The sequence below is a fragment of the Protopterus annectens genome, chromosome 3.part1 (assembly GCF_019279795.1).
Source record: "Protopterus annectens isolate FY-2018-M chromosome 3.part1, PAN1.0, whole genome shotgun sequence".
NCBI lineage: Eukaryota > Metazoa > Chordata > Ceratodontiformes > Protopteridae > Protopterus > Protopterus annectens.
Window position 1 is genome coordinate 632,536,191 of NC_056732.1, and position 144,179 is coordinate 632,680,369.

The window sequence follows — 144,179 nt, forward strand, 5'->3', positions numbered from 1 at the left end:
CAAATCCCATACAGACTGTTACAAATCAGCAAAAAACTTACAGCATCTGTTCTAACATGTTGGAAGCCAGGTGCGTGCCTCCAAGATTACATCCTCTCTGGGGCAGGCTCACTATCCACAAAAGCAAAGCTTATAGCCAACCCTATTCAAAACAACTTGAAATAATGGATGGGAAATTTACCCCTGGTTTTAGTACCCATGTCTCTAATGCACAGGGGACAGCTCAACACAGATGGGCCAGATTATGAGACTACACTGTGAGCAAGCCTTTGAATCTGTCTCCTGGCACAAGGATGTTTATAAATAGAACTTGCACAGAAGTCATTTGCACATGCAAGTCTTTTGGCATCTGACCCAATTTGTACAAGGTCTACTACAAGACAGACTTCACATTTCTGGAGAGTGGATACTATCCTGCCTACTCCTTTGAAGTAGCCTTTTCATCACAATGACCATTAAGGTTACACAAGTGAATTGCTAGGGCTAGTACTGGACGACTCCTGAACCCAGGACATCTTGGGAAAATGTTAGTTTCCCTGGAAGGACCAAAATTGATCACAGAAGTATTTTACAACAGTCAGGAAAACTCAGAGTAGAAGTGTTGGGACACTTTAGGAAGGCTTTGGAAATGCACCTCTAGGCAATAACCCATTTAAAATCAACTTGAGGATGTTCATACTAGGCCATCTGCCCTAGGGCATTTATAAGCCTAGCCATAGTGTTTGGCTTTCGCCACCCATTTTAAATGAATTTTGCTATGCCCTTTTGATTAGTATACTGCGCCTCTGTCCAACAGTGACACAGAAGTGATACCCGGGGTAAACCTACGATCTCCCATCCACTCAAGATTCCGAGAGGAAATTAGGGACTCTGCCCAACCTGGACTGGGATTTTATTCCAGAGTGAAGGGAGCCTCTGGGTTATGAATCTGTCCCTCCAGCATGTCCTACTTATTTCAGTGCTGAGGTTAAAGTCTCGAGCGCGTAGCTCGATGGGATTTGGATTTTCTGAGGTGCAGCATGTCCATTAATTCTGGGTTGGACATGGCTTTATACGTCAGGCACAGATCGCCTCTGAGCAGGCAGTATGCCACTGAGTAGAGCTTGAGTTTCTTTAACCAGGCAGCATATGGCATCTGTTTGAGCCCTTTGATCCTCTTGGTGAGGTTCTTTTGGGGTCTTTCCAGTTGCTGCAGGTGTCTGGTAAGGTACATCCCAAAAGGGGCATTGTACTCCATTATGGGAGTGATGCAGGATGAGTAAAGAGGCACAATGACCTCCCCTGATCTAGATGCGAATCCCTTCATGATTAGGTGGGCTATATAAAATGTTTTTCTAACCACTTTGGCCACGTGGTTTTCAAATGAGAGATTGCTATCAACTTGGGTCCCCAGGTCCCTAATTACTTCTTCCGTACTCAATAGATTACCACCTATGTGGTAATTTGTGGGCACTGTTTTTGCCAAAGGGGGTGACTATTTTTTGGCATTTAGCTTGAGGCCATGGCTCTGGCACCAGTTGTCCGAGGCCCTTTTGTAGGACGCTTGTCGGCTGGAGTCTTGATTATGGCACCTAGTTTGCAGTCATCTACGAACTTGGTCAGCCACAGTCCTTCCGTGTTGGCCTGTACCTCAGAGAAATATATACCGAACAAGAGAGGTCCCAGGACTGAGCCTTGTGGGACACCACTTGTAACTGGTTTGGAGTCTGACATGGCTCCAGCAATTCTAACCATGTGGGTTCTGTCCTTGAGCCAGTTTGCAACCCATCTAGTGACATAGGGGTTTATATTTAAGCTGGTGAGCTTATCTATAATGCCCGAGTGGGGTATTGTATCTAAGGCTTTTGCGAGGTCCGGGTAGGCAGTGTGGACCACCTTCCCCTAGTCAATGGCCTTGGTGACCATTTCAAAGAAATGGACCAGGTTTAAGAGGCAGGATCTGCCCTTAAAGCCAAACTGGGTAGGATCCAGTGTCTGTAGGTCCCCAATATCTTTATTTATGAGGTTCATGATTATCCTTTCCATAGCTTTGCAGACCAAGCTAGTCAGGCTTATGGGGCGATAGTTTCCAGGATCCGTTTAGGCACCACCTTTGCGGAGAGGGACCACTGTTGCTGTACGCCACTCTTTGGCTACATATCCTGTAGTAAGGCCGAGATTGAACAGTAGTTTTATGTTTGGGTTTAGCTCTTCCTGGAGTTCATGTAGGATGCAGCCCAGGACACAGTCTGGTCCCATTGATGCTGTGTTTGCTTTGGAGAGGGCGGCTCTTACCTGAGCATCTGAGAGGTCAGGGGGGAAGCACTCTGCTAGGATAGATATTTGCCCTTTTGGTGTGTGGGTGGGTGGGGGGGGGAGAAGTCTGCGCTGAACCAGTCAGCTAGGATGTTGGCAATGTGTGTGGGTTCGGTGTATTTGTCATTTTGGACTAATTCTGAGCATATCTGAGAATTCCCACCCAGGTTCCTAACAAAGAATGCCTTGTGATTATTCTTAGTGTCCTGTGCAATTTTTCTCTCGAAGCTGGCCTTAAACAATTTTATGAGTGCCCGTAGTTTTTTGCTAATACTGATCAGAGATGTTTTCCCTTTTTGGGATTTTGGTCTATCATGTAGTAGCTTCCTCCTCCTATTGTATAGTTTATGGCTGGAGCCCACCAGACAGGACGCCTGCTTTTGGAGGATTGGGTCTTGGTTTTATTTGGGATTGCATGATCCATGCATTCCTGAATGTGTTCATAGAATGATTTTATAAAGGATTCTGTGGTCTAGGCCTGGGCCGTATTTTCCACAGGCCCAGGGACTTTGAAGGATTCCACCTCTGTTTTGAGGAGTGTGAAATTTGCTTTAGAGAAGTTTTTCACTGTGGTTTTCTGGGCAGGGGGTGGGGTCGGGATGTGAATATCCAGTGAGATTAGTTTATGGTCTGATCAGACCAGATGTGTATCTCTCACTGGTAAGGAGCATAGAGCCCCCATGTTGGTGATGATCAGGTCTAGTATGTTTTCCCCTCTTGTGGGAATGGTAACAAGTTGTTCCATAGCATTTGAGTTTATGGATTCTAGGAACCTTTGGACTAGGGTGTGCTAGAGTAATGCTCCCACTGTTTGGGTAGTTGAAGTCGCCCAATATAATGGTGTTTGGAGAGACCTTCATATTTTCCAGTGTTCTCATGAAGGCCGAGTGGGGTTCCTGGGTTTGGGAGGGTGGCCTGTAGCAGGCTATAAACTGCAAGGCAGTTTTACCCACTGTTAGTTGCACATGGATAGTCTGATACCCACACCTCCAGGTTGGTGGCACAGCATGAAGTATCTGACGAATATTGATACTCTCCCATCTTTTGTGGTTCGGTCCAAGTTTTGGGGTCGAAAAGCATGGTATGAGGTACAACCTGGTAGTGCTGGGTTGCTCTCAGGAGCCTTGAACCAGGTTTGTTACTGCACAGATATCGATGTTCTCCATGCTAAGGAGAGTTTTGAGTGTGTGCATCTTGAGGTTTAGACTTCTGGTGTTGAGTAGCATTACTCAGTTTCTTATTCCTTGTGATACCTATGGAGGTGGGTCTTTTGAGCCTTACCTAAAGAAGGCACTATGGGGGTGGCAAAAGCCTTTGCCAATATCCAAAAGCCCAGGGGTGACAGATGCAAGCCATCCCTAGCGAAGCATCGTGGCTTGAGCATGTCATCCCAGGCTGACTGGCATTGGATCCGCTTTGAATGACACCAATACTTAGCCAATTGTTGAAATTGATCATCTTGTCTTCATATTGTGGCATAATTCTTGGTGAGGGTAAGATGCTACTCAAGGTCAGGGTCATACCGGCCTGGGCTACATGCTCAGAGAGCTCCTCAGAGTCTCTTCATGTAGTCCAGGGAGGTATGTGTCGGATCATTTACACCAGCATGGACAATGAGTTATATTTGTACTTGCCTTGGAGTGACCTGAGTGCTTGTGTTATGTGGTGGATCCTAGCGCCCGACAGGCAGCTCACCGCGACCTTCTTGTTCAGCCTGGTGAGCGGGACGTCAGTGTGCCTGACGATAGAGTCACCTATTACAAGTGTATCAGGTGCATTTAGCCTCCAGGGCTGACACTGTTCAGCACACTGGCTTTGTGAGCTATGTGTTGCACATGTTTTGTTTTGGGGTAGCGGTTGCTTGGGCGTCTGCTTTGCAGGTCTCTGCTGCTTAGGCAGATTTTTATTTAGAGCCTCAGAGTATGTTTTTGTGTGTTTATGTGTTTGGTTTGCTGCCATGGTAGGTCTATGCGAGACTGGAATTGTAGTGATTGTGGTTTCCTTCTCCTCCTGACTGGTTACACCAGTACTGAGTGGAGAGCTTAGCCTCCAGTTTGGCTATATGGTTGCATCTCTCGTGTTGGAATTTGTTGGGAGGAGGAGAGGGTTGTCTGTGTACATGAGGCAGTTGCAACATTGCCTCAAGATTCCCAGATTCACCAGCTGGACCGGAGAGATTGACAACTGACCTTTGGACATGCTAGAATAGTATTGGGGATGCCTTTATAATTGAAAAAAAAGGGCCAATGAGGAACAAGGTACTCAAGGGGAATTTGTGAGGGTGTAGTGCTTTTAAATTTTTTAAAGTGCTGACTTATAGAATTGCTTTAGTGAGCAAGTGCCAGGCTTTAGAGTAGAAATAGGGTGTTTGTTATGAGAACTAGATCAGTTCCAAGGGAAAAAGTGAAGAGCAGACTTTGTGGAGCAGAGAATGGTTTAAACCCAATTAAGCGGAGCTGCCCAATGCTGCGCTATGCACAAAATCGTGCAAAGCCACACCAAAGCGGGTTTTATACAGGGGGACTTGAAAGAGCTAGAAATTGGCCCAAAACGGCCAATAGACTACCAGATTCTTGTGCTGGGAACACTCCTCCATGGATAGATAGGCTGCTCTAAGCTCCCCACTGCCACTGGTGAACAAAGAAGCCTCCCTTTATCCAAGAAACGAAATGGGCAACACAGGAACTTTCCAAAAGTGCAGAATACAGCAAAGCCTGTATCTGGACTACTCTAGGTCAGGAAAGACAGGAAACAAGGGTAATTTTGTTTTTTTTTTCTTTTTTGCAACAAACAGCAGGAAAATGCAATAAATATGTAACACAGGCTAGTGCACTTGAGTGTGTAGCCTCAACAGGTAAATGCAACAAACAGGACAAACTTTAAAAGTGCAGGTGCAAAAACAACTTTAAACAGCAACAGTTCAAGAAGCAGAAATACTTGTAGTTTAGCTAGATCGGACAGTCGCCCAGGTAGTAGCAGAACAAAAAAAAAAAAAACACACTTGTCAGTTTAGCAGTCTCTCTGCTGCTAGCACCACAAGGAGCTTGGCTGAGTAGTAACAAGTGCAAAAAACACACCAAAGCGGGTTTTATACAGGGGGACTTGAAAGAGCTAGAAATTGGCCCAAAACGGCCAATGTGTCTTGTCCAAAGGATTCGCAAACTCAGATTGACAGTTTAAAGCTCTGCAGCTGACTACACAAGCAAGAAAAGCCCGTCCCGAGTGGGTGTAATTTTACATTAGAGAATTACAAATCTTTAAGCCATGTTTTCTGAACCCCCCCCCATATACATACCACAAATTGAACCTCCAAACTGCTACTGACAGTTAAAAAAAAATGCAGCAGCAATAGGCTAGGCAGAGTGCAGAGGTTCAGAAAAATTGCACAACTCTGAATAAATAAACATATGGCTTGAGCAAGTCTGGAAAGGTTGCTGACCAAGTTGAACTCCTTTGGCTTGATAAACTGGAGACAATCACTTACAAAGCCCATGTGTTTCTTATACTAGGTGAAGGAGCAGCAGTGCAGATAAGGAGTAGAACACAGTGTGGTGCCTGAGTAAAGGTAAACAAAAAAAAGTCAGCCTGAGAAAGACTCCCTGTACTGAATTTTATGCCCATGGCAAGCAGGCCTAAATCTGTGACATGGATGGACCAACTATGGTCATGCCTTTGCACTTTGAGAAGTGGCATGGGTATCAACCCACTAGATAAGAGTGGGTAACAGTATATTTGTTACCCAAGATTTATGGCAGGTACTCAACACCTGATGGTACAGTAGGTTTCCATCCTGGCATGGATCATGGGTAGAAATCTTACCCAGTACAGGACTGTAGCTCCCATAAATTTTGGGGATGCCACTCACAAGCAAACTAGTACAGGGTACCATCAGGATAAAAGCAGACAAAGCCTAGGGCTTCAAGAAAGATGGTGTTGACTGGAACCTCACAGCAACTCAAGGACTTGCTGTGATGCCTAGCACATCAGAAAAAAAAAAAAAAAAGGTAAAAAACAAACCTCTCTCACATACACCCCTCTATATATGGGATGCCCAGTGACTTAGCCCCTTGCAAAAGATTTTGCTTCAAAGTGGCTTTTAGCAAACACTGAAGAGTCCATATAAAATACTAGACCAGCCATCCACTGGGTCTAGCCAGAAGAGAACTGGCTCATTTGAGTTACTTTGCCCTTCATTAGAACTGCCCATTTTCTGAATTCAATAAATGCTACCAGGGAGAAGAGGGGAAGAGAAAAAAGGACTTCTGCCTCTTCGCAAGTTTGGGAGAACTTGAGTATGTGTGAGTATGTGTGCGTATATTAACTTTACTTCTCTGAAGTTGCTTGGCTATTAGCTACCCACCCAAAGTCTTGCAAGTTTAAATGCATTGGATCCTAAGGTGAGCAAACACTGAATGCAAAAGACCAAATAGCAAGGATGGGAATGCTCTGCCTTGAATTCTCTGGAACTGGCTGTGGCTTTTTTGACCGAGGCAGCAATGACAGTCATCTATATGAAGAACATAGAAGATGGCTTTATATAGATGAAACAGCAATGCTTGAAAGGACTACAAGCAGAATAGCCCCTTCTCAAAATGTGTTCAGCAAGGACAACACTAGTCCATAATGGAAGCCTTCTCCCCATTTGTAAAAGTGCCTACAACTGCACATTTTTAAACAGCTGGACCACAACTGGCAGTACCAGCACATCATCTTGAAGCACGGCAGACCTTAAGGAGAGCTTTCAATTCCTAATCTCTTGCTCATTTGTCCATAGGTTGAACCAATGCTTTAAACAGCATCTTATTGTCAAGACAGGTGTCAGGGGCATCTTAAGGAGACTACTTTCCTTTGCCTGTATTCTGCAGTTTGCTCCTGCCACTCTAAGCTTAACTGTCCCTCCCTGTACCTTCATGTCTAAAAAGGAAGAAGTCTAAAGTTTGAGCAAATGACCTAGTTTTGAAATGGTCTGCTTTAGACAGTTTGCCAAATGGCAACTTCTGGAGTAACTCCTACCAGACCTGGACAAAAAATACTCATTCCAAAGTATCCCTTCCCTCCTAGAGTTCTCTTCTGGGAAATGAGGGTAAAGTTAAAGGGCATGAGCATTCAGGTCCCCTTTTTTCATTTGGTAGATTACACATTCTATGCAGTAACCAAGCTTGCTGATGCACTTCTACCACTAGCAACTTTTGCATACTAGCCCGACTTGGTATGCTCTTCTACCTTGAAAGTAATTTACTCCACAGGACATACTCACAGCCCATTTTTATTTAGCAGTATTTTTGAGGAATCATCTTAATGTTCATTGTAAAAGCCTAACCATTAATAGCAGCAGAGATTGAAGAATCAACTTTCAACCCCAAAAAATATGATTGTTCTATCTGGTAGCATTGTGTAGCCAGTATAGGGGTGCTACTGCAAGCGCTCTACTAGGTTTTCTATAGGTATTTTTGGATGTCCTGCAGCCTACAAAAAAGTGATTTTTGGTATGTGGTTAAAATTCAGATTCTAGCTGCAATACAGTTCTGAAGGCATAGTCAAAAACATGGACAGTGAGTGGTCGGCTACAGCTCCTCCATAAGAGTTTAGAGAAAAGTTTATGCTCCCTGCAAAAATTCATTCCCTCTTCAAAAGCTTACACCTTTAAGCATCACCCAATGACAGGGTTTTCTTTGTTTTTATAAATGCAAAGACATCCATGTTGACTTTGCAAAATCAGAGGCATTTTAACCAAGGAAGCCACTCCTGAAATGGAAGGCTGGGATATACACACCACGAGAGGGGAGAAAGTTCTACCCACTTTAGTAGACTATCCCATAAGTCAGTCGGTCTTGGAAAGAACCAAGAAGCAGCAGAGCAGACATTACCATGCAAGCTCCAAGAAAATTCTCTGAACAAAAAATCCTCCAAAACAAATTTTGCAGGAGGCAAGCCACCCCCCCCCCCCATACTGCCAATTGACAGTTTGCACAGTCCTGGGGTTGGGAATATTTCACTACCCAGGATTGTCCATCTTTCATATTGACTATTTAGAATAAATGCAGGACTCCCATACACACACGGCAAGTTTCCCCATTGAGACAAGGACAGCATCTGACCAGCTACCTGTATAATCACCTGACCCTCTGCAGTTACCAGAGCTACAGTACCTTGCTGGGAAATTCCCTTATGATGCAATCAATAACTGCTGAAGGTGGACATCTAGTCACAGGTACCTGGAAACTAGCATTTAGTTGGGAAGTCGCACCTACCACAGAGGGCTAGCTAGGAACAACCAAACACTACTTAAAACAAGCTTAACCAGAAGGGGGGGGGGGAGCAATGTTGTGAGTCGATAGCAAGCAGTCTCTCCTCATTAGACATCCTTAGGCAGACCAGCAGGACCACCTAGCTAGGCATTTTAAGGCATGTGCGACTTGAGTTTGGGGGGGCAGAAGGCTGCTGCACCAAGGCCACAAGAATTCAATGCCAAGGCAGGCCTGCAGATTTCAGACCTGTCAGAGGTGATTTTGTTAAATATAGTGCAATTTTGTTAAATATAGTGCAATGCTAACAGAAGACATGGTGCTCTCCTCAAAAAAAGGCAGTGCATGTGGTATCCCTTTGGAATACTCAATGAGGACACGCATTAGTGAGCTTACAACTTCTTGATCCTAGAACATCTCCAATCCACAAACTAAATTACAACACAAATTCAAGTAAAACCAGTATAAAAGAGGTTTAAGGCGGCTCCCTACTGAAATGTTAGAACTAAAAATGCAGACATGGGGGTGGTGTGAAAATTCTAGGGGACAGCAGAACATCTCTTCTTTAAAACTTTTGCAGACGTACAACCCCCCCCCCCCCCAAAAAAAAATAGTAATCTTGCAGTTAGGATACACCTCAAGTGAATATTTCAATAAGTGTCCATCTGAAACATATACACAAGTTATTTTTTCAGCCATTCAGCCCTTTTCAGGACTTTCTAGCAGGTCAACATTTTAGATTGATACTCCCCCCAAGACTGTTTCTCTGGCCATTCGTCCCTTCCAGACATTTTAATCTCTTTGCCACAGAAAAAGAAATACCCCCCCCCCTTTTTTTTTTTTTACTACCGTGCCAACTGTTTCGGAAGGCATGACAATTTTTTAGTCCAACCAGAACCGCACAAGTCCACTTGTGGTTAAATACCCAAGGATACAAAATCATTCTACATCAGTCTTAAAAATAAGGAAGATCTGTCCAAACCTTTACTCAGACTAACAGTAAAATGTTGAGACATTTCACTGGATATAAAGGCATTGTAGCAAGCGACAGTGCCTATAATTCAAACTCAATACTAACAGTTCCAAGTTGCTCAGCTAACTCATTTTAAAAGCAAACTGAAGATGCATTTACCAGAAGCAATTTGCTGTAGAAATTAAAACTGAAAGAATACCAGTTTATGCCTTAGTCTTGCAAGAAAGGAGGCAGCAAGGACGTTGCTTTGCTATTTTGATGCAAAACCAACTTGAATGATGGTTGGCCTGTGTATTCTTCATTCATTTTTAGTCATTCCAGCAAACTAGCCAACTAATCCCGGCCACCTATTTGTAAAATAACCAATATGGCTTCTTAATTATAAGACTCAAGGTACAAGAAGCTATTTTTGATTTGCTAGAATATTGCTTTGACATTAACAGGTTAAACTACAGTTCAAAAACAGAACTGCCCTTTGCACAGTAAATCAGAACTCAAAACCTTAAGCATAATCTTAGAAACCATTGAGACATGTGCACACCTAAATGGTGCGTTTTGCTAAAAGTGCTCTAGTCTTATGACATGCCAAGAATACAGTCAGTGGGTGCACACACACATCGAAATATCTACGTGTTATGCAGAAACTGCTTTACTCAGATAGTTAATTTTCTTTTGGGAATTCTTTCAAATACTCCACTGAAAATGGGAAAAGATTGACATCACTAGTAAAGTGCACAGCAGAAAGCCAACAGATTCCTTCCACCAGTAATTTTGTGAAACACTGAGTGCTACCTGGCAATGGCATGATCATATAAATTTTGACCAAAAAAAAAAAAAAAAAAAAAAAAAAACAACACACGACTAGCCCAGAATTTATACTATAATGCAGCAAGTTTTCCATCTGGTTTTAATCAAATCATATACATTTCATCCCAGAAAGCAGTTGGATTTTTGCATTTATTATGGTAATAAAAAATTTAGACATGTGCTTCATGTAGATTTAAGTTCAACCAAAATTGTGCAGAGCCAGTCTGAATAACTCGTTTATGCAGACCCATTTGCCCTCCATATTTTTCAGAATGAAGGTCTGGTTGAAACCCATTACTTTGTCATCATCTGCCTGAAAGAAAAAAAAAATAGATTAGTCTAAACATATACTGAAGATTAGTTTTAACATTTTTTTCCATTTGCACCTACCAAGTTATTTTAGGACCACCCCTCCCACAACACAGTTCTCCATTCCCATCCCCAGCCACTGAACTTCAGTGAAATTTGCAATTCAACTGATGTTGTCCCACACCAAGGTCCCATACAGTGACTTAGGCAACAGTTAAGCTAAAATTATACCAAAGATGAAAAATGTTGGACAACTTTCTCATAACATGGCAAAATTTAGCTTTTTCTGTACGAAAAAGAAAGAAGCTTTGGGGGGGGGGTGGAGGCTAACTGGCCATTTGGGGAACAGAGCCACAAATATCCATGGCATTACCCCACAGAAATACATTTCGGATACAAAAGTTACACACTTACCCAGAGCAATGGGCCTACAGCTATGCCTGCCCAGTCCAGTAATGTCTACTTTCTCAGTCAAAATGGACCTGTCTACCTATGCAATGGGGGGTGGCATTGCTTAGGGTAGACAGATGTGCATATTTGCCTCCCTTGGACAACGTAATGGGAGAACGCTTCAAGACAGACTTCCATTCCCAAGTTCCAATATCTACACAGAAGGATAACAGTGGTACAACATATAAATGGAGAGAAACCCAATCAAGCCCTCCGTCAGAGAGCCATGAGGGTTTGGAGTAGTGGATGTCAAAATGCTCACAGCAACATACTGCTTAGAATCATCTAACTAGAGGATGAGCTCAGCAGATGCACTTTGGTGCCTCACAAGTGGTCTCAAGCATTCAATAGCACAGACATTTCACCACTAGGAAGAGCCTTGCTGTGACATCTCTGTATTCTCCATCCAACAGTAGTATAAATTTCCTTCATCTCTTTTTTTTAAGCTGTTAAAAGTGAATCAACCAGGAAGGGAGAAAAAGATTTAGGAGAATTAATGCAAAGTGGGATTGCCAAAAGACAGAGGAACAGGAAATGCTTCAATGGTTTCTAGACGTTGGGGAAGGGATTAAATTACATGCATTCTGTAAAATGCATCACTGCTCAAAGTTTCAGAAAAAATTGGTAGCGTACAGATAAGATCATCCCTATTTAGTGGAAGGTTCCTGATCAATGCAATAAACCTTGGAAGCAGGCAGATCTGCCAACTGAAGGACAGGATTCAGAGTGTCTTATTGACCAATATGTACAGGTTTGTTCATCTGTCCATACAGGCAAGATTTTACATAGAAGACAGCATATGCAAACACATGGATGTCATTTACCTTCCATGAGATTACCTGGGTGACATGCAAAGATAAAGTCAGTCAAATTATTCACCTCATATGGGACAAATAGCAGCAATGAGGCTGTGGATGGAAGGGTGGAGTTGCAGAAAGTGAAAATTACTTGGGAGATTATATGCCTATACAAGACCCAAGCATGACACCATTTTTCTAGCTATACGATAAAAAAAATAGAGTTGTGCCAAAAAATTAGGCATAAGCTGTAAAGCAGAGGCAAGAGTTTTTTTTTTGGGAAGCTCCTTATATTAAGCTGGTGCTTAGTTAGGCAAGAACACTATTCAGTGTAACAAGAAGAAATTATACTGAGAAAATGTCAGGACTGCAAAGTTAAAGCATTGCTTTTATCCAGATGCCTGCAGTTTTGAACAAATTGTGACAGAAGCCAAGAGGATCTTGGAAAAAACTGGCTGCTGTGAAAGGTAGGTGGTTGTGAAAATCTGACCTGTACTTGCAAAGGAACTGAAAAGTGTATCCCAATGCAGACAAGATCTTACAAAGTCACATGGAAATATTTACAAGATTAAACGTTTGACCTACTGTATCTTTTGCAGGATTGTGGAAGATACTTCTGGTTTTGCAGTCTTTTGTGTAGCACTAAATGTCTGCTTCAAAACAGAAGTGAACCTGTTTCTACCTACCAGGCAGTGATAGTGTAGAAACAGTTTAAGGTTATGAAAGTTTCCCCTCAGACTCTTATGCCCAACTAGTCAATATCACCCTTACCCCCACCTCTACTTTTAGAGGTGTTTGAACTTGCTTATAGAACACACCTAAACATTCAGCCCCACCGAGTTTACCTAATTTCCATTTTTAAAAGCTTATGCTATTAGAAATTAGACACCCATTAATACCACTTAACATACTCGAATGTTAAATATTCGAACACAAATACCTTCAATACTGCAATACACCAGCTGGATTACATTCCTATGAAAATATACAATTAAGGTACATTGTGAATACTCTTTCCACCCATTTACACATGGGATTGATACACCAACCCCTCAAACCACACCTGGCCAATTCAGTGCACCCCCCACCACATGTCACTGGACTGAGGAAACCCAAGCACCCAGAGAACACAAAGGGAGGACATGCAGACTCTACATAGAAGGCACCCCAGCTGGTAATTTGGTGCATAGGTAGGTACTAGGCTGCCACAAGGCATTTATAAGCCTAGCCAGAATGTGTTGGCTTTCGCCGACCCCTTATATTAGTTCCCTGTGCCTCTGTACAGCACAGCCACTGAAGTGCTCCCAGGGATAAACTTTCCCATCCACTTGTCAAGGTTTCTTTTGAAGAGCGTTAGTGAGGAGCTCTGCCTAATGTAGACTGGAATCTTGTTCCAAAGCATGGGAAGTCCCTGGGACAGGAATCTGTCCCTCCAGCACGTCCTATTTGTTGTGGTGAGGTTTAGATCCCTAAAGCATGTGGCTCAAGGGAATAAGATTTTCTTTAGGTGGAGCATGTCCATCAATTCTGGGTTGGACATGGCCTTGTAAGTCCGGCAGAGATCACTTCTGAGTAGGCAATATGCAACAGGAACAGCTGGAGTTTCTTCAGTCAAGCTGTATAGGGCATCTGTTTGAGCCCAGTGATCATCTTGGTGAGGTGCTTGTGGTCTTTCCAGCTGTTGCAGAGGTCTTTAAGGTACATCCCAAATGGGGCATTGTAATCGGATGGGTTTGATGAGTAGAGGGGCACTGACCTCTTGATCTGGATGCGAACCCTTGTGTGATTAGGTGGGCCACGTAGAAAGATTTTCTAACCACTTTGGCAATGTAATCAAAGGTGAGTACCATCTACTTGGGTCCTCAGATCCCTTAAGTCTTCTGTACTTGGGGGACTACCACCTATGTGGTAGTTTGTGGGCACTTGCAAAGGAGATGATTATGCACTTTTTGGCATTTAGCTAGAGACCATGATTTTGACACCAGGTGCAGTCTCAGTGAGACCCTTTTGGAGGATGTCTGCCAGCTGGAGAGTTAATTAGCCCCTAGCTGGCAGTAGTCTGCGAACTTGGTCAGCCATAGTCCTGTGCTTGCCTGTACCTCTACATATATACCGAACAGGAGGAATCCTAGGACTGAGCCCTGGGGAATGCCACTTAACCGGTTTGGAGTCGGGGCCCAACTCCCACAGCTCACCATGTGGGTTCTGTCAGTGAGCCAGTTGGCAACCCATCTTGTGACGTAGGGGTTTATGTTCAGGCTGGTGAGCTTGTCTATAATACCAGAATGGGGAATGGTGAAGGCCTTAGCAAGGGCTAGGTAGGCTGTGTACACCACCTTTCCCTAGTCTAGAGTTTAGTCCACCAGGTTTAGGAGGCATGATCTGCCCTTAAAGACGAACTAGGTAGGGTCCAGTGTTTTGAGGTTCCAAACGTCTCCGTTAAGGAGACATTGGGAACCTCAATGTCTCAGTTAAACCTCAATGTCTCAGTTAAGGAGTTCCATGATGATGCGCTCCACAGCCTTGAAGGCCAAGCTAGTCAGGCTTATAGGGCGATAGTTCTGGGGGTCTGTTGTGGCTCCACCTTTGTGGAGCAGAATAACCATTGCTGTGCACCACTCTAAGGGTATGCAACCTGTGGAATGGCTGAGTTTTAACTGTTTAGGTGAGGGGTTAGTCCGTCTGAGCTTGTGTAGGACGCAGCCTGGTACACTGTCCGGTCCACACGGATGCTGTGTTTTTGGCTTTGGAGGGAGACGTTTTTATCTGCGATTTCAGGGACTCTACATTCTTCTGGTATAGTTAAGGGCCCTTTCGGGGGGGGGGGGGGGTGAAGTTTGCACTGAACCTGTCTGCCAGGATGTTGGCGATAGTTGTGTATTTTGTGCCATTCTGCACAAACTCAGAGCAGATCTGAGCACTGCCACGACACAGCTAAAGAACACCTTGTGGGCATCTTTAGAGTTCTTGGCAATTTTTCTTTCAAAGCTCGCCTTGGATGACTATGACAGATCGTAGTTTCTTGCTGATATTGATCAGGGAGGTCTTCCCTTCTTGGGATTTTACTCTTTTCTGTACTAGTTTCCTCCTTCTATTGTATAGCTTGTTTATGGCAGAGTCCACCAGACTGGTTTCCTTTTCTTGGAATGAGTCTTGGTTTTGCGTGGGATGGCAAAATCCATGCATTCTTGTAGGTGCTTGTAGAATGCACTAGTAAAAGATTTTGCAGCTTGGAGCATGGGGGCTTTTAAACTTTCCACCTCGGTCTTAAGTAACGTGAAGTTTGCTTTTTAAAAGTTTGTGATTCTTGTCCGGGGGTGGGGGCAGAATGTGGATATCCAGTGATTCGTTTATGGTCAGATCTAACCAGCGAGGGGTTGACCTTCAGTGTGGAACACTGGTCACCCAGGTTGGTGATTACCAGGTCCAATATGTCGTCACCTCTGGTGGGAGTGTTGACCAGTTGATCCAAGGTGTTTGAGTTTACAAATTCTAGGAAATGTTGGGCAAGAGAGTTGATTAGTTCTCCCAGTTAATGTTTGGATAATTGAAATCATCCAATATTAGGGTGTTAGGCAGGACCTATGTTTCCCAGTGTCTCCAGAAACGTGGAATGGGGGTCCTGCGACATGGTGGGTGATCTGTAGCAAGCTACAATATGCAGTTTTGCCAGTTAGCTGCATGTGGAGGACCTCTGAAGCATTGTGCTGTGCCACTAAACTGGAGGTGTGGGTACCCTTTATAAATATGGATACACCCCTGCCTTTTGTATTTTGGTTTGGGTTCAGTGGCCAAAATGTATGGTATGAATTGCAGCATGGTAGTGCTGGGGTGCTCTGTGGAGCCTTAACCAGGTTTCTGTTACTGCACATGTATAGATTTTCTCCATACTGAGGAGTGCCTTGAGTGTGCATTTTGAGAGGTTTAGACTTCTGGCATAGAGTAGAATTACCCTCAGTTTTTTGTTACATGTGCTATTTATGGCAGTAGGTTTGGCTTTTGAGCCTTTCCTAAAAAAGGCAGTATTCGAAAGCCTAAGGGTGACAGGTACAAGCCATCTCTAGCGAAGCAGCGTGGCTCGTCGAGCATTTCATCCCAGGCGGACAAACACTGGATACCATTTGAATGACACAAACTTAGCCAATTGTTGAAGGAGAATTTTTTCTTTATACTGTGGTATTCTTGGTGAGGGCAGGATGCTACTCAGGGTCAAACCAGCCTGGGCTACATGATCAGAGAGCTCTTCAATGTCTCCTTTCATGTAGTCCAGGGAGGTACAGCTCAGGTCATTCACATGTACATGTGGCGGATCCTAGCACCCAACAGGCAGCTAACAGTAACCTTATTCAGCCTAGTGAGTGGGACGTCTGTGCCCACCTATTACTAGTATGTTGGGTATGTTATTTTGCCTTAAGGGCTGTGACTGCATGGCACACTGGTTTTATGAAGTATGCGTTTCATGGTTTGTGTTGGGGGTGGAGGTTGCTTGGTTGCTTTGGAGGTCTGTTGGTTTTGCAGATTTTAGAGCCTCAAGAGCATGTTTTCATGTATTTGTGTGTTTTTTTGCCAGTGCTGGTTTAATGGGTCTATGTGAGACTGGTGGTGCGATGCAAGTACTTCCCCTTCTCCTCTTGACTGTGATACAGTCTTGGGTTGAGAGCAGCGCCTCCAGTTTGGCTGTATAATTGCTGGGAATAGTCCCACACACCCTCTCAATCCACCTCTCTCACACACACACACACACACACACACACACACACCCCCTCAATCCACCTCACACACCCCCCCCTCAATCCACCTCACACACACACACCCCCTCAATCCACCTCACACACACACACCCTCTCAATCCACCTCACACACACACACACCCTCTCAATCCACCTCACACACACACACACCCTCTCAATCCACCTCACACACACACACCCTCTCAATCCACCTCACACACACACACACCCTCGAATCCACCCACACACACACACCCTCTCAATCCACCTCACACACACACACACCCTCTCAATCCACCTCACACACACACACACCCTCTCAATCCACCTCACACACACACACCTCTCAATCCACCTCACACACACACACACCTCTCAATCCACCTCACACACACACACACCCTCTCAATCCACCTCACACACACACACCTCTCAATCCACCTCACACACACACACCCTCTCAATCCACCTCACACACACACACACCCTCTCAATCCACCTCACACACACACACACCCTCTCAATCCACCTCACACACACACACCCTCTCAATCCACCTCACACACACACACACCCTCTCAATCCACCTCACACACACACACCCCTCTCAATCCACCTCACACACACACACCTCTCAATCCACCTCACACACACACACACCCTCTCAATCCACCTCACACACACACACACACACACACACCCTCTCAATCCACCTCACACACACACACACCCTCTCAATCCACCTCACACACACACACACCTCAATCCACCTCACACACACACACCCTCTCAATCCACCTCACACACACACACACCCTCTCAATCCACCTCACACACACACACACCCTCTCAATCCACCTCACACACACACACACCCTCTCAATCCACCTCACACACACACACCCTCTCAATCCACCTCACACACACACACACCCTCTCAATCCACCTCACACACACACACACCCTCTCAATCCACCTCACACACACACACACCCTCTCAATCCACCTCACACCCCCTCTCAATCCACCTCACACACACACACCCCTCTCAATCCACCTCACACACACACACCCTCTCAATCCACCTCACACCCCCTCTCAATCCACCTCACACACACACACCCCTCTCAATCCACCTCACACACACACACCCTCTCAATCCACCTCACACACACACACCCTCTCAATCCACCTCACACACACACACACACACACCCTCAATCCACCTCTCACACACCCTCTCAATCCACCTCTCACACACCCACCCTCTCACTCCCCCTCACACACCCCCCCCTCTCACTCCACCTCACACACACACCCTCAATCCACCTCACACACGCACCCTCAATCCACCTCACACACACCCTCTCAATCCACCTCTCACACACCCACCCTCTCAATCCACCTCACACACCCCCCCCTCTCAATCCACCTCTCACACACACACCCTCAATCCACCTCTCACACACACCCTCAATCCACCTCTCACACACACACCCTCAATCCACCTCTCAATCCACCTCTCACACACCCACCCTCTCAATCCACCTCTCACACACCCACCCTCTCAATCCACCTCTCACACACCCACCCTCTCAATCCACCACACACACACCCTCTCAATCCACCACACACACACCCACCCTCTCAATCCACCACACACACACCCACCCTCTCAATCCACCACACACACACACTCAATCCACCTCACACACACACACACTCAATCCACCACACACACACACACACTCAATCCACCACACACACACCCCCTCTCAATCCACCACACACACACCCCCTCTCAATCCACCACACACACACCCCCTCTCAATCCACCACACACACACCCCCTCTCAATCCACCCTCTCAATCCACCTCTCACACACCCACCCTCTCAATCCACCTCACACACCCCCTCAATCCACCTCACACACACCCCCCCCAATCCACCTAACACACACCCCCCCTCAATCCACCTAACACACACACACACACCTCTCAATCCACCTCACACACACCCTCTCAATCCACCTCACACACACCCCCCCTCTCAATCCACCTCACACACCCCTCTCAATCCACCTCACACACACACACACACCTCTCAATCCACCTCACACACACACTCTCTCAATCCACCACAGACACACCCTCTCAATCCACCTCACACACACACACACCCTCTCAATCCACCTCACACACACCCTCTCAATCCACCTCACACACACACACCCCCCCTCCCAATCCACCTCACACACACACACCCCCCCTCTCAATCCACCTCACACACACCCCTCTCAATCCACCTCACACACACACACCCTCTCAATCCACCTCACACACACACCCCTCTCAATCCACCTCACACCCCCCCTCTCAATCCACCTCACACACACACCCTCTCAATCCACCTCACACACACACCCTCTCAATCCACCTCACACACACACACCCTCAATCCACCTCACACACACACCCTCTCAATCCACCTCACACACACACACCCTCTCAATCCACCTCACACACACACACCCTCTCAATCCACCTCACACACACACACCCTCTCAATCCACCTCACACACACACACACCCTCTCAATCCACCTCACACACACACACCCTCTCAATCCACCTCACACACACACCCTCTCAATCCACCTCACACACACACCCTCTCAATCCACCTCACACACACACCCTCTCAATCCACCTCACACACACACCCTCTCAATCCACCTCACACACTCTCCTAGGTTGGTACTAGGTTATCGGCCCCAAGGCCTATGCAAGCTTAGCCATAACAATTCCCTGGAAATTTTCCCCACAGTATTTACTTCTCTGGGCTAGTCTAGCAGGGCAACTGACATGATCCCCGGGGTGAATTTCCCATCTCCCATCCAATCAAGGTTCCTTTTGAAGAGGGCCAATGAGGTGCTCTGCTTGACATGTATTGTGCAGTCTATTCCAGAGTATGGGAGTCTCTGGGTCAGGAACCTATCCCTCCAGCAGGTTTTGTTCATTGTGATAAGTTTAGATCCCTGGAGCGTGCGGCTCTGAGGGATTGGGATTTCTTTAAGTGGAGCATGTCCAACAGCTCAGGGTTTTACATGGCCTTGTATGTAAAGCAGAGATCGCCTCATATTAGACGATATGCCAGAGTATAGCTGGAGTTTTTTTTTTTTTTTTAAGGCAGTCAGCATATGGCATCTGCTTTAAGCCTGCGATTCTTTGTAAGATATTTGTGGCCTTTCCAGCTGTTGCAGAGGTCTTGAGGTACATACCAAATGGGGCATTATACTCTACAATGGGTCTAATGAGGGACTAGTACAGTGGGACAATGACTTTTTTCTGGATGAAAAGCCCTTAGTGATGAGGTGTGCTATGTAGGATTTTCTGACTGTTGTGGCGATGTGGCAATGTGGTTATCGAAAGTGAGACCACTGTCCACTTGTCCAAGTCTCACTTTCAATGCTTAGTGTCCTGCCACCTATGTGGTAGTTCATGGGTATATGTTTTTTTCCCCAAAGGGGATGACTATACATTTCTTGGCATTAAGCTTGAGCCCATGACTCTGGCACCATCTGTTTCTGTAAGGCCCTTTTGTAGAATATCCACATAATTTGGGGATTCAATAAAGGCTCCCAGTTTGCAGTCATCTGCAAATTTTGTTAGCCAGAGTCCCTTAGTGTTGGCCTGTACTTCAGAGAAGTAGATGCCAAACAAGAGTGGTCCCAGGACTGAACCCTGAGGTACTCCAGCTGTCTGGAGCTGGATTTGGAGTCTGCTACTTTTACAGTCAGAACGTCAGTAAGCCAGTTGGCAACCCATAGAGTGACTTTGGGATTTATGCCCAGCTTAGTAAGTTTATCTAGGATTCCAGAGTGGGGGATGGTGTCGAAGGCCTTGGAGAGGTCCAGATAGGCTGTGTGGACATACTTACCCTCGTCCACAGCTCTGGAGACTGACTCGAAGAAATTCAGGAGACAAGTTCGGCCCTTCACAAACTCAAACTGGGAGGGGTCCGCCAATGTCTTTGTTTACAAATTCCATGATAATGCGCTCCATACCCCCTTGCAGATCAGGCTCGTCAGACTGAGGGGATGGTAGTTCCCAGGATCCAAGGTGATCTTCCCTTGTGGAGCGGGATAACTAGCTGTGTGCCACTCAGTGGGCATGAAGCCTGGAGGACTTTGGTAGGGTGCCAGTTCAGTGGGCATGAAGCCTGGAGGACTTTGGTAGGGTGCCAGTTCATTTTGTAGTTCATGTAGTACACAGCCTGGGGTGTCATCTGGTCCCATGGATGCTGTATTCTTAGCTTTGGAGAGTGCTGTTTGTACCCGTGTGGCTGTGATTACCGGAATTTGGCAATCTTTTGGTATTGAGATGGGCCCTTTAGGGGGTGAGAGGGGAGTGAAGTTGGTACTAAACCGATTGCCAGGATATTGGAAATATCCTTGGAATCAGTATACTTAATGCCATTGTGGAAGTTCAGAGCAGATCTGGGCATTGCCATTTAGATTGACACAACTATAGAATGCCTTGTGGTTGTCTTTGAAATCTTTGGCAATTTTATTTTCGTAACTAGCTTTTGAGGATTTTAGGAGGGATCTCAGCTTCTTACGGAGGCTGGTGAGGGAGTTTTTTGCATCCTGGGATTTTCCTTTTTTCTGCAACAGTTTCTTCCCGTTTTACAGTTTGTTTATAGCAGGGGACCACAGTTTGTTTATAGCAGGGGACCACCAGATTTTTTTTTTTTTTTTTTTTTTGGAGAAGAGCATCTTGGTGCTATTTGGGATGGCATGATTCATGCACGAGTGGATGTGTTCATACAGTGCCTTAGTGTAGGATTCTGCAGTCGAACTTCCAGATCCCGTCTGCATGGGTGTTGTGAAGTTTGTCACTTCTGACTTCAGTAGCATGAAGTTGGCTTTGGAGAAGTTTAAGGTTTCCTTACTGGGGGGTGGGGGTGGGATGTGGATGTAAAGGGTGATTTGCTTATGGTCAGACCTGACCAATGAGGGGGTGACCACTGGTGTGGAGCATCTTAATATTTTCCAGTATGTTTAGGAAGGTGTAGTGAGAATCTTGGGGTATGGTGGGGGATCTGCAGCAAGCTACAATTTGGATTGCAGTCTTACCTAGTGTTAGTTGCACCTGGAGAATTTCAGATGCATTGTGTTGGGCAGCTAGCCTGGAGGTGTGAATATGCCTGGTGAATATGGACACTCCTCCACCTTTAGCGTTTCAGTCTTGGTTGTGTGGCCGAACAGTGTGGTAAGAATTGTAGCCTGGTATTGTAGGGGTGCTCTCTGGAGCCTTGAACCAGGTCTCAGTCACTGCACAGATATCGATGTTCTCCATTTTTAGGAGTGCCTCGAGGGAGTGCATTTGGAGGTTTAGGCTTGTAGCAATACCTTCATATTTTGCATGCTTGTATCAGTTACGGTGTTGGTTTTATCCTTTGAACCTTGCCTAAAAAGGCACTATAGGGGTGGCAAGAGCTTTAGCCAGTAATCTGAATCCCAGGGGTGACAGGTGCAGACCATCTCTGGCAAAGCATCGTGGTTTGTCGATAATGTCTTCCCAGGCAGACATACTGAATCCCCTTTGAATGACACCAGAAGCTTAGCCAATTGTTGAAGTCAATCATTTGGCCCTTATACTGTAGTATCATTCTGGGCAAAGGCAGGATACTACTCAGGGCTAGGGTCATACCTGCCTGGGTCACATGATCCAAGAGCTCTTCCATGTCTCTTTTCATGTAGTCCAGGGAGGTACGTCTCAAGTCATTTACTCCAGCATGGACAATTACAGAGCTGTATTTGTACTGGTGGAGTGACTTGAGTGCATGTGTTGTGGCAGATCCTGGCACCAGACAGGCAGCAGACTAATTTTCTCCTTGTTCAGCCTGGTGAGTGGGACAGTGTGCCTGACTAGAGTGTCACCTATGACTAAAGTGTTGGTTACATTGCCTTGCCTTAGAAGCTGTTGTTGGGGTGGCACACTGGTGGTGAGCTATGTGTCACTTTGGTTGCGACTGGCGTTTGCTTTTCGGCTTCGGAGGTCCTTGTTGCTTGAGCAGGTTAATATTAAGGGCCTCCACATATGTGGATTTAGCATTGCTGTGTGTGCAAGTTGATGTGGGTTTTGAAGGGCTACGAGTTGCTAGAGGTGTAATGCAGGCGTTAACCTTCTCCTCTTGACTGTCTAGCACAGTCTTGACCGGAGAGAGCTTTGCTTCCAGTTTGGCTATGTAAGTGCATCTCTCACAGGTTGTGTTGGGTGGTGAGAGGACTGTGTGTACATGAGGCAGTTGCTGCATTGCCCCAGTATGCCCAGATTCACCAGGTGGACAGGAGAAACCACTCTTGGACATGCCTGTTTAGGTGTTTTGTAAGGTTTAACATATATCCCCCACCCCAGAAAAAAGCAGATACAAATCAAGAAAAACACTAAATGCACAGAAATGGATACTCTTTATATAAATCGCAGAAGCAGATCAGAGTTGTAGTCAATGCTCCTAGTAATAAAGTAGGAAGAAACAGATACTTAAGTTAGTTAATAAATTGGAACACAGAACCTCTTGCTGTGAGGTGACACTACCTGCTGTTCCAATATCCCACAATGTCCATTTAAAAAGTTTGCAAAATACCTTCTCCCAAGTCCACCTCTGAAAAACGTGTTTACTAAATTCAGGTGGCCAAACCTACATATTTCACATTGACACTGTACGGCTGAATGGAGCATGTGGTTTAGAATGCACACACAGGCCTAGTTCAAAGTAATCTTCTGAAGAAGGTCATCAAGGTTCCTGGGCTTTTACGAAGCACTTTTGATGACCACCTTACTGGTATGTGATGCGAGAAGCAATTAATGTCTAAAAGGTCAGTTGGAGCATACACTGTTGCGTCTTTCGGCTTTTCCCGGTTAGGGGTTGCCACAGCAGAACTCCGGTCTGCTTATGATTGGCAGTACGTACAGAGTTGCCAGCTCGGCCACACAACCTTCAAAAGAAGGTACGCCCATTCACGCATGTCTCCACGCAGAAGACTCTAGCAGAGAATTTAACCAGACAGCGTCTTACTGTGAAGTGACAATACTACCACAGCACCACCACCGCAGGTCGGAGCATATACTCTACAAGTCCAATATCTCCAGTACTACAATCATGGACCCAAATCTTTGCTTATCCATCTTGCTTTATGTGGAGTGAAGTGTTCCACAGAAGTGGTATTCTCCAAAACAGTCCCATCCTTCCAACTTGTTCTATTCAGTTTTCAAAAGAGCTCAAAATCCACTGAATGGGTATTTGATAGTACTAGATCTGCAAATGTGTAGCGTCTGGGACTAGATCTATTGAAGCTTTATATTCAAAGCACAGGCCACCTGTTAACTTGTATGATGCTGTTAATAGGAGAGGCTTTCAGACTGTTTTTCTTAAAATATCCATGGCCCAAGTTATAATAAAGTGCAATGCTACTTCAGTCTGAGTGCCAAGTAAAATGGAAGTGTTGCATCCCTGACCATGCCAAAACACCATTAGATGAAAAAGTAAGAGAAAAAAAAAAAAAAAAAAAAAAAAAAAACACAACACTTCAACAGCAGATATGCAGTTATTAAAAAATGGATCAAAGGACAGTTCGTGCAAGCAATTTTCAGAGGTTTGTTGTCAATGTGATGGATACAAAAAGTCCTGCTTGCTGAAAATTACACACTTCTAGGCATTTATAGTTTTAGACTATGCTTTTGACACCAGATATTTTGTTTGGGACAAGCCCTCTTGAAAGAGAGTCCTCTGGAGAGTTTATGTCAGGTTACCTGTAAATGTTATCCACAAATACTTAGTATTAGCTTTACCCTCATAGTAAAACGACAGGAGTGATCCAAGGACTGAACCCTGAGGTATATCAGCTAGTGAAAGATTTATGGAAAAATGTAGAACCCAGGAATTTAGTGTGCGCAGCTATATCGGAGACACTGTGATCCAGTGTTACACTCCCATGTAAATGTTGGTTCTCATGTATCTATGGTGCCAGAGTATGGAATAATGTCAAACAACTTTGTGAAGTCAAGATGTGTATTGTGCATGGTTCTCCCCTCACCAAATGCACTAGTAAACTAACTTTTGCCAACTTAAAATACTAACTAGAAAAGGATCTTGCCCTTGACCAATCCAAAATAGATTGGGCATAGTCTGTAGGTTACCTATATCCAATAATTTCATAATGCTTTCCATAGCCTTACAAGCCTACAACTACTTGGGTCTGCTAAAACAAGGACAAGTGATTAACACCAGTAGCACGTTTAAGCCCAGAAACCAGTGCTCGAGTGTGCACCAACTACACTATTAATGGAACAGAAGCATTACCAAGCTTAATATGAAGCTTAGTGTGAGCCTGCTTTGGTGCTTCAAGCTCATTCCAGAAATATTTGCTCAATGTCCAGACTCAACTTGTGCTATGGCCTGGAGAGGAGTCCTCCAACTCAAATTTGGGACAGGATGACGTAACAGAATGCCTCCAGGGATAAGGAAGCTCAACCAGGAGAGCAGACTTAGAGACAGGGTGGGAGTAATGAAGGGCACATCTCCCAAACCTAATCCTAGTTTAAGGTAAATCTCTTGCGAGTGCAAGATCACCATCTGCAAGTTACTGCAAAGTAGTTAATTTCCAAGTTCAACCCTTAACCTGCTCTATTACAGTTTGCCAACCTCTTCAGACAACTGGTTTACCCATTTTCTTGGCCATATAGTTGACAAACAACTTTCCCCTATTTTACTACCGACCTGCCAGCTGCTGAACCTCTAGCAGCGAAACAGTTTAACCTAGTCTTCTGCTGTGGATAGATTGCCACAATGATGTGCTGTTAGCGTTTAGAGTCTTAACACAAACCACACAAGTGTTAGAGATGGGCAAAAAGGACAGCTCAAGAGCTAGCCAACATGCACCAGTATGGGAAAGAAAATCCCACACAGACCTAGGCAGAATTCTAATTAACAACTAAGGAGGGCTCCTGAAGTTACATCACTCGAACTTGTGCAACCTACTTAAGTTTTTTGAACATGAAATGCTCACAGTATTTGAACCACAAGTACGGATATTGATTGGTTCTTGGCTGGGTATTTCCTTCACTACCAATATGAATTCAGTACATTATGTTTTGCATTCTGGGATGTCTCCAAACCCAGAGGATGTTCACCAAGCCAATACTAGAACTAGAAAAGTGTACCCAGAGATGAGATGAAGTTAACAATTTGTTAGTCAAATGGAGTAAAGTGGACTAAATTTTAATGTACCTTCCCATCTTATGGAACTCCCACAGCCAAGGCATTCCCAAAGGTCCCTCCTAGATTAGACATAAAAGGTCATTTTGTTATACCTAATGTGGAGGACATATCCTCATCCTCTACACTGGTGGTTAATGACAGATGTGATCATCCAGAGTTTGAGCACAGCAATACATGTACAAAAGATCACATGTCCTAGAGCAATCACCTCCCAAATGCAGTCTAACCTGTAGTAACACTCGAAGGTGCAACTTACATAAAGTAGTCACTACATAGTTTGCCAATAGCCACTCCTGAGGCAAGCACTGGAGACCTCTCAAGTCTCAGGGCTTACAGTACAGTGGGTTAGCAAAACATATTAAACAGGAAGGGGAAGACCACATCTTGTTCCAGGTTTTGGATGTGGAGAAAGTGTTAGGATGGGTTTTGGATGTGGAGAAAGTGTTAGGATGGGGATCCAATTAATGCAACAGAGGACTGAGCTCCACTGGATTTTTAAATTGGCTGCACACAGAGGGCATGGCCTTAATGATTTAGTTGAAGCACATTCTTAAGTCTAGGAAACTTGAGATAAGTCACCTATTACTGTAAAAGTAACGTTAGGTCTGTGTATATGGTTGCGATACCTTTAATGCTTTGCAAGTGACTGATCAATTGAATGGTTTCTTGTACTACTTAAATGGAGTTTGAGAGTTTTAATATGTCTGATGAAGCAATGTGTTCATTGCGAAAGAACCTACATTTTATTAAAAACTTGGATTTGAGCTGTTGTCAGAGTTGAGTTTCTTCAGCTGTGTATCTGTACAAGTTCCTGCAGTTTTATCCTACTGTTTGTACTATACAGTTGATTGCTGGTTGTCCTGGCTTCCATTGACCTTAACCATTATACCAAACCTTCCAAACCCTACTCCAAGGTAAAAAAAAACATGCTGAAATAGTACATGTGGAAAAAGGCATAGGACACACACTAGGATTACCACAGGACTAAAGAGCCTGAAGTTCCGGTAGTTTATTCAGTTAAACAGGTAGATGGACAAGTGTTCTTGTTCCAAGGGTACTACAATACTCATCCAAATGAACTGAATGAAACTCCTGTTCTGAAGAGGACAACAGAAGATGGGAGAATACTGCTCAAATGGCAAGACCAGCTTGGTTGTCCTCTGGTGCTTGGTCAGGGTTTTCTTGGAAGTCTGCCACTCAAGCATGACACAACCCAAGTGCACCATGGGAGCAAAATGCAAAATCTGCAATACAATAGCTATTGACAGTAGAACATAGATGCTTCTGTCCAGAATAGGGCAAAAAAATCTGACCATACTGGGAACTAGGAAAGGAGAGAAACATTTGACTAAATCCAGTGCAGCTTCTATGCAGAATACAGTCTGGACATATTCCAAATATTATAAAATTTACACAGCTGAACTTTTTCTACAGGAGAGCTTGATAATTAAAGGCAAACTTGAACTCGGCCAGCTATACACTAGTCAAGACTGCAGCAAAGAAGCCATACAAGATTATCCTCCTAACTCACGAGGAGGCTAGACAGAAAGATGCTAAAGGCCTATCCCATGTGCTGAGAGTACTCTTAATATGGGGAAAGTGGAGGGACCAAAAATCTTCCCACTAAGGCGAGGACCTATTCTCTGCAGGGAGAGAAGCAGACTATCCTAATAGCCATCCATGGCTTGGTGGTGTTCCTTCCACAACACTGTGTGGCTATGGTAATCCTTGAAGGGCATGCCCAAGATGGCAGTTTTACTAAGCAAAACATTTTATATTCATATAAAAGTGCTTTTTAGTTTTGAAGTAGTTTCATAAATTGTGTGGACAAAAATCGCTTGTTATTTAATAAAGGACTTTTGTTCTGCCCTCTGGCTTGGCACTACAGGAGCTGGTCTACATGACTTTTCCTGTTGGTATTTTAAGAATGAAAAAAACTTCATAAGGCTGCACACAAATCCAGGCTTGGGGAGGTACTGTGCGGCTCCAACAAACTCCTTACCAACGGGTTCTGGGATTAGATGGGGAAGATATTTTTTTTAGGTGGGGCACCAAGCCCAATTACAGCAATATTGCCATGGGCTTACTGTAACCTTCCTTGGTTCCAAACAAGACCAAGTGTTGTCCCATTCGGGAGTTTTATCAACATCTACCATTAAATCTGTAGGGTCATTGCATACGATGGGTGTCAACCTGAGCCCATCAGTGTCTTCTGGAAGTAGTGCACACAAAATCAACCTTTGTTGAAACTTTCACCCCCCCCCCCCCCCATTCAATGGCAAGAAGTCAAAATACTGCATGGCCTCCAGAATGCGTCAGACCAGAGATCATGTAGGAGTCAGTAGCAGTGGAATTCTACACAAACTGCTCCGTGGATTCAGGTGGCTTGCTCACTTACTTCTGAAAGCAAAAACAGCAAAATCAGGGTGCCCCCAGGCAATCAATTACCACCTCAGAAGCTGCAGATGTTTCAGATGACAATGCAGAGAGCTCCATCCAGTCCAAGCCATTTCTCTCAAGATTAAGGGTATTACCAAAGAAAATACTTGGGAGGCAGATTTTCAAGCGGTAGAGGACAAGTCTCATTATGCCTTGTGAAATTCTGACTTGACAGTAAAAAGCCATGCCCCCTACTCCTGCAGGCATAAAAAGCTCAGGCTGAACTGAGCAAGAGCACAACTGTCCAGTGTTTGGGATCTGTGCCTGAAGCCAGCTTTGAAACTGGACAAGGTATAACCATACTATAGCACTGGTGCCCTGCACTTGCAATTCAAGCCCCTTAAAGATGTACTTTTTGTACAGGCCTTGAAATGAGAGCCTGGCATGGGACAATCAAAGAGCCTTCCTGTACAAGGACCTGCTACATCTGATAGACCTGGATAGAGCAGGCAGGCCATCCCTGAAGAGTTCCCAGTCTATTCCCACAAATCCCTAAATCAGATGGTTTAAGGAATGCGCCACATGATCAAGTTGGTCAAACCATAAAATCCAGATGACCGAGGTAGGACATTGCATAAGCCAAAGTGGTTACACTCTACTTATGTGGGAGTAGATTAATCCTCCCCAAATCCCCTCCTCCATAAATACAGGCTTCAGTCATCATTGGCCAAAGAAACTCAGCACCTGTTAAGAATGGGAGAGAATTAGCTGAATACCAGACTTGGAGGAACAGATTTAACTTTCTCACAGCACCATGTCCTTCTGGTGGTGTGCCGACATACCCGCTACAAGCATCACCCTGCCAAGTCAATAAAAAAAACAGGATTCTTCATACAGAGGAATGTGTTAGTGTCACTTGGAGCAGTTCTTAATGCATTTGACTTTGTGTAGGTCTTTGCTGATAGTGGCCAGAGACCCGTAGTAATGCCGTTTAGGCATGCGACTGCATAATTTCAAGAGAACAGTTATCCAAAGAATTTGTGGGCTCCAGATATGAATTTCTGTGTAATGTACATCAGGTAAGTAAACATTCTTACAGTGTGGGATTTTACATAAAGGTCCAAATGTGATTAAAGAACATGAAGTTCAGTATGTATTTAGAGCTTATTAAAGTAAGACTATTGTAGTAAAGTTAATATTCCAGCTTACAGAAATTCTGAAAGCTAAAGTTTAGTCATCTTTCTGCCATTAAGAGAAAAAGATTAAAAGGAACATTTTTCCATACAAGTCTGGACAGGCAAGAATGGAAAGTGGGTGTAGTCATGAGGAAAAATGGGTTACCATGGGTTTTAAAGATTTATACTTGCATATGAACAGAAAGTTTAAAGACTTGTGAATCAGGATGCAACAGTGAGGCAGCACCCCTTCAAAAGACATTTATACTAGAAAGAATGCCAAGGTGAGTGGTTAATATTAAAGCCACATCTGAAATCCCACAGGAGCAATTAGCACCATCTAGGAAAGGCAGACTTCTCTAGAGTGAACTTGTACGTTATACCTGCATATACTGTTTTATCATGAACCAATCCAACACTTACCTGGAGCTGTCCAGTCACCATAGTCAAGACACAGCTATCTGGGGTTGGCTGGTGATCTTGGGAAGTGATACTGTGCCTTATTTTTTGAAATGGAAGTGCCTGGAGAAAAGCAGAAAAACAACTTTGGAACAGGCAGGATAACAAATCAAAAGATGATCAGACTGGAAGATTAAAATCACCACAAAACAAATATGATTAGCATACCTGCTTCTCAAAATACTCAATTAAGGGATTTTCTGCTATGGAATATTATGCTCCAAATCATGGAGCTTTTATGATTGTGTATGTAATGTCAATAAAAGGCAGCACTAATCATGCACAATTACACCCTCTGTTAATCATTAGCTGATCGAGACCACCATAAAAAAGTAAAAGCTTGAAGGACTTCAGCTTGTGTAAAAGCAAAACAGCTGAAACAGGTCTGCACACCACCTCAAACAAATCATGCTGTTGCAGGCTAGTGAAGGAACATCAAAACAGCCGTCTGAGTTGCTCCATAAGAAATTCACAAGGTCCAAACACAAATGTCAGATTTCAGGCCCACTTACGCACTTACAGTATGCTGGGAACTTGCCCTAGGTTTGATGCACTGTTGCAATGGTGATACTTTGAGCCTTCAGAAGGACGAAGTATCTAACCAGATTTCACAGCTTGGCACCTTTTCCCTCTCGGTCAGGCATATACCCTCCCACCTGGACATCAGAACATGCAACACCTGTTCAATGCCATGTTTTGTCCTGGGTCTCACTACTGTTCAAGTAGTGAGGCCACAGTAAGAAACAGCCCCTAAATGAAGAGGATACCTAACCAGGATGGCAAGAATACCTAGGAACATACTTGCCTACTTTTCCAGACACTAGATCAACCCAGGGAGGAAGGACAACCTGTAAAGGAGAAACTAAGAACCAAGAAATTACTGCACACCCCAACCCAAAAGGGGCCTCAGGAAAGGGAAACAATGGACATTTCACATCTACAATTATGGCCATGTTCCAACATTGCTCAGCAGTGGTAGCTTCTTGGGGATATTCCTAAAGTTTAAGAATCTTGTAACAGTTGCATCACATGAGTTGCACAAGGGTTCGAGATAGCTCTGCAAAATACGACCCTTGCAATACTCTCTATATCTATATATAGATTATATATCTGGTGACCACATGGTTGCTTCTAAAACAGAGTGCTAAACCCTCTTAATGTAGGTGGTGGCTTTACTGTACCCTAAAGTAGTCTTCCCATGTAGTGAAGGAAATGCAGTGAGCCACTCCTTTTGAAATTAGTGCTAAAGCAGAGCAGCCCCTCCCCCCACCTCTGCAAGGACAACCATTTTGGTTATAGATGGTTTAAAAGAAAGCAAAGTCAGCTTTCCTAGACATACCAGACATCTCATGGTGAAAGTCTTGAGGACCTTGGCTGTAAGTTTCCTCAGACGGTCCTGCAGTTACTCTGGAATGGAAAGAAATGTGGCTCAAGGAAGCCAAGCTAAACTGCAGATACGTACACCTTCAATGACACAGGAATCCTATATTGAAAGGATTGACAGGTAACTTAAGGCCAAGGACAGAGGACTGGGTCTTGTCCTGGCTCCTCTGGTAGGACGAGCTTTTCCAGTTTAACAGATTTTTCTTGCATTAGGTTTCCTTCCATCCTTCCAAGATGGAAAGCACATCTTTGGAAAACAAGTGCCTGAAAAGAATGTCAACATTAATGCATTCAGGGTAGCATTGTAATAACAGACCTTGTGTTAAGTTCAAATGCTGAGCCAGCATTAAAGGTTCTGCCCTTGCCATACTCGCTCAGGAATCAATGTTGCTACCACCAACAGGGAGCCACTGGTTGCATTTTTGGCTTTAACCATCTTTTTATTGGTCTTAAACAGAGAAAAGGCTTGCATAGTCCTGTACAACTAATAGGAAAGATCTACTGCCCTGAACTCTGGAAGGGGGGGGTCTTGATACAAGTGCAAATGTCCATTTTTAGCATATCCCATGTTGGTAGTCTAGTCAGGATACAATAGATGAGACTTTGTGGGTTTTGTTCAAACAGCTTTATTATGTACCATCAGGATTGAGGCTTAACCAAATTGTAAACAAACTGGCTTCACTCAAAATGGCACTGAACCTGGCATGTGCTGACTATATGCACGGTCAGTCCTTGGAATGCTTAAAGCTACTGCACACTTGTTTCTGAGAGTATGTGGGATGGAATATATCATACGTTGATATTAGACATGCAATCAATACGATTATCATGCAATTATACAGAACTAAATACATATACAATTATGTCCAGGCTGCTATTTCACACTAGGTTTGGAAATGCAACCAAATCATTTGACATAGAAACTGGAATAATGTCTAGCAACTGGGACTCTGCTGAATGTTCAGCTTTTGGGACATCAGGACTGGAAGCAGAGGTTAAGACATGTTCTGCAACAGGAACATTGTCTGGATTGCTCAGAGATCTAGAGTTTGTATCACAGGAACAATGCTGCAATAAAGATTCTGATACGGTAAGAACAAGTCTGCAATTTCTCCTGTACTCTACACCCTCATCCTATGAAGTAGGATCTCTGCTCTTCACATATACCAGTTACCTGGCAGTTTGTATCCTCATGGTCACCTGCCTTCAAGGGAAGAAATCTACTCGTAGCTAGACTTCTGTAAAGAATGCTTTCTGAATAGTTTAGCTCCGTCCTGCTCCTAGCTTTGGGCTTCAAACTGAAACAGATGGGCAATGTTGCTTGGACTTCTATCTAGGCAAACCGGAAGTGAGGTAAGTAGATCGCCCCCAGGGTAGGTTTCTGAGATGAGCAGTGGTCCTTGGGTAGTAATCTCAAGCCAGCTCAAATAGCCTACCAATACTAAGCAATGCAGATTTGTTCCACTTGAATGTGGAATTTTCTACTGTTCACCTAGTTAGCTTTGGACAGGACTTTCGTTCTTTGCAAATGAGGTTTAGTACTATTGCATACTGAACAGAAGTCTGGCTAAAGGTGGTGAAAATACTAATCCTCTTGCCCTTTAGGTAGATTTGGAACCTGGGTGACCACGATGCAAAATCTGGATACAATTCATATAAAAGAAGCAGGAACAATTTTAAGACCTTTGAAAGTAATGCCATCTTCCATTAACATCTCATCCCTGTAAGGAAAGGAAATGTAGTGATTGAGCTTTTTCAAAATTGGATCAGTCTTTGTATGATCAGCTCAAAGTCTCATGCTATTACACACTTCCATGACAGCATGAAGCTGTTCGGTCGCATTTCTGGGTGATCTGTACAACGTATCCGCCAGATACAGTTTGCCTTTTGTACAGACCATTGTGTAGTTGTACTTTAGCAATAGGAGATTCATTCTTTGTAATAACTGGACCCTGAATGCATAAGCTTCTTTAAAATAGTAAAGGAAGGTTGGTGATCAGTTTCTAACTGAATATCTCAACCATGGACTTAATGAAAGTCTGAACATGCAAAAACTATAGCCAAAGTTCTCAGTTTGAGCATATTGCATTTCAGTTTGGGCAAGAGTTCTTTATGCATAGGCTACTCATCTGCCTTCTTGAATAATGATTGAACCAAGTCCAAATTTTGAAAGCATCACATGAAAAAGTTGCCTATTTATGGACATCACAGTATCTTAAAATGTAGGCGGGGTGGCAATTTTCTCCTAGAGGTCTTCAAATGCTTTCTGGTGCTGTTCCAACCAAGACCATGCAACATTCTTGCATGTTAGACAAAGTGCTGTCAACTCAATGAAGTCTCCTATAAAGTTGCCCAAATAGTTGACTATACCAAGAAAACGTAGAGCTTGAACATTATCTGATGGACATCAAGAATGGCTGCTTGGTTGGGCAGTTCTGGTTGCAAGCCAGTGCTGGTAAATAAAGTGACTTGCAAACAACTTCTATTAGTCGAATTTGCACTACAGAGGATTCAGCTGAAGTTCACATCACATGCTCGTCTAGAATTCTAAGGTTTGTCATGCTCTGCTTCATTACCTCCAGCCAATAAATCTATTATGGCATAAAGAACCTAAAAGTTTGCTCCATTGCACAATGAAAGACTTGCTACAAATGGCATCCTGAGGAATCTGCATCTGCCCTGCCAAACTGTACTGAAAGTACAAGGTAAGGAGGACTTGCGATCAAGCATCACTTGCCAAAATGAACTTTTTGCATCCAAAACAAAAGTGGCATTCTGTATTAGGGCAGCGACTGTACGAATGGGATAATTGTCTCCAAGGCTTTGTTCAAATCTCTTGGGTCAACACATTTGTCAGAGCCTTGTGGGCCACTACCATGGATGACACCCAGTTGGTTCTGTGACTTGACGATCACATCATGTTACGCCATTTTATCCAACTGAGCTTAGACTATTCTGCATAGCTATTGGAAGTCTTCTTGCTGGTCTGACTACTGGACTGAACTCTGGGGGTCTTACTTCATGGAATACACAACTGGAAGTCTGCCCAGCTTGTCATCCAAAACATCAGCATACTCTGTCAGAAAATGACTTCAGTAAAATTGGAACTAGATGTGCTTTCTATGGTAAAGGAAAGCAGATTCATTCTCAAACTGTCTCAGAGACCCAATAATGGTTGCACAGGTCTTTGACTACATAGAACAAGCTGCAGCAGTTCCTTGTCAAACATGAAAGCACCAGTGAACCCAAATTCAGTTCCTCCATAAACAAGTTTTGCACAACTAGCCACAGTGAGTTCCTCACTTCAGCAAAAGTATCTGCTGACATAACAGTGCATTAAAGCCAGTTGAGCATGGTGGATTTACCACTGACCTGGACAATACAAAATACTTAGCAAATTCACTGCATCAACCTTTTTATCAAGTACTGATGCACCATCTACATATAAAGTGGACTGCTGCAACTCCACCTTTACACCTGAAATTTACTTGATTTGCAAAACTTTTGAAACCCCTCCACAAACTTGTGGCATTGCTGACCAAACACCAAATATTTCTCTTTTTAGACTCTATTTGCACCACAATTTTAACAGTTGAAGCGGGATTTGCTGGCTCATGCATGTACTGCACAGTATGCTCCTTTATTGGGACTTTTGTTTCCCTGGTGAACCAGCAGGGGCTGCGCCTGCCATGCGCTTAGGCCTGCTTTTGTTCGCCACGTGTTGCATGCAGTCTACATTTTCTGGAGCTTGCTGAAACTCCCTTACTTGCAAGCATACGTGTGCGCCTTTCTGCAACTTCATGGATTTGACAAAAGCTAATTGTCACGGAGCAAAGTCTTTCACAGCAGCACTATTAATACCACACACGAGCCTGTCCTTTTATCAACTTCTTTTTAAAGTCACCAGACCGATATTTTAGCTTTGTTCCTCAGGTCAGTTACACAAGCTGCAAATGTTTCCTCTGGTTTATCTAGTGTGCAAAACAAAATGCCTCTAATGTAATATTTGTCTGGGGGGGGTTGCACATTTTCCTGAATTTGCACTTCAAACAGGGTCTTCCCTTAATTCAGCCTGAACAATGACCATCACCTTCTCCCTCATACTACTGGTGCATATACAAATGCTCTTTCAATGGCCTTTGACCCAGTTAAGTTTAGCAAAATGAATGCTTAGTGCATGCTTCTTTGAGCAAGAGTACACTATTTTTTATACAAGCAGTTTATATTCTCCAGTTCTCTGCAATATTCTGATAAAAGTGGTGAGGGCTTTCAAAATCAGTCTGCCATATTAACATACCAGTGAAACTTTACAAATATGCATGAACATGCCAGAAATTTAGGCCAGTATTTGTAGCTTTGCCCAATAGCACAAGCGAAAGAAATTTATTGATAAAAGGACAGGCTCGTGTGTGGTATTAATAGTGCTGATATGCGAGACTTATGACCTTAACCTAGCTATTCCTCTAGCTACCCGTGTACAATATGCAGATGATTTAGACAATCTGCTCAGCTAATTCTCAATCCCAACTGCAGACTAACTCAGAAAATGTTTAATACAACAGAAAACTGGTTTCTACAACACTGCCTGCTTTTGAACCCCAAAAAACACTAAACTCCTCCTCTTCACTCCTACCAGTTGTCACTCCCAATTAATTTCAGTCTTATCCAATAACTGTATACTCATCTCCTGATCCAACTAAACTTCTAGGGGTAACCATTGATAAAAACCTGAACTTTGAAACCCACATCAACAATACCATAAAAACAGTCTACAGGAAACTAGGCTCCCTTTATAGGATTAAACCCTTCCTCACCCCATTAGCTAGAGCCACTATTGCCCATTCCCACCTTATCTCCACACTTCTCTATGCTTCAGTATATACTAACTTGTCAAAACTTAAACCAAGTCATACAACAGCACTGCAAGATTTGTTACAGCTTCCCCCTTTAGGACCCATCACTGCTATAACCTGAAACAGTTAGGTTGGTTAGAGCTTCAGAATCAAATTCACTTCAACTCACCATTGCCCACAAGGCCCTCTTCCAACCTACCAATACCCCAATACTTTCTAACATAATTACCCAATATAAAAACCTTAAGACTTTACGCCCAACATGTAAATCTAACATGTCAGGAGATGCTCTGTTCTCTAATGCAGTTGGAAAATATTGGAACCAACTCCCTCATGAATTAATATCGCTGTCTTTTATACTTTAAGCACAATCTCAAACACTACCTTAAAACATTGGTTATGTCCCTATACAGATCCAGCCCAATCTCAGCTTTTATACCAGTTAACCTCACTACAGACCTTATGCCTGCTGTCTGCAGCTTATCCTTGGCAAAGATACATCTTATCCCAATAGAGAATTTAATATACCTAGTTCAAGTCAATATACCTAGTTCAAGTCTTCTGTATATAAAGTCAAAAATATCTTACCCAAGGCTTGCAACAAGATTTGTATAAACTGAACACTGTTCGAACTGTTGAAATTTGATGTATTCTGTATAACTAGTTACTAGTATAGTAACTTGTATATAAAGCCAATATCTTAATTATTGCAACAAAGTTTTTGTGGAATTCTCTTAACTGTTGAACTTTCTAGTATTTATCTGTATAACAAATTGTTACCAGAATGTTTGTAGTAAGAATGGAGCTTATCCCCCGGGTCTACTGAAAATGGACATGTATCCAGTTAGACTATCCCGGTCAACAAAAGTAAAATAAAAAAAGTGCGTCACTGTAGTACTCTTGAAATTACTGTATGGCAAGAAACATCGAACTGCACTGTGCGAATGAAGTGGGCAAAAGAAGCTGAGTAAGAAACATTTTGAAGTAATTGCACTTTGTGAATTAGTACACAGCACACAAACTTCTCCAAAATGGCGGTACTTCATTAAATGACTTTACACTGCAGTAAACTAATGGCAGCGCTTTGCTAATAGACATACCCAGCACAAGAAGCTTTTCAAAATGGCTGCATTTGACTGCACTTTACGATGGTTACACACAGAATCTTCAGAATAAATGCACAGTAATAAGCACACACTGAGCACTTACACAAAATGCTTAGAACTCTGCTGAACACGTAGTAATGCCAAAACATCAGCACTTTGCCAAAACACATGCAGTCGCCTTGCTTTACACTGTGCCCTTTTTGCCCTTGTATTAATTTTGCTCTCATTTAATCTTTCATGTTCATTGTACTATTCCTGTGCCCATTTTAGAATTCCATGGCAATTTCAAAATCCCTCGTGCTTGTCTGACAATCGTTTCATCAAATACGTTAAATATCCCATTTAAATAAACCTTGCCACTCGCTTGTTTAACAATGCAGTTTGTGCCCTTGTAATGCTCAGTTTTATTTGTTATAAAATAAACTGTTAGTGCGAGTTTACTACCTTTTGTTCTTTCTCCTTTCATGCTAGTTTCTCTTAATTTACCTTCTCTCCGCTCTGCACCTCGTAGCTCTGAATATCAGTCTCTGGAATCCCAGTTCCGACACCATGTCGCTAGTCTAGTCAGGATACTACAGACGAGACTTTGTACATGATAAAGCTGGTTGAACAGAACCCACAAACACATCAGGATTGAGGCTTAAGCTTAAAGACTAGCCATCTGTAAAACAAACTATGGCTGCACTCAAAATGGCAATGAACCTGGCATGTGCTGACTATATATGCATGCTCAGTCCTTTAAATGCTTCTTAAAGCTAAAGCTACACCACACATTCCATTCTTCACCCCACCTGTGAAGGACAAGGCCAACATCCATTTGGAAGATCCACTTCTGATCATGTGATCTGCCATCATGCTGTGCAGAGCAGGGATAAGATGCAGATAAGTCTGCCTCTGACCACCCTACTGGGGTTGGGTGGGAAGGAGGGTCTCACCCCCAACATTGATTACAAGGTCTGCCTCTGACTACCCTACTGGAGTTGGGTGGGAAGGAGTGTGCGTCACCCCCCACATGGATTACAAAATCAATGGTGTCAATATGTGCAAAATTCCATATTTGCAACTTTTCGGGGCTCTGAGGCAGGGTCACTGGCATTCAATGTCCAAGTTCCTTGGATCCTCTGGCATAGAGTGACCCCCCCCCACACAGCGCCATGTCCTATCGTCGATGTTGGGGTGCTGTCCCAATCTGAATGGGACTGTTTAGGCTCACCTGGACCCAACATTACAGTTCCATGCTGGGAAGGGAATGGGGAGTCCACAATGTGCATGCTAGCATTTTTCTTAGATTCTACTAGGGCTTCCTCATGCAGTCTGGTTAACGGCAATATCAGTATGGAGACTGATGTATACCAGTGTCCTTAGACTCCCTTGCTATGATGTGGTGGAGCCGTTCTATGCAGTACTGTAGCAGAATCCTGGAGAAGGCCGTCTAACCATGCCCCCAGAAAAGGCTTGCTGCCTGGGGAAGAGCTAGGATTTTGGACCATTTATAAAGAATCCCAGAGACTTGCATGAAGAATGAACTGCAGGACTTGCAGTCTCTTCTCTAGAGTGGCTGCTACAAGTAGGCAGTCACAGGGAGAATCTCTGGTTCTGCACAAGGCAACTATTCAAGCCAAGAACTTCCTGACACTCTTGGGTGATGTAGATTACCCAAAAGGCAAGGAGGTGGGAGCCTCCTACTTTGAACTTTAGGTACTGCCAGTCTGCTTTGGCTACAGTTATGTAAAGTAAGCACTCTGATACAGTGTTACCAAGAAGACTTTGATAAGTAGAAAAGGCAGAGTTCAAAGTTGAATACTTGAAAATATTTGATACAGTTAGGAACTTTGCTATAACACCAGTGCAAGACTGGCTTAAGGGACATCTGAAGCAGGAATAATCTTAAAACCCTCGGACTTCTTCTGGTTGTAGAAGCACTTCTAGGGATGCTTGCCTCAAAAAGGTCCTGTGATTATAAAAGAGTGCCCACCCACAGGCATTTCTTACAAAGTTTTACTGCAAGAGAAAAGAAATTCAAAGCAGTTTCTCTACAAAGTACTTAAATGACAGACTGCAGAATACTAGCAAGCCATAATGTAGCAAGATCGATCAGACATCCCTTGTACTACTGGCACCAGATATGCGGGCATCAGCCTAGCCAGGAAGGCTGATGGTGCAAAGCTCTATAATACAGTCTGATGCCTGCTCTACTGCAACGGACTACAATCAGGGGTGCTCAACACAGGAGGAAGCCTAATTGACAACTAGGTTTTAGGATGGGTCCAACTAAGGCAAAATGTCAAGATGGAGTCCCAGCTAGCCCAAATGGGTGGTCCCGAACAAAGTGGGGAAAACAAAATTGCTATGGTATTTAGTAGGGTCCACATGGTGGCTGCACAGTTACATTTATGTAGTATTTTGCAACAGGCAGATGAAGTGGCTACTGCCCTGAAGGAGTTGTCCTAAGTACTCAAACTGCTTCCCTAGAGAAAGCATAGTTCAATAACCAGTACACCATGAATCCTCACAGTCCTTTGCAAACACAAATAGCCAGTCTTAAGGGAAACTGGTATGGATTACAGTATCTAGCACTGAAGCTGTCCAGCCATGCATACATGATTACATTAACTTGGGGAGGGGGGGGGGGATTAATACTGGTTTGCGTCTTTTGACTTTTCCCAGTTAGGGGTCGCCACAGCGGAACTCCAGTCCACTAATGATTTGGCAGTTGATTTTTACGTACCGGCTTGCCAGGCCTGACTCGCAACCTTCAACGAAGGTATGCCCATTCACACACATCTCCACACAGAAGATGCTCTAGCTGAGAATCAAACCGGACAGCGTCTTATTGTGAGGCGACAATGCTACCGCAGCACCACCATGGGTAAATTTAATCCTTCATACTACATGTTGCTAGTCTGATATGACAGCCTACAGAGCCACCATGTCTTGGTATACTGGCCTGATAGCACTTGACTCTTCTGGCAAAAAAGTGGCAACCACCAGCATGACTGTTCTCCAAAACAGACATTTCAGAATAGCAAAGCAGGTTGCTTCAGAAGGCGGTTGGGTCAGCTTCTGAAAAAATCCCATGTAGGAAGAGTCTCTGATCATAGGTTTTGATAGTATGAGAAGAGACTAGAGACTGGATCTGCAGTAGCTGCCTTATAACCTAGTACCTTACAAGTAGAATGGCTCAACCAGATCACGTACAAGAGGACATGTGGGACCAAAGTGTGCTAGCTTGTAACAAGAGTCCCACTGCAAATACCTTAGAATCTCCTCCTGGTGAATACAGCGGTGAGCAATTAAGTCTACACCCCCCCCCCCCTATCATCAACGAACCTTTGCCTCTTGCTACCAGGAAGTGGAGGAGCCAGGTCATCAACTGCAACACTCTGAAGTAAATACATCTTATTCCAGAAGCACACATTGGGGGGGGGGGGCACAAACAAATGCAGCTGAAGTGAGAACCATGCTTCTATTAACTAGTGCAGCTATTAACACTTCTGCTTAGGGTTGGACTATCTTGGAGAACATTTATCAAGGGCAATAAGGAAAGTTACAGCAGTCTTTTGAGCCACTGGTGACAGGGCAATCACAGCACTACTTTACTGGTGCCAAGATTAATGAGAAATGCATTGGACACAGATTACTGGGAAAACTGACACTACAACTTAAATCACTGCTAGGGGTCTTCAAACTCTACTGCAAAACCCATGTGTTGGTTAACAGCTTATGTGACCATCTGTAACAGCAAGCTGGCTACAACAGGACTGGGTACCTGGACCAGCCCAATGGAGACGCAGATTCCCAGCATGGCTGGATGAGCAAATGCCCCCCCCCCCCCCCCAAATACACCACCATACTAAAATAACCACCACACCCCGAAGTGGCAAGGGGTTGTAGAAGGCCTGTGGTACCAGAACATTTACAAGGTAGCCAAGCTTTCGTCTACTGCTATTTGCCCTACATTTTCTGTAGTGTACTATCCCCCTGCCCCAGCTAAAGCACATTTGTTTCAAGTCAGATGCCCTGGTACTAGACCGCATGAATTGTCAGTCCATCATAAGGCTGGCTAGCGATGCCCACTAGAATACGGATTCTGCAAAACTTCAAAAGTAGTTCAGTATTTTCTTATTCATTATAGTACCCAGAATATGGTTGCCTGGAGCAGTCATTTGTGCTGTGAACGACTGTACAGACAGCATACACTTCAGCTTTTTCACCTCAAAGAATTTTATTGGCACTTGCAATGACCTTAGAGTGCAAACTGTAGCACAGACTGTTTGAGGTGTTCTATCAAGTGCAGTTAGAAGCAATTAATGTTCTATCAAGTGCAGTTAGAAGCAATTAATGTAGAGGAAATACTGGACCCCTATAGCCTTTGGTGCTGTTATGGACACATTTCAGTCTTTGGTGATCCCAAAGATATTGAAACCGGTGATGGCTGGCACCAACACAGTACTACTTGGCTGTTTTGCTGTCATGACTAGCATTACTGAACACATCCAATTAAAGTTTGATGCACAAAATGACTAACCAGGATTAAGGGAAGTACTAGGAATGTGTAGGTTTTGTCCAGAGTACAACCAAACAAAGTTCAGACGTGCTTTGGTTTTAAGAATCTGCATCTAGTCCCTGCTATTTAACAGGATAAGCTCCAGCATCCCATTTTTTCCTTTTGCTAGTGGTCTGATATCAGACAATACTTCAACCTCTGAACATTAAAATCATAGCACAGGCTCTTTTGTAGTTTTCACAAAATGTCTTTATATACAAGACCATATATAGGAGGCTTAGTTAATTGTTAAAGCATGCACAGAGCCTGAAACTGGTCAGTACACTACCCAGGTAAACTAATAGTCAGACCCATTCTGTTTCTGGGCATCAGTTAAGCCAGGACGACAAGTGAAGCAGTGGACCAAAGCCCAAGTGCTAGGCCTAAACCACAGAAATTAAAAAGGTACAGCAGAGAGTCATGACAGCAGGGCCAGACTAAACAGATGGTGAATCTTTACTGCACAACATTTTGTCCTTTTTCTTCTATTTTGCTAAATGCAGGGAAATCCCCCTCCCCAAGTACATCAGAGAAGGCAGATGCATGGGTTATCTAGACTGACCAGAGATACCTTTCCACAAACAACCAAGGTGAGGCAGCTATATAGGATTGCAGTGACACCCCTACAGGCCCAGCCATGGCTTCCAAGAATCTTCCTTAGCACATGGTGAAGTGGCACCGCAGTGAGATGGAGCCAGGAGAGTTTCTCCCAACTCCAACCACCTGTTGCTGATGGAATTTGACTGCAACACAATCAAGGCCAGACTATTCCACATTCAACAAAAAATGAATTATGGAATGTGGAAACTAGCCTCTACAGATGAAGTTTGCCACCCCCCCTTTTTTAAATCACTTAAATGAGTGCATGGATTTGTGCTATCCCCAACAGAACCAAGATGCTATCCTAAAAAAACAGGAAGCCAATCTGGTGGCCCCCAGCCATAAACAGAAGAAAATGTTGCAAAAGAGTGTAAAATCCCATGATTGGAGGAACTTCCTGGTCGGCCTCAGTAAGAAGCAGAGATCCTCAGCAAGCAGCAGAGATCCCTCAAAATCCTCCTAAGCTAGTTACGAAAACTAAACGCCACAGATTCTAAAGACAACCACAAATCATTCTATAACTATGTCAAGAATCTCAATGGCATGACTCTGATCTGCTCAGGATTGCAGCACAATGGCACCAAACCTCTATACCGGAAGAACGCAAAGTTCCTGTAATCACAGCTGCACAGGTAAAAGCCACTCCAAAGCCAACACAGCATCCATGGGACCAGACAAACATCCCAGGCTGCATTCTACACAAACTACAGAATGAACTGGCACCCCACCTAAGCACCATGTTCAATCATAAGCTCACCTCCGGCTTTGTGCCCACAGAAGCACACAGTGACCATTTTCCTACTCCACAAAGGGAAGGCCACCACAGACCCAAGGAACTACTGCCCCATTAGCCTAATGGGGCTGGTCTGCAAGGCCATGGAACGTATCATGGACTTAAAAACAAAGATCTGGACCCCACCCAGTTCGGGTTTGTAAAAGGCAGGTAGTGTCTCCTAAACCTGACAGACTTCTTTGAAGCAGTCACCAAAGCTGTAGATTAGGGTAAGGTGGTTCACACAGCCTATCTAGACCTCACCAAGGCTTCTCGCACCATCTCCCACTCTGGGATTATAGATCGGGACAGGTATAAATCCCGGTTGCCAACTGGCTCACTGACAGAACTCACACTGAAAGTAGCACACTCCAAATATGACTTCAGACCAGCGACAAGTGGAGTACCACAGGGTTCAGTCCCGAGTCCTCTCCTGTTTGGTATCTACTCTTCTGAACTACAGGCCAACAGGTCTTTGGCCAACAAAGTTCAGAGGACTGCAAACTAGGAGCCATAATCTAAACTCCTAACAATGTGGACATCCTACAAAAGGGCCTCAGACAGATGCCTGGTGTCAAAGCCATGGCCTCAGGTTCAATGCCCAACAGTGCATGGTCATCCCCTTTGGTAAAAACTCTGTACCCATGAGCTACCACACAGGTGGTAGTCTACTTAACACCGATAAGACACCTCTTGACAGGTGGACAGTAGTCTCTCCTTTGATAATCCCATCGCCACAGTAGTCAGGAAATCCTACATGGCACACCTCATCACAAGGTTCCTCATTCAGGGGAAGAAAAAAAGTCTGTTCCCCTCTACTCATCACTCATTAGACCCATTAGAGTCAACACCCCTTTCAGTATGTACCTCAAAAGGCAAAACTGGAAAGGCCACAGAAATACCTCAAATACCTCACAAAGGAGGATTACCAGCTTCAAACAGATGCCCTACGCAGAGTCTCAAAACTCCAGCTTTACTCTGTGGCATATCACCTACTCGGAAGCAAACATACAAAGCTGTTGGAAACCCAGAGCTGCTGGACATGCTCCACTTAAAACAAAATCCCAATCCCTCCAAGCTACATGCTCTAGGGACCTAAACCTTGCCACCGCAATAAACAGAACATGCTGGAGGGCTAGATTCCTGTCCCACAGACTTCCTACCTATATCACACAAAGCTCATTAGCACTCCAAGAAAACCTTGATTGGATGGGAAACAGGAAATTCACCCTGGGGATCACCTCTGTGGCTCTGCTCGACAGGGGCACAGGAAAATTCTCTTGGGTAGCAAAAGCCAGGGTACCTTTTTGGCTAGGCTTAGAGAGGCCCCAAGCCAATAGCCTAGTATCTACCTATGAAAAAGTCCAGGCAAAGAAAAAGGGTCCCTTATAAGGTGCACCCTAGTGTCGAGTGTACTCAAGATTGCAAGGCACTGCAAGAAAGTTAATTTCTGCAGCACTACACACTGCAGAAAGTAAAATGTTGGGCGAGACAGCTTTCCACAAATCCATCATGGAGGCCATGGGCTCTCGCACTGCACCCAAACCAGTATTATGTTGTGAGAGATAAGCAATCACTTCTAGCTACAATAACTCTTGGATGGTAAAGCTCTTTGCAGCCTGTTCTAATTCTCATACAACCCTCAGTAAGAGGGAGAGACCCCTATAAATGCACAATAAAAAGTTCACTTTTAAAACAGCATGCAACATACACCTCGCAGCCATCTTGTTAGACCCAAGGATCTAAATGCATTTCATGTCAAGCAGCCTAAATAAAGGCATTCTGATGTGGGCCAACTACCATGAGAGCCACATAAGTTAGAACAAAGTTGCATACCATGCAACACAAATCACTGCAGCTAGCGCATTAGCATTAAAACTAGGGCCATGTTATACAATCCATACATCTAGTAATTTGTATGCATTATGCTTCTTTAGCCAGCTGTCAGGAACAGAAGCAGTGTCCTTCTTGACTGGACAAAGAACCCTTCATTGTCGCAACTCATTTCTTGGTTGATTTTTCACTGGTTCAAGGGTTTGATTAGTTGATCTGTACAGAATCCATACCATTTGCACGAACACACATTTACACTTTACCTGCATTGCCATTTTTTATTCTCCACATTTTTTCAGCGGCTTACCTTTCCTGCAGCTGGCTTAACCCGCTCAGTTCCCCTACCCTCATTCCCATCCATCCCCATTTCAAGTTACATTTATTTTCTTTGCTCAACTCCCCACTCAACTCCCCACTCCACCAACCAGTTACCCTTTCCATTCCAACCAAACAACCTTATCCCACCACTCCTCAAATTTATAAACCAGCAATGCACTATGCTTCAAATCTTATTAGCCTTGTATCAACTCTACTACAACATCTCCTTCCTACAGTATTTTACCCACATTATCCCCAGCCACTAACTCCTACTTGCACCAAATTTTTACCACTATTTCTGAACCTACTCCACAACTGCTATTCAATCATCCCTCCCCAGCTACTCAGATATATCCCCTAGCCTGTACACACTTGACATACCTATATACCAAAACTGCTCCCTACCCAGAAACATAACCTCAACCATACTTCCATCCCCAGTTAAAGAAACCTACCCTTTTACTACCTGTCCAGCCAATCTAACCCATTTCTTTCTGGAGACCTCCATCCTAAGCCAGGCCCTGCTCCTACGAATGCCAACCCTCCCAGCTTCCACACAAAAAAAAAACACTAAACCAATCACTACAACCAATCTTCAAAGTATTAGAGTCAAAATACCAGAACTCCATGCTTGGATATCCCAGAATAAACCAGACATAATGGCTGCAACTGAAATGCAAAGGATTCAGAAATCCTCCCCCAGGTTATGCCCACCTATGGGCTGATAGACCCCATAAAAAGGAAGAGGCACTGCTTTAATTCCCCCCACACACACACTTTCACCATGGTACCACACTCCAAACCTATTCCTCAAAATTTGCTACAGCCATATTACTTTCATCATTTCTCAAACTCAACAATTCTCTGCATAATCACCATACATATACCTCCAGGGAGCAATATTCCCCTTTTAGAGGATATTCGCCTGGATATCAGACAATAATGAAACTATCATCCTAGGTGAATAAAAATATAAACTGTACATTTCTCCAACTATTCTCCCATCACCCAATATTAACCTGTACAACTTTACTGATAAGATATTGAACCCAACAAAAAATAAAGGCAGTGGCTCAGTTTGACTTGATACTAGTCTCCAATCCTAACAGTGTCAATGGCAGAAGTCTCTCCTGTAGTATTGACCACCTTCCAGCTTACATAACTCGTAAAACCAGTCTAAAAGTCTTCCAACACCAATTTAAAACAAGAAATTTAAGTAATTAACCCCACAACTCTCAAAACCCTTAGAACACTCAACTGGAATACTAAAAGTTCCACCACTAGACGAAGCGGTTTAGTTCAACTCCACATTCCTTACTATCCTTAACTAGCCAGTAAAAAAAAAAAAAAAAAAAAAAAAAAAAAATGACATGCCATTTGGCTTACTAGAATGCCAGAGACAAGATATGGGGAAAAAAGGGAAAAAGCATAAAAATCCCACTGATCTTACAATTCAGACAGCTATGTAGCCTAATAGAACACCTATAGGAAATGATCCTAAACCAACAATTACAAAACCCTAAGAAATTTTGGAACCCCATTTCATCTCTCACTCTGGCACAAAAAATTCCATGCCCTTTCCTACAGGGAAGGAAAAAAAAAAGCCGCACTCCAACTCACACTTGGACAATAGCTAAACTCACCAACCACTTTACCTTGCACCAAGACTACCAGCCATCATCCTCCATTTCCTTCCCCCCCAGGAAGCAACACCCACCTCTTCTACCTTTTCTCTCTTCCCCCATCCACACCATAGCAAAACCCAAGCCTGGCTCCTGTGCCCCAGACAACTTGCCTCCAAGAAAGTTTCCAAATGTCAACATCCTTGTCTATCCCATCAGCATACTTCCAAGAGTCTTGCATTCCAACTACATGGAAAACAAAGCACATTCTTCCACTCCATAAAGGATGAAACACAGATCTCCAATTTCAGGCCCATTGCATTTCTTTCCCCTCTAAAATCCTTGAGAAATGCAATCAACTTTCAGTCTACAACTAAATGACTGCCCATACTCAACAGGTCTTTAGTTCACAGCACCATCACTGCCCTCATTTCCTTTATGAACACAAGTCAGTCAAGCCAAAAACCATGCTAAATTTACAGCCTCTTTACCCATCAAAAGCCTTTGATACAGTCCATCCCCTACTTGGTAAACCCCTCACCCTAGGTCCCCCATCTCCTACTTAGTAACCCCCTCACCCTAGGTCCCTAACTCTAAACTGGTTCACAATCCACTAGATGGCACAACTTCTCTCCTTAACTCTTCAAGAGTCCCTCAAAGCTCCATATTAGGTCTTTTATTCAGTATTATGACTATGTAGACAAATGAGACCTTTTTGCTCTGCTAAAAAAACAGAACTTTTGCATTTGCCAAAATGTCTACCACTACCGAAATCTGGATGGCTAATCTAGCTCAAAGCCAAAATAAAATGAAAATGTTGCTTTACTCCCAAGAAAAACCTCAGTCAAGACAGATTTCATAGGTAGCCATAACAATTCCCTGGATATTTCTTCCCACAATATTTACTTCCCTGGACCTCTGTCTAGTAGGGCGACAGACGTGATCCCCAGGGTGAATTTCCCATCTCCCATCCAATCAAGGTTCCTTTCACAGAGGGCCAGAGGCACTCTGCTTGACATGTATGGGCAATCTATTCCAGAGTCTGGAGACTCTCCAGGTCAGGAACCTATCCCTCCAGCAAGTTTTGTTTCAACATTCATTCAAGCCAACACTAGAGAGGTAGCCTCCCATTCCCACACCAATATCCACTGCAAGCTAAAAAACCATGCCAAGTTTGCAACCAACGCAAAATACTCCTCCCATCGTTGCATTAAAATCACTTTTCTTGGACTTGTCCCATCTTACCTATAGCTAATCACAGCTCACAGCTCACAGCCCTATCCAAAGCCAAAAACAGCTTCAATGGGACCGGACAGGGTCTCAGGCTGTCTTACAAGAGCTCCAAAGTTAACTAACCCCTCACCTAAACACACAGACTCTGCCTCTCTACAGGCTACATACCCACAGAGTGGCGCACAGCAACAGTTATCCCGCTCCACAAAGGTGGACACACAACGGACCCCGGGAACTACCGCCCTATAAGCCTGGTTTGCAAGGCTATGGAACGCATCATAGAACTCATTAACAGACATTGGGAACCTCCAAACCTTGGACCCTACCCAGTTTGGCTTTAAGGGTAGATCATGCCTCCTAAACCTGGTGGACTTTGGGACTGTTACCAAGGCATTACACGAGGGAACGGAGGTCCACACAGCCTACCTAGTCCTTACAAAGTCTTTCAACACCATTCCCCATTCTAGTATTAGACAAGCTCACCAGCTTGAACATAAACCACTACGTCACGAGATGGGTTGACAACTGGCTCATGGATAGAACCCACATGGTGAGAGCTGCAGGGTCTACATCTGACTAAACTCGTCAGAAGTAGAGTCACCCAGGGCTCAGTCCTAGGACCCCTCCTGTTCAGTATATACCTCTCATGGGTCTCACATGGAAAGGATACCTTGTGTCCAAAATCATAGCCTCAAGCTAAATGCCAAAAAGTGCAGTCATCCCCTTTGGAAAAAACAAAGTACCCGCGAACTACCACATAGGTTGTATTCCCCCAAACACAGAAAATGTAATAAGACTGGGGGACCCAAGTAGATAGTAATCTCTCCTTTATCATATTGCCAAGGTGGTTAGAAAATCCTATGTGGCCCACGTAATCACAAAAGGGTTTGCATCTAGAACAAGAGGTTATTGTGCCTCGCTACTCACTCAGACCAGTCATTGAATACAATGCCCCATTTGAGATGTACCTTACAAGACACCTGCAACAGCTGGAAAGGCCACAAGAGTACCTAACCAACAGGATTACTGGCCTCAAACACATGCCCTATGCAGCTCAACTCAAGAAACTCCAGCTGTACTTTGTTGCTTACTCAGAGGTGATCTCTGCCTGACTACAAGGCCATGTCCAACCCAGAATTGATGGACATGCTAAAAAAAAAAAAAAAAAAAAAAAAAAATTTGAGAGCCACACGATCTAGTGATATAAACCTCACCACAACGATAAAAATAGGACATGAAGGGATACATTCCCATCCCAGAGACTCCCCATGCTTTGGAACAGAAACCTCGACGGGTGGATGGGAAACAGAAAATTTACCCCGGGATCACTGCATTGGCACTGCTGGACAGTGGTGCAGGGAACTAAGCTAAGGGGGGTGGCGAAAGCCAACATTCTGGCTAGGCTTACAAATGCCGTTGGACAGATAGCCTAGTACTTGCCTATGAACCTAAAATGTACAAGTCAGACTGCCCTACCTTCTCTTCCATCTCAACCCACTACCACCCAAATCAAAAACCTAAATCTGAAAATCAACTTCTACTGCAAGTAGACAAACCTAAACTTCCTGCTGGCAACTTGCTGTATTCTGTTACTAAGCTTTGGAACTTGCCCAACAGATCCTCCAGTAAAATCATGACTTCAAAAAAAAAAAAGACTGGGCTACATTTTCTTCCCTTTAGCAATGAACATGCCTCTATTTATTCATCTAGAACTTGAATGCCTGCACCTCATCTTACAGCCTACCCTCTTCAAACCCTCTTTACACTGCCAAATACTAATCATGTTAAACTCTCGCTCTACCATCCATCTTTTCTACACTACCCCTCTCTGCCCTTCTTTCTATCCCATTAACTAAAAAGCTCAAAATACACCACTTAATTTAATATCAATTACTCTAGCTGGCAACATATTACTTTTACCTTTACTCATCTATACATACACATTTGCCAACCTTTACAACTATTGTAAATATTACTAGTTGCTCCAATTTGTTTGCATCTTCAATTTGTTCTATTTTACTGTTTATATGTTTGAGTCATACTGCGGAGCTTTTCTCCCCAGGCATCCACTGAAAATGGGTTCTCTTGGCCCAGTGGACTTTTCCAGTAAGCAAGAGCCAATAAATAAAACATCCATGTTATAGAAATCTTGAGATATCATTACTTTAATCTTCCCTGAGCAGCATGTGTATACAATCTTTTATGTGAATGCCAGTGACTGAAAACTGGAATACAAAAGCTGCATGGAATGCCTGGCTAAAAGGGCATCAGCCAAGATAAGATGGTGCTTGGGAATAATTCCTCTAAAGGCATAATTAATATAAACTGAAATAATTCCTCTAAATCAAATGTCAGACAGATGCAAACTAGCTATAAGACTAAGTGTTTTTTTTAGAATTGTCAGCTTAGCCTGTTGAGACAGAGACGAAAGGTCACAGCAGCCTGAAACAAGGGCCACACTGATGTATTGTAACAGCAGGAATGGCTCTTTTGTTAAAAGTTGTATAAAACCTGTATTAATTAGTATTTCTATATCAAACATTCCTAACCTATGTGTGTAAAGAATGCAAATGTAAAATACATGATTTGTAAAATGTACATGTATGCCATTAACAAAGAATAAAAAAAAGTGTATATTGTTCTTTCACACATTATCTATAGAATGAATGACAGGAGCAGATGTGCCTTGCATATGCATGCTGCAAAGATGCAGACTTTATATGAAGTTTTTATTAAGCTTTTGTACTGTACTACTTTATAAGTTGCAAACTTATTAGTTCTGAATTATTCAACAGTAATGTAAATACGAACTGCAACTAACATGTTCTTACTGCTTAACTGTCTATCACATTTCTAATGAGAAAGCAAGCTGAAGAAAGGAATGCAGACTTATGTACTGGTCACTAAAAAGGGAAGAAACCAGTTATGCTCACAAGCAATTTTAAATAGATGTAGGACCAGATTTAGACATGTCTAAAGAGGCAGGGCTGTACCTTTCAAGATTGTATAAAAATCCTGTCCTCAGCTGTAATGTTTGCCAATAAACCAAACCAGATACAAGATGAAATAAACAGACCCAAATGGAGATGCCATGCTTTGCTGATCATTTATTATTCTTGTTCTGCCTGTATTTGTCCTCATAGGTGCTGTGCTTGTAGACATGTTTACAGTTTGGTGCCGAAACCCAGGAGGAAGCAAAGCAGAAAGTGCAGAGGTAAAGTTGAAGTAAAGTTTAACTATTGCAGAAAGGTCTTGACTTTTAAGTCAGCGAATAAAGGAAGAATCAAGAGTCCAAGGTTGGATCAGTTTATGCCCGTGGTGGGCAAAGAATCCTCAGGATAGGATTAGTTCTCCGTGGAGTCTCAGCCACAGAAAAAGTAGGTGAAATTAAAAGCTGCGCAGCTGAATTTCCCAGAGGGATTTCTACACTACCAAAATAGGGTGAGACTCTAGAATGCAGTAAAGCTTTGTTCTCCTACAGTTACATGTGTAGTCTAATTTATGAGGCATGCAGTTAAATGTGGTAGGGCCAAGGTATCACAGTTGTTACAACCAGAAACTAGATCTGAGAAACTGAATTTTAAAAGTAACAGTATTACGTATTTAAACCAGAATTTTATACCAGAAAAACTAACCAGATCTCAGATATTTAAGAATTACTAAACTATATCAAGAAAAGTCTCAAAAGAAATTTGAAGGTGTTCCTGAGGAAAAATGAGTTTTGTTTTATTCCCTGAAGGAAGAGATGTCAGACTAAAAATATCTGAGAAAGAATTTAACCTTGATGCCTTGGCTATCTAATTTAGATTTGAAGTTATAAAACCAAGCAAATAGTGAACGGTGGTAATTCACAAAGGAGATGCACAAAGCTTAAATATTATTCATGAATGGGTCAGTCAAAACAAAGGAAAAAAGAAATTCTATTTTTAATAACTGCCTTCTTAGATTTAGGAGTTTAGAGTAGGGAAAACCAAATCAAAAAAGATTGTGTACATTGAAACTTGTAAAAAAATATAATAAACAAGTTACATTATATTTATATTTTATTATATATGTTCCCACTTACAGGAAAGTGGGAAAGGATCAAAGAGACAGCAAATGAACTAACAGCTTTACATAATGAAATTAAAGAAACACTAAATGCCACATGCTCAGACTTTGGTAAGAGACCACTTAGACGCATATTTTATAGATACAGGAGCCACAGTTGGCATCACTACAAGAAAACATTCACAGGAACAAGAACTATAAAACTTGCAAGGGTTAGGAGAAAAAATTCTCAAGCAAAGTAAGCTCCCTGTAGAAACAAAGATAGGGGAAGACCCCTTCCAGCATGCATGGGTATCAGGTCCTCATCTACAAGTCATTGGAAACGATATCTTGAAACAAAGAGGTTACATTATAGTTTTGTGTAATAGAGAATTAAGACCATTAAATGAAGTATGTCATCTCTGAAACATTATGTATGAAAGTATCAAAGACCCAGGACAGTACAATATAGATGAATTAAAAACACAAAAGCAAAACTACAGCTAACTGATTGCCATCAGGATATTTTTGCTAAACATAGGAATGATTGTGGCCAAGTCCCTGACTTTAAGAGGCAGTCCCAAGAAACCTATAAAACAAATATCCAGTAAAGAACAGGCAATACTGAATACTGTATACTGTGAAAGCTTTAGAAACTTAAGGGGTAGTGAGAAAAGTTAATTCACCGCTAACAGTCCATACTGGCCTGTACAGAAGCCAGATGGTAGTCTTACTGCTGATTACAGAGAACTTAGTGGGGTTATACCTCCTTTGCCAATAGTAGGAAGCATGCCTGATCTTATTGCTCAGATTCAGGAAAAAAATTTAAATTTTTCTCCACATTAGATTCGAGTAATGGTTTCTGGAGTATTACTCTAGATAGCACCTCACAATGGAAATTTACTTTTACTGTAAAGGCCAACAGTATGCTTGGACAAGAATGCCTCAGGGCTTTCATAATGCTCCAACAGTTTTTCATTACGTAATGCAGGAAATACTAAACCCACTGGAATGTAGACCTATTATTCAATATGTGGATGACATACAGGAACAGAAACTGAAAAGCAGCACTTAAATGCATTAACAGAAATTTCCCAAGCAATAAGACAAGATTAAAACTGAACCCAAGATGTCAGTTTATGAAAGACTGTCACTTTGGGTGTCATGGTATTAGCAGGACAAAAGCATTAGTAAAGACAAAAAGCAACTATCAGTTACCAATTCCAGTTACTGTCACAGGGTTAAGGCAAGCGCTAGGAATCTCTGGATTCTCAAGGGAATGGATACCAGATTATACAGGAAAAGTAAAACCCTTTACTAATATGCTTAAAGAAAAAAAAGTTAGCTTCTCAATTGGAATGAGTCACTAGCAGCTTTCTCCAAGGTAAAGTAATAACTCTTTCTGCACCTGCCTTTGGGTACCCCAGAAAGAGATGGAGAGATCATAGTTTGAACACAATGGTCTTAACTATGATGGCCACAGTATTGCAAGAGGATCTCAATATCAGGTTTTGGGTTATTATTCCCAAGTTGAGTGTCCAGTTGAGAAAGGAATGAGAGAAAGTGAGAAGCCATCATAGCAGAATGGCGTACTGAAGTAGCATGCCATATGATTCCAGGCATTGGGCTACAGACCAAACATACTCCAGTGAAATACATGTTAGAAGTAAATCCAAAGGGCATGAATAATGCACAACTTGGTAGAAACACTGCAAATCAGGAAGGAGTAATCAGTTAAGTTTTTACCAGAACTGTATAGACCCAGATTCTGGAGCTCTGAAATAGGGTGTTTTAGACAGAATGGGTAATACACAATGCAGTGACCAAACACAAGGGTAGTCTTCACAGGGGGATGCTCAGCACAAAGAGCTGAACCAGAAGCAGTTCAACAAGCCTTATTGCCCAGACCTGTAAATATTTATACAGTGAATATGTAGTCAGAGTCTTATCTCTTCCCATTTGGGCAAGGAAGAGGTTTGATTACAGCTGATGGTAAACCAGTCACCAGGAAGTGTTGACAGAAATTTGGAGCTTGATAAAATATGGCAATCCTTCTAAGTAGGTCAAAGCTCACACCAAAAATGAGGTACACAGGCTAATCAGCTAGCAAAAAGGGGCCCTTGACTCCAAAGAAACTTATCAAATACAAAACGTTTCCTCAATACTGGGCATGGGAAACAAACGACATGGAAGAAAACAAGGTAAATGGTACAAAATCCTTTACGTTGCACAGCTTACTTTTGTAGAGATCAGTGTAGAGTATGAACATAGAGCGGAAAGTGAGGTAGGTAACATTACCCAGATCCAGTGTGATGGGATCACCACAACATCTGCTGTGTGTGGATCAACAGTGACAGGAACAGATAAAGCCATTATGGGGTCCTGAATTTGAACAAGGTGCTCATATGACCTTAAATGCAAAAAACTAAGATAAGCAGTTAGGAAGCTTGGTAAATGAATTCTAAGAGAACAGCCAGACAATTAAGAGAAAACAGAATTTTAAATACAAGGAAGTGAATGGAAACTGGTTAGATTCATAACCTTGGTTGGTACCAGATTTCAAAAAAGGTACTTTAGAGTACAAACAATTGAGCCTGAAAAATGTTAACTTATAATTTCTTAGGTCATCCAGGAAGGGAAAGACAAATTGTTGGTTCTAGATTTAAATGGGAAGGAATGACAATAGACATCCAAAATCATGTAGATAGATGTTACATGTGCCATGCACAATGTGGGAAAACAATGTAGACTCCCACAAACGTTAGGTTTTCTTTCTTACTTTGATGGATTAGCTTCAACCCATCCAGTATATTCATCTAACAAAAAAAAATTATAAGTGAAAGGATCATCCCAACATGGGGAGTGCCCCAAGAAATACATAGTGATAAAGGGACTCGACAAAACAAATGTGTAAAACTCTGGGGATCAAGCAAAGGTTTCATACTCCTTTCCATCCTTAGTTCTGGAAAAGTTGAAAGAGCTACTAGAACTCTGAAGGATTAAAGAAAATGATTTTTGAGTATGGGAATTATTGGGTAAAACATTTACCTAACATTTTGATTAAGATGCGAAATTCTCCTCAGGGATGTAGGTTAATCCCACATGAACTAAGACGCGTCGACCTATGACTTTACAAGCATGAGAAATCCCTTGGGGGATACCATTAGTAGAAAAAATTGTGGGACCAGCTCCAAGACAATCAGTTGGGCAAAAGGGAGAGAGTCTGGGAAGCTGGACAAACCCATAATCTAGAAAGTACAGTTGCGCACATTTACCATAAATTTAGATGTTAAAGTGTATTCACTGTTGCAGTCATTACATTTGGGTAATCTGCTGGCAGGTTGCCCTGAGTCAGCCTGATTAACAGTCTTGGGTCCTGCGTCAGTTGCTGTCCCTTCTTCCAAGATGTCAGGGGTATAAAACATGCAGACGCCACACACAAATAAAAATAAATTTAAAACAAAAAAATATACCTCCAAACAAAAGCAAATACACCAGAAAGGCCTTTAAGCATAATAAAAGTAGAGGTGTAGTAAGAAAAACAGGGGGCTGGAGGGTGGGTAACCAGGACTACAACAGTGAATACACTAACATCTACATTTATGGCAAGTGTACACAACTGTACTATGTTCTTAGTGTTTCACTGTTGCAGTCATTACATTTGGGTAGATTCCCAAAGCTGTGGTTGGGAGGATGGATTTATACAGCATTAGGAGAAGCTATAAGGCCCTGCAGGACAGCAGTGGCAAAGCCAGCTCTGGATTTAGAGAAGAGAGGTAAATGGTAATGTTTGGTGAACGTATGAACTGAGCTCCAGGTAGCAGCTTCTAGAATGTCTCTGGTAGGAACCCCTCTGAGAAAGGGGGCAGAAGTAGATGCAGCCCTGGTGGAATGAGATCAGATCCCCTTGGGGATAGGTTTACCATGGTGCATATAGCAGAAAGGTGCATATAGCAGAAAGGAATACAATGGCTTATCCATTTGGAAATAATCTGCTTTGAAATGGCCTTTCCCTCTGCCCCTGCAGCAAATGCCACCAACAGTTCAGACTGAGATTTTGTCTCAAGTAAAATCTAAGTTGTCTGTGTACATCCAATGAATGCAGAATCCGCTCACCCTTGTGTGGCTTGGGAAAGTTGGCAGATGAATGGTCTGATTAAGAGCCACAATGTATGCCACCTTAGGCATGAAAGATGGATTAGTCCCGAGAGACGCCCTGTCCGCATAAAATATAATAAAAGGCTCCACTGCCATAAGAGCCTGTAATTCAGAAAGCCTTCTAGCTGAAGTGACTGCTAAAAGGAAAGCAGTTTTCCAGGAGAGAAATTTTAGGTCTGCAGTAGCAGCTGGCTCAAAAGGAGAGAGAGAGTTTTTCAAAAAAAAAAAAAAAAAAAAAAATCCCATGCAGGGGCTGGCACTCCCAGGAAGGTCTTAAGTTCTTGGCCCCTCTGAGATGCTGCTTTAGCAGAGGATGAGAGAAGAGGGGAGGTTCTGTGTTGTAGCAGAGTATGCAGAATTTGGTAGTTCTGCTGAGACAGTAGGTAAGGTGCCAGAAGCAGGTGCCATGGAGGAAGGAGACATTGTGCAGGAGTGGGTACCAATGTTGGAGAGGCCAGTCCGGAGCAATCAGAATTATCTTTGGTTTGTCCTGACTTAGGACTTTGGAGAGCAGAGGCAGAGGGGAAAGGCATAGACTGATAGGCTTTTCCAGCTGAATGACAGAGCATCCATTTTCCATGATTGTGTCTTGTGCAGAATTTGTCCAACTGATGGTTCTGGGGTGAGGCAGAAAGATCTAAGTCTAGACTCCCCCATTTGCGTGTGAATGTGTTGAAAATTCGGTTTCCATACGTGTAGGTCCATAAGATTTCCACTTTGTCTGCCAGAGTATTTAGCTTTCCTGACAGGAATTGAGCTTGTAGTTTTATTTGGTAGGTCAAGGCAGTGTTCCACAATGCCATGGCTAGTCTGCAAAGGGGATATGAATGTGTACCCCCCTGCTTAAGTACCACATAACTGTGGTGTTCAGTCTATCCTTAATTGCCCTGGATGAAGGTAGTCCTTTAAGGCAGTCAGTGCATTCTGTACAGGTAGCATCTCTTTCTGATGGATATGAAGGTGCACTTGATTTGGGCTCCATTTGCCCTGAATGCACTTTCCTGCCAGATGAGCCCCCCCCCCCCCCCCAAGCATAGTGTGATGCATCTATAGTTAGTGCTTTTGAGCAGCAGGGGTTGGAGTGAATGGCAGTCCCTAGTTTTGGTGGCAGGCCTCTGCCCACACCACAGGAACTATAGTTGCAGGCAAGGTATGATAGGAATTACTGTTCCAGGCTGTGAATGTTGACTCCATAAACTTAAGTACCACTGAAATTTCCTCATATGCAGTCTTGCATATGGAATTAGAATATAGGAGGCCATGAACCCCAAGGCTTGCAGAATTTGTCTTTCAGATAGCAGGGTTTTTGTGGCCACCTGTTTTGAAGTCAGTCACCAATTGAATTTGCTTTTCTGGCGTAAGGCAAGTCATCTGGGCAGTTGTATTCAAGCTTGCACCCAGGAATGCAATTGTTTGAGAGGATACCAGAAGTGATTTCGTTTATGGTGTACCCTAGACAAGTTAGAACCCTTATTTACAAACACCAGATGCTTTAGAAGAATGTCCTTGTTTTCTGCCCGAATTGGACAATCTTGCAGGTATGGATATATTTGAATATTTGCCTGCAAAATGCAATTACTAGAGCCAGGCACTTGTAAGACCCTGGGCACAGTAGATAAGCCAAAGGGCAGTGCAGGACTGGCACTGCAAGAAGCCTGCTTTGAAGCAGAGGTATCTTCTGCAAGATTCCCCGATTGGGATATGCAGGTAAGCCTCTTAAGTCTAGAGTTAACCAGGCATCTTTGCCTAGCATAGGTAGTAACAGAGTCAGCATCTTGAATTTTGGAATGTCCAGAAATGTGTTTAGAGTGGACAAGTCCAGAATTTGACACCATGATTTGTCTTTTCTGGGTACCAGGAACAGTCTGAAATAGAAACCTTGTCCCTTTTCCTCTTCTGGTACTGGTTGAATAGCCCCCATGTTCATGAGGGACAGAACTTGTTTCTGGGCCTCTGCCCAATGATTTGGGGGCAGGTCTGGCCATCCATTTGGGATCGGCAATGAGTGGAAATGAAATCTGTATCCCTGGTACTATATTTAAAACCCATTTGTCCTGGGTAATAAGTTACCAGTTTTGTGCATGAAGTGCCAGTTTTCCCCTCAAAGGGGCAGCTAAAAGGCAAGAGCTTGGTGAGTGTAAAGGAAAGTGCCTTGTTGTTTCCAGGTTTGAAGGTGGAGGCACACCATAGTCTTGTTTTAAAAGTTACTTGCGACTGAAACCTAGAGCCCTGGGAATGTCTGGATTTGACTTTAGCAGCTCTCGAAAGCACTGGAAAGGACCAGTTCCTAGTAGGTCAGTGCCTACTAAATCTTGGAGGTTGCCCTTGTAAAATCTCAGTTTGCATAGATTCTGTTTTTTTGCATAGATTTAGCTTTATCTTCCATCTTTAGCACGTCTTCAGCCTTATTACCAAAGAGATGGTCCTGTTGTAAAGGAGCATCTAACAATTTTGCTTTAACATGGTCAGGCAGAGTTTGCTCTTTGAGCCAAGCATGCCTCATCACAGATCCAGTTACAGCAGCCCTGCAAGAGGCCTCCAAAGAGTCAAAACCACTTTGCAAAGTATGTTTACCAATTTGTTCAGCTGAACAAAAATTCTGTAAATTCTTTTCCATACAGTCAGAAATCATCATTTTCTGACTTAGTCAGATGATATACTGTTGATATTTAAGCCTATGAAATTGACAGTACCCTGGAATCTATCAGAAGGGGTAGGATTTTTAGCAGTACAGGCCTTAATGCCCTTGGGACCTTGAGAAATGGTTTCAGGATCAGCAATAGGATTTTTGAAAAGGAATTTGTGGGAGTCAGGAACCATGTAGTATCTGTCTGGCTTACAAGGAGCCAGAGGCAGAGAATCAGGAGCCATACTAGATTCTGAACAATGTCTAGGACAGGAGGTATAGCTAAAGGCCTATGCTGAGGAAGAAGAAAATCCCTAGTCTTGTTTTAGATTCAGAAAAATCCTGCCTTTACCAGTGGAAATGTTCCCTTAAAGTATGTAAAGTTTCCCCGAAAACCTCAGGGGTAGAAGCAGAAAGAATGGAATCCTCTGCATCAGAGCCCATGCAAGTAGGAACAGACAAATCCTAGTCAGAAGAAATAGAATCCTGTTCAGAAGATTTATAATCAATGTCTTGCCTAGGCCTCTTAGGAGGAGGCGGTTGGCTGCTTAGGCCTCTTAGGAGGTTGGCTACCCTGGATCAGGGTAATTAAGTCTTCAGCCATTTTGAAGATTTGTTTTCTTGGGCATACACGTGGCCCAAGCGGGGTTTTAAGACACAGTAGATTTTGGCCTTAGTTTTGAAGATAGCGTCAGTTTAATATACTAATCTTTAGGCCTGAAAACACCCTCAAAAGCCAGCGACTGCACAGTGGCTCTGGACCCCATCCAAGGAAGAGATATCCGCAGGTTCATCTAGAGTCATACAAATGGGTCTCAGAGGCCTGCGAATCAAAAGTAGCGGGCATCAGGGGCAAGTGCCTCACCGAGTACCGGCGAACTAGCAACTGGCTTAGAAGCGTAGTCAGTTTTGGACACTAACAGCCTTTTTTTTTTTTTTTTGGTTTAGGTATTCCAGTAGTCGGATTGTCAACAGATGACATTTCTGGATAGTTAAATCGTGAACCAAAACATTTAGAAGCAAAAATATGCAGACTCTTAATAGTGCGTTGATTAAATCTAGCACAAAACAGACCAGGTACGTTATGATCAGGGCCTAGGCAAGGAATACAGTACAAATGAAAATCCTTATGGAGGCATTTGCTTCCCACAAGTAATGCAATTAACTTTTACAGACATCAGGTAAGGAGCAAGAAAAGTTTCCCCAACAGGATACTTGGCTTTTAGTTGAAGATTTTGGTTTCTGAAACCGAAACGAAAATTTCAGAGTCAGCTGGCACTTGCGAACTGCTTCTGCTTCGGGCACAGCGCAGTAAGAAAGACTGATGTAGTGGCGTCTGCTGCATGTTTTATACCCCTGATGTCATGGAAGAAGGAACAGCAACCGACGCAGGACCCAAGACTTTGTTAATCAGGCTGACTGAGGGCAACATGCCAGCAGATTACCCAAATGTAATGACTGCAACAGTGAAACACGAAGAACATCTTTAAACAAAATGAGATTTGGGAATAGAGGGAGGTACAATTGGAACAAAGATCTTGTAATGGTCTGTTAAGTTTGGAAACAAGTAAATGGTATTCAAAATGGCTAGAGCCCTACATTGTTACTAAAGTGGGGTTAGAGGCTGTATAAATCCAGCCATTAAAAAAAAAAAATAAGTCACCAAAAAATGGTTGGATTCATAAAGATCATGTTAAGATTAAAATGGAGAGTAGAAAATTGAATGTAATAACCAATATAAGAGGGACATATCAGATACAAGAACACTATTCTCGTCCAGCAAATATCGAACCATGAAAATCCTGATATTAATCGTGATCCTGACAAGTTTTTACTCATCCATACAAGGAAAGGTGGACTTGCCAAATCACTGTAAATGTACTCAAAAAAACTGAATGCTAAACAATGTTGTATCTGTAGCAAACAGTAGCTGTTCCAAAGAATGATTCTATCCCAAGGAAATAACCTTTTGAGGCTTGTTCATACAAATGTGACTGCTAATGGTTGTTTACAAGGAGAAAGAACAAGTAATCACCCATTTATTGAGAAAATTCTTGTAGTATTTATGCTACTTGAAATACCAGTGAACAATGTTTAGTAATTAAACTTGCTGGACATTTAGAAAAGCTAAAACTAAACACTTTAATTCCAGTTTAAGCAGGCATATATTACATGTGGTAAAAAAGCCTACAAATGGCTTCCTGAGAATTAAAACGGATTGTGATTGGGACATGTAATTCCATCCATTAGACATACTAAAATGGATGTATGAAACAATGTCCTTGCATGAGTATCAATCTTTCCATTCTATGGAAAATGGAAAGATATGAGACATTAAAAAACTGTCAGATCTATTACAGGAATTAAGTTACCATAGAAATGACTGCCATGAGAAATGTTCTTACAAAACCACATGGCATTAAATTTTGTGCAGGGGTAGGAGAGGAATACTGTGTTTATATTCCTGATAATAAATCGGAAATCAGGAGTCACCTCAGAGTAAATTGCTTAAAAAGCACAAATAGAAAAAGAAACATTGTTCTCTCAGTGGCTGAGAAGGAAAACTAATGCGGCTTACACTGGTCATACTTGGTATATTAGGATGTGCAAACATTAATTGTTGTGAAGTGTGGAATCGAATATGCAAGACAAGCAGTACAGGTTGACAGTGGACCAAGTGCATCAGGTCCAAAACATCATAGGATTTACGAAGTCCTCTGAACCAATGAAGCTGAATAAAAAAAACAAACATGAGTTCTCATGTCTGTTCAGGGGGAACAGTTACACAAATCTTGAGATACCAGCATTACTTTAAACTTCCCTGAGCCGCACGTGTATACAATCTATGTGAATGCCAGTGACTGAAAACTGGTCACAAGTGGCGTCCCACATGGTTCTGTCCTGGGACCACTCTTGTTCGGTATATACTTTTCCGAGGTACAGGCAAACGTGGGAGGACTATGGCTCATCAAGTTCGCAGACGACTGCAAACTGGGCACCATAATCAACTCTCCAGCTGACACAAACATCCTTCAAAAAGGTCTCAGACAGATAACTGGTGCCAGCGCCACGGTTTAAAGCTAAATGCCAAAAAATGTATAGTCATACCCTTTGGCAAAAACAATGTGCCCACAAATTACCACATAGGCGGAAACCCATTAAGTACAGAGAAAGTTATTAGGGACCTGGGGACCCAAGTTGATAGCAATCTCTCCTTTGAAAACCACATTGCCAAAGTGGTAAGAAAGACCTACACAGCCCACCTCATCACAAAGTGTTTCACATCTAGATAAAGAAAGGTAATAGTGCCCCTTTATTCATCCCTCATCAGGCCCATCATAGAATACAATGCTCCTTTTGGGATGTACCTTACCAGACACCTGCAGCAATTAGAAAGACCCCAAAAGTATCTCACCAAGAGGATAAAGGGTCTCAGATGCCATATGCTGCTCGGTTAAAAAAACTCCAGCTCTACTCATTTGCATACCGCCTACTTCAAGGCGATCTATGCCAGACCTACAAAGCTGTGTCAAATCCAGAATTAATGGACATGCTCCACCTCAGTAAATCTAAATCCCTTAGAGCCACACGCTCGAGGGACTTGAACCTCAGCACAGAAATAAATAGAACTTGCTGGAGGGACAGGTTCATAACCCAGAGGCTCCCTTCGCTCTGGAATAGAATTCCAGAGCACCTCACTGAATCTCTTCAAGAAGAATCTCGATAGGTGGATGGGGGATCGTAGGTTTGTCCCAGGGATTACTCCAGTGTCACTATTAGACAGAGTCACAGTAAACTAACCTTAAAAAGGGCACAGTATACTCAAATCAAGGGGTGGCGTAAGCCATACAGAATCGGGCTAGGCTTATAATTGCCCCAGGGCAGATAGCCTAGTATGAAGTATGAACCTATAAAACTGGAATACAAAAGCTGCATGGAATGCCTGGCTAAAAGGGCATCAGCCAAGATAAGATGGTGCTTAGGAATAATTCCTCTATCAAGGCATAATTATAAATATAAATATTTGTATTGAAATAATTATTCTAATAATCAAATGTCAAAATTCTTCTAATCAAAATGTCAAACAGATGCAAACTAGCTATAAGACTTCGCAGTGGGTTTTCTAGAATTGTCAGCTCAGCCTCTTAGGCTAGATACTGGAAAGGTCACAGCAGCCCGAAACAAGGGTCACACTGACTCATTTTAACAGCAGGAATGGCTCTTCTGTTAAAAGTTGTATAAAAACATGCATTAAATCAGTACTTTTCTATTTCTAATCAAACATTCCTAAACTGTGTGTGTAAAGAATGCAAATGTAAAATACATGATCTGTAAAATGTACATATGCCATTAACAAAGAAGAAAATGTATACTGTTCTATTTCCCACTATCGATAGAATGACAGGAACAGATGTGCCTTGCATATGCATGCTGCAAAGCTGCAGACATTATATGAAGTTTTTATTAAGCGTTTGTATTGTAATAAAGGTGCAAACTTTCAGTAGTTCTGAATTAGTAATGTAAATATGAACTGCAGCTGTAACAATAGTCTCATTAGAAATGTGATGGACAATTAAGAAGCAAGAACATATGACAAAGCAAGCTGAAAAGGAATGCAGACTACTTGTCACTAAAAGGGGAAGAAACATGTTATAGTAGTAACCATTTAAAATCGCTAACGAGCAGACTATTTCAAAAGATGTATGACCCGATTTGGACAGTGCATGTCTAAAGAGGCAGGGCTGTATCTTAAGATTGTATAAAAACCCTGTCCTCATCTGTAATCTTTGCCAGTAAACCTAACCAGATGCAAGATGAAATAAACTGTACTGATGCAACTGGAGATGCCTCGCTTTGCTGATTATTCTTGTTCTTCTGTCTGTATTTTGTCCTCATAGGTGCAGTGCTTGTAAATACGTTTACAATCCCCCACATATCAAGACTGCTACTGTGAAAATGGACAGGTCATCCTTCCAAAATCCCATGAAGGCAGCAACAGTCACTGATGTGCTTTTCGACACAAGTTGGACTTTGAGAGATTTTGCGATATATAATTTGCTCAAAATTTACAATCAAGAAATGTATCAGAAGTGTCCTTGCCAGTTTTCAAAGATACTACATACTTTACATTGGTGTCACAAATCTGTAGCAAGAGCCTCAATTGCATAGCTGTTTAATGCAGTTGTGTGTTAATGTTCTCAAAGAGGTCAATGCAATAAAAACTGAAAGTACTTAACCCAATACTATTTACAGCAGCACTAGCTTTAAAAGGGACAGGGCCTCCCGAGAGATTCAGCATTTGTGGTAGCAAGCAATACTAAAAAGGTCCACTGCACAGAGCTCTGTAGCTTGCTACCAGACATGGGCATTGTGGTTAAAGTCCTTATCCCTAGGACAGATACCACACTCTTGGCATGCTCAAACTCTAGCCCTAAAGCTGCAAGTGGCATGAAAGACCATCTTTGGGAATGGATCTGTGAGATTGTTAGAAGGGACTTTACAGCAGGGAGTAACCAAGAAGGAAAAAAAAAAAAAAAAAAAAAAAAAAAAAAAAACAACTGCAGTCCTTAGAATAATCACATTTGGATCTGAACTACCACACACAGTCTACTTCTAAACTTCGAAGTTTTCAAAATGTTGAATTTTGTATGGTTGAGACCATAAGATCACAGTACAGAGAGGGAAATTCTGCACTGTACAGTAAACAGTTTGAAGTTTCAAAACTTGAATCTTATGGTCTTGACCATAAGAAATTTGAAGTTTTGAAACTTATAAGTAGACACCACACAATACCACCACCCACACCCAGTTTTCAAAGTCAAGAGAATGAAAAACCAAAATGTATACACTACAATGAGCAGGTAGTGTAGTGACCTCACCACCTGCTATGTCGAATATTTTGAACTATGGATGTTGATTTATTCATTTTTGCAATGGTTGCAGTTTTGAAATTCTCAATTCAGCATTTTGGGTTAACATTCTGAATGGTCGACCGAAGCGGATTTGAAATTTCAATAGTAAACCTATATACAAATACATACACCTACTATACATCACTATGGATTCTTCCGCAGAATTTAAGGCCATTTACACTGGGCATTTGGTCTTCCTTTTGGAAAAGTTTTTGCTGCACTACTTGCACAACTTCAGGAGTCTTCACTACAGCAGCAGTTACACACATTTTAGTCCATTTCCCTGCTGAAAGCAATGGTCATAACAGGTTGCTCTTAGAGGACACCATCTGCTGTATTTGTTGCACAGCTTCTCCAATTCCCTTTATACAGCTTGCCATTTTACCAATGAGCTACACAGATCTTGGCATGGCTGCATTTAGTACATCAGAGGCAGCAGTACAACTGCTAAAAACCTGGTGCCTACTTGTTTCCAACTCAAATTTTAGTGTCCAAATCTGTAATGTAACAAAAGCAGGCAACCTAAACTTCAAACTTCTAACCAGCAGCTAGTCCAATGAGTCTTGGTAGTATTCCAGCATTCCATAACAAGACAATCGCAGCTTCAACTCAGATTTCAACATTTTGACAATTCTCACTGCAAAACTCAGTGAGCGCCACTACTAGATTAGACACCTGTTAAGACTAAAAATCGCACTTCATATGCAAGTTTTAGCTGAAACTAGAATTCTCACAAAATGTGGATTCTTACAAAAGTAAATAGTAAATGAACTCCATGGAGGATGGCCATGTCAGCATCTTTTCCTCTGCATCGTTAGGCTGTGCACTGCAGATGGCTTATTCTAGACCAACATACTTTCCAACTTAACACAAGTTACATTCTTTGTACATTAATCTTAAAGAGATTCTCTATTTTTAAATCAGAAGATTGTGTTTTAAACAGACTTCAGCACAACTTACAGCTTCCTTGAAAGAAGGCCAGATTTGATTTCCTCACCGACTCAGGCCATCAACACCTGTGAATTGCATTTTTAGGTCAACTGGTACATTCATTTTTAGATTCAGTGCTGTACTAGTCAAGTGACAGTAGTTCAAATTGTGCTCCACATTTCAAATGGCAAACTTCTACCCAATATACCCAAGAGGACATTTACATCACCTAGCCTGCATTTTCACTTTCAGATCACACTTAACACAAAACATACAATTTGTAAAGTGCTTTCTCAGTATGCTTCAAAAGTTTGGGAGTTGAGCTTACCCTAGATATTCATGAATTCTCAATGTGCCACTCTGGCTTACATTTGCTCTCATTAACTTTAAAGCATACAGTCAAAACTATTACAATGCTGCAACAGCCTTGACTTTTTTTTTTTTTGTTTCCAGACTTACAAGCACTTTTCAAACCTTCAGCTCCCTGTTTAAACAGTTCTATTGGACAGCTTCAGTAACTAAAGGAAAAGCTTAAGGAATTTGTACCTTCCTAAAGGTCCAATTCTAAAACCAGATTGTGTTAAAAGGCATTACATTTCATGCTAGCTTTTCCCGCTTGAAAAATCAGAATACTGAAAAATTAAGTCAACTGCCAAAGGACTACAACCAACAGATAATCTTTTCCTGATCTTTCATACCAAGGCAAGACATGAATTCTGGCTTTTGCTACTATAGTAAAAACTAGTTTCTCAAGAACACCCAAATTCATCTTCAACTCCTCTTTACCTCTAGCATTCAGCAAGCAAGTTCCTTTTCTAGGAGCATGCACCACTAGCACTTACTGTATGCAGTACTCTAAGCCAACTTCCTATGTCTGAAAGGACCCAGTCATGCAGGATCACTTCTATAATTCTGCATATTACCAAGATAGACAGTATGATTTTAAAACACATGCAGTCTTCAAGCATCTCACAAACCAAGTAATCAAAGACGCAACGTTTTTAGTAGGTTTAATGTCAGCATCTTTTCCTTAATGCTGCCACAAGGTAACTAAACAGTAAAATGCTTTTAAATAGGTGGCGCTAGACAGCTGAGAAAAAGCAGTGTGCGCACATTAAGGGTTCAGCTGTGCATGTTGTGTAGCAGGTTCTTGAAAAATCTGTGCAGGGCTAGGAGTGTAGCTTCTTGATACGATGGAGTTTGGTTGGCTCTAGCACATCAATATTAGTTAGCATGACAACACAGAACACTTTACTTCCATCCCAAAGCTACGATTAAATGGTGCTGAGAAGTTAGATGCAATACTGCAACAGACTCGTACGGCATGCAGACTGATATTTTGATGTCTGAAAACGTGTTGTGGGGAGTAGTCAAAGCACACTGCTAGTGAATGCAGCAAGATTCCAGTCATCCAAAGCAATTGAAAGTGGCAGGTATTTACTGTGCTCAAATAAAATAGCAAGAAAGCAGCAGAGTCTTCCCTCACTCCCCCCCCAGCAAGGTCTCTGCCAGAAAGTCAAATAGATACCAGACAAAAAAATAATAATTATATATATATATATATATATATATATATATATATATATATATATATATATATATATATATATATATATATATATATAGATAAAAAGAGGAGCAAAGGGGTCCCCAAGAGTTGTTGCATCTTTTGGCTTTTCCCGGTTAGGGGTCACCAAAGTGGAACTCCGGTCCACTAATAATTGGCAGTAGAGTTATTTGCAGAGTTGCCGGCCATGACGCACAACCTTCAACGAAGGGACGCCCATTCACGCACGTCTCCACAGAGAAGATGCTCTAGCTGAGAATTTAACAGGACAACGTATTACTGTGAGGAGACAACACTACCGCAGCACCACCTAAAGGGGCTCCAAGAGTGAAGGACAAAAAAAAAAAAAAAAAGCACTCTTCTGGCAGACAAATGCAACTAGTGTCAAACTTGGCAATTTTCTGTACTGGCCCTCAGTTATTTGGCGTCTCAGCAGGACACTATACAGACCTGACAAGATTTGTGCTAAAGACATTAGCACAAAGCTACAGAATGAGCAGAAACCTTGAGTAATATAGATGGGAAATAAGCCACAGCTTTTACAAATGGAGCTTAAAAAAATGCTTTTCCTTCACTCAAAAGGTGAATCTGGTAAACTTCCAAGACAAATGGCCGCTGCTACGGTTACGCATTAACAAGATGCATGCACACTGCTTGCCTTGGGGAGGAGTTTTCCTTCAAGGGGCACACCCAGAAAGACAACCATCGCAAAAAATTAAAGGCAACAGTTGAAAAAAAAAAAAAAGGTGGGAGTATAGCCGACCTAGGGCATAGGCCAACTAGGCAGCTGCCTAGGGCACTGCTCTAGCAGGGGCACTTTTCCAGTCATCTGGATGGTGTAGGAAGACTAGGATGGGGGCACCAGGTGGTTGGGTGATAGCAGTGCTGTACAGGCCTTTTGCCTAGGGCACCAGTTGACTAAAGGCAGTTCATGGCGAGAACAGACATTTATGCAAAGATTCCTTACAGGAGTCCATTTTTAAAGAAACTGCTTAGCAGCCAAAAGTTTGGCCAGGGGGAAGGAACCAACTGTAAGGAGCAGACTTCAGGTAGAGGACATGAAGCAAGTGGGGAGGATATAATCCTTCCCAACTGCATCTGTTCCTAAAAAAAAAAAAACAAACAAAAAAGGAACAAAAAAGTCAGCTGCTCTAAGTCACTCAAACTCCTGCACGACAGAGCTGACAAAGCCAGAGATGGAGGCTTGCAGATTCACTTACTGGACAAGTGCGCCAACGACTGGAGAAGCTCAGATCCTGGAAGGAGAAAACTCTTGTCAAGGACTGATTAGAAGGGGAGAACAGAGAAAGCCTTACCCAATGGAGCCCCCCTTGGATAAGGATTTGCCAGAACACAGCAGGAGACAGAGCCTTACCTCCAATCGGAACACGAAGTAGATCAGGTCCAAAGTGTCAAGAGCAGAAAACAGCAGAAACCACTAGAGGGGCAGCAGGTTGAGACCCTTGGATCTGGCAGACCAGAAGAGGGGCAGCAAGATCAGCTATATAAAAATATAAACACTAAATATCCCCAACTCCCAGAAAGGAGTCATAGCACCCAATCCCCAAAACTAGAGACCCAAAAATCAGCTTCAGAAAAGGGGAAAGTACAGCAGTTGGAACAGTTAAAGTTCCAAATACTGCAGCAACATTCAGACATCTCCAAATACAATTCTACAAGCAAGTAACAAATGACAACTTAATATCATAAGTGGAGAAGCACTTTAAGTACCCAACTGAATATCTGCAATATAATAAAGCAAAAAGTGAAAAACAAAACTTGCAAGAGAATTTCAAACTACAGACTTGTACCCAACTGAATATCTGCAATATAATAAAGCAAAAAGTGAAAAACAAAACTTGCAAGAGAATTTCAAACTACAGACTTGCTCACAAAGGATGAATTAACACCGTAGTGGTTTTCTTTCTGTACCTGTGGAGATGGTATCATGAGACCGCAATGGTCCTAAAATAAATATTGCATCACTAGTGACCAGAATCATTCACCACACCTTGTGGCCACATTCATCATAGTAGTAAACATCTAAAAGGTGGCTTACAAGTCTTCAAGCCTACTAATCCAAGTTTGTAAATGGAGTACCAAGTATTTAATCAGTGTTCAAACAGTTAAGATATGCAGATTTATAACTAGCCCCAGAGAACACTACTGCTCCTTAATACAAAGGAGCAAACTGGTAGCCAGTAACAGCAAGAGCCAGAACACAAAGTACTACCACTAGACTCCAAATTGAGGACCAACAAAACTACTCACTCTGCTGTATATGCTTAGAAAGCCTTCACTCCTCAAAATACTGATGAAAGACAATTCTCTAAAGTTTGCTACTGCTACACAGGATTCACTATTAGGAGAAAATCAGGAAAAGTTTAAGACTGCCTATACTTCTACAGTTAAAGAAAAAACTGCAAAATGTACATGCTGACAGTCATGTACTTGCCCCAGTGCAGTAAGTTAGTGTCATTAAATTTGAGTACTCACAAGTCACCATGTGTAATCACTATCCTAATCTACAAGCCTTGAGAATCAAAAACCGCTTAACTTTCTACTTGGTTGTAGGATGTATATTTTGTATACAAATATCAAACCTGAAATGAGCTCCAACAAGTTGTATGCTGTTGGTGTCAAACTGGTCATGGCTGAAAAGGGTCTGCATCAACTCAGCTAAAAGAATCTAATCCATACAAGCCCTGTCAGGAAACTCGCAGAAGCACAGCAGCAGATAAAGTACATCTTCCATAAGTGGGCAACCAGGGATGAAACCTCTGAGTGAAAAACTTTATAAAAAAGTTGCAATGGGCAAGTCCCCCCCAACCCCTAACACCACTCTGCTTAAATATACCACCTCCACATAAGGGAATCCCCAGACTTCATAGTTCAAACAAAATCAGGGATTTTGGTAAATCAATAGGGTAGGGAGGTTGCACTAAATACATTTTAGCAAGCCAGAAGCAGGGATCATTCCTTCCCCATCACCACCAAGACCTACAGTCATATGCACTTAGAAACCTAACAGTTTTATACTTACAGCCAGCTTTTCCATAATGGCATCTCTTCCCTGAAAAATCTGTCCTTCCCAAGTCAAAGTAGACTGTAGTGTCTATATAAAAACATAAATTGAACAGGTATTTAGACTCAATTTGTATGCATTTTAATACAAGACACGGCATGCCAAATGATACAAAACAGTTTGCTTTCTGTTGGGGACAAAATGCGTGTCAATAAGCTTACCATAACAGATGTTGGAATAAATCACTGTAGCAGTTGAGACATCCGGCCAAGCTTCCAAAACTTTAGGGCCCCTTCCATAACTGAGTTAGAGGCTGAGCTGGTACAAAACTTAGGCACACACAAAAAAAAAAAAAAAAAAAAAAGCCTGCTTGACCTGAGAACAAGAGAAGCTAGTGCACTGCTAATACAAGCTGGGAGAAGTGGAGATAAGTACCCCAACCTCACAAAAGGAGAAGCGTTTGTCTTTGTTAACAGTGATGTCAAGACTTATGAAAGTTTACATACACACAACTGTACCACATTTATCATTACATCACCGTTTCAGTAGCTTAAGTTACAGAAATACCAAAGCTTAGAATGGAGAGCAAGAATAAGTCCTTGAAATATTGTTGTAGCCGTGATGCCACACCACTGGGTCAGTAATCAAGGAGCCTCAGTCCTCCTCACTGGCAAAAGTGGGAAACATTCACTGAGAATGACAGGTGCACAGTATTTCCAGATGCATCATGTCAGTCTGTACTCCCCTAGATTTGGGTAGAGAATAGAGGAAACACCCAATGTGAAAAAGAGCTTGTACAATTTAGCTACAAGTGCAATGACCTTTACATAAAGCTAAATTATGCACTGTTCTATTAAATGCAAGTATTGAAGCTGCTAGAAGGCCAACATCGTATTTCCCAGAAATGAAAACTTTCACTGAACTACTGGCAGTTCTTTAGAGTTTGCACTCCCCTCAGCTAAAAATACATGGAACTCGAGATTAGTTTGCACCTACAGACAGTAGGTCTTCACGTAAAAATAGTTAGCTTTTTACTTAATTTGCAGCTGCAAGTAGGAACCTTTGTAAAATTTCACTAACCAGGAACTTCAATGGTCAACTACCTTCAGCTGCCAAATTCTGGTCTTACTGACCTTTGCCAATGAAAAAAAATATTTGCTGATGCTTTGCATTTTTCATGGCTTTCACTTGGTCTTACTTCAAGCCTAGCCACTTGCCCTTGTAAAAAGCTTCCCAGCAGCCCAAGACCACATTTCAACTTCTCCTTATGCTGTTAACCTACATTTCATACAATAGTGCTAGTTACTTAACATGCAGTTACCAAACAAACTGCTCAAATACCCGACTGCCCACTACAAAGCTACTTGTATAAAACGCTTCATGATATTCTGCAAGTCTTGCAAAGCCATTTTACTGCTCACCTTCAAAACAGCAGATACTAAAGTCAAAGGTACTTCTAAGCTTTTGTACACTAGTACTTCCCTTTGATTCTGTCAGAAGTGTGCAGAATCAGAGCTCCCTTCTGCTTGCTGGCTCAGAAAATTTGTTTTGATGCAAAAGGAGAAAAATCTTTGATCCTTTAAAAATATAGAATAGCTTGATCTCAGTCTCAACATTTCCAGACTGTTGGGAAAAACAACTTTGATTGTACGATTGCATCATTACTAAAAATGGGTACTGGGCCAATTTTTCATGGCTAGATTTGCAGCATACACTTGTGTGCTTTCAATTAAATCCTGTTGTGGAACCCTAGTCCATTTGCTTATTTGTGCTTCCACAGAATTAAGCCTGTTCCTTCCAGTTTTTCTGGCACACCTAAAAAGCTCATCTGTGCATTCCCTCTTCACCCCCCCCCCCCCGATTCTTAGTTTTCAGTCTGAATAGCTAGTTAAAGCCGCTTTCCTTCCAGCCTTTTATTTGGGCCGATGTATTCCTTCAAGGTTTCATTTCAACCTCCTCAGAGGAGAATATTTTTCCAGTAATCACAAAAAGTTCAAACAAATGAAATCACAAAAAACGCTATTCCTAGTATCAGTAAAGGCGTTCCTCTGTACTACTCCTTCTATTCAGAGGTAGAGCACCACAATTCCAGTCAAGAAGATCCAAAAGACAATTAACTCAAAATACTTTACAAAAACATTTCTATTTGTAAAAAATTGAGAGTTAGTCTTTCATCTCGACTGGAATTGTGACGCTCTACCTCTGAACAGAAGGAATAGTAGGACAGCCTTTGTGATATTTTTCCACTAAAAACCAAGTCACCTCTCGACTTGAAACTCGAGCCGCTTTTTGCTGAGCAGTAGCAGGATCCTTAGTCAGATTTTCTGGTTGAAGTCTTCTTTGATGGCATCCAGCCAGTATACTTACTAGCTGGAAGCTGGAAACAGATTACCCAAACAGTTTCAAATGGCCCTTTTCTCAGACTGAAGATGGCTGCTCACAGCTTAAGTTTAGCTCTGCAAGGGTGTGAAAACAAAGTCCCCAATAAGAACCTCTTTGAATGGATTTTCAAGACCCAGCTGTCTGAGGTAATCTGGTGGGTTTGGGGAAAGCTTCTTACTAAAGTAAGAGGGTTGAACGGAGAGCAGGAAGAGACAGAGACCAGTCAATCTGCCTTTTAAGAGACTGTTGGGCTTATGGTGGAACCCCTTTCCACTTTTAAACCTCCGTGCCACTGCTGCTTGAAGTGTAGAAAAGTGAATTGAACGATCACAGACCATACCTTTGGATGAATCTTCCTCCAAATATTTTTGAGACCAGCAAAGACCAAATAATTTCACTAGACGAATTTTTGAAGTTTCAGCAATTTTTTGGAACAGCAAGACAATCGCACTGATTCAGTGGAAACTGCTCTGGACACAGCATCAGTTCTAACAGTGCAGTCATTTTCAAGTGAAATTAAAAGATTTCTTATTTTCAAAATCAGACAAACTTTCATATTGTAAAAAAAAAAAAAAAAAAGCCAGAAAATTTGCATTTCTAAAAAGCTTCATGAAGAGATGCTTCCTTCCAAATGCATTAAAAAGCTCTACCATCTTAGTCAAATGGCATATTCCTGGCAACAAGTGTTTGGAAGATGCTGGTTTTGAAAAACCGCAGGATCTGCCTTAGGTTTCCAAAGGAGGAGTGTGTTTGAACTTCATACACAGGACTTCATAGGGGATGGTGGTTAGCCATCTGGCTACACTAAAAACATCCAAGGCTGCTATAGCAGGGGGGTAGCCACTGGTGGAGAGAAATCACTCATTTTCTGCTCCCACTTCACATTCAGCCACTGGTCAGAAAGATATTTTTCAGCTGGGGAGATGCCAGATTCTCCAAAGAAACTTTAGGCATAATCCAAGCCAAATTACGGATTACAGAATGCAATGGAAATTGTGCATTTTAAAACTGTACTTCATGCTAAGAGTTTTTCTTTGAACTCCACTCCCTATAAGCTCCCCTCATCCTAGAGAACGATGTCAGCATGGTCACAGACATTGTTTAAAATCATGGACAGCACAACAGCACTGCAAGGCTAGGTCTTCCACTTTTACTCCCGTCTCTGTAGTGGCAGTTCTAAATGTGCAGAAGAGTCTTTATGTACAGTGAAAATATACATCACAGCTGGTCAAACAGAACAATGCAGTTGAGCTTTGACATTCAAATCACCATAGGCAAAAATCACATATTTCCTTGCAAGTTACAGGTCCCCCTCTATAACCCAGGAAATCCACAAGTATTAAACTTATTAGAGTGTTGTCACCATCCAATAAACATGCATGGGAGACTTCAATTACCAAACTATTAACCAGGAATCTTATACAAACAAATTGACAGATACCTGGATTTTGTTAACACAAAATCCATGGACACCTCGTTTAATAGTCTTCTCTGGTAAGGTCAGACTAGATAAGTAAAAACAGAAACTGGAGCACGAGCTAACCTTGCAATAGTCAGGAACCTGGCAAAATTTCGAGTCCCCATAAATTCCAACACTGCTACCTACGCAGAACTGTTCAGCGAAACCTATACAAGCATGTTAATAGCTGCATACAGGAAACCACAAGTACAGAACTCGACAAGCCAAACTTGTGGAATCAATATGCTGTATAACCGAAGTGCAGCACCTAGCAAGATAAAAGCACTTGAAACTAAACTTGAGGACAAAGTCTACAAAAGCCAAATGTGACCTCCAAGCCAAGGGCAACTACAAGGCAGTCTTTAGCGGTGTCTGCAACCTCAAAGGCAATACACAATTGTGTGCAGAGCTCACTATAAATGGAGCCACATACTCCACCAGAATATATAGCAAGCCTACTGGCCAACAAATTCAGCTCCCAACTTTACCCTCCTCTCCAACCTTCCCCCTCAGGAAATACCACAAAATACAACTTCCCCTGCCATCACTAAGAAACTGGTAACTTAAATGCTTCAATGCAGAGAACACTGCATCAACTGACCCAGACAATCTTCCAGGATGCCTTAAAAAAATAGTACAAAAGATGATGGCAGTTCCAGAGGGCCTGTTGTAACTGTAGCCCCCAAACAGGCTTTAAGCCTCATGAATTGAGAGCAGCAAGAGTCATCCCTCAACACAAAGTGGGACATCTACAGACCCTGGAAACTACAACCCACAAAGTCTCACTAGGCTAATATGCAAAGCCATGGAAATGAATGACATGAAACCTCCAGGCACTGGACCAGACTCAATTTGGTTCCCCCCAGGGCAAGTCATGCCTACTTGGCCTGGAGGATTTCTAAGGTCAAAGCAGCAGTATAGGGCAGATACCTTGAACTGGCCACATTTGTAGAGTGGGGTATTGTGTCAAGACTTCACAGGTTAGGCACAAACCCTTGGGTAACCCAGTGGATCGCCAACCGGCTAAGACAGGACCCAGAAAGTTAGACTTGAGAAGTCTACCTCTACAAAGTGGCCAGCCACAAGCAGGTGCCCACACGGATCTGTCCTGGGCTGCTCCTTTTTGGCATTTACTTCTCTCAAGCAAAGGCCAACATCAAAGACCTACAGACGACTGAATTTAGACTTTTGCAAATTAGGAGCCATCATTAAATCACCTGACCAAATGTTCAAGAAGGGCTGGCACAGAAACTGGTGCCAGAGCCAAAGATTAAAATGCAAGGGACAAAGCTGGAGTGGTCACTGAGGCAGGGCAACATGCCAGTATGCCCCCATTGCATCCCCCTCCCAAAATAAGATCAACTTTACACAACCTTCGGGCTTAACAGGTAGTGGTCTTCTCACCATCCCCACTCCTGGGCCAAAGTCTGCTCACTCTCCAAGTCTCCAAGCTTTCCTTCTGATCTAGTTGCCATCTACCCATTCCTTTCCACTTACCCCTTTAGATAGAGGCCAGCTTTTGCCAAGTAGTTTCTGCTGTATTTGAATGATGTGGTGTTGGGGGGCACTTTTGCAGAAGGTCCAAACATTGCTCTCTTCAGCAGGGCATTAATGAGTTCTATCTGCTGTGGCTGCACCCTCAGGTATGCCTATTGAAGACTGGCCCTGTAGCAGTTTCCCTGCATGTTGCATCTACTGCGTCCAAGCCACATTTAATGCAGTGCTTAGTCGCACAAGAATTGTCCAAGGTACTAGAGAGTATTCTGCACTTCAACATGAGAGTTTTTCTCCTGAGTCACTAAGGAATGCATTCTTGATCAAAGCTAAGATTGCTCCCCTGCAGGTATTCAGATACTACAGCTGAACAAAAAGGGTTTTATAAAAAGGTAACGGCATCACTAAGTTCAAGAAGTGTCTTCCTGGAAACTGTGGAAAGACTTTGACTCAAAGGATGAGTTTGCAAAGATGCTTTCCAAGAGTTCAAGGACTGAAGGAATAACTAAAGTCAGACAGGCCCAGAAGCGATTTGCATCTCATGGTAAGTAGGGGCCAGGATTCACCAAATCTCACACACCATCATATCACAAGTACTACAACTCAAATCATAGTTCACGCAGGTGTAAAATGACCTGAGAGATACCTCCCTGGACTATGTGAAGAGAAACACTACGGAGCTCTGTGTCCCAGGCAGGTAATGTGCTTGGCACTGGAGCAGCGTTCTTCCTTCATTAAGGATGATGCCACAATATGAAAAAGAGGAGACTTCAATAACTGGCTTATTTCCTAGTGTTATTAGCCAGCTGGCTCTTTGACAGGACCCAGGAAGTTAGGATAAGACCACCACCTCCAGAGGCCACTCACTAGTGATGCCCCTCTGCTCTCTGTGCTAGTCCGCTCCTTTTTGGTATGTACTTCTCATAAGTACAAGTACTATGTCAACAGCTTCTAGATTACCTGAGTTTGTAGAGGATTGCAAACTAGCAGCAGTCAGAATGACACCAACATGAAGAACTTGTGCCAAAATCAGACAGATTTTACATGTCTAGAAGTACTTCACTACCGATGCTGTGGTCCTGCTTAAAAGCACTTATCACAAGATACATCAGCCAACTGCGTTGTTACCTCACAGCAACTGCGTTGTTACCTCACAGCAAGAGGCTCTCCCGTTAGATTCTTGGCTTGGGAGTGCCTTGTGTGGAGTTTGCATATCCTCCCTACGGTTCGGTAGTGTTCGAAAAACATGCGTGCGTAAATGGACATGCCTTAGTTGAAGGTTGGGTGTCAAGCTGGCACCTCAGCGTTTTGTAAAAATAGACTGCCAATCATTAGCAGACCAGAGTTCTGCTGTGGTGATCCCTTAGCAGGAAAAAGCCTAAAGAAAACAGCCAATTACAGGGGAGGAAAAATTATGACAGAGGCAGATTCCATTTTATACCACTCAAGTCCAAGTGGGAAGGCTAGCCATCAGGCCATCTCTGGCAGATGTCCCTAGTGTTACTATTGTAGAGACTATACTGCCAACACTATTGCGTAGAAAGTTTAGGACAGCATTATGCTTGAACAGTGCTTCTCAGATTTAGACTTAAATCTGGAGACATTAGGCTTCTGCCATTCCTCTCTGGGAGTGTGTGATAACAGGACCAGAGTAAAATGCAAATGATAGGTTAACAAATAAGGGACAAACTGGACAATTTAGACTCCATCTGCAGAAGACATTTTTTGAAAAATGGACTAAATGACTAAAATGAACAGTTTAATCACATTACAAATTTAAATATGGTGAGGATTCAAGCAATTAATTAGTAAACAGTGTAGTCAAGGGACACAACATAGCAAGTTGCTTCTCAGTGCAGAAACAGTGTAATTAAGCAGTAGTCGAGCATCAGAAATTACTAGTAGTTAACTATACAACTGGTGTATATGAAAAGGGCATTGTTAATTGCGATATGCAGAAACTGTTCTGAAGATATACAGACCACGGAGACACTGGTTAGAAAGCATATAGTAATGTCCAAGAGGGGTCTAGGAGTCAAGTTCTAAAAAACTAAATATAGCTATGGCCCTAAATTATTAATGTAAAACTATGCAACTTGAGACAGGGTCACTGGCAAAACGTACCACCTGTCCCCCAATAAGGCTCAGTAATATGCACTTAACTAGACATGCATGTAGTAGTCTGCAGCAATAAGGGCAATGCAAGAATTCTGTCCCGTACCCAACAAGCTGCAATGCCAGACCAGGTCATGCTGACCATTAACAGCACCCTTTGCTACAAGGGGTAACTTGCAACAGAGTTCTGCTATTGGCTGTACATATGAAGTACCATTTACAAGCCAATAGTTATATTAAAATTGAATAGCTTTTATTCATCTTTAGCTCCCTGGTGCAGTTTACTGACCAAGTAAATCTTGAACCGAGACTCTTGGTTAAAAATCTTCCTGTGCATCAATTATATGGTTTTCCTCAGCATAGAAGTTCATTGTACATGCCAAACTGCTTGTGATGGAGTACTGCAGAAAAGTTGCAGTTAATGCAAGGTCGTCAGAAGCATATACAAAATTAGAAATTCACTATACCAGCACTATGAAACAACCAGTTGATACAGGGGAAGCAAAGACCTTCCTGAAACAAGCTGCTAGCTCGAGTTAGAAATACAAAATATGGGAGTAAGAACTTCTATGCAATCATACAACTTTACAGTGTGAGCCCCACACTTTCCAAAAAATGTATTTACATCTTATTGGCCCAAACAAGGTTCCTCAACAGCTAACCACAAGGCCTACAGCAGGTGGCTTACTAAAGAGCCACAATACGACATGTCTGGCACAGTGGATTACAGGACTGCCACCTCACCACCTAAGACCCCCCCTGCTAAACAGCGCATGGGTAATCCCTGACAACTGGTGTAAATTTTACTCCAAGACCATAACAGCAGTACAAGTAGTTATGCTTCGCACATTAGCTTTTAAAACAAGTTTACTATTCCAGTGACACAAATATAGAACAATTCACAGCCAGCCATTACTACTTGATATAGGTCTGAATGCATGAATGTAAAGTAGCTCATGCATTTAGCATTGCTCTTAAGGGGCAGTGAACACATCATGGAGATGTGCAACACTGGTCTTTTAGCGTCAGTCACCTTATGGGACAATCTGCACCAAACACTGCTCGAAAGTCTTAACTTTATGGTCTACCCTTCAAGGCCAGAGCATCAACATCCTCGAATTTGGGATCAGGAAGCAGTTTCCTCATCTTCAGTGATGTGATAATGTCCAGCTTTAGTGCTTAGAGGTACACTAGATTTCTCAATAGGGATTGCTTCTGAAAAGGAAAGGCTGAAAACTCATGGCTGGAGCTAGACAGTGGAAGATGTAGAGACATAGCTGGGTATAACAATGGGGCCTTAGCAAAGAACAGTTCTAGTTGGGGCTCTAGGAAAAATACAGACTAGCACCTAGCTTCGGGTGGAGAGGCAGGCCCGCAGCCAACTGCAAATGATATGCAGAATGAACAGTTTGACATCTGCACTAAAGCCAGGTGAAAACTTCAGCAGCACAGCAAGGGAAACAGACCTGCAAATACAGTAGTGGCACAGAGGGCCATACTGGCTTCTGTCCTTTACATTACCACTGTCAAAGAAAGTGGTAGTGACTGGTACAAAACCTGAAGCTTTGCATATTAACTAGTTCAATCCTCATGTTGCTAGCTCTACCACAAATTAAATGAAGTTACCAGCCTCTCTTGGAAACTGCAATAGTTTATCAAAGTTTGCTTCTTCACAAACGCTGGCACTCTAAAGCACTAAGCTCAGAAGTGCAACAGCTTAGTAAGCCAACATTCTGCAGCCCTGTTCCTCAGCTGTTTAGAATCCTAACTTGGGTGCAGTTGGTGTGGTTCAATATCCTAAGGCAGCTATGTTCATTTGCCACACACGCAGTCCTTTGTTTTTGCTTACTCTACGCAGCAGCATAAAGCTGAATATCACTGCTACTATAAATCCACTGACAGTGGTGCAGACTATGAAGCTGCATTTGGATTGCTTCCAAGTACACAAAACCCTGGTATAGATGGGAGTTTCTTGGACATTTGCTGATGGACAGGCATAACACTAAATAGACTGGTAATGAAAGAGTATTCGAAGAAATAAAGCTTTTTCATAAAAGAAAACTGGACCTGGAAAAAGATAGGGAAATTCTAAGAAAACAAGCCTGTGAAAGGGTAAAGGCTCAAAAAAAATGCTGAAAAATGACAACTCTAAGGAACAAAATATAATCCAGAGAAGTTTTAATTCATAAAAACTTGTGTAAGCGCTTTCGTCTTGCTTCTGTGAGCAAGACTTCCATCAGACAAAACAGAATTAATGCAAAATGCAGCTATTTAAAGTGGCACATGCTGAACATTAGCTTCTAAAAAGCAAGATATTTAAAAACGTTTCAATATAAATACAAATGCTAAATGAATAAGCAAGCATGAATAAAAACTGACCAAGAATGAACATGCACACTGAGGATGACCCGATTTTTTTTTTTTTTTTTTAAATTAAACAAACACTGTTTAAAAACTGTGCTAAATAATTACTTGGAAGTGCAAAATGAGTAATTCATTCAAAAGAAAAAAAAATAAAGTTATGTACTCACCATAACATTCCATGTTGTTAGTCCATCTCGCCCTTCATTTTTATGTATGGGATCTGAGCAGATACTCTGCTACGACTTAGCAGATTTAGAAGCTCGAAGGGTCTCCAAAGATCAATACCTCCAGATTCTTCCAGGATGAGGGCGGGTTGGTAAAAATTAAAGGGTGAGATGGACCAACATGGAACATTATGGCGAATACATAATGTTGTGTAGTCCAATCTTGCCTTCATTTTTACGTATGGGACAGAGTCCCTAGCGCCTTATTCTTGGGTGGCTCACTAGAAAATACCACTGGAGCACCACGGAGCCAAAGGATGCTCTACCCCTGGAAGCCAAATCCAATTTGTAATGTGAAATATAAAAAAAGTGCGAGGGGTAGCCCATGTAGCTGACGCACAAATATCAAGTGGGACCCTGGCTTGAAAGGCTGCAGAGGTAGACAGACCTGGGAGAAGGAGCCTTGACCATGAAGGATAAAGGTCTGCCCTCCGAACTGTAGACAAAGGCTATGCAACTGGAAATCCAATTAGATTTTTTAGAAGCTGGTAAGCCCAATCTGGATTCAGAAAAGGAAAATAGTTGACCTGATTTCCTAAACTCCTTGGTCTGATTCAAATAAAAGTGTAGTTGCCCATGAATGTCTAACTGATGAAACAGATATTGATTAGGGAAGAAAACTGGAGTTCTATGGATTGATAAGGTTGCGGGAGGACAAACTTGGGGACAAAGGAGGGGTTAGTACGCAGTGAGACCCTGTCTTTATGAAAGATCAAAATAGGATGGCTTAACAGATTAGGCTTGTAACTCTTAGATACCCATCTAGCTGATGTGACAGCCACCAAAAAACACACAAAAAACAGTCTTCCAAGACAAATATTTTTAATGAGGATGAGTGAGAAGGTTCAAATGGGGAAGATGTCAGATTGGACAACACAAAATTTAAATCAAGAAGACATGTTCTTGGAGAGGTGGCCTCAAGAGTGCCCCCTTTCAAAAAGGTCTTGCATAGCTTAGGAAACATTAAATTGGGGTCTGGAAATCCTAAATTGAAATGAGAAATAGCCGCCAATAGAACAGATACTGGCAGCGGCAAAACCCTGCTGAAAAAGCTCAGAATGAAATTCCAAAAATCACAGGAACAGAAGCAGTGTAGGATCTACATTCATTTTCTGTACCCAAATAGAAAATCTTTTCTATGTACTGCCATATAGTCTCCTAGTTGAAGACTTATGGGAAGACATAAGGATACGAGACACTGAGGAAGATACATTATGAAGCTTGACTAGGGATAGAACTAGAGCAGCCATGCTGTCAATTTGAGGGTGCAGATTGAGGGATTAAGCAAACCTGACATGCGAGTCAGATCTGGAGCTGGGTCCAGAATCCAAGGATAGCCCAGGAGAAGAGGCTCGAGGAAGAGGAACCAAACCTGACGAGGCCAGTAAGGAGCAATGAGGATTAACTTTTAGTCATGTACTTACCATAACTTTAGATGTATGGGATCCATCTCGCCTACATTCTGTACTGATGGGTTCGGAGCCGATCCTCGGCTCAGACTCTGCACACTATACTATAGAACGAAGTCTCTTATTGGCCAAGCCATCCCACATCCCAGGATGCACCACCACTGCTTCCCCAGATCTTGTTTGTCCACACACATATAGACAGTTGATAATATTACCAGATGTTTCAAGATGAAACAGCTGAACTCGAACCGTCCGGTCTCTTCTGATCCCCAAGGCAGGGGGAAGGAGGGTGGGTTATTAGGAATGTAGGCGAGATGGATCCCATACATCTAAAGTTAAGGTAAGTACATAACTAAAAGATGTAATGTGATACTCTCTCGCCTACATTCTGTACTGATGGGACAGCATCCCTAGCACCCGATTCCTGGGTGGCTCACTGGAAAACACTCCTGAGAACTGTGGAACCGAAGGAAGCTCGCCCCCGAGATGCCACGTCCAATTTGTAATGAGAAATGAAGGTATGAGGAGAAGACCACGTAGCCGCAACACAAATGTCACGCTTAGAATGAAAAGCTGCCGAAGTAGCCATAGCCCTGGTAGAATGAGCTTTCACTGTAGTTGTAAGCTCTTTATTAGAAATGAAGTAAGTATAACTGATACAGTCTCTGATCCACTTGGCAATAGTGACTTTCGTGACGGCTTTGCCCAATTTATTGTCCGAAAAGGACACAAACAACTGATCTGTTTTCCGTGCTTGGTGTGTCCTATCCAAAGAGAAGCGCAATTGTCTGTGAACATCCAAGGTGTGAAAGATGTATTCCGCTCTGAGTACTTCGGGAAGAAAACTGGAAGTTCCAATGACTGTTGCAGACAAAAACTAGAACAAACCTTAGGAACAAAGGATGGGTTCAGTCTGAGGGACACTCTATCCTTGTGAAAACCAGGTATGGTGGTTCGACACATAGGGCTTGAAGTTCCGAAACTCTCCTGGCTGATGTAATTGCAACTAATAAGGCAGTCTTCCAAGAAAGAAATTTTAAGTCACAAGTTGCTGCCGGTTCAAAGGGGGAAGAGGTCAAAGCAGCCAACACCACATTAAGGTCCCACGGTGGAGCGGGATGAGATATCGGGGGCCGTAGCAGCCCAGCACCTTTCATGAAGGCTTTACACAACTTGTTGCTCAAAGGTGGTTCTATGCTCTCATGAAAACTGGAAATAGCTGCCAATTGAACCTTGAGAGAAGCTAAAACCTTCAGAACATCTGACACCGGGACAGTTATGGGATCCAATCCCCGGAGTTGGACCCAAATAGCAAATCTCTTCCATTGGCTGTTATACATTTTCTTAGTAGAAGTCTTGTGGGCCGAGGAAAAGATATGTATGACTTCCGGGTCCAAAGCATGGTTCCTGACTATGGTCGGAAGAGGAGTAGCCAAGCTGTTAACCTCAACGAGTGGATGGACAGATGCTGTCCCAACTGATGGGTCAAGAGATCCGGAACTTGGTCCAGGAACCATGGACCGTCCAGTGCATATTTCCAAAGAAAGGGAAACCAGACTCGACGAGGCCAGTATGGGGCAACTAAAATCATCTTGCGCTCCAAGCGAATCGCCTCCTGGATCACCTTGGGAAGAAGGGGAACCGGTGGAAAGGAGTATAGCAGGCCGGTGGGCCAAGCTTGGACTCTGGCGTTCTTGGGAATCTCCCCCGGAACTGGGGTGAGAGAAGAACTGATGGCATTTAGTGTTGAGGGGGGTTGCGAAAAGGTCGCAACAAAGAGTTCCCCATCTTCTGAAAATGTGAGTTGCCACTCGTTCAGAGACCACTCGTGAGGGGAGAGAATAGTTCTGCTCAGTCTGTCGGCTATCACATTGGATCTCCCTGGAATGCGTGTTGCTACCAGAAAACGTTTGGTTGCAATCGCCCAATCCCATACCTTCATGGCCTTTCTGCAAAGGGGGTAGGATCTGGTCCCTCCCTGCTTGTTCAGGTACCAGACTACTGACATGTTGTCAGACTGAATGGCAATCATGCCCTGGGGGAGGTAATCGTGTAGTGCTTGCAGCGATAGAAGCACCGCCCTCATTTCTAGTATGTTTATGTGGAGGAGACTTTCGTCGGAATGCCACTTGCCTTGGACTGACCTGCCCAGGTAATGTCCCCCCCACCCAGTCTGGGTGGCGTCCGTAGTCAATGTGGCCACTGGAGGGTCGCCCCTGATCCAGGTTGGAGGAAAGAAGCCACCAACGAAGGTCCTGTTTGCATGTCTCTGATCAGAATGTGGTGACAGAGGGAGATCCTGATAAGACCACTGGACTGACAGGAGCCATTGGAGAATCCTCATATGTAACCTTGCCAAGGGGACTAGGAGAACGGTGGCCGACATGGAACTTAACAGTTGTAGGACCATCCTGGCTGGGGCTCGGCGTTTGAGGAGCAAGGCTCGAACTTGAGACTAATGTTTCTATCCTCTCTGTAGGAAGATAGACCCGCATTTGCTTGGAGTCTCTCTACTCCGATAAACCGAATGCGCTGAGATGGCAGCAACACAGACTTTATCCAATTGAAGGTGATTCCTAGGGAGTTGCCTAGAGATATAGTGGCTACTAGGTTTTGAAAGAGTAGATGCCTGGAGGTGGCAGTTGGGAGCCAGTCATCTAGGTATGGAAATACCTGGAATCCTAGACTTCAGGTGAGCAGTCACCACCGCCAAACATTCGGTGAACACCCTGGGGGCTGTGGTGAAACCAAAGGGCAGTGCATGGAACTGGAAATGACCGTCTCCCAGGCTGAAGCGCAAGTGTCTCCTGGACGCCTGATCTATCAGGATGTGATAATAGGCGTCCTTGAGATCTATGGAGCACATCCAAACGCAATCGGACTTGACTGATCGATTTAGCTTGCAGAGATCCAAAATGGGCCTCAAAGTCCCTGGTCTTTTTTGGCACCAAAAGGAATGTTGAGTAAGTCCCTAATCTGGTCTGGCCTGCGGGGACTGGTTGGATGACTCCTTTTTGAAGCAGCTTTGAGATTTCGATGGCTGCAAGATCCCGTTGACTGGGTGGCGGGTCCAGGATTTTTTGGGATGGAGGGGGGGTTGAGAAAAGGGATGGTGTAACCTCCGGCGATGATTCGGAGCACCCATCGGTCCTGAGTGATACTCCCAGGCCTTTAGGTGCTTCGAAAAACGACCCCCGACTGGCTCCGGAGCTGCACAGTCTGGCAATCCTTCAGGGATGCTGGAAGGTTGAGGAGCCACGAAAGGACTCGCGGTCTCCAGTGTTGCGGTGGCCTCCGCCACCTCTGGGACAGCGTCTTCCTGAAAAATTTCCCCCTCCTCTGCCTCTAGAAGGGGGATCGCCCTGCTGTGAAGAGTAAGGCTTTTGAGATTTACGGAACCACATTTTCCCCCCTCTTCTAGCCTTGGGATAAGGCCTGAAGGGAGTGGAAAACAGTGCCCCTACGGCAGTCAAAGTCTTACCCTCTTGTTCACAGCGAGTCAAGGTGTCCTTTATCTTGGGTCCAAACAGAGAGGACCCATCGAAGGGAGCGTCTGCAAAGGAAGACTTGAAGGCTTCCGCAAAATGACACAGGCGAAGCCAGGCTTGTCTCCGTAGAGCAACACCTGTTCCCGCCGTTCTGCTCAACCCCTCGGCTGCATATGAAATGAGCCTCATGGACAAGTTAGATAACGATGATAGGGTAGCCAGCTGAGAGCTAACCGTCTGGGCCAACTGCTCAGGTAGGTTACCAGAGAGGGTATCTGAAAGTTCCTTGACCAGATCCCTCTGAAGTCTGGTGAAGTGTGTCAGATAATTCAGAGACCTTAAAGTAAAGGCTGCTGAAGTAAGGGTGCGCTTCCCATACCAATCCATGCTCCTGGACTCTGTTAGGAGGATGGACTGACGCTGAAGCCTCTGCCACATCTTGTTGGGTAGCAGATGCCACCACCAGGGCATCTACAGCCACACCTTTGGAGAGAAAATCCTTTTCGGGGGGGGGGGCTGAAAGAAATTTATTGGGGCGAGCTGGCACCGGTTCCACAGAATCCGGGTGTTCCCACGCCCTTCGAGAGATCAAATCCAGAAGCTCATCGAAGGGTGGAGACGCCCAGGAGGCGGAGGGCTGAGCCCCGAAGGCCTTGAGGAATACCGACTCCTCAGCGGAAGGGGGTTTGGACTGCCAGTCGCCTCGTTGCTTCAGGATTTCCAAAATGTCCGCAAAGGAGACATCATCCGAGGACGACTTGGGGGGACCCCTCCGCATAGAGGTCGGTGTCAGAGGTGAGCGACTCGTCAGGGGAGTCTACGTGCTTCCTCTTGCACCGTCTCTTCCTTGGAGGTTCCTCCGAAGACTCTTCGGAGGGACCTTCAGGGAGGGAACCCCCGATGGGGGTGACCTCAGGCCCCAGGGCTCCGCTGTCTTGAGACAGGGGGACTACAAAGGAACCAGTCTCCGTGCCAAGGGAAGGTGCCGGTGAGACTGTGGAGGTGGCCAAAGATTTGGCAAAGCACTCCTCATGGCCCTGAAGGCAGGACCCCCAGAGTCCTGGGAAGGTCTGACCCCCAAGGCCACAACAGTAAACTGCACTCCCACAGCCGACGCACCGAGAGTGAGGCTCGGAACCGAAAACATCCGTCCTGAAGCATCACCCCCAGGGCTGACAGAGGAGGTCAGGGTACCGAACTCCGACCTGAAGGGCGGGGTTGGAGTAAGGGTCGGAGCAGACCCAAAAACCTCCACCGGCTCCACCAGCACCGACTCCAACGGCGCCGAGGCTGTTTGAGGAGGAACCAAGACAACAGGGTGGGCAACCGGCTCCGGAGTCGACTGGGCTGGAGCCGAAACCAACTTTTGGAAGACTGGAGACTGAAACAGCCTTTGAAGTACCCTGTCTATGTCCGAATCAGACATTCTCAAAGACCGAGAAGAGATCGAACGAGTTCGAGTAGACTTCTCCACCGGTTCCGAAGGACTGGGGGACCGGCTCCGAATAGTCTCGATAAATATCGGTGTAGAGGGAGACTCCACAACCATTGCAATTTCCCTCGGTGCCGAAGTGGACTTCGGAGCCGATGAGAGTTGCCCGCTCAGACTCTTCCTCTTCGGCACCGAAGACAGTGGAGCCGATGAAGGTGACCCGCCTCTCGAAGCTCCAGCAGTCTGCTCCGAAGCCAGAGGAGTCAAGGCATCGAGGCAGACCATTCCGCCCTCGGCTCCAAAGTCTGTGGAGCCGATGGAGAAGCCTGCAGAGATTTCTTTTTAGCCGGTTCTGACGGGCTGGTCGGAGCAGACTATTTCTTTTTCTTAGAAGGTGACGAGGAAGAAGATAAAGCCTCCTCAAAAGAAGGGGTAATAAGCCCTTTTAAAATCAATTTGTTTTTCCTCTCTTGGAGGACCCGGGAAGAAAAAGTGTGACAAACGCTGCATGACTCCTGAAGATGTTTAGGGCCTAAACAATAAACACATACAGAGTGATCGTCCGTTATGGACATTTTGTAACTGCATTTAGAGCATTTTTTGAACCCAGATGGTCTGTGCTCTTTCGACATGTTGACACAATCACTAACACAGAAAAAAAACTTTAACCAAATTTTGTTTGAAGAAAAAATGTGACTGAGGACAAGACCCCTCTAACAGAAAACGGGATTACTTGACCAACTAGACTACAATACCACAACAAGACTCACACCAAGTAGTTTCAATCACTCGTGAGGGCAAGGCCCCTCTAACTTAAACGGGATCCTTTCCCCTCAAATACCACAAAAAAAAAAAAAAAAAAAAAAAACTCACTCAAGTCAAACAACGATAGTTGTTAGAAACAGCTTTTGGGTAGATTAGCCAAAATTTCCTGACAATTTTTTTTTAAGAAATAAGCACTTAGCTCAGCCAAGTCCGAGACCATGTCTTTACTGTAAAGCAGCAAACGAGATAGTACAGTTGTCTACACCTACCATAAATGTAGATGTTAGAGTGTCTTCACTGTTGCAGTCATAACTGTAGGGTGCTCCTGCCGGCAGGCAGCCCGAGGTTGGCCAGAATCCCAAAGTCTGGGTCCGGCGTCGGCTGTACAAGCTAGTACCCTGACGTCAGTACGCTCTGGTACATAGCCCTCAGCCGACGCCATCTTCTCCAGCCTTTCTTGCCCTAGATGTCAGATGTCCCCATAAATCATAAATGAATCCAACAAGGAAACAAATACACCACAAATAAGAGGAAAAGAGGGGATAGGAGGGAGGGAAACCCCGACTGCAACAGTGAAGACACTTTAACATCTACATTTATGGTAGGTGTACACAACTGTACTATGTTCTTAGTGTTTCACTGTTGGTCATAACTGTAGGGTGGAATCCCAACGCAGTGAAAAAGGGGAGGAGGCTTAGACAGAAGGGGCAGCAAGAAGACCCTGCAAAACAGCAGAGGCAAAGCCTGCCCTGGTCTTAGAATACAGAGGGAGATTGTAGTGCTTGGAAAAAGTATGCACAGAACTCCAAGTGGCAGCTTCCAAGATATCCTTGGTAGGAACTCCGAGAAAAGCTGTAGAAATGGCAGCTGCTCTAGTAGAATGACTTCTCACAGTACCTGGAAACTGTTTCCCATGATGAGTGTAATCTGATTCCATAAGCAATCCATTTGGAAATCGTTTTGAAATAGCTTTTCCATGATAACTGGAGGCAAAAGAAACAATTGATTAGATTTTCTGAACTCCTTAGTCTTGTCCAGGTAAAATCGTAACTGTCTGTGCACATCCAAGGAATGCAAAATCCTTTCCCCTTTATTTTGAGGATTAGGAAAGAAAGTAGGAAGGTGAATCGTCCGATTTAAAGCCACTTTAAAAATCACCTTAGGCATGAAAGTAGGATTAGTCCTCAAGGATACTCTGTCCTGGTGGAAAATAAGGTATGGTTCCACAGCCATGAGAGCTTGCAACTCTGAGACCCTTCTGGCAGAAGTCAATGCTAACAAAAGAACAGTCTTCCAAGATAAAACTTAATATCTGAAGATGCAGCAGGCTCAAAAGGAGGCAAAGTAAGTTTTTCTAAAACATAATTAAGATCCCAAGCAGGAACAGGGGGGGGGTCCTGGGAGGTCTTAAATTCTTGGCCCCTCTCAAGAATTGCCTCACCAAAGGATGAGAAAAAACAGGAGAATCAGAAGTGAAATGAGCAGAAATAGCAGAAGCATGAATCTTAATGGAAGAAAAGGAAAGTCCTTTAGACAAAAGATCCGAAAGGTAAAGCAAAATAGAAGAGAGATCAGGTACCAGAGGGTCAGAGCCTCGGTCCTGCATCCAAATACAAAATCTCTTCCATTTAGAGGCATAGGATTTCCTAGTGCTAGGCCGTCTAGCTTCTAGAAGAACATCCAAAACTTGTTTAGGAAGGCTAGAAGAAATCAAATTCCTTTGAAGAGCCAAGCTGCCAGGCAAAGGGTCTTGAGGTTGGGATGTAGTAACGGACCCTGATGCTGGGACAGAAGAGAAGGGTTCAGAGGGAGAATCCAAGGAGGCTCCAAGAACAGGTACTTGGGATACCAAAACTGTCGAGGCCAATTTGGAGCAATCAGGATGAGGAACTTGGGCTTGTCCTGTTTTATCTTCAGTAATACCCGAGGTAGTAGAGGAAGAGGGAAGGCATATCCCGAAAGGCTTCTCCAGCTGAAGGAAATTTCCTGCGTTCCTGCCTGATGGGAATGTGTAAGTAGGCTTCCTTTAAGTCCAATGTCACCATCCAGGCATCCTGAGATAGCATTGGAATTAGTTGCTGCAGAGTAAGCATCTTGAATTTTGGAATTTCCAAAAAGGTGTTTAACACAGAAAGGTCCAGAATAGGTCTCCATGAGTTTTGCTTTCTTGGAACCAGAAATAGTCTTGAATAAAAACCTTTTCCCATCTCTGAGAGAGGAACAGGCTCTATGGCTCTCATGGCCCGAAGAGCATCCACTTGATTTAAGGCCTTGGTGTTTTGGCAGATCTGGCCAACCATAAGCCCTTGGCAAAGTATGAAAGTGGAATTTGTAACCTTTTAAAATCACGTCCAATACCCATCTGTCCTGGGTAATAAGAGTCCAATTTCTGTAAAAAGAGACAGTTTTCCTCCGAGAGGGGCATCCAGGTGAAGGGGTCCTGCAGCCCAACCTAGAGAGTCATGGAGTTTGCTTTCTTTGAGATTGGGATCTGTCTTCTCCCCTTCTAGGTGAAGAAGCAGTCCACTGTCTAGATCTGCAAGAGGCCTGACCTTGGCCACGACCTCTGGAGCGTCTATATCTTCCCCTTTGAGGCCTGTCAGATGTGGGAAAGGACCAATTTTTAGAGGGCCAATTCCTGGAAAATCTAGGAGGCTGAACTTGCAAGAAATCTTTTATAGTCTGCATAGATTTTGCCTTTTCTTCCATCTTTTTAATAACTTCCTCAGCCTTAGATCCAAAAAGATCATGCTGAACAGGGGCATCTAACAACTTAGCCTTAACCTGTTCAGGTAAACTTTGTTCACGGAGCCAGGCATGTCTCCTGATAACAGTACCAGAGGCAGCAGCCCTGCAAGAAGCATCCAAAGCATCAAAACCACAATGTAAACTATGTTTGTTCACTAGCATGCAAAACATCCTGAAGTTCCTTATCCTCTGCACATGCAGGAAGGGAAGCAAGCTTTTGCTTTAAAACGGACAAAAGAAATTGCTGATACTTAAACATATGAAACTGGAAATTTAAAGCCCTTACAGACAGGGTAGCAGAAGTATATACCTTTTTTCCCTCATCTGTCTAAAGAACAAGAATCCTTCTCAGAGGGAATAGGATTTTTAGAAGAAGCAACCTTGGTAGCCTTAGAGCCCTGAGAAATAGTTTCAGGATCCGCAGAAGGGTTCTTAAATAAAAATAAATGAGAGTCAGGAACCCTATACAATCTATCAGGCTTAGAAGAAGCAGGAGGCATGGAATCAGGATTCAAATTAGCCTCAGAAAAAGCATCATCCAAAACAGGAGGGATAGCTAAAGGCCTATGTTGAGGAAGAAGAAATTCCCTAAGCCTCTTCTTGGAAGCAGAATACTCCTGACCTTCCCAATGAAAATGTTCCCTCATCTCATGCAAGGTTTCCCCAAAAGAGAAATCTTCAGGCGGAGGGGCCGAGGGAAAGGAGTCCTCAGCATCCGAATCCTCATAAGGAGGAAAAGAATAGTCCTGATCTGAGGAATCCTCAGCATCCGAATCCTCATAAGGAGGAAAAGAATAGTCCTGATCTGAGGAAGAGAGACAGAAGATACAGAAGCCTGATCAGAGGAATCCAGAGGAACATCCTGTAGAGGCCTTTTCTCAGGAGGGGGGTGAGAACCCCCAATCATTGTAAGCAAATCTTCCGCCATCTTTAATAATTGCTTCTGTGTCCTGGGAGTAGATTCAGAAGCAGCTTGAGCAGGAACTTTAGACTTAACATGAGTCTTTGTCTTAGAAATAGTGATGCGAGTAGGCCTGAAAACCCCCTTGGAAGCCGGTACCTGCACAGCGGTTCCGGACCCATCTGAGGGAGCGACGTCCGAAGGTCCTGCAGCAGTTAAAATCGTAGGCCTTGATGGCTCCCCATGGGAGTCCGTATCGGCCATTGGTTCAGAAGTGGCGGACGACAGGGGCTGCAAAAGTGCCTCACTGACAGCAGAACCGGACGCTGGCTCCAGCTGCAACGAGTCCTGTTTGGACCTCGGAGGCCTGTCTTTGAGCTTCTTTTGAATTCCGGTAGTGTCAGACGACATTCTATAATTGAAGCGTCTGCCAAAATAATTTAGAGCCCAATCGTACCTGCGCTTAATAGTACGAGAGTTGAACCTGGCACAGAACAGACAAGAAACGTCGTGGTCAGGGCCTAAGCAAGGTAGACAGTAAGAGTGGAAATCTTTAGGAGGTATTTGTTTCCCCACACGTTATACAATTAACTTTTTCTGACATCGGAGGAACAAGAAAGATTCCCCAACGGGGTACTTAGCTTTGAGAAGAGAAGTAAGAACTTCGGACCGACAACAAAATACGCTGTTCGAAAATTGCCAGTGACTTGCGAGCTGCTTTCCACCGCACGGCAAGAAAGACTGGAGAAGATGGCGTCGGCTGAGGGCTATGTACTAGAGCGTACTGACGTCAGGGTACTAGCTTGTACAGCCGATGCCGGACCCAGACTTTGGGATTCTGGCCGACCTCAGGCTGCCTGCCGGCAGGAGCACCCTACAGTTATGACTGCAACAGTGAAACACGAAGAACATCTGGGGAAGCAGTGGTGGTGCATCCTGGGATGTGGGATAGCTCAGCCAATAAGAGACTTCGTTCTATAGTATAGCGTGCAGAGTCGGAGCCGAGGATCGGCTCAGAACCCATCAGTACAGAATGTAGGCGAGATAGGATCTCTTGCATTCCAGCAGTCTGGCTTTCTGAATCACTTCGGAAATGAGAGGAAATGGAGGAAAAGCATAAAGACCCAAGGGCCAATCGTGAGCTAGTGTGTCTAGGTGTCTCCCCCAGAGGGGGAATGAGGGAAAAATAGCTGCTGCATTTGGCATTAACTGGACTGGCAAAAAGGTCACAGCAAGGCTGTCCCATTTGCGGAAAATCTACTCGCCGTTTAGTAGATCAGAGACTACTCGTGAGGCAGTAAGATCGCCCGGCTGAGCTTGTCTGCCATGCTGGTAGTCCCTGGAATGTGTGGCTACCAGAAAGCACTGGGAAGAGAAAAATCACCCATTCCCAAACTCGTATGGCCTCGACAGTGTGCAAGATCTGGTACCACCTTTTTGCTGATATACCAAAACTACAGACCTGTCTGTATCACAATAGTCCCTAGAGGAGAAAAGTCTTGGAAGTGCTTGCAACACCAGGAGCACTGCCTCATCTCCAGAACATTGATACGAGCCTAGTGTTCTTGCAGTGTGCCTTTGACAGTCCTGCAGAGATAATGCCCCCCCCCACCTGATCTGGGAGGCATCCATGGTCTGTGGCAACAGGTTGGGGAGGAACAAAAGGGGGCACCCACTGTCAACTGGTTGGGTGCTACCCACCAAAGGAGGTCCTCCTTGCATGAGTCAGTCAGCAAAATAGGGCAATTCAGCAGAAGATATTGGAAGGACCATTGGGAAAATAGAAGCCACTGGAAAACGTGCAACCTGGCTAATTGGTACTAATAGGATGGTTGATGCCTGATGCCATAGTCCAGAGGAGCTGAAGAACCCACTTTGCTTTGACCTTCCACAACAGGAGAAAGTTTAAAATCTGAAAGGATTAAATTGTGCCCTTTCGGTGGGAAGATGAGCTGTCATGTTCAGTGTCTACCTCTGCACCTATAAAATTCAAAGATGGAGAGGGCAATAAGGCAGATTTTTCCCAATTTATGGAGATCCCTAGTTGAGCACAAAGGGAAATAGTGGCATCCCTGGTTTTGGAAAAGTAGATGCCTGGTGGGGGTGGTCAGGAGCCAGTCATCCAAGTACAGAAACACCTGGAATCCCAGTCTCAGGCGAGCCATGCATTTGAACACCCTGGGGGCAGTGGTGAGACCAAAGGGCAGAGCACGAAACTGATAGCGTGGCTCCCAGCCGGAAGCATAGATGGCTCCTGGATGCCTTGTCCATTTTTATATGGTAGTAGGCATCCTGGAGATCTGTTTAGCACATCTAATGGTCTTTTTCCCCTAAAAAGGGAGTATTGACTGTAGTGTTACGATCCGAAACTTGTCCTTCCTCACAGATTCAGTTAATCTGCTGAGGTCCAATACTGGCCTTCAGTCTCCTGTTAAGTTTTGGGACTAAAAAGAACCTGGCGTAAGTTCTGGATCCTATCTGGTCTGCTGGGACTGACTGGATGACTAAGAGCAACTTTATGATCTCCACAGTTGCCTGATCAGAGTGTGTGGTACATCTGGGATCCTTGGGGAAAAAACAGTGAAGGGAAAAGGGTATGATATAGCTGCTGGTAACTTTGTACCCACTTATCTTGGGTTATACTTAGCCAGGCTTCTGGATACAAAGAAATGCGACCCCCGACTGGCCCCAGAGAAACACAGTTGGACCCCATAACAGGAACACTGATAAGGACATCCCTGAAAAGAATCACGTCCTTGTTGGCAATGCAGACCACCACTGCCTCTAGGGCGACGTCTCCCATTTCCTCCTCTTGCCTCTGAAGGAGGGTTCACCCTGCGTGCCCAGAGAGACCCTCTGGGACTTCCTGAACCACATTTTACCACCCCTTTGACCTTTAGGGTATGGTCTAGAGGGAACATTAAAATTTACTCCCACGGCAGAGTCCGTATTTCCTTCTTGCTCACACCGAGCGAGTGTCCTTCACCTTGGATCCAAACAATGAGGAACCAAATGGGGCATTGGTGAAAGTGGACTTTTCTACAAAATTACACAAGCACATCCAGGAGTGGCTCCTTAGGGCAACTCCTGAACTCACTGCTCTACTCACTGTCAGCCGCATACAAAAGCCACATGGAGGAGCAGACTATAGAATTTAAGGTGGACAACTGAGCAGAAATCTTGTCAGAGACTCCCTCAGTACATGTACCCAGTATGGAATCTCCCAACTTCGAGGAGATCCCTCTGCAATCTCGTGAAGTGAGATAGCTCAACGATTGAAGAGTAAAAGCCACTGAACTAAAGACATGCTTCCCATATCTGTCCATCTGTCGAGACTCATTTGGTGGACGAGTGTCTCAGCAAGCTCCTTAGTGACTGCTGCCACCACGGCATCTACACGGACACCTTTGGAAAAAAATTCTTTATCTGGTGGGGCAGAAAGAAACTTGTTGGGTCTCCTAGGGACTGGCTCCACAGCATCGGGAGTATCCCACAACTTGACTAAATCCATCAGTTAGTCAAAAGGTGGAGACCTGAAAGCCTTCAGGTACACAGAATCCTCATCAGAAGGGTTAACAGTGGGCCAGCACCTCTGTTTAAGGATTGCCAGGATGTCCAGAGATGGGATGACTTGGGGGACCCCTTCTGACTCAAAGGTGTCGAATGTCAAAGACTCATCCAGGGAGTCAACATGCTTCCTCTTGCATGTCTTTCATGGGGGGCTCCTCAGAAGGGCACTCTGGGGAGGTCAAGGAAGAGTGGGGGCCACCAGCCAGTGGCTCCTGAGGCAGTGTGTGTCTGCTGTCTCCAGAGTAGGGGCTGAGACCAAGTGGGTGCTCTGGGGTGGGGGGGGGGGGACTGCTGGTACCCTTGGTGGCAACTGGTGACTTGGACAGCATGCTCATCATCTTGAATGCTGACCTCTGGCTCAGGAGGACCTCTTGTGCTCCAAAGAGCCAGAGAATGCCATCGGCTCAGAGATACTCAGGTTCCAAACTCACCCTAGCAAAAGTGCTGAGAGGGAGACTGAACTTGAAGACATTCAAACCTTCCCTGTCTGCACTGGAGAGCTTCGGCCCCTGGACACAAGACGACACCGAAAGAGACTGAGCAGAGCTCGGCTCAGAAGCAACCGCAAGTGGTGCTGGAGCAGAGGGTTCCACCAATGGCACCAAGCCCTCAGACACAGACAAACCAGCTTGGCTCAGAGGAGGAACAAATGGAGGGTAAACAGGTTCCACAGGCTCCGGAGCAGACAATTTAGATGAGCAGACAACCTCAGCAGTCTCAGGACCACCCTCTCCACATCTTCTGAAAGGCTCCTAAAAGACCTGGTGGACATGGGTCGGGGATCTTTATCTTTGAGAAATAGCAGGTTCCACAAATACAGTGGTCTGCTCCAACAAACTAGGATCCGACCCTGTCACAATGTTAATCTCAAGTCAGCTCCAAAGGCAGTGGAGCAGATGAGGCAGATTTTGCCAGTTTAGAAGGTGGCTCCGAGACACCAGCCGTTGCCACAGAAGGTACTTTCGAAGACTCAGATTTAGTGGACTTTGAAGAGGAAGAGCTAGATAAGGGTTCCTCAAAGGTAGGCTTTAAAAAGACCCTTTAGAATTAGCTTGTTCCTTCTCTCCTGTAACACTCTAGAGGAAGGCATGACAAAATAAGCAAGTCTCTTGCAAATGGATGGCCCCTAAGCAAGACACAGACCATTACCATCAGTCAATGACATTTTGGGAGCGCCATGCAGTTCTTGAAGCCCAAAGGCTTGTGCTCCATAACCTCTTTAAACATGCACACACACACACAGACAAGAGAAGGGGAGGACTAGGTCCTAAACTTAAACAGGCCTAGCCCTGAAGGAGGAAAAGACACCATGAGGACTAGTTCCTCTAAAACGGCCTAGTACAGAAAGGACAGCTAGGTTCTTCTAACTTAGAGACCAGTGAAACTTCCCACACAGAAAATCCTGAATCTAATGATTAAACAGAGCAAGTTGAAAATGGAGTTTCAAACCAACTCCACCACAAAGAGAAACACCAGCAGATAAGTCAAATTTAATTGCTCTACAAAACTGTAGACTGAAAAATGCTAGCGTTAAGCTATCTGCACTAAGTATAAAACTGGTGCACAGGATACCACAAAGCACATTAACAGGCCCAAGGCAAACACTTGCACCAAAGGGTGCTAAGGAGCCAAGTCCCCAAGAATTAGTAACCTACACTAAAATATTAATGCAACAATTGCACTACAACTTTGAACAAAATTTAAAACAATGTAAGCAAGAAAAAAAAAAAAAAAAAAAAAAAAAAAAAAAAAAAAAAAGAAAAAAAAGTTGCCAGAGCCAAGAGAAGCACAACCGGACTAGTCGATGTGGCAAATGAATACTGGTGCACTATGGGATACTGCTTAGCCACGAGCCAACTAGAAGTCTTCAAGCTTATAAAAATTGGCCGAATCGGAGCAGAGGATCAGCTCTGAACCATACATAAAAATGAAGGAGATATTGGACTACACATTACCCACTAGTAAAATAAACCATTACCCAGCCTATCAGTTAACTAATATAATACTATAATTTTTTTGTACACTCTGTATTGTAAGGTCCAGTGATGTAAAAACTGTACAGAAGAAATCCATTACCTCTGCAGACTTTAAAGTACAGGACAAGGAACATAAATCTAGTCCTGGAGCATTGTAGGCAATTTGCCATAATGATTTGCACAGTTCTAGCTTAAGGGCGAGGGATTCCCCTCCCTGGGGAATTGTTCAAATTTGATCACCCTAAACTTACTGTGCTGGGGGTGTAGCATGTTCATTCTCCAATTTTAACTTCCTGATACTGTAAATATGTTCATATACCCTGTCCTTGAATCTACGATCAGTTTTACTGATGTAGAAACAGGGCAGAGGTTACTAGACCACTGCCTTGGTGGCACAATTAAATATTTATGTAATTGTTCTCCCTCTAATGGGAAGAGGCATTACCCACCTCCATAAACCTACACTGGGAGCAGTCATATCAACTTAGCATTGATACTGAATGATGTGGTAAGTCACCTTGGGTTGGTTTGCTTTATATGACTGGCTCCGCTCAACTAAAGATGTCAGTGTTGAGGGCTACATGCCTAGTTGAAACTATTGAGTACTCCATTGTTTCTCTTATGGTGGACCTCCAATATCTCTTAAAGTTGGCTAGGGTACCCCCGTTTCAGAAACATTCCCTTTAAGGAAGACATTCCACAAAATATTAATCTGAAACCATGCAGGCCACCCTCACCAACTGGCCCTTAACACCAGATTTCTTTTGTTGATTAGGCTGACTACCGATGTAATGAAGAAAGGAATTTGAGTAACTGGATTTTCTGGGAATTAGAGGGAACCAAGTGTTCAAAACTATCTTTTATACAAGTCTACATCCAGATATAGTTAAGTTAAAAGTACAGAGAACATGGCGTATGTAAAGGATAAAAAATTTGTAGAGGCATTCAAATGATCAATAAACTTGGGAGAGTCTTCAACAGTGCAAAACATAATGAACACATCGTCCAAATATCTAGTGTAGTAGTAGATATTTGTGCTATGTGTTGCCCCAATGGGCCATCACAAGGTTAGCAAAGCTAGCCCCACATGAAGAGCCCATTGCAACACCTGTCTTGTCCATCTCCCTTCGAACATGAAATTTGCCAAAATTAAATCCAATAAGAAATTGAGCTAGTACAAGAATTTTTGAACTACCCTTCTCAAGTCATGAAATTGGAAATCCATTCAATTCCTGTATACACAGGTATGACTGAAAACAGGGCCTTCATGTCAATATTCAGGAAAACAACGTGCTCTCTATACAGGCCACTGATGTTGCATAGAAAGGACCAAGAGTCTTTCCAAATATGGTCCACATGTTCAATTTCTTTTAAAACTGTGTCGACTTACTTGGCAATGGGATAAGTAATGGAATTTCTTCTGTTCACAACAGGCTGGAGGGGTGGATCCTCTAAGCTTGTGATTCTTTGGAATTTGTAAAAATTATAGGCGTCCGTGTGGCCAAGCATGACGGAAATTCAGGTCCAAATGAAATCTTAAGACTATGAACAAGTCAAACAAGCCTTCACTTTGATTTGTTCATTTCATTCAATGAGGCTGATGTATAATTGTCAGTATTCAACAATCTCAACTTATGACCTCTATACTCGAATTTGTCAAGAAACACAAGGCCACCTCCTTTAGCTGGTTTGACTATTTTAACATTCTGAAAATGCAAATAATTTATCCTATCCCAGTCTAACTCATTAAAATACAAAGTTTTACTGGAAGAAACAGATCTAAAATGTCTCAAATCCAATTCACACATTTTCAAAAGTCAACAAGGCAGAAGGCAAAGGTGGGTTAAACACACTGGGTATTCTTCACTCTACCTGCTATGGGTTGGTTCTTAAACACTCTCCAAATTTAATCTACATATGAAGAGCTTATTTAAAAACGCCAAAGGCCAAACCTCCGGCAAGAGGGTGGGCCGGGGGACGCCAAAGGCCAAACCTCCGGCAAGAGGGTGGGCCGGGGGACGCCAAAGGCCAAACCTCCGGCAAGAGGGTGGGCCGGGGGACGCCAAAGGCCAAACCTCCGGCAAGGGGGTGGGCCGGGGGACGCCAAAGGCCAAACCTCCGGCAAGGGGGTGGGCCGGGGGACGCCAAAGGCCAAACCTCCGGCAAGGGGGTGGGCCGGGGGACGCCAAAGGCCAAACCTCCGCAAGGGGTGGGCCGGGGCCAAAGGCCAAACCTCCGCAAGGGGTGGGCCGGGGACGCCAAAGGCCAAACCTCCGCAAGGGGTGGGCGGGGACGCAAAAGGCCAACCCTCAGACAAGGGGAGGGCCCGGGGGACGCCAAAGGCCAAACGCCCGGCAAGGGGTGGGCCGGGGGACGCCAAAGGCCAAACCTCCGGCAAGGGGGTGGGCCGGGGGACGCCAAAGGCCAAACCTCCGGCAAGAGGGTGGGCCGGGGGACGCCAAAGGCCAAACCTCCGGCAAGAGGGTGGGCCGGGGGACGCCAAAGGCCAAACCTCCGGCAAGAGGGTGGGCCGGGGGACGCCAAAGGCCAAACCTCCGGCAAGAGGGTGGGCCGGGGGACGCCAAAGGCCAAACCTCCGGCAAGAGGGTGGGCCGGGGGACGCCAAAGGCCAAACCTCCGGCAAGAGGGTGGGCCGGGGGACGCCAAAGGCCAAACCTCCGGCAAGAGGGTGGGCCGGGGGACGCCAAAGGCCAAACCTCCGGCAAGAGGGTGGGCCGGGGGACGCCAAAGGCCAAACCTCCGGCAAGAGGGTGGGCCGGGGGACGCCAAAGGCTAAACCTCCGGCAAGAGGGTGGGCCAAAGGTGTCCACAGCCAAGCTTGAATAGTTAAATTTCAAAGTCCTGGTTGCTATTAAACAAGTGCCAGCTAGGTCATAGTAGGCCAGAATAGCAGCTACAGCTGGGGATGACTAGTTCAGTCTCTTCACATTCAATGGCCTCTGGTTGTTGGAGCTGTTGTCACCAATGCCAACCAAGGGAATAACTCCAATCCAAGGAACAATATCCCTCGACTAGTTTCTTACTTCTGGTGCTGTTCTGCAATCACCATTCCAACTACATCCTTCAGGTTGCTGCTCCCATGGTTCACTTACAGCCTTGGCATAGCTGTATTCAGGGGGCTGAACATGTGGTCTTATCTAGACCTTTGTTAAATTCAATACCATTAGAACGAATAAAGGGATTAAGCCAAACCTGGGCAGGTGGAGTTTTAGGGTAGGCTGATCCCTTACTATAGTCATTATAGGTTCATAGGTTCATAGGTTCATACTAGGCTATCTGCCCAAGGGCATTTATAAGCCTAGCCCATAGTTATGTGGCTTTCGCCACCCCTTTAGTTTGAATAAAAACTATGCCTATCATTTTGCTGTGCCTCTGTCAAGCAGTGACGCTGAAGTAATCCCTGGGGTATATCTGCAATCTCCCATCCATTGGTCAAGATTCCTCTTGAACAAGACCAGAGAGGTGCTCTGCCTCACATGTACCGGGATTTTGTTCCACAGCATAGGGAGTCTCTGGGTGATGAATCTGTCCCTCCAGCACGTTCTATTTATAACCGTGTCAAGGTTTAAGTCTCCGCCCTTGTGGTTCTGAGGGATCTAGATTTTTGAGGTGAAGCATATTCATCAAATCTGGGTTTGACATGGCCTTATATGTCAGGCACAGGTCACCTCTGAGCAAGCGGTATGAGACTGAATAGAGCTGGAGTTCTTTCAGTCGGGCAGCATAAGACATATTTTGAGACCCTTTATCCTTTTGGTGAGGAACTTTTGGGGCCTTTCAAGCTGCAGCAGGTGTCTGGTCAGATACATTCGAACGGGCATTGTGCTCAATCATAGGTCTAATAAGTGATGAGTACAGGGGACGATGACCTCCCTTGATCTAGATGTGAATCCCTTCATGATCAGGTGGGTGATATAGAAGGTTTTCCTAACTACTTTAGCAACATGAGTGTCAAACGTGAGGCTACTGTCAACCTGGGTCCCCAGATCTCTGATGACTTTCTGTGCTCAGTGGATTGCCACCTATATGGTAGCTAGGGGTAGCCTTGTTTTTCCCAAAGGGTATGACTATGCATTTTTTGGCGTTTAACTTCAGGCCATGGCTCTGGCACCAGTTATCCATTTCTGTGAGGCCCTTCTGGAGGATATCTGTGTCAGATGTGTTTTCGACTATGGCGCCCAGTTTGCAGTCATCTGCAAACTTTGTCAGCCATAACCCTCCTGTGTTTGCTTGTACTTCAGAAAAGTAGATGCCGAACAAGAGTGGACCCAGGACTGAGCCCTGTGGGACACCACTTGTGACAGGCTTTGAGTCTGACATGGCTCCAGCAACTCTGACCCTGTGGGTTCTGTCACTTAGCCAGTTTGCAACCCATCTTGTGATGTATGGGTTTACATTCAAGCTGATGAGTTTTTCGATGATACCTGAGTGGGGTATTGTGTCGAAGGCCTTTGCCAGGTCGAGGTAGGCTGTATGGACTGCCTTTCCCTCAATGGCCTTGGTGACTGTCTCGAAACAGTCAACCAAGTTTAAGAGGCAGGATCTGCCTTTGACAAAGCCAAACTGAGTTGGATCCAAAGTCTGCAAGTTCCCTATGTCTTTATTTATGAGTTCCATTATGATCCTCTCCATGGCTTTGCAGATAAGGCTTGTCAAGCTAATGGGGCGTTACTGTCCCTTTATTTTTTTTTTGTGGCTTTTAGCTTTGATATCTGACCATTAATACTTGTAAAAAAAAAAAAAAAACAAACAGTCATATTCATTCCTACTTGTATCTATCAAAATCTGGGTCCATTTTAATACCTTGGTCAAGTGCTTCTCTCTTCATTCAGTGCCTCAATGATTGAATTGTACAAACATTACACAAATCAACTCAAAGCCATGTTTATCAAATAAGCATAATAAATCCTGATGAAAAAACATAAATTGCCTACTAGACCTGTTGGAAAATGCCAGATCTCAACCCTACAGGTACCTGGTGTCTTTGCATGCATTCCCTGAAGTAGGCAATTTCTACTTGCACCTTTGTAACTTTAAAGAGCTTGTCAAACATTTTTAATTTTTCTAAAATATCTAAAGTAAACTGCTTCACTAGGCTGGTTGCCATTTAAACAGAACTGTCAGTATTAAACAGGCTCATGCAAATCTTTAAAGGTGCATACCAAGCATTTGATAAAGCAACGACAGGTTGGGCAACACTCCTATCCCAGAGTTCTCAAATGATTGATAGAATCCGCACAAGCAATGTTATTTAAACTAGCAATGTTTACACTAGAATTGAGTTGTGAAACCCCAAGTTTCACTCCAGGCTGCCAACTGCAAGCAAAAATTTACTTCTACAGGCTTCAGCCATTGTTATGGGATTCCCCTTTGGGACAGGCTCACCATTCAAAACGCTGACGTTACCACTGCTGTTGGCAGATTCCTGCTGGTGATTAGCCTCAAGAGGTACAAGGCCTCACGGATAAGTTATTCAGTCATTCACAAGTCGTTGCAAGGTCACCCACTTTTAGTCAGGGCAGACAACATTCAAAAACTGTTTCAAACCCAAACAGTTGCAGCTAGAGTCATCCAAAGGTTCATTTCCTTGTGAAAATTAAAGGTTCGAGTGGAACTTGCACTTGCAGCATGTGGTTAGCAAAACAAAAACCAGTAACTTGCAAAAAAATAACTGCAAAAATGCTGAAAAAACGACCACAGGTGGCAAGACAAATCCAAGGAACAAAATATAATCCAGAGAAGTTAATTCATAAACAGTGTAAGCACTTCTTGCTTCTGTGAGCAAGACTTCAGACAAATCACAACTAAAATGCTGATCAATTAATCACAACTAAAATGCTGATCAATTAATCACAACTAAAATGCTGATCAATTAATCACAACTAAAATGCTGATCAATTAATCACAACTAAAATGCTGATCAATTAATCACAACTAAAATGCTGATCAATCAATCACAACTAAAATGCTGATCAATCACAACTAAAATGCTGATCAATCACAACTAAAATGCTGATCAATCACAACTAAAATGCTGATCAATTAATCAACTAAAATGCTGATCAATCTGTACATTTGTTTACATCACTGGACCTTACTAGAATTACATTTTATACTCTTTTTGTATTAGTTAACTGACAGGCTGGGTAATAGTTGATTTTGAGTCTGCCTGTCCTCCCTGCAGAAGAGTGGCGTTTTGAAAGACATGCGTGAAGCGGGCCTTCATTGAAGGTTGTGCGTCAGGCTGGCACCTCGGCACTGTAAAAATCTGTTAATCAGTAGACTGGAGTTCTGCTGTTGCGACCCCTAACTGGGAAAAGCCCAAAGAACTAGTGGGCATTTCTTTTGAATGAATTGCTTCTGTTAAATGAATTGCTCATTTTGCACTTGTAATTATTTAGCACAGTTTTTAAACAAAAGTTTTTATAAAATATTTTTAAAAATCAGGTCATCCTTAATTCATGCTTATTTAGCATTTGTATTTATATTGAAAGGTTTTAAATACCGTGCATTTAGAAGCCAATTGATGGTCAGCATGCAACTTTAAATAGCTACATTTTGCATTAGTTCTGTTTGCCTGATAAGTCTTGCCTCACAGAAGCAAGACAAAAGCATACTAGTTTTAACTCCTAAAAACGAGTAGTGCCTCTGTGGATTATATTTTGTTCCTTTAGTTTGTTTGTCTTGCCACCTCTGGTCATTTTTCAGAGAAGGGTAAAGGCTCGACAGCTCAGTGTTTGAGTAGGGGGAAGAGTAACATGAGAAAGCGCACCTCGAGATACTTCCCCAATGCAGTGCTCCCCATCAAAACATGTAGCTGATCTATGGTGAATGCCAGGAGTCTGCATCCAAAAAGGGATCCTATGGTCAAGTGCTGACAGCAGAAAGTGACCTAGAGAGTTCACCTAACAGTCTACTGGAGAACTTCTGTACATCTGAACAAACCATAACCATTCTGCCACCATGAGACATCCAGATATGGACTTGCATAGGTCATTTCCTGGACTCTGGTGCACCCAAGAGTCTGAACTGGTAGAGTAGGAATTGAGTATTTTCTGGGCAAAGTACCAAGGACCAGTCATCTACCCTGAAAGTTTTATGTATGCCCTGGACTCTTTAAAGGGCAGTCTCCCACTCTGAAAAATCTAAAGAACACAACCAATCTGACAAGCATGGACGAACAGACTACAGTTGTTGGTCTATAGGCTTTTCCCAGTTAGGGGTCGCCACAACAGAACTCAGGTCTGCTAATGATTGGCAGTAGATTGACTAATGCCGAGGTGCCAGCTTGACGTTCAACCTTCAATGAAAGCACGCCCATTTACACGTCTTTCAAACGCTCATCCGACCGTGGGGAGGACATGCAGACTCCACCCAGAAGGCACCCTCTGCACTCAGAGAATCTGATGGGAGAACCTCTTGCTGTGAGGCAACACTACCGCGGATAGTAAGTGCACAAAGTAAATTTTTCCTTTTATAGATATAACTGGCAAATCCCCCAGAACCTGGTGCTTGCTATTTGACAAATTCATACGGACATCAGGGCGGCTCCAATGAAAAAAGCCTTCTTTAGACCCTCTGCAGAAATAATCAGATTTCAGAATCTCCCACTAAACAGCAGATCCTGGGGCTGGAGGGTGCACAGGGCTACAAAAGGATATCATCCAGTTCAAGCTCGCTAGACCCAGGGGAGCCAGTGATAAAAAGATCCTGCAGCCAGTGATAAAGATCCTGCAGGTCTTCCCTAGCTGCACCAAATGAAATCAAAAAGGTTCCCAAATCTGGTCCCAACATCAGGGACAGGCAGTAGAGATACAATGGGACATAATGACAAGCACCAAGGAAAGTGATTGCTGTATTTGTGGCATTTCAGGTCCTGATACAGCAGGGGTGCAGACAAGTTACTGGTGCCAGCAGAAATTCTAGCATGAACAACCATCAGCTTCACTGGTAGCAGCAACTTTTGTATCCCAGTACTGCCCAAGTGTATTTATATCAGGGTCTTGGACCCCGACATCAGCAGCTCTAATAAAGGTATGGATGCAGAGCTAGAAAAAACTGAAATTTCAGCAGAGATGCTGGTTTCAAAGTACTGCAGTAACAGCTGTCTGGGATGGGGACAAAGGCAAAGTAATAGCAGCATTGCTATGAAAACTGTTTAGTAAACAAAAGTACTAAAAGCATGTCTTAACTGACAAATATGTATAGTACTTGGAGACCACAGCTCCGTCTCGTGACGGAAGCAGAAATCAGAACAGATCAATTAAGGACTCAAGACCAAACATGTCAGTTAAGGTTAATCTGTGAACTGAGGGGGTGGAGCTAGGAACTAAACCTATTTAAGGGGCAAAATAACATTTCAGAGCTTTACTAGAAAGGCTCACCCAGACTGCTACTTTGCTGCAAGGGGAAAGGTTAGTCTGATTTTTATTTGTTGTATTTTGTATTACTTTACTGCCTTTTCTAATTTTGAATACTGATTTTTTTCAGTATAGGTAGATACTAGGCCATCTGCCCTAGGGCATTTATAAGCCTAGCCAGAGTGTATTTGGCTTCCGCCTCCCTATTAGATTAGCCTACTGTGCCTCTTAAAGTAGGTCACAGAAGGTACCCTTTTAAGATTACCGTGTTTTACTTGTATTCTGCATATTAATACTTGGGAGCCCACAGCTCTGTCCCTTGCGAATCAGGTAGAATTTTTCCTCACCCTCCCACCTGGTCACTGTTCTTAAAACACCACTCTTTTCTAGTTGCCTACCCCTTATGTTAATTTGATCATATATATTTCCTCTCTGCTTTTACTGGCTTGAGTAAGCGCAATCTTTGTGAAATCACTTCCCCTTCAACTATAAAATGTATTGGCCATCCTACTGTATTCCATAGTAACAGAATACAAAAAGTGACCACCCCCTTTCAAGCTTGCAGTTTTAAAAATGACTCCACTAAAAAAAAAAACTTTAGACAGGTAAAACTTAAGTTATCTACTTTCACATTTAAGTCCTAGTGCACACGGCAGTGTTTATACTAAACATTTTCATCTTACCTTTAAACATCCCTGTGACTAGCACTTGCTCAAAAATCTACTGGAAAGCACTAGTAAGCCTTAAACTGATACAAGCACTCAACTCTCCTGCTGATTAATAAAGGAGAAATTAATTGTGGGCACTATAACAGCCTATACCTGCAAAGTACCTTGGGAAAACAGCTTAGTACTTTTATACAAAAAAAAAAAATAAAATAATCAATCATGTCCAAGGGTCAGCTTCCAGTGATTTCTCCTGTCCATCTGGTGAATCTGGGCATACTGGGCAATGCAGCAATTGCCTCATGTACACAGACAACCCCTCTCCTCCTACCACCCAACACTACAGCCTGCAAGAGATGCACTTACATAGGCGAACAGGAAGCAAAGCTCTCCACCCACAAATGTGCTAGACAGTCAACAGGATATGGTTAACACCCACATTACACCTCAAGCAACATAGCCCTTCTAAACCCACACCACCAACACCCTCGTATGTGAAGGCCCTCAACAGTAACCTGCCAAGCAACAAGGACCCCCAAAGCTGAAACAAACCAATCACAAAAGTGTCACAGCTCACAACACCAGTGTGCCACCCAACAGCCTCTAAGGCAAGACAACTTCCCCAACAGTCATAGGTGACGCTATAGTCAGGCACACTAATGTCCCACTCACCAGGCTGAACAAGGAGAAAATTAGTTGCCCATCAGGTGCCAGGATCCACCACAATGCATGCACTCAAGTACAAATATGACAGTCATTGTCCATGTTGGAATGACTTTATGTACCTCCCTGGACGACATGGAAGAGCTCTCTGATCATGTGGCCCAGGCAGGTATGACCCTAGCCCCAAGTAGCATCCTGCCTTTGCCCAGAATACCACAGTAAAAGGACAAAATTAGCTAAGCTTCGGGTGCCATTCAAAGGGGATCCAGTATCCATTTACCTGGGACATGAGTGACAGACCACAATGCTTTGCCAGAGATGATGGTATGCACCTGTTGCCCCTGGGATTCAGGTTACTGGCTAAGGCTCTTGCCACCCTTATAGTGCTTTTTTTTTTATTTTTTATGCAGAGTTCAAAGGACAAAAACCACCACCGTAACAGGTACAAGCATGCAAAATCTGAAGGTAACTCTACTCAATGCTAGAAGTAGAAACCTCAAAATGCACTCAAGGCACTCCTAAAAATGGAGAACATAAATATCTGTGCAGTAACAGAGACCTGGTTCAAGGCTCCAGAGAGCACCCTGCAATACCAGGCTAAAGATCTTAACACTGTCAGCCACCAAACCAGGTCTGAAAACACAAGGTGGAGGAGTCTCCATATTCACACCACCAGGCTAGTTGCCCAACACAATGTTCTCAGGTGCAACACTAGGCAAGACCACAATCCAAATTGTAGCTTGCTACAGATCCCCCACCATGCCCCAAGATTCTCACTAAACATACTGGAAATTAATATACCAAACACCCCAATACTGGGCGATTTCAACTTCCTTGCCATTAACTGGGAGAATACTCATGCAACACCTTTGCCCAACGGTTCTTGGAATTCATAAATTCCAATGCCCTGCATCAACTAATCCATAGTCCCACCAGGGGCTCCAATATCCTAGACCTGGTCATTACCAACATGGGAAATCAGAGGGGGTGACCAGAGGTGTGGAGCATTGGTCAGGTCTGACCATATGCTATTCACCCTTAGCACCCCCACCCCCAGTAAGGAAACTTCCATAAAAAACGTCTCCAAAGCCAACTTCATGCTACTCAAGTCAGAAGTGACAAACTGCATGCAGACGGGAACTGAAAGTTCGACCGCTGAATCCTACACTAAAGGCACTATACGAGCACATCCACTCACACAAATCGTGCCATCCCAAATTAGAAACAAGATCCACTCCTCCAAATAAAAAGGAAGCCAATCTAGTGGTCCCCTGCCATAAACTTAACAAAAGGAAGAAACAGTTGCAGGAGAGGAAAATCCCAGTAAGAAAAAAAAAAAAAAAAAAAAAAAAAAAAAAAACACACACCACACACAACTCCCTTACCATCCCTCAGAAGCAGAGATCCCTCAAAATTCTCCAAAGCTAGTTACAAAAATAAGATTACCAAAGATTCCTGAGACAGCCACAAGGCATTCTATAGCTATGTCAAGAATCTAAATGGCAATACTCGAGATCTGCTCTGAGCTACAACAGAATGGCATTAAATATACTGATCCCAAGGAAATTATCGGTTCAGTGCCTTCACCCCCCGCTTAACCCCTAAAGGGCCCATCACAATACCAAAAGATTGAGAAATCCAACAGCCACACAGGTAAAACACCACTCTCCAAAGCCAAGAATACAGCATCCATGGGACCAGACATCCTGAACTGTGTACTACATGAACTACAAAATGAACTGGCACCTCACCAAAGTGTCATGTTTAATCATAGCCTCACCTCAGGCTTTACACCCACTGAGTGGCGCACAGCTACAGTTATCCTACTCCACAAGGGGGGATCCACCTTGGATCCTGGGAACTACTGCCCCATCAGTCTGAGGAGCCTGATCTGCAAGGTCATGGAGCTTATAAACAAAGACACTGGCAACATTCAAACAGGACCCCACCCAGTTTGGATTCGTGAAGGGCTGATCTCGTCTCCTGAACCTGACTGACTTCTGAAAATCAAAGCTGTGGACAAGAAGGCAGTCCACACAGCCCATCTGGACCTCTCCAAGGCCTTCACCACCCTCCACTCTGGAATCAGTGAAATTTAGTAAGCTGGGCATTAATCCCTACATCTTGATGGGTTGCCAACTGGCTTACTGACAGGAACCCACACTATAAAAGTATCAGACTCCAAATCCAGCTCCAAGTTAGGGTTCAGTCCTGGGACCGCTCATTTGGCATCTACTTCTCTGAAGTACAGCCCAACACCAAGGGACTCTTGCTAACAAACTTCACAGATTACTGCAAACTGGGAGCAATTACTGAATCCCCAAACGATGTGGATATTCTACAAAAGGGCCTTACAGAAACAGATGCTTGGTGCCAGCATAGTTATTCTCCTTTGGGAAAAAACATGTACCTATGAATTACCACATAAATGGCAGTACACTAAACACTGAAAGTGTGATGAGACTCAAGGACACAGGTGGACAGTGGTCTCACCTTTTGATAAGCGCATCACCACAATAATCAGGAAATCCTACATGGCACATCACGCTCCAGGGATCTAAGCCTGGTCATCACAGTGAACAAAAACATGCTGGAGGGATAGGTTCCTGACCCAAAGACCCCCCCAGACTCTGGAATAAACCGCCCATACATGTCAAGCAGAGTGCCTCTTTGGCCCTCTTCAAAAGGAACCTTGACAACCCTGGGATCACATCTGTCACCCTGCTAGAAGTCCAAGGAAATAAAGTCAGGGAATTATGGCTAGGCCTGTATAGGCCCCAAGGTAAATAGCCTAGTACCAACCTATGAACATCATTTTCCTCATCAAATCACAGGACATTTACCAGCTATCAAATCACAGGACATTTACCAGCTATCAGCAAAGGGTATATAAATGCTTAATCAGACAGAGACATTAGTGAGGATTCCTGCTTGCTAAGGAGTCATCTGACCCCTAGCTGTGTCTGTTTATGCCAGATTTCATATTAGTCATTCCGAAGGGTAGCAGGCGATTCAGGGGTCCTAATCTCATTTCAATACAAGGGTACCAAAGAGGTTCAAGCAAATACCAAGCAACTGGTCTATAAACTTACAGGCCTAGACAATAAACCAAAAACTGTCCCCCCCCACCCAGACAGACCTAGACCTCACCAGAATGGGAAGAGCACTGCACCCCCATCAAATCCTTATGGACTAGGTCAGAGCAGAGAGCTGCTTAACCCAGAAAACAAACCTGTAAAAGTTAGGAACTACTCAAAAGCAAACTACATGCTATTAAGCAAAGCAGAGAACACAGCTACCTATGCAGAATTAAAAAACAGATGTAAATGGCTGCAGAGGCTGACATACTTACCAGAAGCAAACCCATGCCTGGAATCCTCAACAGGGTGCACACACCAATCAGAAACAGGGGCTCTCAGATAACAGCACTTCAAACCAAGGTCAGGATAGCCCCCCACAGGCCAAGGATAATCACAAGGCCTTTCAGCTATGTCAGGAACCTTTAAAGGCAACACTCAGCAGTACTAAGAACGGTTCTTAAAATGGCACAGCTTTCACTGATCAAGGTGATAGCAAGAAAAGACTTCACTCCTCCTCAAAATCCCCAGTGAAACCCTCTTATTGCATCCCCACTCCCCCATCAACGGGAGCAGGTCCTGACAGAGCTCACCAAGGGTGACACCTTTTTAATAGGCCCCAACAGCCCAAAACAAGAAGCAGGAGCACTTCAAGCACTCAAACTACAGCCCCAAAACAGGTTATGTGTCGGGTACATGGAGGGCTGCAATTGTTGCCCCTCTTCAGGGTGGGGCATTCAGAGACCACTACAACAAGTCTAATATGCAAAAGCTGTGGAACAAATCAATGCAAAAAGGACAATGGCAAACTGTAAACACTGAACCCATCCTAGTTTGGGCTTTAAGGGTCACCAAGGCTATGGAGAAGGGCAAAACTACATACCACTATTGACTTGGCCAAGGCATACAATACAATATCCCTAAACCAAGAATAAATCCCTACAAAACCCAGGATCAGCAAGCTCACCTCCATAAAAAAAATGGCTCTGGGTTGAGCCTGCTCCCGTTAGCATCTACAGTGCCCAAGACCTCTGGCTCAGCATTCACAGATGACTAAACTAGGGTCAATAGACACCCCCCCCCCCAACCAGCATCCTACAAGAGGGTCTAAAATGACTGGTGCCAAAGGCACAGATTAAAAAATGTAAAGAAATAAGTTGTACTGCCCTTGGGGAACAGTATGTACAGTATAATCTGGCCTTCAACACAGCCAAGATGGTAAGAAAAATGATCCAACTCATAAGCAAGGGTATGGCATCCAAGGTGAAGCTGCAGTACCACTCTATCCTTTAGACCCATCATTTAGTACAATGACTTCGGTCGTGTACCTAACCAGCACTCCCAACAGTTGGAACACCCACAAAAAAGGCTCACTGGGAGAATCCAGGATACAAATACCCTGTCCTACATACACCACCTTGAGGCCACTCTGTACTCCTACAGGTTACCACGAGAAAATCTATGCCTGGCGTATGAGGCATCCATCCTCCAATCCAGCTGACTGGATTTGTTGCACATCCACAAAAAGTGTCAGAAAATAGATCAGGGACTTAACTTGGCCTGTGATAAAAAGAATATGCTGCAGGCACAGATGAATCTCAAAGGATCCCTGCAGAGAATAAGCTCCTCATCCATGTGAAGCAGAGATCATCCCTAACCACATTCAAACAAACCTTAACAAAATGGAAATCACAATTTTACCCCTGACCTGGCCACCATGTCTGTTGGTTGGTTATATAATTATAGTTGGTTCTATAATTTTCGTGCCTTTGTGCTGTAACTCAGAGCAGATCTGGGTGCTGCCATTGAGATTCTTGAATGCTTTGTGGTTGTCCTTGGAATTCGTGGCAATTTTATTTTCGTAGCTAGCTATGGAGGATCTTATAAGAGATCTCAGTTTCTTACGGAGGCTGACCAGGGAGCTCCTCCGCTCATGGATTTTACTCTTTTGCAACAGTTTCTTCCTTCTGTTGTACAGTTTGTTTATGGCAGGGGACCACCAGATTGGCTTCCTTTTTTTGGAGGCTAGCGTCTTGGTTCTGTTTGGGATAGCACGATCCATGCACGTGCTTATAGAGTGCATTTGTGTAGGATTCAGCAGTTGTAACTATTGTCCATCTGCATAGGTGTCATGAAGTTCACTACTTGTGTCTTAAGAAGCATTAAGTTGGCTTTGGAGAAATTTTTTACTGTGGTTTCCTTAATGGGGGGTGGGATGTGGATATCAAGGGTGATTAGCTTAAGGTCAGATCGGACCAACGATGAGTTTACTTCAGGTGTGGAACACTGGTCACTCATATTGGTAATGACTAGGTCTAGGATATTGTTGCCCCTGGTGGGGGTGTGGATAGGTTGATCTAGGGCATTGGAGTTTATGAATTCCAGAAAGCGTTGCACTAAGGAGTTGGTACACGAGTAGTTTTCCCAGTTAATGGTGGGTCTAGGATATTGCTGCCCCTAGTGGGAGTGTGGATAGGTTGATCTAGGGCATTGGAGTTTATGAATTCCAGAAAGCGTTGCACTAAGGAGTTGGTACACGAGTAGTTTTCCCAGTTAATGGTGGGGTAGTTGAAGTCTCCCATTATTAGGGTGTTTGGCTGAACCCTAATATTTTCCAGTACATCAAGAAGAGGAGTGGGAATCCTGGGGCATGGTGGGGGGATCTGTAGCAAGCTACAATTTGGATTGCAGTTTTGTCAAGAGTTAGTTGCACTTGGATTACCTCGGATGCATTATGCTGAGCAACTAGCCTGGAGGTGTGGATATCCTTAATGAATATGGACACAGCCCCACCTTTGGTGTTTCGGTCCAGGTTACATGGCCGAAAAGTGTGGTATGTGTTATAGCCTGGTAGTGCAGGGGTGCTCTCTGGAGCCTTGAACCAGGTCTCAGTCACTGCACAGATATCTATGTTCTCCATTTTAAGGAGTGCCTCGAGTGAGTGCATTTTGAAATTTAGACTTATAGCATTGAGTAGCACTACCCTCAGTTTTTGCTTGCCTGCCTGTTCCTGTTATGGTGGTGAATCTGTTACTTGAACCCTGCCTAAAAGGCACTATAGGGGCAGCAAGAGCTTTCGCCAGTATCCGGAATCCCAGGGGCGACAGGTGCAGGCCATCTGTGGCAAAGCATCGTGGTCTGTTGACCATGTCATCCCAAACAGACAGATACTGGATCCCCTTAGAATGACACCAGAAGCTTAGCCAATTGTTGAAGTCATCATTTTGTCCTTTTACTGCGTATCATTCTGGGCGATGGCAGAATGCTACTCAGCCTAGAGTCATACCAGACTGGGCTACAAGATCGCAGAGCTCTTCCAGGTCTCTTTTCATGTAGTCCAGGGAGGTACGTCTCAGGTCATTCACACCAACATGGACAATGACAGTCATTTGTACTTTGAGTGACCCGAGTGAGTGGGTTATGTGGTGGATCCTGGCACCCGACATGCAGCAGACAGTAACCTTGTTTAGCCTGGCGAGTGGGACAGCAGTGTGCCCGACTAGAGAGTCACCTATGACTAGTGTTTGGTATGTTTTGCCTTATTGACTGTTTGAGTGGCACACAGTGTGTGGTCTATGTGTCATTTGGGTTGTGTTGGGGAATGGAGGTTGCTTGCGTTTCTTCTTTGGAGGTCTCTTGCTTAGGCAGATTATTATCGAGAGCCTCCGTGAATGTTTGAGTTTGTGTGGATTTTGGTGGAGGAAACTTGGTGAGACTGACGAGTGTGGTGTGGTGCAAATGTTTACCTTCTCCTCATGACTGTCATGTTCAGTCTTGGTTGGAGAGAGCTTTATTGGCTAGATAAGTGCATCTCTAACAGGTTGTAGTGTTGGGTGGTAGGAGAGGGTTGTCTGTGTACATGAGGCAATTTCTACATTGCCTCAAGATGCCCAGATTCATCAGACAGGGGAGAACACTGGGAGCTGACCAGTGGACATGCCTGAATAAAAAACTACTTTCCTCTAGATAAGTGAGGAGAGAGTACAAGAGCAGTTTTTCTCAACGCTAGGTAATGAGGAAGAGTGCTACAGTAATTAGTGGCTTTAGTACTTACAAATTCTGGGCCAGAACCACTCCTCATGTGGTAGACTGGTTACCCAATGCTTACCACTCCCACTGATAAGCTAGAAGGCTTCCCTCCAACACAGAAAGGCTTGGGGGGCTCAAAAGCTTACAAACAGTCCTGGATACAGCAAATCTGTATCTGGAACTTAGCAAAAACAGTAAAAGTAGTAGCAAAAACAGTAGTAAACAATTCACATGCAGTGCAAGGTAGCACACGAGTATGTAGCAATATTAGACCACACACAGTTTGAAAAATGCAATTAAATTAAAAAGGACTAAAATAGTGCAGAAAGGGTTTATTGGGTAGAAGAGCAGTAACCAAAAAATAAACCCTGCCTACAAACAATTCTTACCCTAGGGAAGGGAATAAAAAATACACAATGTCACCCAGATCTCGTTTAGGACCAACAACAGCTCTCCCCATCAGTCCAGGGTTTCAATATCCAAATTGAATGTTCTGGCCCACCCATTAGATGAAGGCGCTGAAGTGGATGGCCTCTTTATATTCTTTAAATATTTCAGGCATTGTCTATATCCTTAAAAGTATTTCACCTCCAAACAGTTCACCTGGAACTCAATGTCCAATATAGCTAGCTATAGGACCCCCCCCCCCATAAGCCACCCTCAGACCATACCCCTACTTTGGGTGGGGGGGTGGGAGTCCCCATGCATTCACCTGGGAGACTTGCAACTACCCCTCTTAACTGAAAGAGGATCCTCAAACATGCACACCCAGCAATTTCCGAGTTAACACATTTAGTCCACACCCCAACCAAGGGCAATAAAGCCCTGGATTCTTGCCAATATGGGGCAGTTTGGTTCCATACCAACCAATATCGGGCAGTTTGGTTCCATACCAATTGTAACTTCATCCCTGGAAGTATTAAGACCACATTAAAAATTATATTTAGCTTAAGATTGAAGCCAGAAGCATCTTCCAATACCTCAATATTCACAGCTTATGCAAATAACCTAATCTGACCAAATGCAAGTGCCTCATTTTGATAACCCCACTGATTTATGAAGAATCTTGTCCACTAAATCATATGCATATGTAATAAAGTGCCAAATTTAAAAAGCAAACCTTTGTAGCAGTCTCTTAATTGACTTCATAAACAATTAACCAAGGAAAGGATAACCACAAAATTATGTTAGGAACCCAAGAAATCATGCCCAACATAGTTTACAGCCAGTAGTTATCACATACGTAACCCCCCCCCCCCCGTAGTTATAGACCCATAAGCCTAACCAGCCTCATCAAGGCAGCTATGGAAAGGATCACCACTATAATTTTATTAATTCAATACAGTGTCAGTGGCTAAACAGGTATATCAATTAATGCCACAGCAGTACAGCAGGGTGCTCTCCTGGATGGGTCATCCTTTAGACAAGATATTAAAGCAGAAAACACATCTACCCAAGTTTTTGATGGCTCAAGTGGATGTCATACGCCATGGCACCTACTGAAATGGTTAGGGGAAGTTTCCCAAATCCCCACTTCTCCCCTGAAAAAGGGTACTAGCCTAGTGGGACAAACCCAGTCAAAAAGCGTAGACAAACATCCCACATTCAGGTATCCTAGATAAACTCTCAGCTAAGTGTAAATCACTATTTGCTAGGTAGCAGACTGCCTCACAAACAGAACCCAGGAAGTTAGGGTGAAGATTTCTACCTACTCCGAAAACTAGCAGTGTAACCCAGACAGTCCTTGGCTACTCCTCTACTTCTCAGGTAGAATTAAAATTTTATAACTGACCAAGTATGCAATTACTAAATCTGGTGCCATCATATACGCCCCAAAGGGCAGCAAAGCCCTCAAAATGTCTTGACCATTGCAAGGAAATACTCTCACTGCACAGCTTATACAAGACATGCAACGTCCAGGTAAGATGTAATTAATCCACTACCTGGCTCTTCAGGCAAATAAATTTAATATGATGCCCCATTTGGTACATACCTGACAACTGGAGTGCCCACAACAGTTTCTAGGACTAGGTGTGTACGGGGATTTTGAATAAAATAAGGGGCTACATAGCTTGTGCAATTCTGACCCAACACAAAGCCTTGCTCTCTCATCATACAGGCTACTAAGTTTAGAGGTTAACCTTGTGTTCACAGGCTTTACAGACTGACCCTGTCAGATCCATTACACATCCACAACCAACTGTATTCTGGACACCCACTGAAGAGAACTTTATCCCTAGTGCAACATTATTACAAGACAGAGGGCTAGGCATCCAAGATGAATTACCTCACTTCAAACAATTCAAGGATGTGGAAACTGAAAAATTCAGTTTACAAAAGCCTGTGTCCCTCATGGATGGGGCCTAAATGTTTTAACATATCCTTGTTCTGACCACCTCTTGAGTTACTCATACAGAATACAAGGACCACAGGAATTTACAGAATTCTAGATACTCACCCCTACAACATTGTTTTTTTTCTATTTCCATTTGTGCAAACTTCCAACAAAATACAGTGAAAGTTTTCATCAATTAGAGACCATCCAAACAAAAGCATCTATGAACCTATTAAAATAAATCCCGAACATGTCTGGCCTCTTTAGGGCATTTTTGGTTTGAAGTATATATATAAAAAAAAAAATATGCCAGTGTTGATCAAAAAACAAGAAAAAAGTCTTCAGTTTCGGGCAAGGTCTGCACTGTTGCATTTCACCAACTACTGCCAATAAGCCAGTAAAGATGAAGCCATCCTTTGTTAACAATCAACTACCCAAATTGGTCTGTTCCTACAAAAAGTAAGTTTTCTGGCAAACAGAGAACCAAAGTGACTAAATGACAGTTTCCAACTTCATGCCCTTCGTTTTGTATTGGTATGCATTTTCCGCATTATAAAGTTAGCAAGTTGTTAGAATAAAGATTGCCCCCCCAAGTTTTGGCTTTGTCCAGCAATTTTGTATTAAAGTTTGAGGCATGGTCTACCACATCTCATTCTCACTGGGATATACTACAAGCTGCTTTCCTAACGTATTTTGCGCCTCATTACCATTATCTACTTGCTGAAAATTTTTATTGCATTCCTATTGAAAATTTGCACAAATGGAGGGAACAGTCTCACGTACTCTTGTGTAGTTGCTTAGAAACATGTAATGCTACATGCACTTTATTGTTGATTATTTTTCCAACATTTTAAATTGGTCTAAAATGATTTTAATTTTATTTGGATAAAACTTGAATGCTGTATAAACTTGCTGTGAATTGAACATGATTGCTTTTGAATTTGGATAATGTTTTTGGTCGCACAAGCCACTATTTTTGGTGACCAGACTTAATGGGAGACGCAGCTTGCTTCCACTCCATCACTGGGAACTCTCCCAAGATCTGGGTGCACCCCAGGGTTAAGTGAGCCAGAAACATCCTCCATCATCATAAATGGAGTTACTTCTAGAGAAATGCAAACATGAACTGCACTTACCTGCTCTGAAGTACACACCAATACTTTGAATGTTACTCCCAAAATTGGTCTTGCAATTGTTTCTATTGATTTTTTAAGCTAGAAGTCTTTCCTCCCCAGCTGTAGCATAATAAGCTCAGGATGTTTAGCAGGAAATCTGTAATAAGCAAGAGTGGCGATTCTTCTTGATCACAAACCACCAGAGCACAACTGTGGGTGTACAACTCTAGCTGGTCCAAGTTCTACTTTTCTAGCTTTTGCGGCATTATTAAATACCTTGGAATGTCTGCAAAATAGTTAGGGCACAGGGTTACTCAGCTAACAAGTGCCAAGCAACAGATTAAAAACATTCAATCACACAAAGCTCATATGTAATTGACAAGTTTGTGTAGGTTAACTGAAGACTTGGCTTACTTCAAATAACATTACTAAGCATGTCCAAGGGGACATCAGTGTATAATCAGGATCATAAATATACACTGCTCAATACCAGTTAAATGTAAAATTGGTTAGAGAGAGGACAGGGGGGAAAAAGGACAAAATAGTACTGATGAAACTAGGCACAAGCAAAGATCTGAAGTTAAGAAAAGCAAGGGAACAGGGCTGCAAACCTTTTTAATGTGCACATTCAGTTACACTTACTAATCAGCTGTGCCTCGTAGGGCAAGAAAATAAGATGTTCTTACCAACAGGGAAGGTGGAAGAGTACCCGATACAGGTACATCTCCTAAAGTTAACCCCCCCCCCCAAAAAAAGTTTTTTTTTTATACCTTGACACTCAGAACTGTGCAACATTTACAGGTAATAAGTGGGATATATGTCAGTTTCCCCAGAGGGTAACCACCCCATGAACTGCACTTAGTCTTTTATAACCACAGTAGTGCAGCAGATAGCTTTGTTGCCTTACAGCAGGAGGTTCTCCTGTTTGATGATCAGTGGTGATGCTTTGTGTGAAGTCTGCACATCTTCCCCATGTTCACATGCACATCTTCCGGGTGCTTCTGTGTCCTCCCACATCAGATATGCAGTTTGTGTACTGGACACCAAATTGGACATCTGTGTGTGGTATGGAACAGCTGCAGCAGGGTTAGCCACCCAGCAGTGTGGACCATGGCTCTAATAGATTGCCAATGCTGAAGTGACCTTGTGTTAAAATGGTCAAAGGGGTTGTGGATGGATCCAGCAGCACTATATGCCCAAATTTGCACATGCATATTTTTAGCATTATGAAAAGATGCAAGAACTTTTAATCTGAACTATTCTTGAGTCACTCAGCCAAAAACTGCATAAGTATGGAGAGGCACAAGCCAAATAAGATGCAGTTTGGGGAAAGCTACCCTAGAGTCCCCATGGTAAATGCACACACACTGTTAACCTGGATAGATAAAATGGACACAAAATTCAAAAAAAAGAGAACTAATTTAGTATTTCTACATTACAACCATAAAAAAATTTATAATAAGGATTTTATCTTCATAGCTTTATAGGTATTTGGCTGCCAGAGAGCATTTATAAGCCTAGCCAGAGTGTCCACTTTCACCGCCCCATTAACGGAGTCTGTCAAGCAGAACCAATGACGTGATCCCGGGGCGTATTTTCTGTTACCCATCCACTCAAGGCTTCTCTTGAGTGTTAGTGAGGGGCTCTACCTAATGTAGTTAGGAATTTTGTTCCAAAGCATGGGGAGTCAGACAGGAATCTATCCCTCCAGCATGTTCCACTTACTGTTGTGGTGAGGTTTAGCTCACTAAAGTGAGTGGCTCGTAGTCTTTGCATTCTTTAGGTGGAGCACATCCATCAATTCTGAGTTGGACATGGCTTTGTAAGACAGGCAAGGACCTTAACATTACAATTCCATTGCGAGTGAGACAGAAAAAAAAATTGGGAGGTATAATATTTAAGAAAGTGCTACAATCTAAATTACGTTGCTTAAGTATACCTACACAGCAAGTGAGGAATAACAGAACATTTGTCTGGACTGTGTAAAACATAACATTACAGACAAAGACATCTATAATGTAGCATGTTTTTGGATTGCTTTGGATACCATGTAGTTAATGCGATAGTCAAAATGTAGTCAGATGATTTTTTGCGCTTGTTACAGTATTTTATTCTTGGAAATACGGGACTGGCTTGCAGCACACCATCTTTGGAACCATACCGACTAAGTACCTCGCGCTTAGTTCTGCGCAGGTATGGGTGTGTCGGTAGTGAGTGACAGAAAATGGGCGTCTCTAATATACCCAGACTATAACCCTGGAGGACCATCACATTTTTTTTAAACTTGCACTTTGCAAGCCCCTACTTCACAGTATCTCCTCGATATGATACTCTTTATAGGGATGCTGTGTGTAATAAGGGCTTACCCAGTGATAAGAGTTTAAGCACCCTGCACGTTTCCTACGCCTCGAACTTTTACAGTTAGCTGCTTACCCATTTTTTTTTTCAAACACTTGGCATTCCAGTTATGGATGGGGTCTGCACAAAAAGACAACGCAATTCAGCTCATTCCACTCGTCCCAGTTAGTAAGACTGCCTACAAAAGAAAGAGAAAAAAACACCATACAACTATAGCGAATAAGGGCCAAAACTCCAAAATAGACAGCGGCGTTTTTCAGTAGCCCTGAGGTTTTATGGCGGGAGTGGTTGCACAAATTAGCAGAACGGGAGCAACATTCTGAATGAAATAAGCGCATACAATTCTAAACAAATACACAACGTTAAAAACTAAGCGTTAACTACATAAATTAACACGTCTACGTACATAGAGATCCCTCAATTGTAATCTGTTGGTATCGAAGTGCTGATAGTAAATCTGCACAAACCCAGATCCAATCTGTTCCCACACCGGTACTGCATCCATCTCGAATACTGGTTTACAGCGCAGAGATCTAGAAATAAAACAGAACAGGGAAATGCAAAGGACTTCGTAGTGATTTTGTAGTTTATAATTACATAGTTGTGACCATTACAAAGTGACAGCAGCACACGTGGAAGGAACCCCTACGTCTTGAATCAAACTACACGCGGGATATTAGTACTTGATCAGTCACTAAAAACACGTTCTACATCAAAACTACTTAATAAATAGCATAATTCTACGGCAGCACAGGAAGCTGAGCCAGGAGTTACCAAAATATACACCATACACCCCCACTAACATATGCTCATTTTTTGTCAAATGTTTAACTTTACTTCACTAAAGCACAGGAAACGTCTAATTAATCTTTAACCCCATTATTAATTAAATCACCTAACTTAGATTTGAAAAAATATATATGTATACACATATTTATCCAACATGAACATACACAGTAATATAAACGAAGTCAGTAAATAAAAAAATATATCTAAAACTCACTTGATAACAGCACAATTTCTAGGAAAAACTTCCCGCTACTCCGCAGGCCCACTTAACTAGAGGACGTCACAGTGGAATTGACGTTTGCTCCTCCCTCCGGAAATATGATGCTTGTTGGCGCTCTGAACTGCTGTTGAATGTTCTTGAAACACGTGAGTGTGTTCGAAATTGTGACAACCGGTACATTTGTGAATGATGCGCGCAAGTTATGGACTACCAATTCAAAATATCTTGTATTGTATGCATTGCACTTTTCAGTCTGCCTTACGTCTAATGTCATCTGTCGGTTTACGTGCCTAATTATAGTTGATTGAAACTACTACTGATAGTTTAAGGTCTCAAGAAAGGTGGGCTGCTTGAAAAGTTACCCAGCAGCGAAGCTTACGCAAACTTGGGAGCTTTGCCTTCGAATACGCCCACATCTAGGGTATTCCACAAAAAAAAAAAAAAAAATTCTGTTCATAATTGCTTACTAAGTTAATGACCACAGGGGCTTTTTAAGCAAGCTCTGGTAGCCTTGGTAGATGAAGAATTTACAAACAAGGGTTTGTGAGATAAAACATTTTTTATTTTTTGGGGGATGAACCATTTACAGGCTGCCTGTTTCGTTCTGTTAGAGACATAGGTCTCAAACGGGGATGAATTTCCTGTTCCTCATCCATTTGTCCAAATTACAGTTCAATTGGGGAGTTATGTTTTTTTTCAGTTACCACACTAGGTTCTGTTTGGAAGCATGATGATGCTCTGCTGTTACCAGGAAAATAACGGCTTAATAAAGGTGACTTTTTGGTTGTGTTTTAAATTCGTTTCTGTCCATTACCACAATGATGGCAGACTGTGACCCTCAGACTCCAATTTATAAGCTGATTTTTTTCTCCTTTCTTTGTTTAAGTTTTGATCCTTCTATGCTTTATTTCCTTAACAAATGTACATGTGGCATGGTTTCCTAATGCTGGCTAATTTGCAACGATATAATGACTTCAAAGTACATTGGCATTGCATGCCATTCTTAAAACGCTCAGAAAATGAACAGTTACTAGATCAAAGTATTCACTTGAAGAGGAGATGGATGAATAGTAAGCAAAATTAACAGTTGCGTTTTGACAAGGAAAAAGAGATCCTTTCAAGGCAAGAGGAAATGTGTGCTGACAGGAGCAATCTGTAGCATCTTGTCTGTGATTGCATAGTTTGTACTTCTAAGTAATCTTTAATTAGTGTTTCAGGAAAGAAATTCTGAGGCAAAACTGTTTTTAATACTTTCCTTTCTGGAAAATTTATAGACAGCATGCAACACATTTCTTTTATCAGTTAACAGGTAGTTCCAGCAGCCAACTGTATAATTGTCTGTGTAAGACATGCAAATTATGAGGTAACGACTTAATAGCATTGAACAGAAAGGTCCATGCAAAAAGTTAGGGCACATTCCATTCAAAGAGCTCCCAAAGAAAACAAAACAAATTTATATAACATGTTTGCTTTTATTTTACTAAACAAATACACATATTTTACATATACTCCTATATAAAACAGAACATATCAGTTTGCTTTTATTTTACTATACAAATGTATATATTTTTACCTATACTCGTATAACAGGTATCGTAGGTGAAATAATGTTACACTAATATTATGCTGGGCCACTGGTGCAGAGAATAAGGATATATTTGTGGTATAAGCAGTCCACGTTTAAATGTGGATGGAGCTGCTCTTCAGGCCAGTATTTTAAGTAATCCATGACAGCTGCAGCAACTATGAAATCTGCCTGTGAAGCAAAGCTCTTTACATTTCTTGGCATCTAGCTTTAGCTTATATATATAGAGAGAAAGAGAGAGATTGAGATTTGTTTGCTGGTGTAGTGCACTGATCAGTATTAACCAATTTCAGGCTGAGCTCTTGTGAAATACAAATCATTTCACTAACCAAAAATACAGAAATGTAAGCAGAGTAAGTCAGAGTAAAATAAATGTGCATATACATTCTATTGAACAAGCGCAGTACAATGTACAATCAATCAGAGTTAATGTACAGTATATACATTAGTTTCTAAAGTGGGTCAAACTTCAGGGAATCTTGAGGAGGAAAAGAGAACTGGAAAGGAGACAGGTTAGCTGATATGTCCTGTGCTGGAGCATTTGGCTTGGATGAAGAATTGCTTTTTGAGCTGCATTCTGAACTTTGAGTAAGTACTGGTTTTCTTAATGTTGATGAGGACAGCTTGACAAAGAGTAGGTGCCTGAAACTAGAAAGTATGTGCCATGCTGTGGAGTTGGTTCTAGGGATAATGAGAGTTGGCGTGGCTTGTGATGAGTGTCTCAGATTGTATGAGGATTTTTTCTTCTTAAAGTGTAACTGAAACATGTGGACTTGGAGTAGTTTGCAGAGTTGGAAATCCTAAAAGTAGGTTAGATCTTTGTTTCATTAGTAGCCATGTGGCTTTTTCTAGGGTGATAGAACGATACACACAGAGAGGTGAGTTTGTAATGAATCAGCAGACACTGTTAGAAATAGTCTGGAGTGTGGCAATGTTTTTTGGAGGCAGAAGCAAAAATGGGAACCCATATTCAAGTTGGCAAAGGAGACCTCCTTTTCCAACTGCTCCTCTGGCTGGTTGAGATATAAAAGGGGAAATCTTTTTGACACAGAAGAGGAGGGAGTTTATTTTGGCTCTCACTTTCTCTATGTGGAAATGGAAGTTTAGTGACTGACCAAGCCATTGTCCTAGGTATTTGAAGGTGAGGTTGTCTCTATTGAATGGCTGTATAGGTCAAAGATAGTTAACAAGTCAAGTGCTTGGTGAATTCTCTCTGGCATTCCAAAAAGGATAGTTTTGGACTTGGCGAGGTTGAGAAGTAGTTTATGGTTTATGAGCCATTAATGGAGTTCCTGTAAGTCTGACTGGAGTTGATATTGAATGTTGGTGTGAGAGTGATCTGATCAGAAAATGACTGATATGGTGCATCAGCATAGAGGACAAGTGTGAGCAGGAGCGGCCTTAGGTCAACTGGTGCCCTAGGCAAAAGGGCTCCACGGCGCCCCCCACTACACCACCTGTTGCCCCCATCCTGGTCTAACTACATTAAATAAATACTGGAAAAGCACCCCTGCTAGAGCAGAGCCCTAGGCGGCCGCCTAGTTGGCCTATGCCTAAGGCCGACTATGAGTGTGAGATGGGGAAGGTCACAAGGAAGTTTGTTAATGAATATGAAGAAAAGAAGAGGGACAAGAATGGGTCCTTGTGGTACACCTTTGGTAATAGAGGTAGATGCTGATTGGTAGGATTCTATTTAAACTATGAAGTATCTGTCTGTGAAAAAAAATTTTAAACCAAGGAGGAGTGTCTGTACCAATACCAATTTCATTTAGTTTGTTTTGGAGAAGATAGAGGTCAATGAGGTCAAAAGCCTTTGTCAAATCTATAAAAAGGTTGCCTATAATGAGGCCACTATTACAGTTTAGCAGGATGTTACCAGCTGGGAACCAAAGTGCTGTCAAAGTACTTCATTCAAGATAGAGTCCATATTGTTTGGAGGAGAGCAGCTAGTACTGCTGGATATAAATGGAGAGTTGGGTGTTGACTAACTTTTCAAGAAGTTTGCCTGGAATTGGGTGGATGGATATTGGACAGACACTAGAAGTATCTTTTGGGCTGGTTTGCTTTGGGAGGGGTTTAAGTAGAGCAGATTCCCAAATCTATGGCATGATGTTTTGTGTGAGACATGGATTATATATGTGGGTGAGAGGAAGACATAGACACTCTCTGCAGTGATATATGAACCAGGAGTTTATGTTAAGTAAAAAAGCAATGAGTGCACCATAGACTGTGACATCAGCTCCAATAAAGTCCCAATGAGATTTCCTTTTTTAACAGAATCCACATTTATTATTAAAAACAAACAGACTGCAGTAAAATATGTGAGCGCTTTCGCGTTGTTATACAACGCTTCATCAGACATAAAAACAGTTACTGAGTGCCTCATTATAAACACCTACATATGATGACATCATAATATTCTTAAAGGAACAAACATATAAAAATATCTAAAAAATCAACTGCACTTATTATAGCATGGATATCATAATGCTTAATGGTTTAAAGGTCTAGAAGCTAGAAAGCGACGATAGTAAGCCTGTCGTTAAGCCCAAATCTATGGGCTTGTAGCTTCAAGATCCATTTGCCTTCCCTCTCTTCAACCCTGTTCTTGATATTGCCTAATCTACCATCTATAGTCACCATTTCAAGGACTAAGAACTTAAACTTGTGTATCACCTTGGTCCCCAATATGTTTGCCAATGCATTCAGAGTGTTTCCTTTTGCTATTGCATATACATGCTCTCTAATCGTTGTAGATCTAGTCGTCATCCCCACATAAAACGTCCGGCAAGATTGACAATCTGCTAAATATACTAAATTAGTAGATTTACAATTAGCATGATGTTTAAATGTATATGTCCTCTTGGTCTCAGGGTGTACATAGCTGTTAGTGTTAGCAATGTATCTGCATTGATTACAAGTGTGGCAGGCAAAGGTGCCTGTTTTGTGACTCTTCTGGACTTGAATTGGTGTCCTGTCGTAACAAAGTAACCTGTTGAGTGAAAGCATATTTTTTTATATGGTTGACACCAGACCTAGAATAGCATATAAAAATATGCATTCACTCAACAGGTTACTTTGTTACGACAGGACACCAATTCAAGTCCAGAAGAGTCACAAAACAGGCACCTTTGCTTGTCATACTTGTAATCAATGCAGATACATCGCTAACACTAACAGCTATGTACACCCTGAGACCAAGAGGACATATACATTTAAACATCATGCTAATTGTAAATCTGCTAATTTAGTATATCTAGCAGATTGTCAATCTTGCCGGACGTTTTATGTGGGGATGACGACTAGATCGTTACGCGAACGTATTAGAGAGCATGTATATGCAATAGCAAAAGGAAACACTCTGAATGCATTGGCAAAACATATTGGGGACCAAGGTGATACACACAAGTTTAAGTTTTTGGTCCTTGAAATGGTGACTATAGATGGTAGATTAGGCAATATCAAGAACAGGGTTGAAGAGAGGGAAGGCAAATGGATCTTGAAGCTACAAGCCCATAGATTTGGGCTTAACGACAGGCTTACTATCGCGCTTTTAGCTTCTAGACCTTTAAACCATTAAGCATCATGATATCCATGCTATAATAAGTGCAGTTGATTTTTTAGATATTTTTATATGTTTGTTCCTTTAAGAATATTATGATGTCATCATATGTAGGTGTTTATAATGAGGCACTCAGTAACTGTTTTTATGTCTGATGAAGCGTTGTATAACAACGCGAAAGCGCTCACATATTTTACTGCAGTCTGTTTGTTTTTAATAATAAATGTGGATTCTGTTCAAAAAGGAAATCTCATTGGAACTTTATTGGAGCTGATGTCACAGTCTATGGTGCACTCATTGCTTTTTTACTTGATATTTCTTACCTGAGGAGAGTGCTTTACCAGGAGTTTATGTTGCCAGATCCAGGAAGGGGTGTCAGTGGAAATATTTTCAAGTAGAACAGAGACTTCTGTGGGACATATGCATTTGAAGTGGAAGAGGGGGACAAATGGTGATGGGGTGGGCAATATATGGTCTTTGGAAGGTGTGGAGTTTATTGATGGGAGGCTGCTACATGATTTAAGGAAATCTGGAGAAGGTTTTGCTATACTACATTGAATGGTGTTTGTAGCCAGGGTATCACAAGGAGGTTTTCTTCCTGTAAGTAAGTTAACCTTTTTCCAAATCTGTTTGGGTGAATGTAAGAGGTTAGTTTGTTTCTTTGTTTTAAGATTAATTTTGTGCCTTCTGATGAACTTCTTGGCTAGGTTACACAAGACTATAAAGGAGGTGGAGTTGACAGTTGTGGGTGTCTGTTTCCATTTTTGTCATGCCGCACTTAGACTTAAAAGATGTTTGAGATCGGTGGATAGCCATTCAGTTTTGGTGGGTTTATAAATCCTGTGAATAAGTAGGAAGAATTTGTCTTGCAGCTGGAGTAGAAAGTTGGTTAGGCTTACAGCTACTGTATTAGGGTCATGTAAGGAGAGCATATGGCCCCAGTTGTGAGCTCTGAGAAATGTTCTTAGTTTATCTATATTTGTGCTGCTCTGGTTTCTATTGTTGGTAGTTTTACAAGATGGTTGACTATTGTAAAGTTGATTGGGCAGTGATCACTTAGTGATGGTGGTGAAAGATTTATGTTGATGATGGAATTTGACATGTTTGTAATAATCGGTCTAGTGTGAAGTGTTTGGAGGACCAGAGGTTAGGTCTTATTTGTTCTTTGATGAGTGGAAGAAGACCTAGGTCTGCTAGGAAAGTACCTATGTCAGATACAATAGTGTCAAGATAATTAAGATTGAAGCTCCCTAGGATGATTATGTTATTATTTTTGGGGCAGTTATTAAGGCTTCTGTTTTGTAATAATAAACTATTTGTTAACTGGGTAACCTAGAGAATAATGTTTGGCTACATGCTCAAAGTCCACAGTAAGCAAATATAGGGTATGGGAATCAAAACCAGGATTGCTGCAGGGTCTAGGTCTGGCAGCAAAAGAGTCTGAAACTCTTAAATTAAACGTGTATACCAAAATGCCTGACAACCTGTTAGTTTTGTCAGGAAGTTGTATTGTAAACTATCTGGTTGCAGACTAGTTGCTTGTCAAACATCCTAAGCAGATCTTATCAGTATTTTTATTTATTTATTGATATTTTTTTAATTAAGTTGGCTGGTCTGTGGACCATTTTCCAGCAATGACTCATGTCCATCATGGACAGGGGTAGTTGATGTTGGTTATTGACTCACTCTTTGAATGTTGCCTATCTATCCAATTGTGGCAACTTAGGATTAACATGGCTAGGCTTGTAAGGGCTCTAGGGCTATTAGCCTAGTAACCTCCTATGAGCATATGAACCTATGACCTGAGCACAGTGGCAAGAGAACAGACTCCTAATGAGAGGAGACAAGGCATAAACATGGACAGTGATTTGTGCACAACAATAAATGCCATATCAGGCTTCAATGAATATACAACTAACTAGCACTATATATATTGGGTAGAATATCCACACATTACATCCGCAAAGGAAATTCTGAGGAAGATCATACTTCTGAAAAATTGTAAATATTAAAATTAAATAGGAATGAACAGTGATTAATCCTGAAGCCAAGTAAACTATATGTATATTTGCAACGTGCTACACATTTCTTTCTGAATATGGTGCAATCTGTTTCTTTTCTTAATTCCTAATAAAGGCAGATGCAGCTGGTTGGTGCACTCATAGTGAAGCACTTTTCCCTAAGAGTTAGGTAGAATGACAATCTTTGTATGGTGAGTGGCATATTAGAACTTGCTCTGTGGTAATACAGTGATGCTTTCATGCTATGTCTGGTAGAGAGAGAGGGGTAGTACCAGCTGTAAGGCAGACTGACAGTGAGAGAGCATGAGAGGAAGGTGGCATCTGCTGCAACTGGGAGCTAATTTGCTATTTGAAGAGTATAACAGTGGTGCCCTTATATAGAGCAAGGTATTAAACTGGGTGATTTTGTTAACTGCATTTTAAATTATTCACAAGTTGATACTAGAATTCACATTAAAAAAGGAAAGGCATATTCCACCCATGAGATTAACACATTTCTGGATAGAGATTTTCTTGAAATGAGGTTCAAGATCCTACAATAGGCTTTACATTGGGTGATTGCCTATTTTTGTGATGTATTTTGTATGAGGACTGAAGGAAAGGGTTGGGACTGATTGCATTCCAAGATACTTGCTTGGGTGCACTTGATATAGTTTATTATTGTTTGCTAACTTATAAAACATGCCAATGAGCTTATAAGCAGATTTCGAAATATTTGTTTTAGCTTATTTGCAATGATTCAGGTGTTCATTTTTTAAGTTATTTTGTAGCTGTTTCTTTATAGTGGACGGCTAAGGACAATTTCTAAAAATGAAGTTAACATCTGTGTAGAGTGTACTCAAGTTCAGAGGAACCAACTGTTAATGCCATTTATAAATAGTGAGCTCTTCAATAACCCTATTCAGGTACAACATAAACAACTGGATGGAAGACTGTAAATTCATGCCGAGATGGCATCTATGTCCCTCATGGACAGAGGCAGCCGGTGCTGATCATAGACTCACTCTGTGAATAATGACTATCTAACCAAGGTCAATTAGAGAACACTGGGTATAACATGGCTAGGCTTGTAAAGACCCTAGGGCCATTAGCCTAGTAACCTCCTATGAACCTATCAACCTAAATATTATAGTTTTCAAGATAAGCTATAGAAGTTTTGGATAAACTGGCAAGCTTTGTCTTTGAATGGGATTACTCTATTTCACTTATTTAATGGCCATTAAACTTTTTTTCCCTCTGGGTAAGGAATGAATGATGTCTGAAGGATTTTCCTTTTTGCCAAGCCTTTCCCTCTTTCTCATTTGAGCTTTTAGGGTTTGAGTTGGCCATTTCCCTCACACTCCTTAACTAGTTTCTGGGAGTAACTGTCCTCAGCAGATATCCTCTTAAACCACTTGGTGCAAGATAACTGCATCAGCTTATTATAGAAAAGTAAATTGACTGTGCCATTCTAGAACTGAGAGTCTGCCTGCATCACTAATAACTACTGCACAACATATTATTCCATTTGTCAAAAGTACTAGGAAAATGTACACATGCTTGAATTTTAAAAGTATCTCACTGATCATGGAATTCTGTCCCATTCTTAGAATAAGTTTTGACTGTGACGCATCACTGACTGCCTTTTTATTCTTCCCCTTTCCATGATAAGTTAAATCAAAGGCAGTCTACTGCTGCATTATTTTTGATCTGTTAAAAGTGTTTGAACTTACAAGTCACTGTTTGCTTTTCTGCCGATTGTCAGGACATAATCTCTATGTTGGAACTCTTTAATGTTTCAAATTTATCTTTACAACAGGACATATATAGCTAAGTGGAATAATGTAAACTCCACATCACAATGCATTCCTGCAGGTATCCCCTGGGTTCTGTTCAGGGAGTGACGATGTGAAGTATTGCCAGCTATGCCAGGAGAAGTAGGACAGCGGATGTGTAACATATGCCAGCACAGCTAGCTGGAATTTTGTAAAGAATTTTATGCCATTTGTATATCAAACTGTAAGCCGCGGTGGTGCAGCGGTAGCATTGTCAACTCACAGCAAGACGTTCTCCCGTTCGATTCTGTTTTTGGAACCTGACGTAGAAGGATCACTCAGGTACTTCATTGTGCCTTGCTGTAGTAAATGAACCCATGGAACTAGTAATTCTTTAAATCAGTCAGGTAACTATAGTGAGATTAGTTAAGTACTGTTTTTCTGTATCTGTGTGAATCTTTTAATTTGTGTTATTTTAAAATTTCCTGTGATTGAAACGCTGGTGTTTATTGTAAATAGATATTTATCATTTTCATGTTCTTTTACTATTTATTATTAAATATATTTAAAATGTTCATGGTGGCTTGTCCTTTAGAGAATATTTTAACCTTTAAGAGTACTTATATCTATTTGGTGACTCTGTGGCTACTCCTAAAAGCCTTACTGCATTGGTCAAAGCACTACCATTTGTATTAATATTAATTTCACTCAGTGTAATTAGGTACCATTGTAAGAGCCTTAGAGTAGCTGGCTTTGGAGTGTCTGGTGGCAGTAGCTAACTTATAGTCTGGGCAGAAGGGGGCATAGCTAATAAATCTGTGCCAGCCTTTCCCAGGTGTGTGTGTGTGTGTGTGTGTGTGTGTGTGTGTGTGTGTGTGTGTGTGTGTGTGTGTGTGTGTGTGTGTGAAAATCAGATCTCAGAGTGTTTGTGTCAGCTGCTTGGTGCAGGGACACAAAGTACTGGCTTTACAGATACAGTGGTGGAGAACTTGGCTAAGGACTCATGTCTATAGCTGTGCCAGTGGGGAGTCTTACTGGGGACCTGAAGATAGAGAAAGAAACCCAGACCCCTTACTGAGCGTGTTCCCTGTGTGCTCTTAAGGAAAATTGTGCTTGATGCAGAAAGCTGCATCTGGAAATTCTGTGTGTATCTATTTTTGTTTCAAGTGAACATCCCTCACCAGTGTCAGTGGTGAGGATTCAGACTCCTTGATTACTGGCCCAGAGAGGGGATGCACACTGGGCCTCTGTTAAGTGTCATTGTCAATCATATGCCAGCCCCCTATAATAATTCCAATATAATTCCATATGCAGATGACTTAATAATATTTTATTATGTCCCCAAGTTAGAAGAAGTTTTTAAAAGCATACAGGTTACTTTATACCTTCTTCAGGACTGGCTCAAATTTTTGCAGACTTCTACTTAGCACATCAAAGACCAAATCCATGTTATTAAGCCCAAATTAACTGTGTATGCCAGAATTCTATCAGTTTCAAAAGTACTCACTGGGGTAGGAGGTTGCCTGCAATGATATATTGTGCACCAATGTTGTGAAACAGGCAGGCACGCAGTCATTGCTGTCCTTTTTCTAATGCTACTGGGAAGGCATTCCTCACTGTAGGCTGTTATTCAAGGTAATGAAGTATCTCCACAGAATGCATGGGCACAACACTCACTGAAGCGAGCTGATCATAGGATCATAGAAGTTACAAGGCATCTGAGCAATGAGGCCATTTCCACCATGTCAGTATTGACCCTTAGGCCATGCCTCCCTTTTCAAGGTGGGTCAGGCCAGTCATACTAAGGATGAATTTATGAATACCCATCCAGTTAAACTCCTTTTTAAAGGCAGTGTGTCACCCTGCTTAACATGGAGAGGGAGTTTGGTCCACAAAAGGGGTAGGTTCTTGGGTGACAAATCTAATCCCACACCTTGTCTTATTTATTTGGGAGAGTAGTTTTAGGTCTCTGACCCTAGTGGTCACTGGACTGTTTGATTTATGGAGCTATAAGAGTTCTTGGATTATTGGATCCCTTATAGCCCTATAAGTAAGGTACAGGTCACCCCTAAAGAATCTACATAATACCGAGTACGGAAAGAAAATCTCCAGTCTTTCTTAGTAGCTCAGGTCTTCTAAGCTCATGCTGTTTTTAGTTAAACTCCTCTGGGGTCTTTCCAATTCCTTAACTTGTTTAGCAAGGTACATCCCAAAGGGAGTGTTATACTCAGTGGTGAGTCTAATCAGTGGGAAGTGCAAGGAGGTGAGGACTTCTTTTTATCTGGAAGAAATACCTTTTGCTATGAGTGCGTAAGGTAAAATGATTTCCTAACCACCATTGTAACATGATGGCAAATGGAGCTCTCCACCCAAGTATCCAGGTACTTTATTATTTTCTCATTCTGAAGTGGTGTGATACCTGTACTATAAGCTGGACCTAAGGGTTGCATACCAATGCTACAATGTTGGACTTTTTGGAATTAGGTTTGAACCCATTTTTGTAGACCAGCTATTGACAAGTGTAAGCTCCTGTTGGAGTGCCTATATGTCAGAGGGGGACTTGATGACTACCAGCTAAAAATCATCCACAAAGTTTGTTAACCAGAGTTCCTCATTTCATAGATGGAGATCTGAGAGGTAGATACCAAATAATATAGGCCATAGTTCAGATCCCTAAGGAACTCCTATGGTCACCTTTATGCTCTCTGAGGATACACCCTCTATTCTTACTGTGTGAGTCCTGTCCCTAAGATGGTTGGCAGTCCACCTAACCACATACAGATCATACTGGTGTTTGGTATGGTATCTAATGCGTTGGTAAGGTCAAGGCACACTGTGTGAACAACTTGTCCATAATCTATGGCCTGAGTAACCGTCACAACCAAGTTCACAAGATTCATTGGACAAGATCTACCCTCAACAAAGCCAAACTGCTGATGGTAGAGTCTGATAAGATTGTTGATATCATAGTTAATTAAGTCAATTATGATACATTTCATGGCTCTGAATAGAAGAATCATGAGATGGATGGGTCTGTAATTCCCAGAATTGGTGATGGGGCTACCGTTGTGCAGTGGCGTCACAACAGCTGTGTGCCACTCAGATTAAAGAGGTTGATGAGTGGATCTGCCAATACTTGTTTAGTGCTATTAACTAGGCAACCAGGTATGTTGTCAGGTCATGTGGATGAAGTATTCTTCATTTTGGAGCATATCTTTAGTACATGTTCTTTCATGAAGACTGATGGTTTGATTTCACTGGGGATCAGTATGTCCCTGGGGTAAAGTTGGCACTACATTTATTTGGCAGTATGTTGGCAGTATCTACTGAATCAGACTAGGTAGCAGAAGTACAAAAATAATCTGAGAAATGTTGAGTACTATTTTTTATTTTCCTTACATAACTAAAGAAGGATTTGTGGCCATGGAGGGTACGGAGTGGTTATGAAATCCTATACAACACCAAATGTACACGCACAGATATTCTTGGATATTGTAAACTCAAGCTCCTTGGACCATATAATCAATACACCAACCAGGGGTGCAACCATACTGGATCTGGTCCTCACTAATATGGGAGACTGCTGCACACCCCCTACTGTAATGCCTTCCCTGGTAAGGTCAGGGGTCCACTACAGAATCCCGAAAGCCCATAATCCCGAAGCCCAATATCCTGAGACCAAAATCCCGAAAATTCAAAATCCCGAAACTCAAAATCCTGAAAACACAAATAATGCTAATATGTCACTATAAAGACACTAATATCTACCAACTGACCCTGACCCTAACCCTAAGGTCCATCACTATCGCACACTCACCTGACCCGCGCCCTAACCCTAACTCACTTAAACCGCCCCCAACCCCAATATTTGTCACTATTGCATACATGCCTAACCTGCGCCCTAACCCTAACTCACTTAAACCGCCCCTAACCCTAACATAAAACCAACCGCACACTTACCTGAACCCAACGCATGACCTAACACCACAGGGCTAACAATAGCAAAGCCACAATGACGTCAGTATGTCCATTTTGTGTTTTCAAGATTTTGAGTTTCAGGATTTTGAATTTTCGGGATTTTGGTCTCAGGATTTTGGGCTTTGGGATTATGAGCTTTCAGGATTCTGTAGTGGACCCAAGGTCAGACCACAAAATAGTCTCCTTTAAAGTAAAAATAAAACCTGGAACCCCAGCTAAACCTGGAATATTCAGGAACTATTCTAAGGCTAATCTCCTGCTATTAAGTGAAAATCTGGCAAAATTTCCAGCCCCCATAAACCCCGAGAATACTGCTGCCTATGCAGAACTGTTCACAGAAACCCAGTACAAGCATGATAATAGCTGCATAAAGGCAGCTGTACCCACCAGGAAGAAGTACAGAACTAACTCAAAAAACACACCACCCTGGTGGAATCACAAAATCAATAGGATGTATAACAGGAAGAGGAAAATCATGGCAAAAATTAGGAGTTGCAGCAGGATAAAAATACTCTCATCAAACTAAACAAACAACTTAGAGAACAAAAAGTCTACCAAACCCAATTTCGAGGTAAGTTTGGCCTCCCTTGCCAAGGACAGTCACAAAGCATTCTTTAGCTATGTTCACAACCTCAAAAGAAATACACAATTGTGTGCACAGTTCATTGTAAATGGAAACAACTATACTGAGCCAGATAGTATAGCAAACCTCCTGGCTGATAAATTCAGCTCCAGCTTTACCCCTCTCTCCTCCTCAACCTTCCCTCAGGAAATATCATCAAATATAACTCCCCCTACTATCACTAGGGAATGGGTCCGTAATGCTCTTTCTAAGACCAAGAACACTGCATCAATGGGCCCAGACAGTATCACAGGATGCCTAATAAATAGCAGGAAACATGACCTATCAGGGTCTATGGAATTCTAATTTAACCATAGCCTCCCGGCAGGCTTTATGCCTCATTAATGGAAAAAGGCAGCAGTCATCTCTCAGCACAAAGGTGGGCCATCTACAGATCCTGGAAACTACAGACCCATAAGCCTCACTAATCTTATATGTAAAGCCATGGAAAGAATTATCATGGAGATGATCAATAGAGATACAGTAAACCTCCAGACACTGGACCCAACCCAGTTTGGTTTTATCAAGGGGTGATCATGCCTACTCAGCCTGGTGGACGTCCTTTGAGAAGGTCACCAAAGCAATGGTTGAGGGCAAAATCGTTCACACTGCCTACCTTGACCTGGCCAATGCTTTTGACACAATACCTCACTTGGGCATTGTTGACAAACTCAAGAGGCTAGGTACAAATGCTTAGGTCACCCAGTGGATAGCCAACTGGCTCACAGACAGGAACCAGGAAGTTAGAATTGGGGAGTCCACCTCAACAAAGAGGCCAGTCACAAGTGGAGTCCCTCAGGAATCAGTCCTTAGACCGCTCCTTTTTGGCATTTACTTCTAAGAAGTCATGGCCAATGTCAGTGGTCTCTGGTTGACTAATTTTGCAGATGTTTGCAAATTAGAAGCTTTCATTTAATCTCACACTTACACAAATGTTCTCCAGGAGGGACTGACACAGGCAAGCAACTGGTGTCAGAGCCATGGACTAAAACTACATGCCAAGAAATACATAATAGTATCCTTTGGGAAGTCATCCATCCCTGGTAACTATCATACTGACAACACATCTCTTAGAGTTGACCCAGTAGTCAGGGACTTGGGGACACACATAGATAGTAATCTAGCCTTTGACCATCATGTGTCTACACTGTTGAGCAAATCATTCTGTGTTGTGCAACTTATAAACAAAGGTATTGCATCTATGTCCAAGGAAGTCATTGTTCCATTGTATTTGGCATTCATCAGACCTATCATTGAGTACAGTGCCCCATTTAGTGTATACCTAACCAGGCATATCCAACAATTGGAACATCCACAGAGTTTCCTCACTAAAAATACAGGACATAAGTAAAATGTCCTATGCAGACCACCTCAAGGCCATATTTCTGTATTCTGTCTTCTACAGGCTTTTGAGGGAGATCTATGCCTGGCATACAGGGCATTTTCAGACCCCACTCTGATGGACCTCCTGCATATTCACAAACAAATAGCACCAGAATCACCCATTCTAAAGACTTAAATCTTGGTTGTGACATAAATAGGACCTGCTGGAGAGACAGATATGTATCCCAGAGACTAGCCCGTCTATGGCACAGGCTCCCCATCCATGTGAAGCAGAGTTCCTCCCTAACCCAATTCAAGTGCAACTTAGACAATTGGATGGGAAACCAGAAATTCATCCCTGGTTTGGCACCTAGGGGCATGGGTAACCTGTAACTGGTTCATCCTCCTGGCCCATGCTTACACTTATCAGGTATATCAGAACTTGCCAGAGATTTGGGATGCATGGCTAGGCTTAAAAAGGCCCTTGTGGTCATTAGCCTAGTAAACACCTATGAATCTGTGATAAGCTCTTGCCATGTTCTAAGTATGTGACAAACTATCATTTATGAGTCTTGCCTTATTCCACAATGTGACAGTGTACATACTTGGTAATCTTCCATTTGCTAAGCTCTATTTCCCATACAGACCTGACCTCTCACAGAGGTAGCTGTCCTCAAAGTAAGGCTACATTTTGCCATTGCATGCCTCTAGTGGTAGGAGTTTTATCAGTTCTTCATATGCTGCTGCCTGCTCTTTCTGTAGAAGACAGCTAAGTGCCGCTAAACATTGCACATTAATAGAAATGGCAACACCAGTCCAATAGCAATGAGCCAGTGTTGGCACAAACCTGACACAAGAGAAATTCACAAAAAAGAAGTGGCAACCTTTATAGGGGGCAGATGGAAATATTTCTACCCATTTTAACAAGTGGTTTTACTCCAATGGGTGACATCAGTGGGGCAGTAAACTGGGATAAAAGTCGTACTTTTCCTGTTCCCATTAGTTTGGATTCTAAAAAGATTCAACACATTCTCTGTGATAACTGGAAAGTTATTTTAAGTAATACAGAATTAGTTAAACTAGTTGGGGACCATTCAAGGTTTATATATAAGCAAAGCTTTAACATTAAAGGGTTGTTAGAAAAATGTAATGTAAATAATTACAGATTATGTGCTGGTCAAGTTGGTACTTACCCATGTTTGTATTGCATGGTCAGGTTGGTACTTACCCATGTTTGAATTGCATGGTCAGGTTGGTACCTACCCAAGTTTGAATTGCATGGTCAGGTTGGTACTTACCCATGTTTGAATTGCATGGTCAGGTTGGTACTTACCCATGTTTAAATTACATGGTCAGGTTGGTACTTACCCATGTTTGAATTGCATGGTCAGGCTGGTACTTACCCATGTTTGAATTGCATGGTCAGGCTGGTACTGACCCATGTTTGAATTGCATGGTCAGGCTGGTACTTACCCATGTTTGAATTGCATGGTCAGGCTGGTACTTACCCATGTTTGAATTGCATGGTCAGGTTGGTACTTACCCATGTTTGAATTGCAACTATTGCAGGTTTATAAATGCCACACATAGTATATATATTTTTTAAAATTAAAGAAGACTGTTATAGCAAGCAACCACTATAATTGTAAAACTACAGGCATTATTTATTAGACCAACTGCTGTAGCTGTGATAGTTTTTATGTAGGGAAGACCATTAGGACCCTTTCCACAGAGAATACATGAATATTATACAGCTATTAAAAAGAAGCATTAGCCAAACATGCCTTTAGGTGCATTCATTTTAGAAACTTTTGTGTTTTTGTTTTAGAAGCTTTGGATCAGGCTCCCTTTGTTCAAATCTTTAGTAATGGATAAGAACTTAAGGAAGTCAGATTGCAAATTGTTTTGGGAGTGGATAAAGAGCCAGGGTTAAATGAATTTATTAAGTTTGTGTTAAAATACATTAACTTAACACTGTTATTGTAAGTTGAATTAAATGAATTTATGGTTTGATTTCACTGGGGATCAGTATGTCCCTGGGGTGAAGTTGGCACTACATTTATTTGGCAGTATGTTGGCAGTATCTACTGAATCAGACTAGGTAGCAGAAGTACAAAAATAATCTGAGAAATGTTGAGTGCTATTTTTTATTTTCCTTACATAACTAAAGAAGAATTTGTGGCCATGGAGGGTATGGAGTGGTTATGAAATCCTATACAATACCAAATGTACACGTACAGATATTCTTGGATATTGTAAATTCAAGCTCCCTGGACCATATAGTCAATACACCAACCAGGGATGCAGCCATACTGGATCTGGTCCTCACTAATATGGGAGACTGCCGCACACCCCCTACTGTAATGCCTTCCCTGGTAAGGTCAGGGGTCCACTACAGAATCCCGAAAGCCCATAATCCCGAAGCCCAATATCCTGAGACCAAAATCCCGAAAATTCAAAATCCCGAAACTCAAAATCCTGAAAACACAAATAATGCTAATATGTCACTATAAAGACACTAATATCTACCAACTGACCCTGACCCTAACCCTAAGGTCCATCACTATCGCACACTCACCTGACCCGCCTAACTAACTCACTTAAACCCCCCAACCCCAATATTTGTCACTATTGCATACATGCCTAACCTCGCTAACCTAACTCACTTAAACCGCCCCTAACATAAAACCAACCGCACACTTACCTGAACCCAGCGCATGACCTAACACCACAGGGCTAACAATAGCAAAGCCACAATGGCGTCAGTATGTCCATTTTGTGTTTTCAAGATTTTGAGTTTCAGGATTTTGAATTTTGGGATTTTGGTCTCAGGATTTTGGGCTTTGGGATTATGAGCTTTCAGGATTCTGTAGTGGACCCAAGGTCAGACCACAAAATAGTCTCCTTTAAAGTAAAAATAAAACCTGGAACCCCAGCTAAACCTGGAATATTCAGGAACTATTCTAAGGCTAATCTCCTGCTATTAAGTGAAAATCTGGCAAAATTTCCAGCCCCCATAAACCCCGAGAATACTGCTGCCTATGCAGAACTGTTCACAGAAACCCAGTACAAGCATGATAATAGCTGCATAAAGGCAGCTGTACCCACCAGGAAGAAGTACAGAACTAACTCAAAAAACACACCACCCTGGTGGAATCACAAAATCAATAGGATGTATAACAGGAAGAGGAAAATCATGGCAAAAATTAGGAGTTGCAGCAGGATAAAAATACTCTCATCAAACTAAACAAACAACTTAGAGAACAAAAAGTCTACCAAACCCAATTTCGAGGTAAGTTTGGCCTCCCTTGCCAAGGACAGTCACAAAGCATTCTTTAGCTATGTTCACAACCTCAAAAGAAATACACAATTGTGTGCACAGTTCATTGTAAATGGAAACAACTATACTGAGCCAGATAGTATAGCAAACCTCCTGGCTGATAAATTCAGCTCCAGCTTTACCCCTCTCTCCTCCTCAACCTTCCCTCAGGAAATATCATCAAATATAACTCCCCCTACTATCACTAGGGAATGGGTCCGTAATGCTCTTTCTAAGACCAAGAACACTGCATCAATGGGCCCAGACAGTATCACAGGATGCCTAATAAATAGCAGGAAACATGACCTATCAGGGTCTATGGAATTCTAATTTAACCATAGCCTCCCGGCAGGCTTTATGCCTCATTAATGGAAAAAGGCAGCAGTCATCTCTCAGCACAAAGGTGGGCCATCTACAGATCCTGGAAACTACAGACCCATAAGCCTCACTAATCTTATATGTAAAGCCATGGAAAGAATTATCATGGAGATGATCAATAGAGATACAGTAAACCTCCAGACACTGGACCCAACCCAGTTTGGTTTTATCAAGGGGTGATCATGCCTACTCAGCCTGGTGGACGTCCTTTGAGAAGGTCACCAAAGCAATGGTTGAGGGCAAAATCGTTCACACTGCCTACCTTGACCTGGCCAATGCTTTTGACACAATACCTCACTTGGGCATTGTTGACAAACTCAAGAGGCTAGGTACAAATGTAGGTCACCCAGTGGATAGCCAACTGGCTCACAGACAGGAACCAGGAAGTTAGAATTGGGGAGTCCACCTCAACAAAGAGGCCAGTCACAAGTGGAGTCCCTCAGGAATCAGTCCTTAGACCGCTCCTTTTTGGCATTTACTTCTAAGAAGTCATGGCCAATGTCAGTGGTCTCTGGTTGACTAATTTTGCAGATGTTTGCAAATTAGAAGCTTTCATTTAATCTCACACTTACACAAATGTTCTCCAGGAGGGACTGACACAGGCAAGCAACTGGTGTCAGAGCCATGGACTAAAACTACATGCCAAGAAATACATAATAGTATCCTTTGGGAAGTCATCCATCCCTGGTAACTATCATACTGACAACACATCTCTTAGAGTTGACCCAGTAGTCAGGGACTTGGGGACACACATAGATAGTAATCTAGCCTTTGACCATCATGTGTCTACACTGTTGAGCAAATCATTCTGTGTTGTGCAACTTATAAACAAAGGTATTGCATCTATGTCCAAGGAAGTCATTGTTCCATTGTATTTGGCATTCATCAGACCTATCATTGAGTACAGTGCCCCATTTGAGTGTATACCTAACCAGGCATATCCAACAATTGGAACATCACAGAGTTTCCTCACTAAAAATACAGGACATAAGTAAAATGTCCTATGCAGACCACCTCAAGGCCATATTTCTGTATTCTGTCTTCTACAGGCTTTTGAGGGAGATCTATGCCTGGCATACAGGGCATTTTCAGACCCCACTCTGATGGACCTCCTGCATATTCACAAACAAATAGCACCAGAATCACCCATTCTAAAGACTTAAATCTTGGTTGTGACATAAATAGGACCTGCTGGAGAGACAGATATGTATCCCAGAGACTAGCCCGTCTATGGCACAGGCTCCCCATCCATGTGAAGCAGAGTTCCTCCCTAACCCAATTCAAGTGCAACTTAGACAATTGGATGGGAAACCAGAAATTCATCCCTGGTTTGGCACCTAGGGGCATGGGTAACCTGTAACTGGTTCATCCTCCTGGCCCATGCTTACACTTATCAGGTATATCAGAACTTGCCAGAGATTTGGGATGCATGGCTAGGCTTAAAAAGGCCCTTGTGGTCATTAGCCTAGTAAACACCTATGAATCTGTGATAAGCTCTTGCCATGTTCTAAGTATGTGACAAACTATCATTTATGAGTCTTGCCTTATTCCACAATGTGACAGTGTACATACTTGGTAATCTTCCATTTGCTAAGCTCTATTTCCCATACAGACCTGACCTCTCACAGAGGTAGCTGTCCTCAAAGTAAGGCTACATTTTGCCATTGCATGCCTCTAGTGGTAGGAGTTTTATCAGTTCTTCATATGCTGCTGCCTGCTCTTTCTGTAGAAGACAGCTAAGTGCAGCTAAACATTGCACATTAATAGAAATGGCAACACCAGTCCAATAGCAATGAGCCAGTGTTGGCACAAACCTGACACAAGAGAAATTCACAAAAAGTGGCAACCTTTATAGGGGGCAGATGGAAATATTTCTACCCATTTTAACAAGTGGTTTTACTCCAATGGGTGACATCAGTGGGCAGTAAACTGGGATAAAAGTCGTACTTTTCCTGTTCCCATTAGTTTGGATTCTAAAAAGATTCAACACATTCTCTGTGATAACTGGAAAGTTATTTTAAGTAATACAGAATTAGTTAAACTAGTTGGGGACCATTCAAGGTTTATATATAAGCAAAGCTTTAACATTAAAGGGTTGTTAGAAAAATGTAATGTAAATAATTACAGATTATGTGCTGGTCAAGTTGGTACTTACCCATGTTTGTATTGCATGGTCAGGTTGGTACTTACCCATGTTTGAATTGCATGGTCAGGTTGGTACCTACCCAAGTTTGAATTGCATGGTCAGGTTGGTACTTACCCATGTTTGAATTGCATGGTCAGGTTGGTACTTACCCATGTTTAAATTACATGGTCAGGTTGGTACTTACCCATGTTTGGTGCATGGTCAGGCTGGTACTTACCCATGTTTGAATTGCATGGTCAGGCTGGTACTGTCCCATGTTTGAATTGCATGGTCAGGCTGGTACTTACCCATGTTTGAATTGCATGGTCAGGCTGGTACTTACCCATGTTTGAATTGCATGGTCAGGTTGGTACTTACCCATGTTTGAATTGCAACTATTGCAGGTTTATAAATGCCACACATAGTATATATATTTTTTAAAATTAAAGAAGACTGTTATAGCAAGCAACCACTATAATTGTAAAACTACAGGCATTATTTATTAGACCAACTGCTGTAGCTGTGATAGTTTTTATGTAGGGAAGACCATTAGGACCCTTTCCACAGAGAATACATGAATATTATACAGCTATTAAAAAGAAGCATTAGCCAAACATGCCTTTAGGTGCATTCATTTTAGAAACTTTTGTGTTTTTGTTTTAGAAGCTTTGGATCAGGCTCCCTTTGTTCAAATCTTTAGTAATGGATAAGAACTTAAGGAAGTCAGATTGCAAATTGTTTTGGGAGTGGATAAAGAGCCAGGGTTAAATGAATTTATTAAGTTTGTGTTAAAAATACATTAACTTAACACTGTTATTGTAAGTTGATTACCACCTTTAAAATATGTTTTTTCATATTTTTTATGTATTCTCAGATGAGCTTGTTTATTGGGTGAGAGTAATGTCAATAATGTTCACATCATGTGGTTGAATGTATTTAATTATGAATCACTGTTATTTATTGTTCTGATGAAGTTCTTGATCTATTAAAAAACGAAAGCTCTAAACTTTATAATACTGCGGTACTTTGGCAGTGGCAGTTCTGTTCCTTAATGGGTTAGTAATGTTTGTTTCTTTGTCGTTGTCAGAACCATGGCCTTAACCTCAATGCCAAAAAATGTGTCATCGTCCTCCTTGGGAAAAACTCAGTTCCCTTGAATTACCACATTGATGGTAGTCCACTGAAACACAGAAGGTATTATAAGAGATCTGGGAACACAGGTTGACAACAACCTCTGTTTTGACCACCATGTTGCCACTGTGGTCAGAAAGTCCTTCTATGTGGCACATCTCATTACTAAGGGTTTTGCATCCAGGAGGAAAGAAGTCATTGTCTCCCTCTACTCTTCCCTCATTAGGCCAGTCATTGAGTACAATGCCCTATTTGGCATGTACCTCACTAGACACCTGCAACAACTGGAGATGCCACAAAAGTACCTCACAAAGAGGATCCTAGGCCTTAAACACTTGTCCTACCCATTGGGAGGGTGGCCTAATGGTTAAGGTGTTTGCCTTACAAACACAAGATGCAGGGTTTGAATCTCACGAGGGATAATTGGCTAGGCTTAAAATGGCTCACAAGGGCAGTTATCCTAGTACTAATCTATGAACCTATGAACCTATATAGACAGACTCAAGAAACTCCAACTATTCTCTGTCTCATATTGCCTACTTATAGGCGTTCTCTGCTTGACTTACAAAATCATGTCTGACCCAGCTCTGTTAGAAAAGCTACATCTAAACAAATCCCAATCACTCCACACCACATGCTCCAGAGACCTCAACCACATTACCACAATCAACAGAACATGCTGGAGGGACAGGTTCATAACCCAAAGACTGCCCATGCTATGGAACAGACTTCCCATACATGTCAAGCAGAGCAGCTCACTGGCCCTTTTCAAGAGAAATCTTGATGAGTGAATGGAAAATAGAAAATTCACCCCAGGGATCACTCCAGTGGCTCTACTCGACAGAGGCACTAGGAACTAAGATCGGGTGGCACGATGCCAGGGTAATCCTATGGGCTAAGCTTGTAAAGGCTCCAGGGCCATTAACCTAGTACACACCTATGAACCTAAGAACTCAACTTCACACAGGTGGGAAGCCTATTCCAGAGACAGGATAGTCTCTGGGATACATACCCATCTTGCCAGCAGGTCCCGTTTATATGGCAGGCAAGGTTAAGCCTTTAGAACAGGTAATTCTGGTGGTGGTTGTTTTTCTGGATATGCAGGAGGTCCATCACAGTGAGGTCTGACAATGCCTTGTATGCCAGGTTTAGATCTCCCTCAACAACTTGTGGGAGATGGAATACAGGGATGGGCCTTGAGGCGGTCTGCATAAATCATGTTACTTACACCCTGTATTCTTTTACTGAGGAACTTCTGTGGATGTTCCAGTTTTTGGATACGCCTGGTTAGTTACATACCAAAGGGTGCATTGTTCACAATGATAGGTCTGATTAATGCCGAATAGAGTGGAACAATCACTTCCTTGGACATAGATGCCATACCTTTGTTTATAAGTTGTGCAACATAGAATGATTTCCTCACTGCTATAAACACATGATGGTCAAAGGCTAGATTACTGTCTATGCGTGTCACCAAGTCCCTGACTACTGGGTCAACATTTAGGGGTGGGTTGACAACATGATAGTTACCAGGAGTGGATGACTTCCAGAAGGATACTATTATGCATATAGTTTTAGTCCATGGCTTTGACACCAGTTGTTTGTATTTGTCAGCCCTTCCTGGAGTACATTTGAGTCAGTGTGGGATTCAGTGAAAGCTCCTAATTTGCAGTCATCTGAATATTTAGTCAGCCAGTGGCCATTGATATTGGCCTTGACTTCAGAGAAGCAAATGCCAAAAAGTAGTGGTCCCAGGACTGAATCCCGTGGGACTCCGCTCGTGACTTGCCTTTTTGTAGAGGTGGACTCCCCATGTCAGATGCCTTGGCCAGGTCAAGGTAGGCAGTGTGAACCATTTTGTCCTCTTCTTTTGCTTTGATGACCTTCTCAAAAAAGTCCACCAAGTTGAGTATCCATGACCTGCCCTTGATGAATCCAAATTGGGTTTGGTCCAGTGTCTGGAGTTTTACTATGTCATTAGTGATCAGTTCCATGATAATTTTTT

At 42.9% G+C, this 144,179-nt stretch overlaps 1 protein-coding gene across 1 annotated transcript; it reads right to left on the bottom strand.

Moving 5' to 3' along the window:
• Positions 1-10,403: 10,403 nt before the first annotated feature.
• Positions 10,404-120,490, bottom strand: LOC122798233 (nuclear transport factor 2-like). Its single transcript, XM_044067012.1, has 5 exons — positions 120,371-120,490; positions 119,774-119,900; positions 70,436-70,507; positions 29,869-29,967; positions 10,404-10,633 (listed from the first exon to the last, which is right to left on the bottom strand). The coding sequence occupies exons 2-5, from the start codon at positions 119,870-119,872 to the stop codon at positions 10,520-10,522; spliced, it is 384 nt and encodes a 127-aa protein (XP_043922947.1). The 5' UTR covers positions 119,873-119,900; positions 120,371-120,490; the 3' UTR covers positions 10,404-10,519.
• Positions 120,491-144,179: the final 23,689 nt, after the last annotated feature.

What these genes read in the sequence shown, in the direction of transcription:
- LOC122798233 (XM_044067012.1), bottom strand. Translation starts at nt 119,872, where the DNA reads ATGGATGCAGTACCGGTGTGGGAACAGATTGGATCTGGGTTTGTGCAG. An exon ending in CCATTATGGAAAAGCTGGCT is followed by an intron (nt 29,968 to 70,435) that starts GTAAGTATAAAA and finishes GCTTTTCTCCAG; the next exon opens with GCACTTCCATTTCAAAAAAT. An exon ending in TGGTGACTGGACAGCTCCAG is followed by an intron (nt 10,634 to 29,868) that starts GTAAGTGTTGGA and finishes TTTTTCTTTCAG; the next exon opens with GCAGATGATGACAAAGTAAT.